General features: G+C 45.5%; 3 protein-coding genes and 1 long non-coding RNA gene across 8 annotated transcripts; 1 reads left to right on the forward strand and 3 right to left on the reverse strand.

Annotated features, from left to right (window-relative positions):
* Positions 1–11,572: 11,572 nt before the first annotated feature.
* TYRO3 (TYRO3 protein tyrosine kinase) lies at positions 11,573–53,075 on the reverse strand. 3 transcript variants are annotated; one of them, XM_064713956.1, is made up of 19 exons: positions 52,510–53,075; positions 49,083–49,266; positions 46,916–47,016; positions 42,753–42,923; positions 39,996–40,082; positions 35,943–36,058; positions 32,931–33,108; positions 32,327–32,469; positions 30,888–31,032; positions 26,620–26,749; positions 25,698–25,798; positions 24,782–24,877; positions 22,995–23,075; positions 21,259–21,351; positions 20,430–20,551; positions 19,873–19,982; positions 18,275–18,434; positions 16,810–16,946; positions 11,573–13,992 (listed from the first exon to the last, which is right to left on the reverse strand). In XM_064713956.1, exons 1-19 carry the CDS (start codon positions 52,595–52,597, stop codon positions 13,617–13,619), a joined length of 2,619 nt encoding a protein of 872 aa, XP_064570026.1. In that variant the 5' UTR covers positions 52,598–53,075; the 3' UTR covers positions 11,573–13,616. The 3 variants fall into 3 exon arrangements, with proteins under 3 accessions (XP_064570026.1, XP_064570029.1, XP_064570027.1); XM_064713959.1 differs by lacking the exon at positions 49,083–49,266 and having other exon boundaries at positions 52,510–53,073; XM_064713957.1 differs by lacking the exons at positions 46,916–47,016; positions 49,083–49,266 and having other exon boundaries at positions 52,510–53,074.
* A 3,857-nt stretch (positions 53,076–56,932) lies between these two features.
* On the reverse strand, positions 56,933–79,953 carry LOC135448213 (transmembrane protein 151B-like). 2 transcript variants are annotated; one of them, XM_064713961.1, is made up of 2 exons: positions 79,805–79,953; positions 56,933–60,252 (listed from the first exon to the last, which is right to left on the reverse strand). In XM_064713961.1, exon 2 carries the CDS (start codon positions 60,217–60,219, stop codon positions 58,822–58,824), a length of 1,398 nt encoding a protein of 465 aa, XP_064570031.1. In that variant the 5' UTR covers positions 60,220–60,252; positions 79,805–79,953; the 3' UTR covers positions 56,933–58,821. The 2 variants fall into 2 exon arrangements, with proteins under 2 accessions (XP_064570031.1, XP_064570030.1); XM_064713960.1 differs by lacking the exon at positions 79,805–79,953 and adding an exon at positions 79,344–79,793.
* An 11,137-nt stretch (positions 79,954–91,090) lies between these two features.
* LOC135448789 (uncharacterized) lies at positions 91,091–95,605 on the reverse strand. Its single transcript, XR_010440578.1, has 3 exons — positions 95,529–95,605; positions 94,162–94,234; positions 91,091–93,546 (listed from the first exon to the last, which is right to left on the reverse strand). It is a non-coding gene; the product is annotated as an uncharacterized LOC135448789 (long non-coding RNA).
* Positions 95,606–100,791: 5,186 nt separating this feature from the next.
* On the forward strand, positions 100,792–139,602 carry RPAP1 (RNA polymerase II associated protein 1). Of its 2 annotated transcripts, XM_064714130.1 has the most exons (25): positions 100,792–100,825; positions 103,799–104,075; positions 104,959–105,107; positions 105,646–105,738; positions 107,070–107,250; positions 109,326–109,502; positions 112,312–112,518; positions 115,992–116,107; positions 116,517–116,615; positions 117,072–117,173; positions 118,002–118,169; positions 120,428–120,610; positions 121,641–121,775; positions 121,953–122,132; positions 124,121–124,278; positions 125,587–125,757; positions 126,517–126,718; positions 128,623–128,732; positions 130,574–130,769; positions 131,688–131,837; positions 132,280–132,422; positions 133,625–134,429; positions 135,178–135,354; positions 136,021–136,077; positions 136,826–139,602. In XM_064714130.1, exons 2-25 carry the CDS (start codon positions 103,886–103,888, stop codon positions 136,979–136,981), a joined length of 4,305 nt encoding a protein of 1,434 aa, XP_064570200.1. In that variant the 5' UTR covers positions 100,792–100,825; positions 103,799–103,885; the 3' UTR covers positions 136,982–139,602. The 2 variants fall into 2 exon arrangements, with proteins under 2 accessions (XP_064570200.1, XP_064570198.1); XM_064714128.1 differs by lacking the exon at positions 100,792–100,825 and having other exon boundaries at positions 102,734–104,075.
* The last annotated feature ends 2,749 nt before the right edge of the window (positions 139,603–142,351 follow it).

Genomic DNA, 142,351 nt, shown 5'->3' on the forward strand with positions numbered 1-142,351 from the left:
GCAGGGCTCCCGGGGACCGGAGTGTTTGTGCAGCGCCCACGGAACTGCACTCACACCGATTCCCGAGTTACCGGGAGCTGCGTGTGCGCCCAAAGAGTTAAATGAAAGCCCGTCAGCAAAGGGACGTATTCACTACTACCTCTGAACACAACAGCCCTACGTGGTGTAGGCAAAAGGAGATTCTGGATACTCTTATCCAGAAAATCTATATTTGGTATACAATGAAATAATGGAACAAATGTTGATCGAAAAAAAATAATAATACGTAAACCCCCATGAGCTCTGAGCAACATGGATGTGTGCAGGTTGGCTGAATTGTGTGGCAACTGTAGCTGCATCAATGAGGAAGGTCAGGCCTCCCGTGCAGTCTTGAATAATAATTTTAAGTTGACTAAGGTAAAGGCAGATCACATGTAATGGAAACTAATTTAAAACTTAAACAAAAGCTGGTGGCAAACAGCACCATATGTAGCCCTGGGCTGAAGTTTCTGTGTTGGAGGTCTTGGCCTCAATAGGTGCTCAGTCATTGCAGCAATCTGCATTCCCCCAGGCATTGTGACATTACTGAGAATGTGTGACAATATAGCTGGGGAGTCCATGACGGAGGTAAAAAGGGAAGTGTCTCATTAGACAAAGATTCATATTTCTGCAAAACTGAACTTTGTGTTGAATAGATACTGAATTGAGTGATTGGTTCTCAGATCTCTGAGAAGATCAAAGATATCTTACATCATATTTGAGGAATCTGTATACAAAGGTTAGATATATTAACTGGTACATAAACTTGCTTTGGGCTTTTACAACCTTACAGCTGAAGTTAGAAGGGTTTGGATGTCAATGGAGAAAGCACTGGTGAGCTTAGGACCTGTCTTTTTGGAAATTTCATAGCTTTCTTGAAATTTCTGCTGCTATAAGGGATGAAGTGCCCCATTCCCAGCTGCAGGATCTGTTTTACTTAATAGGCCAAACAGAGGAAACGTCACCCAAATAAAATTTACTGTTTGACATTAACTGCAATGATGTCGCAAACATATAAAAGGATAAAGAAGTAATGCCAAGGCAATCAAAGATATTGAAGTTGGAAAAATAAAAGATAACCCATGGAGGGGAAGTAAGTCTTTGATAATCTCGCAGAGGGAAAAGACATTATGACTAGAGTGGTTTTGAAGGAAACCTGATGGTGTTTGTTTGTGAATATCACAAAAATGAGCCAAGTGCATGTTACAGCTAAAAGAATAAAAAAGAAAAAAGGTTTGGTCTTGAAGTGCAAAAAATATCCTTTATTGGAAAGAGATAGATCTCATGACTGCTGTGTTGAAAAAGTTCCTATCCAAGTTATACTGGGAAATCTTAACATTAAAAATGTACACATTATTTGAAGCAGAGATGCCCAAATTACAAGTGAAATTTTGCAGGATAAACCTTCTGTTTGTTGGCTTTTTTTTTTTTTTTGAAAGATAAGTATTGGGAAACTAAAGTTCATTAGAGATTGAGGACCCTTAAATAAGGAAGGAAGAAAAATAATTATCCTCCTTTTCCCCTCCTTTCCCTTCTGAATAAGACCTTTAAACGGGGGAAGTGGGGACAGAGCAGTCAGTACCTGTTCTTCCAGGGGCATGTTCACCCGGGGACCTCACTGCTCTTCAATATCATGTTTACCCAGAGGCTCCCACTCACTGCCCCATTTCTCTCCACCCTCCGGTTCGCACATCGTTCACTGTTGGCCTCTACACTTGAAATCAACACCCAGCTTTGTCAGTTCTTCCATCCCCACCCATCCCATTAAGAGTGATAAAATGGGCCTGGAAATCCAATAGGAGTGCTCCTACCGAGGAGCATATATAGGAAACAAGGGCTTTAAAAAACTGAGCAGAAACAGGCACATCCTTTTATAAGAAGAAATGATGCAGGTTTTAAGTGGGCTGAGCTTGTGGGAGGAAGGAAGTGTGATACAAAGAGAAAGGGTGGTGCTAAATCTGGTCTATGCCTAAGGCTGGCATTTTATTGCCAAACTCATTACCTGCTCTGTTTATTCCTGATGACTGTAGAAATCAAACCCCTATAAACAAATTTTGTTCTCCCATCAATAATATCCATTTATAATTAATCAAAATGTAAAAATAATTACCTTTAAATGACAATAATTGCATTTAACAACCACCACAACCCTTATGTTTGAAGTATGTTATGTAAATGCTTTAATCAATCACTCAAAGCCTGCAAAATGTCAGATTAAGGCTGCAACTTCCTGGGCATTGAGAGAGTCAGGATCATATGAAGAAAATAATGAAGAAAATAGTGTGTGAATTTTTCATGAAATCAGCATTACACGCATGGGAACCAAATAAAGATCGCTGAGATAATTGTAGAGCTGACATTTACTAGCTTTGCAGCATGGGTTTTGCATTCCAAATAATGACCTTCTTAATACATGGAAAGGGTTCATTGATGATGGTTGCTTTCTGAGAGTTTCCCGTGATTACATTGGAGCTGCTGCTATTGTGTATCTTTGTCTCAATTTAAACCTGAACCTTCCCTTTATACCGGTCACCGGAGCCGCACATTACAGTGTAATTGTACAGCAAGAAAGGTTCTTCTTTCCAAAGCCAGAGGCCAGGAAAGAGGCAGCCACTGGGACTGGAGAGGTAAGGTGGAGAGGAAAGTCTGTCCAGGTTTTCTTTAATTCAACAAGGAAAAATGGCAGGCAAAGCAGAAGACATGCCCCTAACTTTGTTTCTGTTTTTGTTTCACAGATGAAATAAAGCCCCCCAAGGCCTCATCGACTGCTCCCCCTTGCAGCCTTCTTACATCTTCCTGTCTCCGGACACTTGCAGGAGCCTGTGCTTCTGCTCTCTCTTTTACAGAAAACTGCAAGGTGGCCAAGTCCTCTTCTTCTCAGGGTTTGTCCCAGCTTCCCTCCACGAGGGCCAGGGACAGTTTCGACCTCCGAATTCCCAAGCTGCTGCCTTCCCCAGCCCAAAGAAGGCAGGGCTGAAACAAGGCTGCACTTGAGCTCCTCACCTCAGTCATTCTGCAGAGAGCTGGGAGACCTGCGGCGGCACCCAGGAGGGGAGCAGCTGGCGCCAGCGCCGGCGCCTCTCTGCAGTTTACTCCCGGCACGGTGGCTATTGAGCGCAGAAACCCCATGGGAATGCACCAGTGATGGGACACTGGGATTTGGCTTTCGTGCTGCAGGCGAGTTCCTTAGGGGCACAAGGTACCTTTGGGATCTGGCCAAAGACCATCGCCCACCGAAGGGAGCAGCCCCAGCCACCCCGGCGGAGCGCTCCCAGCCTCGCTGTCTTTCCCAGCTGCTTTGTATGCCGCAGTTTTGGCTGCCACAAGCCTAGCCGAGCCCAGTCTTTTTTCCTTCCTTTTCCCGTTTTGAAGAGACCGCAGCCTAGCAAACCCTTTCCTGCCCGGATGGTTCAAACCCACCGTCCCCAGGCCTCAGGCTGCCCCTTCCTCACGGTGACGGGCGACACCGCAGGCGAGGGGTTAAACCGAGGAAGGCGGCTGCCGGCGCAACTCCGGTCAGATCGCTATCGCAGCGCCATCGACCCGAGTCCCACCGGTACACGGGGGCGGGGGGCCGGGGCACAGAGCCGCCCTGCAGGGCTGCGGGGGGCACACAGGGCTGTGCGGGGGGCACACAGGGATGTGCGGGGGGCCGGGGCTGCTCTGCGCCCCAGAACCCCCGGGCGGGCGCGGCATCGGGTGCCTCGGTGCCCGCGGCCCAGGGCTCCTCCGCCGCCGTACTCACGCCGAGGGAACCCAGACACCGATCGCTCGTCGTCCACGTGAGCGCGGAGCTGTCGCGGAGCCCCGGCAGGAAGCTCCAGCTGCAAACCGCCTGCACACGTCTGCCGGCAGCAGTGCGAAAGCAGCTGCGCTCCTGGCTGAACTTCCCGACAGCACCCAGGCCTCTCCCTGGCTCCTAGAATTATTTCCTTTTTAACTGAAAGTGGTGGTGATTTCTCAGATATATGAAGCCAGTAGTTCTTATGCAGCAACATCCTCATTTACAGCAGTTTCGAGAGCCCCAAACGATATTACAGATCTAACAGACTCCACCCGTGCCCTGCAGCCTCTCCTGGTGAAAGGAGGCACGAAGCAGGCACAGCTCGCCCCTCCTGCAAGAGGCAGAGCTCTGTCCCTGCAGCCCAGACTGCCACTGGCATACTGGGGTCAAGGCTTGGAGCTTCCCCAAAGCGGGAGACCTACCCGGGGGCTGACAGGGAGGGAGGAAAAGGGAGAGAGAGGACGAGGGGAAAGGGATGAGGCAGGCATCAGGCACTGGGGTACTGCTCAGAGGCAGAACAATGGGGTCACGGGTTTTATGGGTGGGTTGGAAAGCATTCTTAGACTGTTGTGCACCATCTAGAGGCTCCCACGCATTGACAAAATTTTTGCCCTCCCCAAGGGTGTCTGAGAGGTCAACAGCAGGTGAGGGGAGCTCAAGGTGTTGGCTGTACCACCCGGGCATGAGGGCACCCGCTCCCCTCCCCATCTCCCAGCCCCAGCAGCGCTGCCCTTGTATTATTAAGCAGCAGCGTGGACAGTTTTGCCAATCAAAGAAACTCGCTGCCCTAAGCACTTGTCTGCTACCCACATCCTACCTCTGAAGCTGATACAAAGGAAAAATAAAGCTCCTGAGGCAGGCGTGCAATGCAGAGACCAGCTCGGACACCTGGCAGCGGAGCACCAGCTCTCAGAGTCTGGCCTGAGGCAAGGAAACTTGCTCAAAAAGCTCCAGCTGCATCAGTGAGCAGTGCAGTCAGAGCATGTTCACAGACCAAAGCCGCTGGATTTAGCAGCCTGCAGCTTGTGCTGTAGTCATTTGGGCAGGGATGGTTTCCTCAGCCCAGCTCCTCACCAGGTCTGGGAACTGGCAGCCCTTGGGCAGCCTGTGAGCAGCAGATGCATTCTCACAGCCCATCTCCCAGCATGTCCTCAGTCAAAACTCCCCCAGTCAGTGTGAGGAGGGACTGTCAGGACATTCACTATGAATGCAGCATCCTTGTCTAAAACAAGGACATGCTAAGGTGTCCACTTCAAGTCAGTGTTTTCACATATATTCACTGAAATAACATTTCACTGCTTCCAGAGAAATTACTAAAAAGGCACAGAAAAGGCAATTATCAAATATGGACTTGCTTCATAGATGCTGCTGATAAATAACATAACCACATCACAAAACTGCACAAGCAGTTTAAGGCACAAAGAAGCAACAAACTCTGTATGGTCTGAGAGCTGGCACTTGAAGACATTTCTGCATCCCTCCCAAGCTTGCTTCATAGGGAAGCTCACCAAATCTACATCCAGAAATCTCATCAGGTTTTGCATGCTGAATGTCAATGCAAGCAAAATTACTAGTCTGGGGCCAACTTCTCATTTCAGTTGCTTCCTGTAGTTTTGCAGGAGTCAATAGTTATAAGTAAGCAGAAGTAAAGTCTGACCAGGAAAATCCCCCAAATCTTAGCCTGTATGGACCTAGAATATAGAATTTTCTCTCACTCAGCAATCTGGTACTCCTTCTTGGCAACTGAATCCTGATTAAAAAAAAATTCAGAAACACAAGCAGGATTACCCTTCACTGTTCACCAGCAAGGTCACTAAGCAGAGTAAAGCACTGAAGCCATCTCAAGAAATGTGCCTGCTGCCAAGGACCCTTAGAACAGTTCAGCAGCGTGGTGACAAGGATCTTGAACTGGTCAGCAAGGAGAAGGATCCGACTGGTCACACACGGCATCCTTGTGGGTGTAAGTGCTAGCGGGGATCAGGGGCTGCTGCTGGTGCTACGGCTGCCCCAAGCCAGGCAGGATGGCTGTTCTCAGTCTGAGCTGGGGCAGGGACAGGAAGGCGAGTGAGGCCATTGGGAGGTATTGAAATTGCATTTGTGGGATGCAAAATAGCATTTCATGGATGAGCAGACAGCAGGGAGAGCTGCAGGGGAAACAGAGCCTGCTGGGAAAGGTTTCCCCTATAGACCTGCAGATCATTAAATGACTTCAGCTTTCTGAAGGGCCTATGTTCAACTGCCTTTATGGGCATATTTCTTAGGATTATGAACAATGAATGTGAGAGATTTTAAAAATCAGGCAAAGTCTGATGTTATACAAGTCCCAAGAGCAGCTCAAATTCATTCTGTAGGAGAGGAGACTGGCATTTCTGAGACACAAATGTCATGCTAGAGACTACAAAATGTCCCCGACTGGCACGTTATCCCACCTCTGCCCTCTCTGAGCTCTCTCTGGAGCAGACAACACTGGCTCACTGGCCAGTCCTCAGCAGCTGGCCCTGGGGGTACAAAACTGAATCGATCCCCAAACTTCCTCAGGATTGCTCACTTCAGGCTGCCCTGGGCTCTGCTGTGGATGAGGGGTCCCACCACCAAGGCTTGCTCCTGTTTTCCAGCATCCTCCTTGTGAGCAAAAGCTCAAGTGAGAAGAAACTGTTGGAAGAGAAGCCATTGTCTGTGGGTTCATCTGCACTGAGGGAAAGGCATGTTGTGCCCTTTAACCACACCTGGTGAAGACAAGTCTGTGCCTTGCTTCCATCTGTGCTAGCAGGTTCAGGAAAAGTGTTGTGGGAGAGACACAGATACACCTAATCCTGCTACTGTATGGGAAGACCATAGAAAGCCTTGTCTTCTTTGAGATTTAATCCCCATTTGCACTAATGTTGTGCTAAGAACAGCTTTTTCTTTATTTGCCAAATTCAGTGTCAGTGATGTCCTGTGAGATGTTTACTGAGGAAATAAATCCATTAATTTTTTTCTCATGAAATGTTAGAGCCTTTCTGGAACAAAGGAAAGTGTGTATTTTCTACATTCACAGATTTCTGATAAACAGGCAAGCTGCAAAGCACGATGTTGAATTCTTGCCAGCCTTGTGACGGCGTCATCCCCTGGACTTCCGTGAGCTGCTGCACAGTGCCCCTGCTGTGGGATCAGCATCAGGGCTCAGCAGTGCTACACAATGCTTAGCAGCTGAATGGGCTCAAGGAAGCAAACCAACGTCATCCCAGCAGATCATCTTCACCCAGAAGAGATCAGGGCATGGCATAAAGGCAGACTGGGTGCATTTCCGGGTTACATACCACATCCTTCCCTCAGCGTGCTATTTTCATGCCAGAAATCTGATCTGATGATCTCAGTGCCTTTCTCACAGATTTACACCGCTATCAGCAATGGGTGGTTCAGACCTGCAGTGCAGGAGGCCTCTGGGATGAGGTCTGCTCCACTGAGACTAAATGGTTGAGTGGGTGAACATAAATCCCCCCCCAAAAGTCTCTGTGGGCCAACTGTGTCTTTAGTTCCAGCACTGCAGCTCCCTACCCTACAGCTTGACAGAGCTCAGCAGACTGGCAATATTTTGTGGAGTATATTAAGAAAGGAAACAGAGAAATACTGAGCCGTGCCAATTTCTGCCATAAATTAATAGGTTCAGCCCCGCTCATTTGGATCCTCGCTTGATGATGCCTGCAGAAAAAGCCACTGGCTGGTAGGGCAGCAGCCACGATCAGTTTCAGTGATTACCCAGGGAGACTTCATCAATAGGTGGGAAATATGGGAAAGATTTCACATAGTGAGCCTGATCACTGCCTCAGGTACAGCCCAGCATATCAGTTTCAATGGAAGTGCATTGGTGTAATTGGGAGTGTTGGCAGACAAGCTGAGTGAATCAGATGGGGGGAGGGAGTGTGAGAAGTCACCGGCTGTTTGCTCTGCCAGAGATTTCCACCCCCTCAGCAGCGCTGGTGGAAACATGTGCCTGTGCTTCATCCTTTTCTGCGTATCATCAGGTGTATCTTCATACCCTGAGCAGTACCAGCACTGCTGGCCCTGGCTGATGGGGTTCCCAATTACAGCAGAGAAGGAGCACACAAATATTGGGGAGAGGGTCTTAAACCGCCCCAGCTCTCTGATGAAATGCTAAGGCTTGAAGTTCTGATTTGACACAGGTTTTTTTACTTTGCAGGGCTTCGGGCAACAGCTGTCTGCTTCTCTCTGGAATGCAGTTTGCATCCCCTGCATAAGCTCCAAGTCTGCATCTTGCTTTGCCCTTACACCCTGCAGCTCAGGTACAAGGTTTGTGGTCACCAAAAGGCTATTAAAGCTCAGTCCATCCTCATATGCCCTGCCGCACACCTGCACAGTATTTCTGCTCCTCTTTATCTTTGTATCTCTGTGTAAGAAGAGGGATTCTGTAGACAAATAATACCAGGAAACATATTAATTAGTTCTGAACCTTGCCTGACTTTGGGGAGGCATGCTGCTTTACATCAACTAGCAATGTGAACCTTGGGAGCTTTTAGCTTCTTTAAAGATAATTTAATAAGAAGAAGCAGTGAGAGGCAGCAGCCAGTGACCGAAGGGCGCTCTGCTCTGGCTAGCACCGTGTCACACAAGCAAAAGTCGCTGTCGCAGAGGCATTCATTGGCAGAAGCAGAGAGGCAGCAGCAGTCTCCCACGCAGCTCAGGTAATGACAGGGTAGCAGCCAGGATCATTGTCTTATATATTAACTAAGAGAGCAGAGACCTTCTGAATTTGCTGCAGTAACTGCCATGTTGCAGTGTGCAGCCTGCTGCTCTCCAGTGACCTGTCATTTCTGTCAGCTCCCCCTTTTCTGTCACCTTTACTGGCACTGCATGGTTATCAGTACGTGCTGCAATATCCTGTACTCCAGCTGGATCATTTATGCATGCAAGCCCTCTTTCCTTGTCACGAATTTGTGCTTCCTTACACCACATGCTGGCAAGAGCCAGCTCCTATAGACTCTTCTGGAAACTAGTCCAGTTCTACAAAATCTATACTGAACTGAGCAAAGCTTAAATCAACAAGTGCCATCTATCTCCTGGGGTCTCACATTTCTTTCAGATCTATTTCAAGCCAGTGAAAAGAAACTGGAGGAAACAAAAGCTGTTCAGATATTTTCTGTGCTGCTGAAATACCTGTTCCCTAATTTCAGTCCTACTGCCAAATATAACCAAAAGATGTTCTGTTTCATCTAACTGCAGTTGGGAGTGACTTGGCTTGGCATGCCTCAAGCTGGAGGATCCATGGAGTAATTAGGAAGTGAGGAGTCAATCATCTTTGTTGTTGCCAGACCTCAGTGCAGTGACTGAGGTCTGATTCATACTGACGCTGAATTCCCTTTATATGACAGAAAACGCAATCAAAACCCATGTCCATCAGTCTTTTCAGTTCTTGGACTAAGTAATTGATTTCTAGCTCTGTTTCCCATGGTAACAAGGCTCTCTGATCACCAGCTGCACGTGTTGGCCCTAATAGCTTTTGAATCCACTGCTTTATTTCGGCCAAATGCGATGGCAAGACTGAGGTCTGAAGGATAATTAAGTTTCTATAAGTTTTCTGAAAAAAGTCTGCATGTGGCAGACCCTATTACTTCCACATCAGTTCTTTCACTGCAGATGGAAATTCAATGAGCATTAGATGCCAGAGACCCCACCAAGGGAAAAGGTCTTGTAAGAACCTTAACTAGTGGCAAGCTTCACCCAGAGGTTGCAATCACCATTGGATCCAAATCCACAGGAATCCATTGTTTGTAGAACAACTTGCTATTTTAAGGGAATGCAGCAGGTATGAAGTAACAAATCAGTGTAAAATTAGGACTGTCTATGAGGGTTCCTCACAGAAATCCCTGGTAAAAAATAAGAGAATTTGCAAAAGTTGGTGATTACTGAGCATCAGGAGAGGATGAACACTACCAGCAATGTGTAGAATGTAAATCAGGAAAATATGTGCAAATATCGTTCCTTTCACTGGTCGGTGAGACTCAGATTTTTACTCAAAATTAATTGCATTTCATTTCTAGGCAGTGTTTTTACAGAGTCAAGACTTCAACAATTCCCTCCAAGCACAGGTGAAGAAAGAAGGTGGCTGGTTCCAGTGTAGCTGTGCAGCAGCTCCCAGGCATATCCATGCACTCGCCGCAAGCATCTGCTGAGCTGCCAGCCCTGAGCACACCATTGCCCACACTGAGCAGGCTGGATCAGGCTGCAGCATCCCCAGATCTGCAGGCTGAGCTGCCAGCACGGCCCAGCAGTCAGCCCTGGCACTGGAGGGGACAGGGGCATGTCTCCTCCTGCACTAACTACTCCTATGCGCTCTTGCTGGGTGCTGTGCAGTCATGCTGCCTCACAACCTAGCTGGTAACTGCACCTGTGGCCAGAGCTTCTGTTATAAAGAAGGAGACCCTGTCTCAGGGAGATGTGGATGAAGGAGCATGGTCAGGCTTATCCATATGGGACAGAAGTTGCTTCAGCATAAACGTGCACATGTTGGACGTCCCCAGTACACTGGGCAAGGGCTGCTGCTTGGGAAGATGGGAGGGCTGCGCTGTTGTACTGGGTGGTGGAAAAAGAGGGTGGCTGTGGGAGAAACATTTTGTTTAATTAGGAAAACAGTGTGCCAGGCTGGAGCCTAAATCAGAGCTGTTAGGATGGAGCTTCCCTGGGGTCAGGATCACATTGCTGTCTCCAAGCAGATGCAGGGCCAAGCCAGCTCTGTACAGCCTCTTTGTGATTTGAGAGCAGAGTACTGCAGGGCACCTGGGCTGGACCAGAGAGAGCACCTCATCCTTTACCAAAACACACAGCCAGCCCCCACCTCAGACACCTGCTTGGTCTCAGCTGAGGCAATGCCATCTCTGTTCTGGTATGTCATATATCAAATTTCACATTTCTGCTTTCTGACTCCCTCTTGACAGCTCATCCCATCTGTCCCCATTTTAAAATCTCCTTCCCTCCCTCTTTTTTCACTAGTTCTTCTGGTGTTGCCTCTCCCACCCACAATACAGCCTTGTTTGTACCTGGTCTCCAAGCTTTTATGCAAAAGGATTAAATCATCATTTGAAACAGATCTAAGGGACATAACTGGGAACTGGAAACTTAAAATATTAACCAAATCAGCTGCTTCATGCTTTGGAAGTCGTTTTTCCTGCATTGCAGATGGGGGGTGAGTGCTTGTGCCGTTTCCCATCACTCTTCCTCTCTGCGTGAGCTGCAGGCAGAGGGCGTGCAGCGTGCTGTTTGCTTGTGAAGAATAAAAGCGTGAGGTATGCCTTTTCTTCTCTGCAAGTTGGAAATCCAGGGGCTCTTTTATGTTGTGCTTGGAACACTTGAGTCAGGATCTGAATTCTACCCACCTCCTCCAAACCTCTTTTCCACCGAGAGCACTGCCAGTAGCTGGATGGGCGCACGTGACAACTTTCAGGGAGCAACTGATGCACAGGTCCTGCATTCCTCGGTGGGAAGCACCACATCCCAGAGAGGGCTCTTCCCCAGGTGCCTGCAAAGTGGTGGCTGCAGAGCCTCTCTGCGTGGAACCACTGGCCCCTGCCCATCAGATTTTGGCCTTCACAATCTCAAGGCTGGAGCAACGCAGGGTAACTGTAACCTGGGCAGGCCAAACGTATTCTCTGCTCCCAAGAAGTAGCTCAGTCATGCTTGGTGAAGGAAGAAAGATGACTTTCCGCTGGGCTGACTATGACCCCACACAGTTAGTGAGCATCATCACACATTCTGCTACAGTTAAGAGGCTGGGACTCAAACACAGTACAGGTTTTATTATTAAAAAATGCATAAAAACTAAAGACATGCTTCCCAGAGTTAGAGACTATATGTACATCTGCACTTCCTAGGCAGCTGCAGGGAGCATAGCCTTCTGCTCTCACTGCAAAAGTGCACTGCACAGGTTTGTTAGGTGTTATCTTCTCACCTGCATTTACAGCATTCCAGCTAAGAGAAGAGAAAACCCTGGACTGCCTGGGGTGTAAGATTTGTATCTGTGACTGAGAAACCATACTGAATTTCTGGAGAGACCTCTGGGACATCTCTGTTCAGTTGGAAACTTAACAGAAAGGGCCCATGCTCAAGTCTCAGGCTGAAATTCCCCTTCCCTAGGAAGAGTTCTCATAAGGGCTGAAGCTTGACCTGAATTTTATATTTAGACCCCGACTTGACAATAAGCAAATACTGGGTATTGACGGGCGGATTGTTCTGATACCAAGTCTGCAATCTCATTTGACTTTTTGGTCCCACCTTTGCCAACTCAGTAAATGCTGACATTTGTGGTATTAGTTTGAGAAAGTGCAATGTGGAATCCTAAGAAATACTGCCAAGTTTTCAGCGCAGTGAAAATAAAAGAAATTAAGATCTAGCAAATATTTAGGATAAGTAGAGTAAGATGTAACTGCACTTCCTGGCTGGGAACCACTGCACAAAACAAATGCTGATTTACAGTAAAATATTAAATTATTAAAAACCACACAAGCACTTGCAGTTACAGTGAGTCAGACATGCTGATTGGAAAACAAAACAAAACCCAAAGAGCAAACCCATTAATTTTGCCCTGTCTGGAAGGCTGCAGTGATACTATTCCACGTTTTATGTGACTTTTACAGCATGCCAAAAAGCCTCCTAAATAGGAAGGCCAGTGGTTCTCAAGCTTTTTCATCACGAGGCCTCTCTCTTCAGAAAGAAATCTTCCAGTTGATCCCTCCCCTCAACACACATCTTCCTGAAATTGATTTCACATGTCACTGTAGCAGCTACAGTTCTTCATTATTTGAAGAAGATATAGGGCTAATAAAGAGAATGATAGAAATAATCCAACTTTGAAGCAAATGCTGAATCCCGCTCCTGCTGAAACTGAGCAAGTCATCATTCTGTATCTCAGTCTTCTTCCTCTCCTGGAGGGCAGCACTTAGCATTAATTAACACTGTTTCCCCATACTGCTGTTAAGTCCTCTCTACACTGCTTCCTTTCCATTCCTTTGAAGTTGGATTCTGCCCTCACACAAGCCAGCTGCTCTCCCTCCCTTTGCATTTTAATGTCAGCTGCAAGTCTAGTCAGGCCTGAACTGGCATCAAACAGAAGAAAAAGAAAGACATAAAAAAAACATACATGGGGAGAAGAGTAATGCTGGATTTTCATTTTTTTTTTCTAATCTCTTTGCTCACCAAAATGTCTGAAACTCTTAAAAGAGCCCTGGACTGAGGAAGCAGCAAATGTCACCACATGAAATGAACCAGATGTTCAAATTCAGTGCTGGGTAGGAGCAGATCCGCTGATCAGTCTGAGAACCACTGAGGTAGGCAACAAGTCTAGGCAGTACTGCTGAGTGAGCATGAGGGGAATTTTGCCCTCTTGTCCTGAATGACAATATAAATACCCACTAGAGTTTTCAGGGGTACCAGTCCCAAAGTCACGCAGCCAGGATTGAAGACAACATCTACACAAGAGCAAGCACTGACTGAACAGAAGGTGTATTCAGCTCTGCTCCAGCACTCAGTGAGAAGAAGCAGAGCACAGACTCCGACTGCTGCCTTAGCTCTGAACTCCTTTCAGCAGGATGTGGTCAACCTGTAACCCTACTGCCTCCCTCCCTATATCCAAGGGGTTGTTGGGGTTGCAGTTCTTCCAAGCTACTTGCCTCTGCAGCCCACACGGGTGGTGAAAGCTACAGAAGCTGACCAAGAGCCCTGGCCAGTGCTGTTCAAAGCTCTTCCAGAACCGGCATCAGAGCCCCAGGAGACAGCACCACGCTGCACACATCCAGTCCCAGGGAAGCTCACTGCTATGTACAGGCTAGCAACTCTTCTCTCCTTCTGTCTCTAGCTCATACAGAAGGCTTTTGTCCTCCCCTTCTTGTCCATCTGGATGCCTTTCACCCTCAGCATCATCTCCAAGGCACAAGGGGCTCATGATATAGCGATAGTCACTTGTGACAGCAGCAGCTGCCCCAGCAACAGTCTCCTCAGCATCTATGTTTCCAAAGGAGGTGTGCAGGGCAGGCTCACTTGCAGATGCCTCTTTGTCCTTCCCAATGTTGACATAGAGAGGATCTTGACTGGAAGAGAGTGTGGACATTCTCCCACGAATCATTTCCAGCTGGGAGCGGAGTACTGCAAAGCTGGGCCGTAGCTTGGGCTCAGGATGCCAACATCTGCACATGAGATCATAGCTGCAAAACAGAGGGAGACAAGAGCATTGAGAAGTGAAGCAGCCATGCTCTGCACCTCTGAAGAGGGGCTCTGGGCAGTGAAGCCTAAAAAACACAGACACTTCCCCGAAAAACTGTCAGCTTTGGCCTGGCACAGGTGATACAGCATGGATGGCCATTATGGGTGTAATTTCTTGTTTCTTCTCATTTTTAAGGGCATTCTCCCTTTGGTCAAAAATGTTATTTAGATGGTATCAAAAGCCCTCTCAAAGCATGCTGAATTTCCTGGTAAAACCCTTGTTCTGCTGTCTCTAGGGAGCTAGAATAGGAATTTGAGTGTGACATCACCTAGTAATAGTTTTTGAATTTATTCACAAAAAGCACCCTCACAACCTCTGCCACAGCTTGAAGCTGTTCCTCCAAATTCTAGTTCAAGAGCAGATAAATCACAGGAAGAAAACAAAGATCAAATTGCAGGAGGTGCATGTTATTTCCAGAGTATCCTTTCTTTCATGCCATGTTAACTCAGCTCCCAGAGTAACGGAAGTGTGCTGCTGCTGTGCCTGAGAGGTTGTCAACAGGACTGGAAAAAGGCACCCTGGGTTTGTTTAGAGGGCTGTTAAAGAACGGGCAACAGCTTCAGTGCTGGAAGAGGGATGCTGAAATGGCCTTCAACTACAAAGGTGCCACTCCAGTGCAGAAGACAGGGCCATTACCAGGTCCCGTCCTGCAGCCTTCCTCCTACAGTCAAACGCAGCCAGCTCAGCTCTGGCACCCCAGGGCCAGCAGGAGCGGACAGTCCCTGGCTCAGCAGGCCCGTGCTTGGGCAAGGGGAGAGAGCTCAGTGCCCTGAGCTCCCAGCTCGGTGTCGGCGCTGGCCGCGCTCCCGCCGGCCAGGCCGCGGCCGCAGGGCTGCGCTGGAGCACGGCCAGAGCCATTGTCCTGCTCCTCTTGATGCATCACCCACAAGACTGGCAGCTGCACTCCTATGCTGTTATTGTTGCCAGTTTTGCAGGGAACGGGAACAAAGCACAGTGCTGGCACTGAAAAACACTGCATACAAATGAACCTCAGTTGAACTTGTAAATGGAACAAAAAATCTGATGTGGCCTTTACTGGGAAATAAAGCATTTCATGATGGGTTTTATTTTACTTTTTGTATTCCTTGTGATCAGACTTACAAGACTGTTTCTTATCTCACACTACTTTTACAGAAAGCTTCTATGGTTCAGTTGTCTTAATCCTGATTTACATCCCTCACAAACAGTAGAAACGACTATAAATGCTGCAGATAAAACAGAAACTTCCAGTTCTGTGCAACCAAATTAAACACTTGCTTTTACCTTTGCTATCCATTGAATAATCCGTTTGAAGGAAAAGTAGAAAAAGATTGGCTATGCTGAATCAACTCAAAGGTCCCTTTGCCCCAGTACCCTGTGCCTGACAAAGTCCAGTAGCAACACTTGGGGAACGCATGTAAGCTGAGGCTGAGCATGTAGTGAGACTTTTCTGGTATATTCTCTCAGGTCTCAATAACCTGTAGCTCAAGCACCTCACAAAAGATGGTTGTACTTTTTCAATAGTTTTTGATGCATTTTTCTCCAGTGACTATCTAGTAGGTTTGTGAGTATCTTCTCTACTTTCTGCATCTCTAACATCTTACAGCCATAAGCTCCACAACCAAAGCTCCTCAGAGCAGCCATGATGCAGATGTGCAATTAATTTAAGCAGTGATATAACTGTTTATATTTGTATTCAGTAAAAAATGAACTGCTGAGAAGATGAAAGTGTTCACCTTTAGTAACACAAGTACAGATTATTCCCTATGTAGGAGAAAAGGGAAAGGTGAAAGCAGCTACATTAAATAATCCACTATCAGAGCAGGAGGGAAGAGGGAGGAAAGAGGTCTTAGACCACTAAAATCAGTGCTCATAGTTATATCTTGCTTTGGGCACAACACACAGAGCCTTGCTTGGGCCCTCAGTGAAATGATTTCATCTTGTCCAGGCAAGGCAAGTTTTACTTTGGGATAAGTTATGGTGACACTCCCTGGGGGATCCCAGCTCCATGTGAGGACACCAGGAACCTCCAACCATCACTCATGGAAGAAGGGTTCCTGAGCAAACATTTCCCGTGACCTGCTGGCCACGAGTGAACCCTTGGCAGCAGGATTAAGGCAGGAGCACAGGCTGCAGCATGTGGCTGCCTGCTGCCCTGTGGACTATCTAGGTCCTTCCTGTAAGTCTGAAAATGTCTGCAACCAGAATCTTCAAGATTGTCCTGGATTTGTTCCTAGATGTAATTTAAGGTGGGACACTGATCTACACAACCTTAGTTTGTCCCACCTGCTCTCTTCTCTTTCAGCCTGCTATTTCTGAGAGTAGTAGATCAAAATTTCAAAACTGGGCAAACCTTTGAATGACACATGCAGGCCACTGCCTCTGCAATCCAGTTTCCTTGTAGTCTTGCTAGACTGCCTCTCTATTCATCTTTCAGGGTGTGCCATGGAACTCATCCCTTTGCTCAGATGTTGGCCTGAGAAGCCAGGGTTCAGTGATTCTGGAAACACAATTACAGTTCCACAAAGCCAAGAACTGCTAATGTTGACCCTGTTGAAACCATTGAGCCAAGTTAGCTGCTTGTGTAGTTACCACAGGTTCCTGGGAGCTCTGCCAGCAAAGAATATCTAGTAGCTAACCCAGGGACTTTCTAGTGAATGGCTCTGTGTACTGGAAAGTGGAGAGATTCAGATCAGCATCCCAGCCAGCTGCCTCTGTTTCCTTCCAGCGTGCCAAATTCCTCAAAAAAATCATGTCAGCAGGGTGAGGAAGTACTCACACATCTTCCAGGCACTCCGGGGGCTGCTTCAGCCTGTTGCCACTGATGAGGTAGTTGTAGATTTCTGCGTTCTCAATGCCAGCATAAGGGGTTTGCCCTCGGGTCACAATCTCCCACATGGTCACCCCAAACGCCCACTGAAAGAGAACAGCACACAGAACAAGTGAACAGACCGTTCCCTGCTCGCTGGGCTTGCTTTCAGTATGCTCAGGCTGTGCTGGGTAATGTCATCTGAGCAGCAGTGATGCAAGGACTATCCAAATTCTAGCTACAAAACAGAAATGACCCACCAGATGCTTCTGGTGCTGGCACATCATCTTAGGAGACAGCTGAAGGCCCTGTCCAGCCCCATCCTGCAGTGGAGCAGGGGAAGATTTGGAGCTACTCCTGTCTTCCACCTGCAGACCTTTCCTACTTATGTTCTTTAAGGTATGTGGTATCAATTTTTTGATTCCCAGATAGAAGAATATTTTGGTTTGGGGCTCACAAATCAGTTTCTTAATTCATTTCACCAGATTCTGAGTTTCTAGTAATGTACAGACACAAGGGAAAGCAGAGTTTAGCCAATAAGCAGGGCAAGAACAAACCCCCCCTTATGGCTTACGTTCATTTCAGCTCTACACTGCACAGCCGTACTTGTACTTTTCAACTAAACTGCAAGGTTTGTGAGGTGCAAAAAGTTATTATTTTTATAAGCAAACCCCTGTCCAATGCTTGTAACCTGGCTTAACTAGTGATCACCAATCACTAAACCCAGTGTGCAGTGGATGCAGCAATGGCTGGGCAACACAGCAGCCACATTACAAGGCACTCTTGGTTATCTCTTCAAGGACACCGTGACAGGGACAACTGGAAAGGCAAGACCACAGCACTGAAGGACAAAACTAGTGTGAAAATAGATCAAAAGGCAGCAAGGAAGAGCGAAGATGGTACCAGAAAAAAAAATCCCAAAAGGAAAATAAGTAGCAATTTCAGATGAATGGGTTTAGCCTTGCTCCCCAGGGGCAAAGATATGGGGAGTGTAAACACTGACGTATTCAGATCTACAGAGTTCCACCAATGCCTTCTGCAGCACAGAGCACCTTTGCTGCACTTGTGCCTAAGTGTGTGGGTCACACACATTTCAAATGTCACCTTCAAACTGTCAGGCAGAAGAGAAAGGAAAATAAGAGAGAATAAGAGAGAGAAAACTGCATAAAGAGAGGAAAAGCAAGAGAAGAAGAGGAAAGAGGAAGAGGATGGGGATAAACACTGAAAAATAAAGGACAAAAGGACAACAAGAAGAAAAGGGTTGATGTCTTCTCCATTAAACACTCCTATATTTTTAGCCTTAAGTTCTGACATCATCCCTCAAACACAAGGTGAACTCTCTTTCCTATCACCAGGGCCTTTTCCCACCCTGAGTGGGAATCCTCCACTCCAGCAGGAATACAAGTGGTCCCCAGGGCACCGGAGCAAACCTCACCACATCGCTGTGCGTTGTGTACAGATTATCTGCCAGGCTTTCCAGAGCCAGCCACTTCACTGGCAGCTTGGAGGCACAGCCCTGGCGGTAGTAGTCTCCACTGTAGATTTTCTTAGAAAGTCCAAAGTCTGCGACACTCACGTTCATGTTCTCATCCAACCTATGGGAAAGTTTTCACAGATGAGGAAAGGAAAGCATTTATTGGCTACCTCAGACAAAAAAATACCCAAAAATCCAAAAAATAAAAAAAGGTATACAGCTCACCAAGTATTACACAGAAGGAGAATGATTTCATCTACTTGGTGACCAATGTGAAATAGCTTAGTAGTCTCAAACTAGTTCCTTCAGACTAACAGGGAACTAATCATGACTAAGGAAGTAAGGAAGTGGCTAGGCTCAGATGGTCTAGACTCTTACACAAAGCAAACTCAGATACCTTCCATTTCCAAGATTATCAGAGGACATCTGCAATGCTCACTGCTATCACCAAGACCTGCACCCCATACTGGAAATCAAAAAAATCATAGGGTGATTGCCTAGACTGCCTGTTAAAACTGCTTGAACTGCTAGATCTGCAACATCTCTCCAAGCCTGGTTAATGGTCTGAATTGCTCTGTCACCCACTTAAACCTATACATGTTGGCAGACAGTCCAAGTAAAGGCCACAAACTTCATGCTCCCAGGCCTCATAAAGAACTCACTGCTTCTCCAGAAAATGTGCTGAAATAGCCATTCAGCTTCCTCTGGAGGATGTCTACAAAAACAGAAAATCAGTCTGGGTTTCTCATAAATGCCAAAGCAGGCTAACCCATCATTTTTCATCATAACTATCAGGCTCTTTTGCCTGTACATCTGGACATTGAAATGCCTTTGGAAATCTGTGTCTCATTGTGGATTTTATTGGTTGTTGTGGTTTTGTTCAGAGGCAGAGTACTGCTGTCACAATGAGCTGTTCCATACTCCATTCTCAGGGAAGAAGCAGAGTGGAAAAGATACAAAAAGGACTTTTCTTTCCTTCAAAGCAGTCAAGGTAGTTTGGTGTCAAGAACAGTGAAGTGGGATCATATGGTGTGTTCACCATGCAAATATTTTTAGAGGCATTCTCCACAAGCTTTCAAGGAAACTACAGTTCTTATATTGTGATAATCAAGTCCTCAAAATAGATACCAGAAATACAGACTTCATCACACAATGGAAGTTCTTTTCTCCTAACACAGCCAAACCCATTCCCTCCTGCTGGTTGCTTGACATTGTGGAACAAATAGCCTTTGCTGACACACAACCACTGGAGTGGCTAATTACAAACACATACTGTAATCAACTCTGTGAAACTATCTGCAAACCAATGACAGAAAAGGTCATTATAAAAAGGGCTTGTTTGAAAGATCAGTGGGACTTTAGGAGTTGCTCCCTGCTCCCAGCAGCACCACCACACACCCCACCACAATGACTATGGCTCCCCTATGTCTGTTGTCACTTAATGCAAGCATCAGCATTCTTAGGCAGGACCCCTGACACTTCTGTCATGCAAAAGGTTTTTTATCCCTCCCTTACCCACTCTGGTCTTTCTTTTCATTAAAAACTCATTAATCACTTACATGCAGTTCCGAGCTGCAAGGTCCCTGTGTATGAAATTTTTTGAGCTTAAGTACTCCATCCCGCTGGCAATGTCAATCATGAACTTGAGGAGTGTCTGAACAGGCAAGTTCTGTAAGAAATAACAGTTTAGGTTCTATTCCCAAAGGCTTTCAAGCACATATGACAAAAATGCAAAGTTTGCTGCCACTTTACAGAGCAGGGATGGGGAATACAGGGATGGGATGGGATGGGATGGGATGGGATGGGATGGGATGGGATGGGATGGGATGGGATGGGATGGGATGGGATGGGATGGGATGGGATGGGATGGGATGGGATGGGATGGGATGGGATGGGATGGGATGGGATGGGATGGGATGGGATGGGATGGGATGGAGGAGCTGGTCCCCAGCATACATGGAATTAAATACTTTAAGACCACATCTCACAACTTCCCCTGGTATTAAAATCCAATCACCTGCCAGTGCCTTTGGGACACCAATCCTGAGCTGCTCCAAATACATTCTCTGAAAATCCCTAACCTCCCAGAAGGAATTCTACAGTAAGACAGACTTACAAATGGGTTTTCCCCAATCCTTGACATCAGCAGAAAAGCATGGAGGTCTCCATGCTTCATGAAGGGCAGGATCACCATGGGAATTGGGAGACGGCCCTTGGGACGGCTTCGTAGGCTGACTCCTGGTGAGGACACACACAGCAAACGGGTGTTAGCAAATAGATTATTCCCAGGAGGAATCTTACAGGCTGCTGTGCCTTCCTCTGACAGATCTGGAGGAAAATGTGCAGTTTTGGTGGGTAGATTCCATGCTCCAAGCTTCTGTGGCTTTGTGCCAGGTGGTAAGATGCCTCTAACCCTGTTTGCTCCAGAGGCTGTACTAAGAGCCTAGAGCCTCTCAGCTCTCCTTGCAGGACCAACTATAAATGCTTCTAGGATCACTCCAGACCAGACAGCCCCAAGCCCAGGCTCTGCAAAGCAATCTCCACATTATGGAAAATACCTGCATTCCAAAGTGTCTACCCATGAATGTCTTGCTTCTTACTCATTATTTTGGAAAGGCACAATCTTCCTCCTATTTATAGCCTACCTGCCCACCTGTTCACATTTCACAGCAGTTCAGACACGTCTCAGCCAGCCAAAGTCTCCCTGATGCATTTGCAAGAGCCAAAGAACCAGCTTAAAGAGGAGATGGCTGTTGTGGTGTGTGAGGGCAGGTGTGGGGAGCACTGCACACACTCCAAGCCCCTGGGAAGGAGCAGTGCTGGCCTGCACAGCACTCCAGGCAGCACAGAGGAGGCTGCAGCAGCCCTGCTGGGGGGAGTGGGGCTGTGTGGGATCATGCAGGAGCAGGAGGAGCTCTGTGGCACGAGCAGCAGCGCTGCCTTACCGATCAGCTTGGTGACATGAGGGTGGTCAAACTCCTTCATGCAGGCAGCCTCGCGCAGGAACTCCTCAATGTCAGTAGAGGTGAAGATGTCAGCTGGAAAAAGGGACTGTGAGTTTTCTTTCTTTGTAGGTGGCTCCAAGGTGCATTACATATAGTGATTGTCAGAAACTTGTTCTTTGTGGCACAGCGCATCTCCTCAGACCTATAGCTAGATAAGCCATTTTACAACAAAGCAGAGCCTGACACTCTCTCCTGGGATGGGCAGCAGTAAGCACATATCAGGGACATCTGGTAAATTGGTTCTTGGTAAAGAGCCACTGGTTAGCAGCTTTTTCTGAGTAAGAACTTTCCTTGGAAGCTGTGCAAACCGTGTGAGGGTTAAAGACTAAGAATTAATTAGGTAAAAGAACCTAAACTACAAATGTCAGGGAGAGGAGACGTCATGCAAATGAAAGAAAATGTTGAAACTGAGGAGATGGCAGAGCCTGTGACTGGCACAACAGGGCCCAATTAATCTCTGACAAGGAAGCCATGAAAGATAAATGCCTTTATGTCTCTTAGCATGATTGAGTCTTGAAAGGCACTAGAGCTAAGATTTCTTAAATAACCACACTACTGGACAGCTTGGACCAAATTCAGCAGTGATGTACATCAGCAAAATTCTGAAGTAAATTATTTCTCATTGCTATGACTCCAGATTTATGAAAAAATATATATATATAATCTAGAGGTATCCCTGTCGACTACTCCCACCACTGCTGCTGCTGAATTTAGCAAGAGTCCTCCAGTCCTGCTGCAAGATCAGACTCAGACCTGTAGGGGAGTGTTCACATTACCTACTTTAGGCAAGTAATTTCAATATAATTCAGAAGACAAAAGGAGATTCCCTTTTTACAGTCAATGAAGAAAGGAAGGTGCCTCTGGAGGCTGACAGATTGTTCCTTAGTTAGATGCCTGAAGGGAGACATTCTGACTACACAGAAGCTTGCAAGCTGATTAGAATTATTGTTGAAGCTGGATAAAACGATACAAGTTACACTAGATGGTACTAAGTGTATTAGTACAAGCTGTTATTCTGTGACAGCAAACTGGGCTCCAGAGATAAGTGAGTTTGCTTTCAGTCAGTCACAGTTAATTTTTGCCTTACAGGCAAAAGGGATCAAATAACGTAGGTTAACATATATAAACACAGATATATGCACATTTCCTTTGATTTATTCCTATCTCTTAATTGCTTTTCTTGTTACAGACTTCTGCCTGTTAGTTGCCCTTGTTATGTACACTCATCAAATGGCAAATCAGAAGGGAGCTGGGCTGCTCAGTCAAATGTGCTGACTGAGATGAGTTGGCTTGTCACTGCATTCAGCCCAGACACTCTTCTGTTTATTCCAGGCTATGTGCTTGCAGGAATACTGTTCTTTGACTGCTGAATTATCAGGGCAAAGCAGACCTGTCTGAACTGTCTGTGCTACATGATGGAGTGGTTTTGGTTGCGTTCACCATGTGCTATGTGCTGTAGAAGCAACTAGGTGGTATAGGTCCTTTCCTGAAGAGCTTCCACTACAAAAAGACTGACATGAAAGGGATGGGAGACAACACGGGCAGAGTGGCTGAGTGGGAAGCTCAGAGAGAAATAAAGAGCACCAGGGGATATTTGCTGAGAATAGGACAGACAACATTTAATCTTTCCAAGCTCTCTTTTCTTGAGTAATTCAGGTAGCCCTGCTCCCACATACCTTTCAGCATCTTCACTGCCACTTTCTGGAAAGAGCCATCATCTAGCTTCAGTAGTGCCTCTCGAACTGACCCAAACTCTCCTGCAAAATTATCAGAGTAGGCAGTGAGGGAACAGCTTCTTGTGAAGAAAGTATGATTCACAGCAGGTTCACTTCAGGGGTCACTGGCAAAGAAGCTGAGTACCCATAAGAAATGCTCTGTTTTTCATTCTGCAGTTCCAGACAGCAGCTTTCAGCACATGCGTGTCTAGAAGAGATATCACTACCAGTAGACAGAGCTCACTGTGCTGGCAGTCCAGAAGGCAAAGGAAAATGAGAAGGGAAAAAAGCAATTCCTGACCAGACAGATGATGCAGAGACAGAGTTTAGGCTGGGCAGACATTTCTGGGGAAGCCAAATCATGAGGGATGAGTCTGAGTGAGGTTCTGTTCAGAGAGGAGTCTCTTTGCTGGAGCAGTAAGGGGATGGGATGGCTGAGGAAGCTCTTAGTATTGACAGCCATCAGAGCTGAGTGATAGTGCCAGGGCTCAACCATTTGAGACACAGTCAGCCTTATCTCACAAAACTCAGAGAATTACTTCTATGAATCACAGGAGACCAGAGAAAACAGAGCATCTACTTGTGTGTGAGTGATATGTTGATTCACAGAAGGCAGTATTTTGCCCAGGTGTGTCCTCTAATGAGTTAAGAGGAAATGCAACAGGCCAAAACCTCTTTCATATTTAGCCTAATGAGGCTTTATACCACAGCCTAACAGCCTCTTTGCATTAGATCTGGCTCTAGATTTGCTCTCCCTAATTTTGTAACTGCTTATCCCACCCACAGTGCATTAGTACGAGGAACTCTGACACTGAAAAGAAGGAAGCAAAATATGGCACTCAGGACACCTACCCCAGAAGCATTATCTTCCCACTGGCTCTTCACCAGTGTCCTTCACTACTCTATGGCATGTGCTTACTTCACAAAAACCATGAGCAGTGGATCTGACCACAGATCAGGAAAATGGGAAGGAACAAAGGTATTTTGTGCTGCTCCCATATTATGGAGCTGTAGAGTCAGCAGAGCCCATGATAATGCAGTTATGTCATCTTATAACATGTGACCTGGGCTTGTGGCAGTGGGGCTGGCAACACAGACCAGGTCTTGCCAGCTGGCATCCCCACACCAAGGCCATGCCCTGGGGCCCCTCTGCAGCCAATTTCAGTTTACCTGTCATGGGAGCAGCCCAAGAGGGTTGAAGTAGGATCCCAGAAACTGGCCAAGAGCTAACACAAACAGATGACACAGCTGTTTGATTACTTAGCATTGTTAAGCCCTCTGAGACCACTTCTGCAGGAAGGTCATCTTCCTGCTCTGAAAGAAACACATTTGTTCTAGGAGGGATGGAGGGGAAGAATGCTCCCTGTGGGAAAGGGTCAAAAAACCCTGCAATAAAACTAGTCTTATAAAGAAAAAGGAAAAGGGGAATGTTAATTGAATATTCCTTTGTTTAAATTTCTGCAAGAAGTTCACATCACTAGTGAATTAACACTGCTTTGGAAAGCTGAGCATAGGCTGCAGTTCATGATTGTGTAGAGCCATATTACAGGAATGGCTTAGCCAATATCCTCTTAGTTATGCTAAACCCCTGAAATGTTTTATCCCAGCGGAAGGGATAGTTCCATTTAAATTTCCATCTACAAGCTGGAGAGAAAACAGGCTGCTTATAATTGCTTCTTCCTACTCAATAGTTAAATTAACACAAGTGGGATTTTCAATGTAAAGCCTTGTTCAGTTTTGGTTCTTACCCTTGCCCAACATTCTTCCCAAGGTGAACTGCTGTTCTTGGATTAAGACATCTTTTAGTTTTGTCTTCAACTCATCACTGATCCCTATACTCTCCACTGGAAAAAAACCAAACAACAAAACAAATGAAGCATCAAATAAGAGATATTTAAATATTCTGTCACAACATTAAGAGTCATCTGTTCTAATCTCCATCTCCAATCTGATTCCCACACTGTAAGCAGGGAAAAGGGCAGAATTCCCTTCCATGTCCTCTAGCCTCACCTCAGACAAATGGCCAGTAACTTTCAACCATCAGAAAATGTACTTACAGTACTTAAAGGGAGAGGGTGTGATAATACCACCCTTAAACACTGCACCATTTTAATTACTGACTGGAGCATCATCCTACCCCAGGTAAGCAGCGCTGCCACAGAGAGCCATGCCCTTCCTGAACCAGGAGACAGAAATGCATCACCTTAATGGATCATCTGACCATTCCTGGAACTCAATCTCCTCTTTGATAAGTAACTAATTCCTGCTCTCCAAGACTGATTGATTGGTTCATGCTTGTAGCACAGCTCAGCATACTGAATTTAAAAAGTCCTGCTAATATTGTTCAGCCATATTTATCTCACCACTGGATTATATTCCAGTTGAAGGAGTCCTTGTATTGTGAAACTGGGGCAAGGGAGTGGTGAATTTATGTCTTGCATTAATATACATAATGACCGTAGCTGTAATTAGCAAGTGCTATGTAATTGGTATGGAAACAACCATTCTGGCCTTTCACCTCTGCAATTCACAGTGTCTAAGCCTCATTGTAAATTAATCCCATGTTTTTTATTAAGAAACATCAGTTTCAGTGAAAACAGAGAGAGCATTGTAAATGCATGAACACAGCTTCCCAGGCAGAATCACTCAGGTCATTTTACTTACATGTTGCTTCAATGAGCTCTGGGCCCTCCCTGTTGAAAGACCTGGCAGCTCTGAAATGGACTGCTGGATCCCCTCTGCCAACCACACTGCCAAAGGCATGGCTAGAAGGCAGAAAAGACACACAGGACCATGATTACACGGGCCAATCAATTCTAGAAGTGTGTGTTGAACAGTATGGATGGTTTCTCCCCCCTTGCCATATAAATTCTGCAGACTGTTTTGTTAAAGAGGGTGTATCTGGAGAGGAGAAACAATGGGTTTATGCTGCTTTGCTGATGCACCTACAGCCTTCCAAAACAGGGGAATCACTCCTCCCAAGTGCCTGGGAGAAGCTGAAGGTCGGGGCTGGTTGCAGGAGTCATAGGAGCAGAGATGCTGCTATGACAGGGAGGTCTGGGAGACTGGAAAGAGAGGGAACCTTGTTTGCAGTAGGGAGCAAACCACAGCGAAGAGTCAGAGGTGATGGACAGGAAACTTTACTGGGAATCCAGAGGTTCTGGGCAGTCAGGAAGTTATAATCAGCTGATAGACTGAAAACCAGCATGGGATAAAGGGCTCAGACCATACGAATACAGATATTTCATCTGTGGATCTTTTCTCTTAAGCAGCAGTGCTAAGAATTACCTTCATAGAGTTTATATTTGTATAGTCTAATAAGGCATTGCTATTAACGTAACATTTTTTCTACTGTATTTTTGGTGGTGTCATTTTGAAGAAAAGGCAGGCACCTCAAAACTATGGGACAAAGCCAGTAACAACAAACCCCCCAAAAAATTCCAACAAAAAAACAACCAATACAGTTACTCAAAGAAACTGCCAAAAGTACGCCAGCCAAATTATTTTGAAAAATAATTGAGTCAGAAACCACAACAGAAGAGAAAGCAGAGATCTCTCTAACCAGCACAAGGAGAAACTCCCTTACCCAAACCGAGTTTCCTTTCTTCTTTTTCGAAGGAGAATAAGAGCCAGGGCAACAGCTGTGACCAGAGCTGTGAGAATGCCCAGTGCCACAGGAACCCAGGATGTCCCATATGGAGGTTGTCTCTGGCCACCTAGATGATGGAGAAAACACCAGTCAGAAAACAGAACACTGCTAATGTTAAACAGACCAATTTCTCCTTTAGATTTTAAATGGGAAAGCCATGCTGCTGGACCTGGTGGATCTTTGTATACTGGAATTTGGCATAAACAGGTACTCAGCCAATCATCAGGCAAACGAGCTCTTTCTCACAGCAAAGGCAGAGCAGAACCATCTAGTTGTCAGAAACTACTGGCTTTGAGCCTTGAGAATGTAACAGGTGCTGCACCAGATTATATTATTTCACATGAGCTCATGATCTGGGGCGCTTCAAACTGGAGCCTCAGGACAAGAAGGTTCCTCAGCATGATCATTCTGTGTTGGGTTTCACCCTGTCCTGTTTGAGACAGACCAGAACCTTGACCAGGTAACACAGCACTACCTGAATGTCAGCCAGGCAACATTTTGAAAGACAGCAGAGAAGGACAATTGCCTCATGGCAATATGGTTAAAAATATTTACATTTTTCCTCTAACCCCTCCCAGAAAGAGAAGCATCCTGAGGGACTTGGTATTAGCTGTAACTTTACAATGTTGTTTGGTGGTTGCAGCTTCTCAATGTCTCTCCTCAAAGAAAAGAATATTTGCTCCCAGAATATGTATACTTTTGACTACAAAATGTCTACAGAAGAAATGGAGACACTGCCAAGCTGAGCAAGCTGTCAGGCAAGGAAGATAAGCAATACAGTTCTGAATAAAAAGAATATTATGTATGCCTGGCAAAAAATGATAAATTAATCCAACTCCCTGAGAGATTTCTTCTCCAAATACAATTACTAAGGATTAAATGTGAATTTGAATGGATTTTTTAAAATCTAGGATGGCCCTCATTCCAAAATGTTTAAGAGCTAACAAGAAAAGGTACCAGGTCCCTGAGCACCTCCATCTTCATGCTCACTTGCTCACCCTCAGCAGCTGATTGCCCTTTACCTGAAGGCAAGGAAGAATCATCTTTGATGATGTAAGTAATCCTGATATAAGTCATGACAGTATAAATAAACCTGTTCTTAAAAGAGGTGTTAGGTTAATGGGCTGGAATTTGGATGGATCTCTGCACAGATGCATATGAAAAATAGTCAGACAACCCTTGCTGGCAGAGTCCTGGCAGGCAAGAGGCTCCTGAGGCTTGATTAACAGCTGCATGGAGGAGCCTTATCATCCAGGTTTTTAAAGAAGTAGTATTGGTTAATAAATAGGTAGAGCTTAAGGACACAGAATTGTAGACAAAAGGAGGAAGCAGACTAGTACTTCTCCACTTGAAGCAAATTATCAGATCCTCAGTACTTATTTTCCAGCATCTTATCTCCTTCAGTGACTCACATTTTCTTTTACCATCCAGAAGGCTTTACAGGCTCTGGGGCTTATGATACTCCCTCTTGCTGCAATTTTCAACCCAGCCTTCAAGGCTGTTTATGAGGAGGGAGAGATCAGAAACAGAAGCTGTCTTTCTCAAAAAACCAGAGGTAACTCCTACCCTCTCCACTATTCCCAAGGCATTCACTTGGTGTGATTCTGCCCAACAATCAGGGTAGAAACAGCTAACAACACTGATGAGAAAGGTCCTCTCTCATAGTTAACAATAAGGCTTCCTTCTCCCTGTGGTGAGACAAACCTCTCTTGGCTTATTTTTCTAGTCTCTGTCTGGTGAGAGAGCAGGGATTTAGGTTAACTTCTGGGGAGCCTCTCCAAAAGGAGTATGGATGAAAATAAAACTAAAAAAAATTATTCTCCCTGTTTCTAAACTGCTGGGAATCAGAAGCCCATCTCACAGTTTATAGCAAATGTGCCAGAAATAGAAATGAATATTGAAATTCACTGCTTCTCCTGCTCTGCCCCACACATCCTTGCTTCCCTCTCGTGTCACTGAGTTTGAGAGGAGGCTGCAGCCCACAAGTTGCCTCTCCTCTCTCAACTCTCTCTCCCATCTCCTGCAACCCCTTTTTCAACAAGCACATGCCTTAAGACTGCACCAGGCGGAGAGAATTCAGTATTATTAGAAGAGTTTAGAAGAGTATTTAGGAGCCCTCGGATGATGGACCCTTTTATTTCATAAAAAGTTTATATTTCAAAAGTGTGCAAAGAACATAATCCAAGAGTCTTCTGCCTAAAATTGTGAAGATTACAGATAGGAAAAAGCTATTACACCACTCTGTTCCTCACCCTGCCATGAAAAAAGAGGTTTCTTCTGAGAAAGTTTCTCAAAATATTAAAACAATCTTTGTTAACAGCACTCAAGATCTCTGCATAAGTAGGGTGGAGCTCCCACTAGCTTTGCTGTGATGACAAATTCGACTTAAAGTTTATATGAGCTTAGTCATCCTTATTGCCGCACTGGGAGCTGGGCAGAAACCACCCCTGGCATTTCTCACATAAAGCAACCAGTGCCAGGCTGCTATTTTAGGAAAGGAAGCGACTTATGTTTTCTACCAGGCCTGAAACAAAACTGCAGTCTTTCTGCAGCTCTGCTGCTTAAGGCCTGTCAGTGTTTCCACAGTGAACTTTTACTTCCAGCCTATTATGCTTGTGAAGAAATACATGTGCTTCCAGACAGCATTTGGCCAAAACAAGCACCACTCCCGATGCTGCTTTTTTTGAAGTGGTTTGTAAATAAAAACAATCAAGCAACAACATATAGTGCTTTCAGGATTACCCCATTCCAGCTCCCTGTAAAATGCAAACCCTAAACATTCCCTGGGGCTTCTTGCCAGTGATGGCTGTTTTCCAAAGGAAACCCTGGTTCTTTCAGATACTTTTGTATGTATTTGGGTGCCACAGAAAATACCCAATCAAAAAATAGGAGGAAAAAAATTGATGCAGCTAGTGACCAACCTCAGTGGGTTCAGCTCTGAACCTTCCCACCCCTTCAATCTCTTTTAAATAATTTGAGGGCTTTGATCCCACAGTGGCTGCATGCTCACACCTGACCTTCAGTGCTGACTTTGTCACAGGAACTGGGCTGCCAAAGGACCTGAGTAATGTGCATGCTAAAACCAGCACTAAATGCACTACTGCAAGTAAGGATACAGTTCTCTACTGGTTGCTCCACCTGTATCCCCATCTCCTGCTTGCTTGGGAACTCCTCTATTGAGTCTCCCTGCCATCCCTCAGCGTGGAGGGATCAGGAGAGATCAATGTCCATGTGATTCCTCAGAGACATGTAGAGTGAGAAGATAGCAGCAGCAGATGGGTCAGCATCAGAAATTAGAGACTTTGATATTAGATAGACTTAGAAATTAGATATCTTGTCCTGCCACAGCCACTTGGAAACAAAACCTCAGGAGAATGTGGAATTTTTGTACGGTCACACCTCTATGACTTCTTATCACCAATCTGTATCTTTATTTGGAACATTTTCCTCTTACTTCTGTTACAGTTTCCTTCACAAACAGGAACTTTTCCCTTCTCCCTTCTATCCATCTCCCCATATAACATCCTGTCTTACTTCATAGCCTGCCTGCCACTTACTTCCCACTCACAGGGAAACACAAGCAGCCAGGAAATCACCCCAGGTGAGCCCAACTGCCCTTCAGCACTAGGCGTGCACTCCACATGTGCATGTCCTTTGCTCTCAACAAACCCATCCACATGGTCCAGATTGCATGGTACAGCATCTGTACCATCATCTTCCTCTTCTACCAGTAGCTCAGCTTTTCCATGGAGACAGCTAAACTGATTTAACATATACACATTCAGTAAAACCATTATGAACCCCCATGTAGCCACAGTTTAAATCAGACTTCACTAAAACTAGTCAGGAATGTCATAAAATTAAATCAAAGAAGACAATCTGTACTGGAGGAGTCTTCTGCCACGTTTACTTGTGTAAATCTGTGTAAACCCTAATTTGCATATTTTCTCTTGTGTCTGCCCTTCTGCTCTGCACTAAGCACAGTAAAACCCTGTTCTAAGAAGACACAGTAGAGGCCAGAAGCTGTTTTGTTTATACCAGCTCTTTGAAGATTATTGAATTTCTAGTCTCCTTGATGAAGTGTGCTGTTGTGTAACCCCACATGTAAGTAATAAGCACTGAAAGAAAAAGACTGTGAAAAAACAGCAGTCCCAGTATTTCTGACTTTTTTCCCCAAGTGAAGGGAGAAAATAGTGGACACTTACCCATGACCTCCTGGGCTTCAAGCAGGAAGAGGTCACTCCAGGGCCCACACCCTGCAGAGTTCAGCACACACACCCTGATAATGAGGTCTTTGAGAGGATTCCACATGGAGAGATTGGCTTTTGTGTCCTGCACAATCATCTCCCCCTGAGTGCAAATGACAATGAACAGTGAGCTGTTTTCAAAGGCATCTAATGTAAAACTTCACCTTTAAACCAAAACAGTACCAAACATGTACTTCACTGGCACTATAACAAGGGCTGGGAATTGTGACTTCTGGGCCCTTATCTCAGTTTTGCCTGAGATTTGGGCTGTTGTCTTGGGTTTCTCTTCCCAAAAATTGCTAATAGTTTCCCAAGGCATAAGGGAGATAGGAGGTTTAATAATTTCTTCCTTTGAAGTCCTCCCATGCACGTTGCTATAGAAATAGGGTTTTTTTCTGCTATTAAAAGATATACCTCCTTCTTGTGGTTTACTGTAAAGCATCTGGTGGTTTTAATCCAAGGGAGGAATCTGTCTGTTTTAACTTGCTGACCAAATCCTGAATGGCTTCTGAATTTCAGCCCAAATTTTCACTTACAATGGCAAGGTCAAGATATTTTCAGTAGTTTTATGGACCTTCCTCATACAGCAAACCCATGAACATTTGGCTGCCACCACTGACACAGAGTAAATTCAATGAGAACTCAAAATACCATCACACAAAGTCAATGACGCTGACCTAGTGTGAAATGGGTCATACAAAATAGGAAATAATTCTTTTTTCCCTCTAGCTGTCTACTATTACAGGGTTGCTCTTCATTAATAAGCACTGGGTAAACACCTATTAGGAAGTTAGAAACCATAAGAAATGCTGTGAACTTCAAAGGCTGATAGATACCTGGGAAAGGTCAATGCCAACAAATAAATGAAAGGCCGCCTACCCTGTCAGGGTCCTTTCAACTCCCTAAGTATTATAAATGAAGCTAAAGAATCCACAACCTTCTTTCTGTGATTTACAGCACAACTCACTTGTTAAATACAATAACAATTCACTTGTTAAATACACCTTTGCTGCTAGCATTTGGAAAGCCAAGGCCCAGTCACAGGAGACAGAAAGCCCACATCCTGTACTGAGCTGGACAGCCCAGAAAGAGGCAGAGACAGACAAATGGATTCTCTCTGTTGTCCTGCCTGTGCAAGGAATGGCAGAGAACTGGTCTGTCTGCAGATGAACATTCAAGTGAAGGAATTCTGAATATGCCAGGAAGGAGGAAATGGTCCTATATCTTGAAGTCAAATAGTGGGGCATTCCCTAATGTCAGAATACATCCATTTACACAAAAGCAGTGTCAGTAAACTAATCCCCTGGTATGGATGAGGGACCTTAATGCCTAGAAAATTTAGTGCAAACCTTCTGTAATTCTGTGCTCAATGGCTCAGTAACTTCTCAATCTGTTACCTGAGTTACATTATCCTGAATCCATTCCAGTCTGTATCCCAGGACATTTTCTTTCAGCACATCTGGAGTCACACCTTCCCACTCCAAAATTAGACCAGGATCTCTTTGAATAACATGGATATTTTGAGGGGTGCTGTTTGGAGCTGAAAGCAGAGAACAGAACACCATCACTTGTGCAGGAAAATAAGGCACTATCCACACTGAAAATGGCAGTTTCACCCTCTTTCCTGAGATCATCCAGAAAAGAGAGGGTGTCAGGAGAGGGAATAACTTCTGCAAACCACCAGCACTCTGTGTGTGGTTTCAAGTGGAGAAGACAGGTCAGCACCTCTCATTTCTCTCAAGATCCCACGGATCTCACAGAGCTAATGGGACCAGCATGCAGAAACCCCATGGCTGGGTAAAGCCCTGTGTTACACATCATTGCTGCTACTACTTGTGGCTATGTATTATTGTTTTGCTCTGGGAGACCCTTGGAATGCATGAGCAATCTAACAGCATAATGTTTCCCATACTGCAGAAGCAGCAAGGAGTTAATGACATTTATAATAGTCTCTTTTTCAGGTTCAGAACTGCTGTCCTGTTCTTGTCTGCTGTTTCTTACCAAGCTCCAGGGTCTGGAAATAAACCCTGTCAGTGAAAGGGGAGCTGCCCATCTCATTGCTGCACTGCACACGGACGCTGTAGTTGGTGGAATGCTTCAGGCCTTGCACGGTGTAGGAGAAGGGCGGCACTGGGGTCACTTCAGTGGACACCTCCTGGCCACCTGGGGACTCAGATACCTGTGCCAAGAGTGAAACGAGATGACTGTTACCATAAACAATATGACTAACATGTCCACATGGATAAGAATTCATTTAATTGTCAGTTTAGGGATGTGTAATAATAGATACAGCACCAGCAGTGCTTAAAATACTGAAATGGGACTTGTCAAACTAAGAATCATGAAGTGACATCATTTTGGGCAGTACAGAAATTTTCCACCAGATGAAAATTTGGTTCCATATTTTAAAACATTTCCTTCCCTATGTTACACTTTCTACAGTTGATTATTATTCCTTTAAAGAAAACTAAATGTGCTTATCACTTTGAGTGGTAGCAGCCAGCTTCTGAGGCTTGTTTAAATCTGGGCAATGAAAACCAGTAGAGCAACTTGCCTGTTGCCTACTGTCACCTTTTGCTCAACTCTTTTTTCCATAACTTTGTATATTTCCAATTTTGTAGTGGATGAGAGGTATGGTAGACATAGGTAACTTGGTTCAACTAACTTGTTTCAAATTAAACTGGAAAAAAACTTCTTACCACTCCTACATCTTTCTTTTTCTTGTTGCCAAATCTAAGCTTTAAAGCAGCATGAATGTTAATTTAAATCTGATATCACTGTGTGCTTTTAATGCACAGACAGAGTGAATGCTCCTACTTTTGTACTAACAATAGCAGAAATCACTGCATAGCTTCCAGGCTCAGACTTTCTCTTCAAGTGCATGCAAAATAGCAAAGCAGAGAGTAAAGGCAAGATGTACTGACAAAAGTGAAAAAGTCATTTGGACTTTATGTATTTTATATGGCAGCCCTTCTTCCTTTCTCACTGCCCTTCTGCTCACTCTCACATACACTTCTGGCACACTGGTTTATTTGGCTGGTAGAAAGCAAGAATCTCAAGTTTCCTGAGTAGAAAAGCATATTGTAGTCATTATCACTGTCACCCGCAGCACGGAAAAAACAAGACAACTATTTTGTTAAACCCTGTCTGCTAGGTGATGTATTTCTGTTCAACACTCCCAAGAGCTGGTGGTAGTGCATCTGCCCCTTTCACACCTGGAACTTGGCTTAGCAGTCAGAAAACACTGCCATGCCCTGCCCTGTCCCCAGAGGCAATCTGCTTGTCTGAACACGGCGCTCCTGGGGCACCCGCTGCAATGCCTGAGTGCCAGAACAGCACAGCAAACTTCCAATCCCCCTTCTCTTTCTGGGAGACTCCCGGCACAAGTGCAATCATGAGGAGCCAGGAACATGTGCATTTTCACATGGAAATGTAGGTCAATGCCTTGCACAGACTCTCTCAATGTGGGAGTCAGAGGAAGCACAGTTTTCTGACAGTGCAGGGTCATTGCCAAGTTATCCCGCTCCCAGACTCAAATGCAGGAACTCCGTCCTCCCCAAATAGAACAGAAAAGGCTTAGAAAAGGGGTGAGAGACTGCTGAGTTGACAGAAACTGGGCTGCTCTGATTCAGCCTCTTTTCCACATGTCCCATCCCCCAGCCCTGCCCCTGCCAAAAGTGAGGGAGAACTTAAACCCCGGAATGATTAGCATTGCAGCGTGCAAGCCAGAGAGAATAGGCTGTTCCAGCCTGAGATAACTGACATTGTAAAACGGAGGAAGAAAAGTATTTTCAACTGCAAAAAAGAACAGAAGTAGCAACAAAACCCACAAACCAGGGCCAGCTGCATTCAGGAGTTCTTTCTGCCAGTGAGTTGAAACTAAATTATTATTTCCTTTACTTCAGAAATATAATAAACATCAGAGCATGAAACCTCTGGTTTCCCCTCAAATAAAAAGAGGACTACAAGTAAATTAGCTAGACTGCTTCCAGCATACCTTAAGTTTATAATCCTCCTCTGCATAGTTGGCAAGACTGCATAAAAATTCCACTCCAGCTCATAAGGCTGCTGTAATCAGGTAGGGAAAGCATAGGGGCCTGGCAAATAAATCCATGGGGAATGTGCCTAGCTGTGTTTGCACAGCCTGCTTTGGGTATCACCATTTATTTTCTCACTGGGCTACCTGCTCTTTGATCTGATTCTACAGCTAAGTATGCAATGATAGAAACTAACGCTGCCTGAGGTTGGACACATACCATTGTTTCCAGGAACTTCAAGGAGCAGACCAGTTTTTCACAGATGTGGAGTACTCTGCACCCAGCAGAGCTACAGAATAGTATCAAGCTTGATTTTCTGGGAAGAACTGGTCTTTGGCAACGGAAAACCAATCAAAATTTAGAGACAGGGCTTAAATTTGCTCTGAGACATGCAAATAGGCCTGATCTTGTATCAAAAAGCCCAATCTGCCTTCTGCTTCCATCATTCCTCCCTTTCCTGTACCACATCCTATACTCTGCAAGCTCCTCATCCCTTGGATTCATCGGTATGTGCGAATTCCTGCACTTCTTCTGGCATCCCACAGCACAGGCCTGCTTTGGCACGGGACTCACAGGCACCTGCCCTGGAACAAGCTACCATGGGCCACTGCTCCTTGCAGGAAGGGTGGGCACCCTGCAGCCACAGCTGCTCCAGGGCACTTCCCACAGAGTGCAGTGTGCCTCACGTGTGCTGCAGTGTAATAACCTCTGTGGAGCAGCTGCCACGAAGCAACTGATAACCTGCTGGCCAGGAGAATGTGGCCAGTCCTTAACAATTAACTTTTGAGCATGAAGCTCATGACCTGCTCTTTGGCACCTATGAGTTGCCTCCCGTTAAGTTTTTATGTTTTAAGGCTGTGAAGTAAGAATTGGAACACGGCTAAAATGTTGGGAGAGCAAATGATAGCCCAGGAAACGTGGCTTAGAAGAGTCCAATTATTTATGCAGGGCAGGGCACAAGGCAGAGAGGCCATACCTGAAGAGTGCAAGAATGGAGAGGTGCACGGCCATCAAATCCTGGCACCCAGACCACGCTGGCATTGCTGCTGGTGACTTGGCTTACAGTCACATTGAGAGGCGGGAGAGGCATGGCTGGAAAGGAAACAAAGAGACCTTTCAGTGTACACAGAACTGAGCAGGTATTCACGTGGAAATGGAAGAGGCTTGAGGCTAAAAATTACGCAATGAAATCACTAGCAGAAATGTGCTAAAATACCACATCTTTAGAGAGTGTCCCTGAATTGTTGTGAATGAAACTATTATTTTAACATGGACAAGCTATTGTCAGCCTTTCATCACTGTCTATAGATGCATACAGGCAGTGGTTGATCTCTTTGATAGCAATGCCAGTGTGTGATGTTTGCACCTTTGCTACTCAGCTCTCTTCCCTTCCCCCTCCATTGCAGGGCATGACTCAGCCCTGCACACAGCTGCCTATGGACCCACATTGTGAACTAAATCAGGGCTTTAAAATCCCACCTCAGGTTCTCAGTCCAGCCCTTGACACCAGCTCTGCCAGCACCAGGTGGAGGGTGGCTTGCTGCAGTGACCTGAATACCCTGGAGCTGGATTTGCAGCAGACCTCTTTGTGCTGCCTCCAGGTGTCCACTGCAAACTCCCACTGAAACACCTGGGGACAGAGCCTGGATTGAAAACTGCCTCCTCAGGCTTGGGATGAATAAACTCTGTTTTACAGAGGGGAAATTCAAGCCAAGGGGAGTGCCTGTCACACTGCCACACACGGCTGATACCACTCCACAAATTAAGGGCAGGGCCAGGAACAAAATCAGGATTCCAAGACTGGACAGTTAGTCAGATGCTCATGCTTCCTACCACCACAGCACAGCACCAAACTGCTTGGCTTCCTTTTAAGATCTTTGATGCTTCCCTTTGACTTCTCCTTTCCTCTCACTGCAATTCCACATAGTTAATTCCTATCATTCCGGTCACCACCTCTTTTTCACCTCTGAGTTTTCATTCTGGCACTTCACTCCTGACAAAATTAGCAGCTTCATGAAAACTAACCTCTCCCCTGACCTTCTTCCCATTTTAAAAAATTGTACGCTGGTGCTTGTAAGAGTTTTCCTGCAGCACCTCAACAAATTGTACACCTCAGGAGTCCTCTTTCAGAAACCCACCCTCAGGACAAGGCTCTGCCTGCAGATTGAATTTTCCATGCCTCCTGAGTTGTATCCATCAGAAAGCAGCAATGGAAAAGCAATTGCAAGCCAGGATTTCTCCAGCTGCATCTTCTACCCTGCCAGAGCACCTTTGTATTTCACTGCACCAAGGACAACCACAATACTGCTGCATTCAGCATATCCACAGGGCCATCTTGCAAGAGAAATGCAGAGCCCAAACACTCAGGTCTCTGCAGAGGGCCTGGAGGAGACAAATAGATGGTGACACAGATTAACCCTAAAAAGCCTTTGTTGTCTGGTTAACCAGTTACCAGGACCCAGGGCAGAGCCTGGCACCTAGATAATGTGTGGGTGTGTGGGTGGGGGGTGGAGCAGCAGACCAAGGGTCTGGGATGGAAGCTGGTCAATGAGTTATTAGTTAGTTAACTTAAGACTTTCCTGCATCTTTGTTTCATTCTCTTTTGATGTTTTGTGTTCAGGTCTGTAGGGTCTTTAAGGGGAAAAAATTCTGTTTTTACTGCTTACTGGGTATTGCTGAAACATTGTCCATAACTCAAGTTTTTGCAGACACACCTGTAACTTTTGGGTTTAGCAGAACATGTACTTTTCAACGCAGGATGGCAGGCCCAAAGGAGGTATGTGCTGTGCCACCAGTGAGAAGAACCAGCTGCTAACACACTCCCTGTGTGAAGGAGACAGTGGCTGAGAAGGGCTGGCTTGCCAGCACCTTCCCCTAACTGCAGGCAAGGGCCGGATGCATTGTCCCCTCATCTCCTGGGAAAAAACTGTGGGCGGCTGTTTCCTGTTGTGCTCTGAAACACGGGATACAACCCTAAAAGTGTTAGATGCACACATAAAGGGGAGAAAAGCCTGTCAGAAAACAGGACCTTGAGTGTTAACACAAGAGAGTTAGCTTCCTCTGTGCTTAGAGAGTGGCTGAACAATGGGGCTTTGTAATGGCTGGGGACCGTGGGCCACAATAACAGTAATTTTCTGCTTGGAGTACACCCAGCACATTGTGGGCACTACAGAGAATAGATAATGAACAACAATAGGAGCAAATAGGAAGAAATGTTAACAGTTTGACAATGTCCTAGCAAAAATATTTGCCTCTGGAAACACAGAAGAAACTAATTGTTTAATAAATTGTAGAAAGATTTAGAGTCCTCATCAGCAGATGGGTTTGTGTAAGAGAGGAAGGCCTTGAACATGCATGCACAGACAGCTACATCCAGAAGTAACTTCCTTGAATTCTGCATGTTCATAGGACCAAGAACTAAATAAACATTATTTGGACCTGCCCTATTTCTGCTGTGTAGAAGCTTTGCTTTAATTTTAACAGGGCTATACTAGATCTTCAAAACTTTTCTATTTAGAAAAGCCTCATCACTTAGGTAAATTTATAACGACATTTTTAGACATATGTATGAGGTACTACAGACATTACTTTTATGAATACAGCACTGGACTTGCCATTCAAAACCTGAATTTTTGTCTCTGGGACTTGCCATATCTGGTGCAATGTTAGCTGAGTGACTTAAGCTTGCTCTTTCTCAGCTCTAGAACATGTGTGTGTGACCCAAGTGTGTGATGGCAATATGACCCCCATAAATAGGCTGTGTGGATTCATTAGCTGATGATCCCTGAGGAACACTTTTCAGCTAAACATAATTGCTGGGAAATGAGAGAGTTCTGAGGTCGTTACTTCTTCATCTTATTAATGGTTAAAAAAATAACAATCTGTATTAAAATGAAAAACTTCAAAAGCTTGTTTATGCTAATTCTTTTTTTCAATTTATGGCTTGACAAGATTTTTTAAAGTGTAATAGCTTTGTGAACTAAATTTATCCCAGGATAAAATATCCATAGAAGATATATTCTACAATAGCTAACTGCGCTGTGTAGACAAGCCTTTAAGGCAACAACTCCAAATGGTTTTAAATTAAGTTATAAATCTTACTAGAGCAACGTTCTGCATTCTTGGCATAGCAGTAACCACAATGTCCTGAACAAAAACACACTCCAGGAGCAGTAGGTTACAGCTGGATTTCGATCTGTCCTTTAATGAACATGAGCTACTACAACTACAGTACATAAAAGATTGCTTGTATCTCTGCTGAGCAATAGGCTACCACTTGGAACAAATTATTTTTGTGCCATGCCTCCCCTGGAACTGATGATCACGTAATTAAAAGTGCATTAAAGCATGACTAAAAATTCAAATGCAGAAGCATCTCAACATGAAGAAGAGGGGAAGAGGTGATTGCTTTGATTATCCCTGTTTCAGTTACCTGGAGGAACAGAGGAAATGTCACATGAGCCTGGAGACTTCCAAATGGCAACTGGTCATGCACAGGCTAGGAATTACTTGTTTTTAATGAGCTTTTAAAGAGCAAACATTTCAAAAATAAAATTCATAAACCCAGTGTGGATAAGCAGACCTTAGTGGCCACTGGTGATCACCTTCTTGACTTTTTCCAGTATCTAATGTGATGCTAATAAAAGCAAGCAGAAGTAATGGCCTCTTTAGCTCTAACAAGACCCATCTATTCCCAAGAGGGAAAGACTTCCCTGCTACAAATTTATATCAGCTTCATCTCTCACAAAGAACTTAATCGCCCCAGCTCTCTTCTTTTCAAGGAAAAGCCGTCATTTGACATCACATTTCCACTCCTGAATCAGATGTGGATTATTTTCAATAGCCTGGGATACAGCCCTGCATAGGAAGTGGGAACTGCTGTTAGAACACAAAGCATTGTTTCCACTGCTGAGAGCTCCAGCCAGTGCTGGCAGCCTTGAGGCACCTCCTGGCATTAAGGAGCTCGACTTTCCCTCCCCAGAGAGCAAATCTGAGGCCCTTGCCCAGTCCCTGGCACCCAGTCTCTCACCTTTAATCTGAACAGTGGCAGTCCGAGATGAAGACAATCCCTTTACGTTGTGAGCTTCGCAGGAGAAAACTGTGCTTTGATTAATACCTGGAGAGCAGCCAAGAAAAGGGAAGGAAACACAAATAGCTATATAATCCAGCTTCAACCTTCAGCAGAATTTCAGTTATTTGTGACATCCAGCTCCAGGCAGTTGGAGGGGTGAGCTGGGTGCCAATTAAAGGCATGCAGATTTCAATGTAACTAATATGCTAAACACATTTTTAATGGAGGGAGTGTGGCAATGCAGAAAAGCTTTCATGGAAGTGTCTGAAAGTACTGAAAAGGAAGGAAGAATCTGTCAGGACAGCAGCTCATAGTGCTCAGGTAGTAGATGCCTGCTTCTCACATTCTGGTGAGCATCTTTGGAGCAAGGATTGTGCTGAACTGTGAGCTCACACAAAGCCCAATGCTTTGGGTCTCAGCCTACACTTGAGCAACATTCATCTTCCAACTGGGCTATTAGCCCAGGCAAACCTTCAGTCAGATGCTGCCTATTTCTAGTCAATGCCCACCTGTCCCCCACCTTGCATCAGACTTCTGAAGACACACAAAGGAAGCAGGAGTTAAATGCTACTGCCTCAGCACTGAAACACTTTCCAGGGGTGATACAAGTCAGAATGTCTTCTGTGAGCATCCATCCATCCATCCATCCATCCATCCCATGGCATTATGGCACGATGTCTGGCTGTCCCAGGACACACACAGATATTGCAAATATATCAGAATTGAGATAGATTTGCAAGGCTGCCTGGAGAACTGTGTCCACCAACTATTGTCACGTGGCTTGGCCCTCAGTTGCCTGAAAAGACTCTGAGAAAAGTTAAAGATTGGCTCACTGTGGGCATACAATTTAGGAAGGAAAATAATTTCAGAGCTGCACAGAGCAGCTTGCACAGTGTCTCTGACCATTGACTCATCTCCCAAGCCTGAGACTAACAGCATTGCAAAGAAGGTGAAATGGGAGAGAGCAGGGAGTGCTATTCTCATCCCTGTCAACCAGAGGAAGAGGCTGCCAAGAGGCTGAAGGCCAGACAGCACAGCAGAGCAGCACCTGAGGTGGTAGGCCTGTCCCAAGACAGAACCTAACACAGCCCTGCCCTGAGGAAAATACAAAATATACCACAAACCAGGAACTGCATGTTCCCTAACACCATGCCAGCACTGCTTTCCAAATACAACATTGCTGAACCTTCTAAATGCTTGCTTTCTAGCCAAGTATTTTGTTACTATTTTCTTCAGAGTGCAATGCTTGTTTTCTTACCAACTGCCTCTTTTGACATGCTTTGGTAATCCAACCATACAGATTGTGTCCTGCTAATGTTTCAAGTTGCAAAGACAAGATATGCCCAAGGGACACCCCAAAGTGCTATGAAAGAGGGTGTGCCCAAGGGGCATACCAAAGAACACTGGAAGCAAATAAGAGTGCAGAAGACACTTAATAAATAAAATAGCAATTCGTTTGGAGAATCACTAGGAGTAGATGTCTTTTTCAGGCTTCCAAGCCACTGTCCCCCAACAACAGATATTTTGTGAGGCACTGTGGGATGAGTTAGTGGAGGAGGGGTGACTTATTTTTTTATTGTCTTTCTCCTCTTGACTATCTGTCTTTTAAGTTTCCATTTCAAAAGGCAGATTATATCACAAGGGAGCAGTTTTCATTTCCAACTTAGAAACAGCGTTGGTGGCTACCTAAGAGAGGGAGCAGATGATTAAAACCATTTCAAATCACAAATCATGTTTTGATTTGTGAATAAAAAAGGTTCTAAGGAAAGCCTGAATAGGACTGGACAGCTCAAAGGATGGTCAAAGACATAAAAAAACTCTCCATGGATGTAACTGTATTAACACTGATAAAGAGGCCCCAGAGACAACTCTTAGTTTAAAACCTTTTCTTTCTAAATAACTAGTTAAACTTTGGGTCAGGGGAGTTGATAATAATAAAACAGCAGGCTGTTGGACAACTAACTACAATGAAGTTACTTTTAAGAGGTAACTGCAAGAATTTAAGAGAACTGCAAGAGGTAGCTGCACTCAGTTCTAGGTAGAGAAACATCACCTTTTTCTGGAAGTGGTCTGAAAAGAGGCCCTAACACCTACTGGCTCGAGTTTTTCTGCTGACTCTGCTGGGGAAAGCTCTGCTCTGGGGCAAACCTTGGTCTTGAAGGGTATCAACCAGCCCATTTCAGCACTGATACAATCACTCTTGAAGTACCAATTACATGAGGCAGTCAGATTTTAATGATAAAAGCATCCAGCAAGCCTGCAAGAACAGAGATCGGGATGGGTAAGAGAGGGGAAAGCAGGGCTATGCACAGAAGGAGGGGATGGCATCTGCTACATGCAAATGCTTGGAGAGTTCCAAGAGAAATGGCACCAACAGAGTCACTTCATATAACCATGAACATCCTCCACGAGGTGGAACAAGAGGCACCCAATGCATCATCTGTTCAACAGCATCTTCAACAAGAGTGCCAGGCCCACCCAAACTCTGTAAGAGCCTGTGTGCCTCAAGCCAGCAGCAAAAACACTGGGCAACCACCACTCCTCAAGATAATCCTTGTGTGTGATCATGTGTGATCACGACCACTCAGCCTTTAATGCAGAGCTAAACATCATTCCCACAATATGTGGCTACCCAACGCACAGGGCACGATCAGAAGAGAGCTGTTCTCCTCTTCTGATGCTTCAAGTGATCCCCTGCAGTGGCAGCAGCCTTACCTGACACATTTAAGATGGAGGGGGAGACGTCTGGAAGCCCCACTCTCGAGTCTCCCATCCACCAGACAATTGTCACTGGCTCAGGGGGACCAACGGCAGCACAGGCCATATGAAATGGAGCATTAGGGGACACAGACACATCCTCAGGTTCCACAGTAAAGTAGGGCACACCTGGAAAAGCAACAGACAAGTGACAATAACTGGAGTAACCGCCTCTTGTTTATTTCCATTAACACCAGTGCCCAGCACTGGACATCCATCTGTCCTGCTGCTAGGCTGAATCCGACGCCCTCCAAGGCCTCCACAAAAACCAAGGGTCAGATATGCTTCATCACCTCAGGGCACGAACACCTAAGTACTACTACTCCTGGAAGTCAGAGAGAAAGAGTGCTTGCTTCCCACAATGCCTTTGAAAAACCGCTTTCAATTTAAGACCCCCCTATGAAACAGCTTTTAGTGGTAGTATTTTCTCAATTTTTCAGCTGGAGAGAATGGAGTTTAAAGAGGCAACAGTCAATAACTTTAGCGGTGGCAGACACCGCTTTAAAAGACAGCTAATCCAGCTGCAGATACCTCTTGCCATGCATTAAAAACTGAAGCTTGAGAAAGCGTTGAACTGCCGGCTTTAACAAAGCCATGAATGAGGAAAGAACCCTCGCGGTGAGAGACTGGAGCATTTACAGTGCTCTCTCTGGAGCTTAATTGAATGGAGATGCCTTCCAGCACACTGTGACACCACGACAACCAGGCTGCCTCGGAGCCAGGGGTAATTTGTTTCAGAGCTGAAGGCTATCCACGGACACAGCTCTCTCAGCAATTACCTGCTCCCCACCATGGAAAGACTCCTGGTTGGTACAACAGATATCAGGCCAGGCCCACGGGGAGCAGAATGCAGCTGCAATGCTACCTACCTTAGGTCATCTCTAAATGGCAATAGCTGAGTGTAATTCCACACATCAAGAGATGTGGTTCTTCTTATGGGCAATGCCAAAGCTCTTGTGGTTTCATTGCTCCAAACCAGTAGCACAAATTTCAGCAGCCATCAGCAGCAGTGCTGACCCTGCAGGACAGCCAGTCACTTCTGGTGATTGTTGGAAGAGCTGAAGGCCCAGAGAAATGTTCAGTTCCCTTCTATACAGAAATCTTTGTGTGTCGAACACTGCTGCTACCAACACCACTTACCCCAACCAAAATCAGGCATTCTCAGCTGGAAAAAGTGTGTTCTGGAAGCTGCTGATCTGTTGCCTCACAGAAACAGATGAACTGACAACATTGTGCATTCACATGCTGAAATTATACTGTCTGTCCCTGGCCAAAGATGACAGGCCCAAGCACCTCCACCAGCAGGCAATTAATACAGGAGCCTAATAGGGATTTAGAAGCCTGACATTTTCTGCAAGCTACAGACAAAAGTCAGTCTTTCACTGACTGTCCAGTCACAGTTTCATCTTTCAGGTAGCAGCTCCTTTGTGCCTTCCTTGCCTCCTTCCCTTAGAGTAGTAAGTAAATGAACAGATTAAAACAGGTCTAAACCCAAGTCTCTTAAGGAATGAGAGTGCCTATCTGTGCAAAGGCTAATATTCAGGACACGCATATCCATTGTCATGGCATACTGCTTGTTTTTGCTGACATATTTTACTTCATTTTTTTATTGCATTCATACATAAACAATAAAAATGAATAAGCTTTTGAGATACCAGCTGTGACACCTCTGCCTGCTTTGCCTTCCTTCTCCAAGGAAGATTAGAGGGGAAAATAATCACCATTTCTCTACCTGTGAGCAGGATCCCTGCCTCCTGTCCATTTGTCATGACACCCAAGGTAAACTTTCAGGAAGATCCTGCCCAGCTCAGCAGGTTTTCTCACTTTGGGAGCAGCTAAACAGAGCAGACAAGACCACAATTAAAAACTTTCATAGCTGAAGCAGTGCAGCTGACTCATCCAGCTGAGGAACTCGCACTGCCCCCGTCTGTATGTTACCTGGGCAGCTCGCTGCCTGTGACACATTTAGCCTCCCAGTTCCTGGTACAAGAGGTGAGTGCCAGCACATCCTTTTCACAGACACCCCACGGAGGCACTGAGCAGCCAGCAGTCAGGAAATCAGCAGGAAATCAAGGAAATCATCCCACCTATTCCCCTCTTCCAACGCAGTATCCAACCTTTAAGGCTGATTTTTATGTGCAGTTTTGAGACAGAATTGATTGATTCAGGAGAATGTGCCCACACAGGTGTGGCTTGGTCTCTGACTGTAGCCACAATGGGGGCTAGCAGCCCCAGGAACAGCCACATAGTCAAAGGTGTATTTTGAGACAGAAAGCTCTGTAAGAAACCCAATCCATTTTTTAACACTCCACAGTGTGCCTCTGAGATCACCTCTCCAGCCATCAAACACCATCATGTTCTCAACAAGGCCAGAGACTAGTTTCTAAACCAGGAAACAGGTTCAAAAAAGTTTTGGTTTTGTAAATTCAAAGAAGTGTTTCATAAGATCAAACATTTTTATTACAAAGACAGTTCAAATACCATTGCTAGAAAATCTGGCAGATACAGACTACCTAAGCAGATATTATTACACAGCATAGAAATGCAGTCAAGTTCACTTTAAGTTAGATCACCAATAGTCCACATTTGTTTGTGTGCCACATTGAGGCATGTCAGCACCTAGTGAAGGCTGCAAATCACCAGAGTAAAGATCCTCTTTCAATCAGAGGACAGTTGTTATTGATAGAGCAGCCACTGCTACACAAAGCTGGCACGTCCAGGGAAGAAATACACAGAGATAACAGCGAAGGTGGGTCTGAAAACCCAGGTGCTTTCTTATGCTAAGAGCTGACACATTTTTTAAACTCCACCCCTTGTCACTACTTGTTAATTTTTAATTATATCCACCAACTCCCTTTACACATGATTACATGCCCAGTTCAAGTTTAACTACCTTGTGCTGTACTTGTTTTTCTCATAAAGGCAAATGGTTGAATTTTTTTCACTTCAGCTGTAAGCTTTGGCCTTCATTCTCAACATACTCCACCTTACCTAACTGCAGCTGGTTTTTTGTGACTTAGATACTTTTTGCCTGTGCAGTCCAGAAGGGCAGCATGTTTACTTCAGCTTGGCACGCTGAGCTACCCAGTCACTCCTAATGCACCCACCATGCAAATGCAGCCACCTCTGGAGCAGACCGTGGTAATTGGATAGAAATAGAAACTCCACACAAGAGAGTGTTTTAAGCTGTAAAATTTAGGTGTACAAAAGCCTGGGATTTATGGAAGGTAGAATGTGTTACTCCTCTTGTGAGAGCTGCTGTGAATGTTCCCATGCTCTGAGTGAGCAAGACCTTTGCTGTAAAACACCCGGACCACATCACCTCCCACAACACCCTCCCTGCTCCCCCCTGTCTAGGACTGTCAATTCAGCTCTGCCCCAAAATGCTACCAAACACATCCAAAAAACTACTTCTTGCTGAAAATGCATTGTTCCTGTCAAATTCCTCACCAAAAATTAAGCCATCCTATGACTACTAGCTCCTAACAGAGGATCTAACAGAATCATGGCTCAAGGGAAATGAAACTAGAGAAAGTAAGAAGCCACCAATCCACACTGCCTTGGGTGATATTTAGCAGCCATGTAGAAGCCATTCCTATCAGACAACCCTGGACACGAAAGTGCCACACAGAGCAGCCACAGCTATGCAGTGCTGAGTACAGCACTTCTCACAGAACTCACAACTGTGTTAAAACTGTACCTTGCCCACAAAGACCTGCTCGGCTGACACACAGAAGCAGACTGTGACCCTGCTTAGAGAAGTGGGTTGGACCAGATGAGCCCCATGGATCCCACTCAACTTGAACTATTCACCATTCTATGAATTATTTAGAGATGACCGCAACAATAGATTTAAAAGCTGGAAAGAAATGTGCTTGCACAAAAAGATCTTGTTTCCTAACACGCCAAAATAAAACCAGAAGGCAATGAACGGACAGCTCTGCCCTTTGAAGCAGTTCTCCTAGCTCTTACTCCTGCTCTGTAGCGATTTCCCTGCAGTCAGCAGCAATGGTTCAGAGCCAAGAAGCCTGTCACTGGAGCAATCTGCTCTCACCACTTCGACCTGGAGCATATTGGTGGGTCAGCCGTGAAAGGAAACCAGCACTACTACTCCTCCTTACCTTCCACTATGAGCCACACTTGTTGTGATTCTTCCTTCTTCCCCCCGTTCTCAACCTGGCACCAGTACTTCCCAGAATCTGTCCGCTCGACGGATTTCAAGCTGAAAAAAGTCAAAAGCCATATCGATATTTTATGTGGATAAAGCATGTTTTTGCCCCAAAGGACCCTCCAGTGTTTTGCAAACCAGATGCATGGAAAACACCCGCTGAGACACAGCCAGCTCTGGGGAGGAGATCAACAGCCAGCCAGCACAAAGCACATGGCAAAACAGCAGAGATGGGAGGCTCCTCTCTAAAGTGGGTGGAGAAAGTCCTTGCAGAGCAGACAGTCTTCCTCCAAAACATTCTCGCAGAAAACCAATCATCTGTGTCCTCTGAGGATAGGAAGAGGTCATCTCCATCCTGAATCATGACTCTAGCTAGCCTTCAAGTGCAACAGCTTGGCCTACAACATCTGAGCTAGCAGGAAACTCTGCACTGCAAACCTCTGGTGAGCTGGAGTGCTTTGCCTCAGGCAACAGGACTGGCCCAGCCTGTACAGGAACAGATGGGGCAGAAAAGGGTCCCCCTGCCTCAGCTGCGCTCAGCCCTATCCCGATTCCAGAGCGGCTCACGCTGCAAAACTCCTTGGGCCTCCCAGTTTGTGATTTCAAGGGGTTATGCTGGTGAATGGTGAGCAGGGGCAGAATTTGGTAGCAAAGCAGCAAGGTCTCAGCTGCCAAAGGCCACAGTGTGGCTCGGAGAGCCCATCAGGGCACCAGAGCTGCCTGCTCCCCGCAGGCCGTGCAGCCTCGCGCCTGCTGCCATGCAGGCATCCCCCACACAGCTGATGCCCACCTTTCTAAGGCTAGCAGTCCTCCAGGAGAAGGGCAAGGATGTCTCAGGAAGGAAGACAGAAAGGGGGGAGAGTTTGCTGAAATGCCCACAATGGACCCACTACAGCCCGATTTTCAGAGCTGGACCTTCAAATGGCATCAGCTGTACTGCCCATGTTCTGAAACACAGTGATCACAGCAGAGAGTCACAGGTGGGTGGTAGAAATGATCTCTTCGGAAGAAGAAAGGAAGAAGGAGAGAGAGATTCAGATACATCCAGATTTAGCACCCTAACTTATCTCTGGTGCTGCAGAGAGAGTTCTCAGCAGAGTAAAACAAGAGGCAAGAAAGGAGATCAGAATGAGATTGTGAAGGACAGAGTTACCTTGTGGAACTGGGGGGAAGTAAACAGTATAGTTTCAAGACAAACTGTTTCCACAACATAATGTTATGCAATAGTTTTACTGTGCACAGATGTTTTTCCTACCAAAATGTTTTTTACAGACAAGCTTTAACACAAAGACTTGTAGTTGCTGGAATTGGAGACCCTGTGCAGTGTCAATCCAAGAAATGTAACAGGAGACGAAGCCAGAGCTCAGGGAAGAGTGATTCTCAGTCAGCCAACAGTTTTGAGCTCTCGTGGTGTGGTGTTGGTATATTTGTCTGTACAAGCTCTTTAAATGCATAAAAAAAGACAGAGCAGAACCTTGGGTCTTGTTTATCTCAGCACTTCCAGAACTAGCTGACATCCCTCTTCTGCTCAAATAAAAGTATAGAGATCTGCTTTGCACAAGAGTTTCATGCCTCTGAATGGGTCAGGACCGATATCACGTAGTGTAAATGTATTAGGAATAAATTAGGATTCATTTTAAAATGAATCAGTGATGGTTCAGAGGACAAACATTCCTCCCCAAAGAAAGGAAGGGGATGTAGTCCTGGGAGTATCATTTCAATCAACAATCCTCACCCTTTAGGCAAACTGACAGTTCAAGAGAGAGAGTAAGAGAACAGGATGAGTACGAGAGAAAACCTATTTATACTGCTGCATGGCAGAACAAGATGAACAAACAAAGCAAGACCATCCTTTCACCTCGAAGTCACGTCTCAAGCATCACAAGCATTAGCAAAGCACCTGTCCCCACAGTAGTCAGAAAACCAATATGGTTCTAGTGGATAAAATCTCAGCACTCAGTGGCTTCAGTTCTGCTCTCAGTTATGCCCTTGCCACACAGTGAACTGCAGACCTAAGGACTTTGCCCCACTGAGGGCACTGCAGTTGCAGAGATATAGCTGACAGCAGAAAACTGTGCAATAGTTTCCATGATATTCTTCCTTGTCTGCATCTGTTGTACCTGAGGAAGCCGATCCAGTGTTCTTCATCTACTGGAATGTACACCTGGTCTACGCTTTGCACCACTGCTCCGTCCTTGATCCACAACATCTCAGGATCTTCCATTCCCTCGAGGCTGCAATTTAGTTTCACGGGTTGACCCTGGGACACCTTTAATTTGATTGGAGGTCCTGTAAATTTCATACCTAAAAAAAAAATACTACTCCGCCCCACCCCCAGAAGAAGGGGGGTTGGAGTACAGCAAATTACTCTAGGTTGGTGGTCTGGAATTACGCACCCTACCAGCACATGCTGCAGAGGACTGTGTTAGTCTCAGCACTGCTCTACTACATCTGCTAAGCAAATGCAAGCACTGAAAGCACAGTTGCTGGAGAAAAGTGGTGGTTCAGCATGTACATGGGGATTTTTTCAACTTGTGTAACAGCAGGGTGATGTTCTGCAGAGCAGTGCCCAAGCAGAGACGCACAGAAATGCCGGGAGCTTCGCCGTGTCAGTGTTCCAGCAGTGCTAACTGCATCCCTTCAACACGCTGCCACACCTCCCTCTTTTCCCCAGGCCTGGATTTAAGCTATGCTGTTCTTGTGCTGCTAAGAAAACATTGTGCTTGCTCCCTTGTACGCATTTGCAAAGAGCGTGGATATGAAAAAGAATCAATTATGTTTTGTTATTCAGCATACACTGTTCTCCTGCCTTACAGAGAGCTTCTCTACAATTTGCAAAACCCACGAAAACAACGCCTATTCCACACCATACCTCACTGAGGAGCAGAACTGTTTAGAGAACAGATATTTCTGTCGCGTGATGTGGGTGTGTGCGGAATGAGCCGCCTGGAGGACCCTTCAGCCCAGCCAAAGGACCCCACTGTACCCAGAGCTACACCACTGGCACCCCAAAGCAGCAGGGCCAGAGCTGGTGAAGCTGCTCAGGTTTATGGACACAGAAGGGATCAGAATTTGCCCCGGAGCGCTGTTACGTGTGTGGGTGGACCGGGAGTGTTTCCCTCAAGCAGAAGTGAATGTATGGAATTTGTTAGCATGAGAAGACATGGAAGCCAACTATCTAAGCACATTTAAGAAAGACAGGCATATAAAGGAGGAACCAGAAGATCAAAGGAGACCGTGGGAAAGCAGGAAGGTAGAAAATAAATGTAAAGTTAGTTTTGTTAGGGAGAGTGGCTATTTCCTATGCAGTGGCACAGGACTGACAGACCAGAACAGGTCTAGCCTAGTCCAGTATTATGCCCTGGCAGTGGACTCCACGTCCTTCAGAAAAAAATTACTCCATCACTCTTGCCTGGCCACGTATCACAGTACATTACAACTTCACGCAGTTCACTGGTTGGTCAGCTTCTCGCAGGACGCCTTGCTACCCACAGAGCCAGTCAGAAAGTGCTGCTTAGTGAGCAGCCCTGTTGCTCTCAGACTCTGTTACAGCCTTTCCAGCAATCCAACACAGATTTCAGATCTGCCACTTCCCTCCTTGCTAAAACACCACCCTCCCACAGCCACGAGGGCACCACCTCACAGGGCAGAGGAGCAGCAGAGGAGCTCACAGCGTGGTTGTAACAGCTGGGAGAAGGGGAGCCAGCACTGTGGGACCAGCCAGCGCTCTGCCACCAGCAGCCTGTACCCAGATGAGTACCAGTAGTCTAGGAGAAAACCCAGAACACAGGCAGAAGGTCTTTATTCCTTTCCTTAATGAGATTCCCCAGCTGGTTTCCCGACACTCAGTCTTTTGCCTTTCTATCTGCTGTTATTCATTTAACAAATTCACGGGGAGCACTGGAAAATTGGGAAGCTGATTATTTGAGTTTAGTTGCTACAGCTCATTTGCTAGGCTAAGGATTTTATCACCTTGGGTGAGGATGATCTAACCTCACATTACTTAAATGTGACACAAACTACATGTCCCAGTGCATGCCAGAAAAAACCCTCCCTTTCACAACTCAAAGCACTGGAATAATACGTGAAAGCTTCATAGCAGCTCTCTCTGTGTTACACAAAACTGATATAGCCAGGCTGCTACACATGCAGAAACTGACAGACATTTTCATTACAGGTGCCTTCATGGAAAATGAAACTACTCAACATCCTTCAGACTGCCCTGCTGAAAGAGTTAGTCATAAATTAAACCAGGAAATATTGTTAGAGATTCTATATGGTTTTCAGTTAGCAGAGGAATCAATGATGTAGGAAATTAACATACAGTACAAGTGTTCAGTCAGAGTTGTACATATTGTCCAAGTATAATCCCTCCATCAATTTCAACCGAAATGAAGAATTACAGGTCAGGTATTTTTAATAACTTCACAGGTCAGTAACGCAGTTTTGGCTGCAGCATCTCTTCCTGCAGGTATCAGGAAGAATCGCATAAGAATTTTAATTTCCACCTATTCCTCGTTTTACTCTCCCACTCACTATTTCTCATCTGACAACATTCTTGATTCAACTGTGCAAGAAGCAATTTCATCCAAATAGGTTCCGCCAAGCCTACCTGTAAGAGCTGCAGATTGTGAAATGTATAGGTAGGAAACAGAACTGTTTTAAATGACTTATCAAGCAATTGTCTGAATTGACAGCAAGTGAACACACTAGTTGTCAAAATACATGACACATCTGTTTGTTTGCTTTTTAAACTTGCTATCTCTGAATATTTTAATTCCTAGGAACCGAATATGTTTTTTGTGATGTTGGGAGTGGAGAGAGAGGAAGACGTCTGCTCATGCATGCAGGGTTTTTTGCTCCTCAGATTCCTTAGGACACTGATCTAGCGATGCAGCCTGTGCCACAGCCTCCCCAGCTCCGTGCCACTGCACGCACATCGCTCCACACACAGCGCGGAGCCCAAACTCCCGCTCAAGTCGGGAGGAGGCTGGCCGGGGCGCCGAGACGCTTCAGCACGCTGCTTTCCTTGCCGACCGGGGTGTGAAACTTCGGAAAACGAGTTCATGACGGAGAAAAACAACAAAAGCCACTGAGGAATGCGCTAGCGCCCGGCTTTCCTCGGCGACGGCCCGCGCTAGGCACACGCCAGAGCAATGCCTCCTCGAACCCCGGCGAGGATTACTCGCAGCCAGGCGAGGCTCGCACAGCTCGGGCTCCCCGCCGGCTCCCGAGCGCCACGTCGCTGGTCCCACAGACGCGGCGGAGACGCCCGTGCCCCGCCGGGAGGGGCAAAATGCGCCGGCCCCGACCCCACCTGTGGCTGCCCGAGGCCCCGCGGCCGCCGCACCGGGCGGACCAGGCGCCCCGGCCGCTCCTGCCCGGCGACCCTCAGCGGGCTGTCGACACTCGTGGAGGCGGCGGAGCGGGAGCTGCCCGCGGGGAGACTCGGCCGGCGGCAGGAGCCGAGCCCCGCAGCCCCTCCCGCCGCACCCGGGGTCTCGGGGGGCAGTGCCCCGCCGCCACCGGGCTGTCAGCCCCGCTCACCTGCCACGGCAGCGACGTCCCGGAGTGCCGCAGCCCAGAGTCCCAGCACGAGGAGCCGCGGGATCGCCATGCTCCGCTTCAGCTCCATCTCTCCCGCACCACCATCCTCTCCCCTGGTCCCGGCGCCGCGGGGGGCTCCCACCGCCCGTGCAGGCGGCGGCGGCGACAGCGGCTGGGGCAGCCCCGCGTCGCCGCCCGATACCGGGCTCACCCGGCAGGTTACGGGCACGCTCAAACTTCTGGCTCCGGCCGGGGCGAGCCCCGGGAGAACCTGCTGAGGGGCGACGGCGCGGGTCGGGTCAGGTCCACTCCGCTCCGGTCGCCGCCTCCGGGCGATCTCCCCCTGCCGGCTTGGCCGCCGCGGCGCCACTCCGTGGGTCGCTCCGTCCGTCCGTCCCTGCCCAGCCGCCGCCTCCTTCAGGAAATGGCGCTCTCGGGCGGTCACCGTGCGCTGTGCTCCCCCTCTGACATCACATCATGAATATGCATGAGCCGGGCGCCCACCGCCCCCGAAGCGGCGAATCACCGCGCCCGCCGCCCCCGCTCCGCCGCCCCGGGACGGGACCGGGGCTCCGAGCCCCCGGGAGGGCGGGACGGGACGGGACGGGACGGGGAGGGGCGGGGCGGGGCGGCAGCGGCAGCGGCAGCGGCCGCGGTCGGGAGGTGTGTGGAGGCGGCGCCCCCCGAGGGCTGCTCCGCCGAGCGGCCTGGTTTCCAGAGCGCCGGGAGCGATGACCCACATCCGCGGGAGCTGACGGGGCACGGTCATCCCCCTACATCCATGTGGCCCCTCTGGAGCCCCAGCGCACCATCGGCCCTCCAGGGGAGGAGGACTTGGGGCCACCACCGGGACTCAGCCCCCCCCAAGCCGAAGCTCTGCCGGGATGAGCAGAGCCCCGCCTCATGCACATGCACCCCCTGCCCCATCTCCCTCGGCCGGCCCTCTCCAGCTCCTCGCTTCGGCCTCACTCTCCTCACCGTTCGGCCCCTTGCTCCGCGGGTGTCGGTCACCCCATCCCGGCAGCTGAGCTGTGGAGGAGCACCGGCAAGGTGAGGAGATCCACCCGTGCCCTTCAGGCAGGATCGGCTCGGCCTTGACCATTTTTCCACTAGCGGAAAAATAGGGAGAGAGCTCAGGAGGGAGATCTCTGCTGCCACAGGGTTAGTGGAACGGCGTGGGAAAAGTCACTTACAAACAGTTTTTTTAAAAATCTAGCGCTGCTTTTTCGTAGGAGTTACGGTGAGAATCTGGGTTGAAAGGCGCCATAAAGAGCAATATCGTTACAACACGATGCAGCTCCCAGCTCTGCCACAGCCATCAGCGTGCAGCACTTGCCCAGCAGCACCCGAAACGCTGTGGAAACCTGGCTAAACGGAGGAACGCAGGGAATCTGCACTATCCCCTGGAGGGGGAAGGAGAAACTGAGGCACAACTAGCTCATATAATTCCATTCCAAACTCTAATCTTCACTCCCCCTCCCAAGTAATTTGCATTTCTGATAGGAATTCCTAGGGGACTGAAGCAATGCCAAGAAGATTTCATTACTGGAATGGAAATGTCATTCCCTCCCCAGTGCCTCCTGCTGCAATGAGGTAGCTGGGAGGAGACACTGACGAAGCCATCTATTCGAGTGCTTGTGGGAAGTCTAGTTGCACCTGGGGACAGGAAATCGCCGGGATCACTGCAGCTCTTGGGCTGAGAGGTTCTGTGCTGGTGCTCGCTAAAAGCTTCATGCACACTTGCTGTCGCTGCTGCCTCTCCCCCAGGCATCCATCCAGCTATATGGTCTGTTCCTGCACTTAGGGCAATAGCACCCTCCAGAAGGTAGCTACTTTTGCAGATCTTAGCTGTTTCATGAGAAAAAAAAAAGGCCATTAGAATAATGACATGTTTCTACAGTGTTTTCCTTCTAAGGATTTCTTACAGCCCTACAATTACAGAGGCTTACACTACACTGGTCCCATGGGCTCAGGAAGTGCTCCAGTTGTAGCATGGCACAGGCCAGATTCAGGGCTGGTGTAAGAGAGCAAAGCTTTGCTGGAAGCAGTAGACCGAGGAGGATTTTTCCCATCAAAAGATCTGACTTCAGCTGTTCTGAGAAGGACTTTGTGTTAACAGTGATAGGCAGGAAGAGCCATATGAAAACTGGACTGAAATTCTGCACACACTGCCAGTTGAAGTGCAAACTGCAGTGGGAAAACTCACAGAGGAGTGCAGTATCACCATGCAGAAAGCAAAGGAACTGGTGAATCTTAAATGTTTTTAGGAACTGGAGAAAAATAAACTCTCTTGGCCTCTTGTGGCACTGAATTAGCACCATGGCTTTATTCTTCAGGCTGTAACATCAGTGACAGTGCTCACTGTTCACACACACAGAACACAGCTTTTGGCTCTCTGGATTCCATTCTTTCCTTACTTCTGCTGCAATAGCGTTTTGCCACATCTCACCAGACGCACTGGGAAGTGTAGGTATATTCCAGAAAATGCCTGAATACCTATTATTATTATACCATAATCCAGAGGTGAATGCCCAGTGCTGGGAGACTTCTGAAAATGAAGAAAAAGAGAAAAAAGGACAAAAGGGAGGGAGGGAGAGAGAGAGGGAGGGAGGGAGGGGAAAGTGAGAAGGCAGAAGGAAGAGAAGTATTTCCTGGCCTTCCTCACCTTCTTCTACTGTTAAGCCTTTTCTAACTACTGAGACCCAAGAGGACATCTGGAATAGGCTATCCCAGTGAGAAAGCAAATCCCCATTTCCACATAAGAAGCCATAGCCCTAAAAGTTCAACAAAAGCTGCTGGCATATACCACTGCTCCACTGTTGAAGTAGTCAGTCTGCAACTGGATAGAAAATCCTTGTGTTTTATACAAGGTGTTTTCTATAGAGCTGCCTGGTTTGCACTGGGATTCAAGAACTTGTCTGCTCCATCCTCTGAGGTGGGATTTGAGAAGCAGCATTAACCCCTCCATTGCTAGGGGGCAGATTCTTCATCCTGCATCGGGAGGCCGTGGCAATGGCAAGAACAAGGATGAAGTGGCATTCAAGGGTTGCAGGAGTACAGGAGTAGCTCTGCTCTACAATGTAGTAGACCCAGGATGGATATTCAGATGCTTCCTGAATGGGAGATCTGTTGAAGCCAGCATATTTAGTCCCAGGCTAGAACAAGAGCTGCTCCCAGCTTCTTGGTCACCACCAGAGGCTACAGCAAGTGATGGGAGGAAGCTCCCTGAGTGTGAGGGCTTTTGCAGCTTAGGGATGGCTTCTCAAATTAATGGCCCAAAGTTGGCCCAGAATGCAGTGACTGAGGAAGCACAAACCCTGAGGATTTTCCAAAATTTGACAAGGACACAGCTTGAGAGCTACTGGATAATGCAATGGCATTTCAGGTCACTGGAAAGGACTAAACTGAGAATAAACTATCTCCATTCTCTGTCCAACCCATCATAATGGATTGTTCATGTCAGATAATAATAGTGTTTAACATGGCCACTTCTGAGGCCCCAAATATAACTCCTCATCTTGGCATACACGTGGGACAAAACTGGCCATCCCAAGACCTTGGGTATGGTATTTAAAGCCACGTGTGGCTGCAGCAGCAACAGCAGCTCACAAGAAGGCTGAAACTCATCCTGCCTCTGTCTGGGCTAAGCTTGCCATAACTGAGTTATGCTGCTCATTTAGGAATTCTCTTAGATACAGCTGAACTCTGTTCTCTTTGAATCTATATTATTCTACCATCTCCTCCCTTCTCTTTTCTTGTCTTCCTCTCAACCACCTTCTTCACCAAGCAACTGTATTGAAATATTCCAGCCTCTCTGTTTCAGCCTCGTCCAGCTCTTACATCTTTTATATGTGCCGGTTTTAACTTTCCGTGTGAATACAAAGAAAGACAGGGAACTCTATTAAAGACCTGCATTTACTTTGTCTTCAGAATACCAGGATATCAGGTGTGAGTCTGAGCTTTGAGTTCCGGCCTGATCCTTTCCTAGTTCCCAAACTCTCCCAGCTCTGCTTGGGTGTGGCAGGTGGCATGGTATAGATGAGGGAAACTAGGTGGAAATTGGTGGATCTAAATTCGGATTTTTCTCTAAGTTTCAAGGTTATCCAGTTTGGCCCCAGCTCAATCATAATCATCACCCCAAGCCCAAACATTGTTCCTCCACATGTCTGGGATGGTTGTTTTTTTTTTAGAAGTGATAAACTAACACATCATATGTGTTATCTGTCTTTTGTGATAAATGCCAAGCTGTCAGAATGAAAATGTCACATAAATCACACATGAAGTATTTACATTAAAAAAGATCAACTCATAAGAATTTTAAAAACCTTTCTGATGGTGCCGTCATTTGCAGCAGGTTAACCAGGTATTGCCAATGTTTCCATTTCTGGAGTTGAAATAAACACAGCACATCAAAACAGAGTCATCAAACAAAACCAAAATGTATTTAACATGGTGCAACAGTCAATGCCGTAAGAAATCACCATATAAGTATGCAGAGTTACATATAATCTACACATATCAATATGACTTTACAAATTTCATATTACATGTTGATACACACAAAATGGACTTGGGAGGAAGCACTTGTTGCCAGCCCTCTGGAGGCTCAGTTTCTTACCTACGTGTAAGGTAGGGTGAGACAACACTGGTTTTGAAAGTGACCTATGTACTGCGATTGTATTGCATTCTCCTGTGAGTCAGAGTGGATAATAATCTCCACCAGCCATGTGACAAAGGGGCACGGAGCTTGCTCAGCATACAACACCCCTTGTGGGACGGAGGTCTGGCAGGTGCGAGGTCCCCGGTGGGTCCTCAGTGTGGCCACAAGGTTCTCAGAGCAGCCCCCGGCTCGGAGGGGGCCAGGCCAGGGGGCAGAGCCCTCAGCCCAGAGTGCAGTGGCACAGTCTGTCAGCACCAGACACCCTGTGGACTTGGAGAGGCTGGCACTAGTTCTGGAAGGTGCTACACCTGCTGCAGGGGAAGCCTTGCAGGAAGAGCTTGGAGCCCCAGCAGGAGCGGCCAGTGGGGCTGGCTCTCAGCTGTGCTCTCTGCCTGGGGCTGGGGTGGCACCACATCTCGCCTGGGAAGGCGAAGTGGGCTGCAGACCAAAAGCCCTCCTCAGGGCACACAGAAAGCTGAAAGGTAATGTAGGCAGTCCTACAACTGCTGTAATAGACACTGTGGGTGGAAGAGCTTCCTAACAGCTCCAGACTCTCTGTGGGAGGGTTAATACCATATTTACCTTTCCCTCTCCAGCCCCTCTCCCCTTGTCAAGCCTGTGCTGCTGCACTCAAGTTGAAGGAATGAAACAACCACAAACCAGGCCTACTGTCCTAAAAATAGTGGCATTAACAGGGCACTAATCTACATTATGGCTCTCGCTGATTGCTATCAGGGGTGGAGCTGGACAAGGTAAACTACAGCTGGAAATGCAGCAGCGTCTCTGCTGCAGACCAGGCAGGGCAGTGTGAGTAAAGGGCATTTTGCTATATCGGTGTACAACGCTGCTCCTGAAAGAAGCCCTCAGCACTTCTCAGGGGCTTCATTTGTGGCTGTGTGAGCAGTCAGTGACATTTGTGCCATGAAAACCTTACTTTTGCCCAATGGAACATAATTACACCCTGAAAGATATCCTCACTGGCAAGACCCCAGAAGAACTGTAAAGCAGAAGTGAAAGAACTGAAAAAAATGGAAGATGAGGATAAAGAGAGAGGAGAAGAGCATGAATAAAGGACAGAAGGAATGACAAAAGAAGAGGAAAAAAAGACTGTGGAAAATAATTTTTTTAAAAAGCACCTCATTTGGGGTTTGCAGGAGGTGACTCAGCACCTGCAGATCTGAATTCTCCTTCTGACTTGACTCTGGCTGGCTGTGTGCCTTGTTTCTTGCTTTATCTAGGGTTCTTACCTTGCAAAGCATCCAGGAGGGCAAATGTACTGGCAAAGCACAAGCATTTAAAATCCTCCAGCAGCCACAACAACCAAATGCTGTGACTGAAATGCAAAGAAAAGAATGAGGGTGGGATGGGAGGAGAGGCAGGAAATCAAGGAGCAGAGGAAGGGAAGGGTAAGGAGTGAAAGAGTGAGAGGAATGGGGAATGAAGACATGGGAGACCAGGTGGAGGGGGAGAAAATCTTGGAAATGAGGTTAGATGTTGGTCAGAGTCTCTATGTCCTCTTTCAATGGCAGGGGGAAGAGCTGAAACTTGTCCTGCTGCCCTGCTGTAGAGACTGACACTTGCAGGCTCCCCACGGGTGTCATCTCTCCAATCCCTGTCCCAGAGCAGAGGAGCCAAGTGACCACAGAGTTCTGTCACAGAGAGGTTTCTAGGCAGGAGGAGCGCCTGACATAGAAATGCCGCCTGTCCTGCCCCTCCGGCCTGTGCACGATCAGGACAGGGAAGAATCGGGCATCGTGGTAGGTGGGGGGGTTCTCGTTGACAGCCAGCTGGCTGGAGTAGGAGCAGCACTGCTCGTCCTGACAGCCCCGCTCTGCAATGCTGCTGCTGCGGCTCCTCCAGAGGCCTGTCCTGTGGGAGCCATGGACACGGCAGAGGGAGAAGCGGCTGGTGTTGAGGGAGAGGCGGGAGGTGCCGCTGCAGCTGTGGAAAGCGTGGCGTGAGAAGATGGAGGAGGTGCTGGAGGCGTGGTTGCAGCGCTCACAGCCGTGGGCCGTCTGGCCGTAGCGACACACCGTATAGCTGTTGTAGGCCGGGGAGCTGGCCAGGTCCATGAGCATGGCCTCCGAGTAGCTGGGGATCAGCTGCCGGTTGGTGCAGATGTGCCACTCCAGCTCGGTGCTGTCCTGCGTGCTGTCCCGGGGCATGCGGTACCGGTACAGGGGCTCCTCCGCCGCCACGGGCGCCGTGTACTCCAGGCCCAGCAGCTTCTCCACGTGGTAATGGACATACGCAGTCCGATACTCTATGAGTACCCTGAGTGGCCATGAGATCATCAGGATAGCTGCCACCCAGAAAGCATAATGGGACACGTACCACGGGAGGTGATCCGGGTCTCCGTAGGCCATCATAAGCTCTTTAAAATCCACATTTTTGAGCTGCATGCCTTCCCTCACCTCCATGTAGTCATCTAGCCCCTCAATCTCTGTGAAGAAATGAGCTCTCTGAGTCAGGTAAGAGTTCTCAGACTCAATGTTGGCAAAGCTGAAGCACTTGGTGAACCTCAGCTTGGTGGCTGTATAGCTCTCCAAGCCCAGGAGCTCTTTGGAGATGTCCTTGTATCCACAGTGAGAGTAGTCAAACTCAGCTTCAGCCACGTGTGTGTTGACCCTCTCGTGGTAGACCTGCGTGGTGGTGTAGGCATCGCCGTTGCGGTACCGGGTCACCTGCCGGGTTCGCCGTACGAAGTGGTAGCTGATGGCCTTCCACCAGATGCACGGAGTGGCTTGCTGCATGCGGTTGATGCACTCGTACACACTGTCCACGTCTGCCTTGTACTGCAGCTCCCTCTTGACGTGGCAGTGCCAGCACTCCACCAGGTACACCACGTACAGCATGGAGAGGAAGGCCAGCGGGATATAAACATAGCCGTCCGAGCACGGGCTGTCATGGTAGATCATAGACTTGTCCTTGAAGGAGCTATCAAAGCTGAGCTTGGTGACTCTGGCCAGCTGACACCAGGCCACTGCACCCAGGCAGCCATACATGAGGATGGAGAGGAGGAGGCATTTCCAGTGGGACTCTCGGCACATGCAAGCGCTCAGGGACTGTTTCACGGGGCGTTGCTTCAATCACACCGTGCAAGGGGAGAGAAAGACAAAGAGAGAGCGAGGAACCTGTCAGTCACGCTGCTTTGCACAACACACACAGTGGCTGCTTGCCATCAAGGCTGTGTCTGGCTTTTCTCTCGACTCCCTGAGAACTGGGACACCACCCTACTTAATAAAATGTCAATAGAAACAGAAACACCCTGCTAGGGACAGAGGACTCTGGTCAAAGCTCTTTCCTTGCTTCCTTCTGGCTCTGGGGAGGGAAGTTGTTTGTGCAGCAGTGACACGCTATGCCCGCACCCTGGTCAGATGGGCACCTCTGCGGGGAGCTAGAGAGGTCCCCATCTCCTTCTCCCTGCCTGCACCAGCATCATTTACACACCCTGCCATCTTCAGAGGTCAAGAGTGCTGAGCAGGTGAACAGCCAAAAAAGTGGGGCTGTAGAATTGCCCCTTTGCTTTGCAAGTGCCCCATGCTTAAGCTCCCACGTGCTGCTGTTGAGGAGGCTCAGGAGCAGTGTCTGTCGCAGAGCTGCGGCCCCACAGGTTGTGCCAGCACAGGAGGACCAGCACTTCACGAAGCTAAAGCTGCTGCCTGACTCAGAGCTGACTCACATCCAACCCTGAAACCTACCAAATGATCGACACCATTTTCTTGGAGATGAGCCATCAGGAAAATGACTAGATTCAAGCACATTTAGTTGAAAAAATTGTCAAGATTACTGCACGATGCAGCATTGCTTCAGGCTGGTTACACCAGCTCTGACCTAAAATACTTGCAAGCTTCAGTGCTGAAGCTAAGGGTGTATAAGTGAACATTTAAAACAGCACACCCCCCTCTTTCAAGTCCCAAAAGTCAGGCTGGGAGCAGAGCTGGGTTCACACTCCTGTACTCCCACTTCGTCCCCTGAGAGGGCACAATTGCAGTCCTTACCCCAGCCTGGTGCAGTGAATCAGCTGCATTGTCATGCGATGTTCAGCTATAAAGAAAAATGCCAAATGGAGCCAAGCAGCTCCAGCAGCGTCGTGTCCCTGCAAAGAGCAGCGGCAGCATGAGTTACACCACTGGCTGGCAGCTGTGTGTCTGCAGAGAGTGCAGGAAGAAAGATCCCCACTGCCCTAGTCGGTAATGAGGAGGGCTGTTTGCATCCCTTTGGTTACTGCCATCCCCTGCCTCTCGCCTAACTGAGGAAATGACAGTGAGAAAGCAGATACACACCGATACTCATGCATCATCATGCCCTCTGCCGAGCCTGATTCCATGCAAAAATAGAAGCACACTGTTACTCCTTCTCCCAAGGGCCCACCTCTAATGCATCAAACTGCTCTGTAGATGCCAACAGATGCTAGGTTCAGGAAATGTCTTCTCTTTCTTTCTCCACAGACAAATCTCTCCCCAAGTAAAGCTTATCTTGGACCTACAGTGGTTAGGACTCAGTAAGTGATCTTGAACCAGCAAGGAATTTAAGAAGCAGAATCTTGTAACTTAGGAAATAATAGCATGGTGCCACTGGAAAGAGGAGTTTGCTGTCTTCTCAATAAGATGGAAGCATTAGCATCTAACTTTGCAGGGCCTTAGGGTCAGATTTAATACTGCTTCTCTCTTTTATTTTTTTTCCCTGAGACAGAAAACCATTCCTAAGTAACCACAGAGGGTTTATGACTTGCTGTGAACACTGCAAAATTAAATTTCATGGGGTTTGGTTTTGATTTCATAGCTTTTAATCTGACACTGTGTAAGTGCAGAGTAATTTTGCTGATTTTAAGAAGTTACACCAGTATACACTTGCAGGGACTTGGGGCAGAATCTGGCCCTTGATTCTTCCTGATGCATTCAGAAGGAATCTGTAAAAAAGTTTATATTCTTATCCCAAAACTTTTGTACATGTGTCAGAATAAAGTATAATTATTTTGGGCTTTATTCTGGCTTCCGAATTCTCTTAACATCAGGTAAAACAGATGTAGAGAAGCTCAGTGGGTTATAAAGTACAGAGTACATAACTTCTGTAAGTAGGGCAGTGAAAAAACTCAGTATAGGTAAGAATAAAGCTGTTTTTCTTAGCCTTTTGCATGAAACTTAGAGGAAAGCTACAAGGTGGCTTCAGGCAGTCCCCAAATCAGCTAAAAAATAACTAGAGAAGTTTTGGGAGTGAATCCTCTACATGCAGCCTATGTGCAGTCACGGAGAGTTTCAGCTCTTGAATATCTCATCAAATGCCCACTGCTCAGTCTCAGTGTGGTTACTGCCCCATTGAAGGCTTCTGCCCCAGCTGTACACTGGACCAGGTCAGAGCCCCAGGCTCTCCTGACTCACGGGAAACTCACTGGAAATTACTGACTTTTATTCTTTGTCTCTTTTTGACATGAAACTGGAGTTTTCAACTTCTATAGTAATGCAAAATATACAGTGTAATGAAGCTCTATCCTTTTTTTTTCCTCCCTTGAAGGTTTTCTGAGGTGACATCTCTCTAGTCCAGGCCCTGAGACTGTGCAGAAGGAACAGCAGGACAATATCCCAAGACATGAATTTGTGTTCTCATTCAGGCTTCTGCAGGTACCTCTCATTTAAATCATCACTTATGGTTCACAGAGTGAACAGCGCCAATGGACCCACCAAAAAATGCCCAGCAGTCAGTTTTAATGTGAGTGCTCAAGTTGTCCATGCAGCTTCAGGAGCCCCATTTTTTTCTATGACTTGCTGGAAGCACTGTCAGCCTGGCCCTGGGCACAGCCAGGCTGTCCCATTCCAGTTAGGCATGACTGTTTGCCAAAGGCACTGCAATCCCACCTTCCCTTTATCTCACTTGCTTTGACTAACAACTTCTCTGTGGTCCAACCTGCAACCCACAGGCTGGCTTCTGCCCAAGGGGTGGTTCAACCAGCCCTGCTGCTTAGGGCTATCAGAGGCCCTATCAGAGTGGGCAAATGCCTCCTAATGTGCTCATCTCCATGAAATGCCATGTCCCCTTTGGGGGATGAGATAGCTCTGGCTCCACCAGGCCTAGAGCAGCACCCAGCTGAGTTGGCAGTAGCTCAGAGGTTTGCAAGTCCAAGATGACATTTCTGTATGCATTCTCTGGAGGCACTTCAAAATGCTTCTTCAACCCACTGAAAGGGCGGGATCAGCCCAAGACAGATTTTCTCCACTATTCTCAGAGTGGCCTGCAAAAAAGGCAGCTTCTCCCCTCCTTGCATTAAGAAAACATGCAGCCATAGAGCCCACTGCCACATCTGATTCACGCACCTAGTCCAGTTCAGCAGGGCCCTCATGTTCATAACCCTTTGGTAAAAAACACAAGTTCTTTCACCTGGCTTTTCTGACCCATTGTGTTGCTCCTGCTGTTGTTCCTAAGCAAAGCCCAGTCTCTACAGGTCCTCAGTTAGAAAAGGATCTCTCTTGCAGGGTCTACCTCCCCTGCTGTCCTGCCTGTTTCAAGTTCTGAGCAAGTTCATCTGGCCTATAACCCTCTCTTTCTCTTTGCTGAACTAATTATCTAACACAATTATACTATCAGAAACTTGTAAGAAAGACACGAAATAGAACATAACTACAATAAAGCTTCAGACATTCAAAAACCTAATAAGGAAATATATCTTTTAATCTCTCTCTGCATAACAAATTCATTAATATGTTAAACCAGTGGCTCTCAGACTTTATTAATTAACATACCACCTTCTTACAAGAATTATGTTTGTGGTACTGTGTGGAATTTTCTCCTTTCTGTACATAGTGCTTCACATTGAAACAGGGCAAGCTTGTATTTCTGGATGAGTACAATAAATGATTAAGGAAACCAATCATTTCCATGATAACTTGGGCTAGCCAGCAAACAGGAGTTGCATTGTTTGAGGAATACTGTGGCATCTGTGTTGTTTTCATGTGGAATAAAAGTATAACCCCTGGAAAATCTTAAGAGAGAAACACAACTCAAAGAAATAAATGAAGAAAGAAAAGATAGAGAGCCTGGCAGAAAGCCAGAACCAAACAGAGAGTAGAATAGAAGGAGGATCAGTTATCAGGCACTTTGTCTGCAAGCTAAAACTAAAAGGCTTGGTTCTCTAACCCAAACCAAGAGAGATGTCCTCCCTCTTCTGCTTATGGTGGGCTTTGCTTTGAGCTTTGCTTCCTGCATTGACCCGAGAAACATCCTGACACATTACATGAGGCACAAGTTGTCCAGAGAAGTTGTGGATGCCCCACCACTGGAAGTGTTCAAGTCCAGGTTGGACAGGCTGTGAGCAACTTTGGTCTAGTGCAGCATCTCCCTGCCCATGGAAGGGGGCTGGAACGACAGGGGCTTTGAAGGCCACTTCCAACACAAACTGTTCTGTGATTCCACAACCACATATTGCAAAGAGGAATGGATTTTTCAAATCAAGTGTTTCACCCAAAAGGTCCCAACCAACTCTGATGACAGTACAAATGGTAAAAATCCCCTGTTATGAATGGAATGCCATGAAGCAGCACAGCTGAGCTGTCAGTATCACTGTTTATGAATTTCAAGCTGTGTTAAATACACATGCTGTTAATAACATCTTGCTACTCTCTGGCATGCTGCTGAACTGCTTCCAGAGGCCTCCCTTCTCATTGCACCTGACTGGATTGGAAACTCTGGGTAACTCTTACCGAAACTATCCATAATCACATGCCAAAATTCACTTAACTCTTCCTCACTTAAAATCAGTAACCAAAAATATTTTCCAAATTCTTTAGTAGATGTCAGCATGAATGAGGAAAATGCCATGAGTGAGAGGTGGCATGAGTGGGGAGGGCTGTGGGTGTCTGTGTTGTGAACCTCGTGGAGAGTGACAAGGCTTAGGGATAGCCTGCCCCGAGCTGTCCCTAGCTCCAGGCAGTCAGTCAGCCCCACAGTGCTGCTCTGTGCTTGATTTCTTTGGCCCATCATTTCTAGAAAGCTCAGACAGAGCAAAGGCTGCGTACCACTCAGTCAGCTCCATATGGTTTCTTGGCTCTCTGGTGGTGCGGAGCACTCTGAGACACTACAATGATAGATGCTATTTCATTTGTGGCCATAGTCACTGGAAAACAGTCTGGAAATCCCTACCTGTTGATGGAGAACTGGAATTTCAACCGACACCTGTAGGAGACAGGAGTTTCCAGGCTGTCAACATTTCAATTATTTCTTCTTTAAGAAACTCAGCTTGCAAATGATAAAACATCCAGGCAGTGGCTGAAAGGGCAATTGCCTTCAAAGGCACCCTCTGATGGCAGATGCCCAAGATCAAAAGCATGTTTGCAAGGGCTGAGGTGAAGCCTCCTTTGCACAGGCATACCCACCCAGCTCCTCCTGGCTCAACAGCAGGCAGGTCAGGTTCTGGCTGCAGCAACCATAATTAAAACCCTTCAAACGTGCTCTGTGCTATAGGAGAGTGCAGATTTTGGCTGTTAATCTTGCCTAGAGTAAAGAGGTAGAGAGAGAGAGTCAAGGGGTGTGCACAGCCTGGCACATCCCCTGCTTAACATCTGGAGCTGAGCGTGCTCTGGTGGCCAGGAGCAAAGGCCTGGTGATCAGGGTTTGGGCCCTCTAACCCACCCCCTGACTCCTCTCAAGTGACCAGATTTAGGACACTGGTAGGTAAGTTGTACCTGGTAACCACTCTAACTCAGCCTGCAGGTGACTGCACTGGGGGTGGCCAAGAATGAAAAAAAAAATTACTTTCCCTCAAACCCTGACTTTTCCTTAAAAGGTATCTTCAAAATGTAACACTGATGCTAAAGAATGAGAACAATACATTTCTGGAAAAGCAAATTGTGCTTATCACTCTAGGTCCCCTTTCTCTTGGTGGATACATAGAACAAATTAATTCCTCAGGCGGAAGGCAAGGTGGTCTGGCTCTTCCTGCTCCTCTAAAGGAGCTCCCCACTTAGCAGGAGGAGGAAGGGCCACACTCAAAGAAGCCCAGACTGATTCCACCAGCCCAGGTTTTTGAATGCCTAACCTGCAACTCTGGCGCCTCTGTTTTGCCAGTGTTGGCTTGCTGCTTTCCCTGGCCTCTGGATACAAGTGTGGACTGAGCAGGACTCACCACCAGCCATTCACTAGTGGCAGGGTTTGTTCTTAGAGAACAAACAACCAGACAGTTCTTCAGCCCTTCCAGGTAGTCACAGAAATTTCTCCTACCAACTTTGCAAGGTTACGGTGGGTCAGGAAGGTTCAGCTTATATTACAACACAATTTACATTTAAATTTAGGACTGGGATTCACTATGCCTTCTCCTCATATCTCCTGTGTCTCACAGGCAACGCAACTTCACTTGGCTGTCCTATGGACAGCCCAGAAACCAGTGGCTGGTAAAAGCTCATCTTCCACAAATAAACTCTGTTTCAACTGATAGCCTAAAAGAAATGAAGAATCTGCCATTCCTTTTGAAATTTGTTCTGGTGAAGAACTTCTATTGCCCTTGTAGTTTTGTCTGCCTTCAGCCCCCCATTCATGGAAGGATGCCCATTCTCCAAGTGATGAAAGACTTTTTTTATATGACTGCCTTCTCACCCAGAAGAGACTTCTCCATTCTAATTATGACATCTCTCAGCTTTCTTTTTGACAATTTAAAGGAGCCAAAGTCTTCAAGTCCTTCACTTCGCTGCTCTACCTCTTTCTAGTACTCTGCTCTCTCTTCAGCTCTGCTCTCTCTTCACCTTGAGATCCTTCTTAAGTCTGTACCTTGCAAGTAAATACAGGACTCCAGCACTTATTTCACTGGCATCATACCAAGAAATAAAATTACCTTCCACTTTGACTCATTCCCCCTTTTTACTGTCCTCAAGGGTTGCATTAAGATATTTCTGCCCAGCAACATCCCAGGAGTTCATGCTCAACCTCTCGCTCACTTGGCTCCCAGGGATTTTTTGAGTCACTCTTGTTTAGGACAGCTGAAAGGTTGGCTGTACTCTCCACCCTGAAATGTGTAACTTCAGATTTGGCTTTGGATTGAGTAACTAAATTATCAAATGAAGGAGATCTCTAAACAGAATTGTGCTCATCTCATCATTATAGACCTGCCTGCTAATGTTTGTGCCAACTGTAAATGCTACCAGCAGTGGTTTTATGCCTAATTCCAGTGAACAGTGTCAAATCTGGTAATTATTCCTGCAGAACTCTGCCAGTCTAATAGCTAAATACCCCATTAACTTACACAAGACAACTGTTTTCACAAAGCTAAGTGGCAATCACAAAAACAAGGCTGTAAGCATTATGTGGACACTGAGGTGCTCCTCACATTTCCAGTGTTCACTGCCAGGAATAATTCCATGAGCAGCTCTGCATACAATACTACGAGAACCTCCCAAAGCTTCAGTAGAGAACATTATCACCTAGATTGCTATGTGTGACCTTCAGCAGTAGCTGAATTTTACTCCAGAAGCAGCTGTGTAGCAGTGTGGGCTTGAAGCATCTCCTGTTCTAGTTGTCTCAGTAGTGCTCATGGCATGCAAATGGTTACAGTTACACTGAAAAAGCCCTTGGTTTTTTCCCCCTGCTGATTTCGACCAGCACAATAAATTTGAACTGAAAGTTGCCAAATTGACATCAATAGAAGGGGAAGAAATAGCCTGTGATGTGTAAAGGAAATATGCCAGATTATCTTGGAGTCACATTCTTTAAACATTTGATCTATAATTTTGACTTATCCCTGCTATTTCTTCATATGTGTTTATTGACAAAAGGACTTTTTCCTCTTCTGTCAGACTTTATTCTTCAGTCTCCTTGAAAGCTCCAGCATGAGCTGTATAAGCAGAAAATATGCTGTCGCAGCACGAGTTGATTCTGTTTGTTTTGTGGACAGTTTGGGGCCAAGCTCGACTGTCTGTGCCTGGTTCACAGAGAGGTACCTGTGTTCCCCAATTTCAAAAGCATTAAAATTCTCCTTTGGGGAAATCATGTCAAAAGCATTTCCTGTTCTTTTAAATCCCACATGCGTTTGTCCTTGGTGGCTGACCTCAAGAGCTGCAAATTTGCTGAAGGAAAATGCTATCATGTCTAAAATGAAAGAATGAGAGAAAACAGAGGGTAGCAAAGATGTGGCCTGAATGGAATTAGAGAAATGAGGGGGAAACACGGAAAGTGGGAAGAAGTGAAAGAGGGAAAAGGATAGCCAGGACATGCTCCAAATGCCAGTGCCACCAGGGCAGGAGGAGGGTGCTGGCAGGTGAGGATAGAGACCAGTCAGCCTGGGCAGGGGCAGGAGGGAATCACACCCAGAGAAAGGACCTGGGTGAAGATTAGTGGAGGCAGCACTGAGCCTGACAGCACCAAAGCATCCTCTGAGCCAGCAGTTCCCCCAGCCCATCCATGGAAAGCAGATACTCCTGAATGGCTGCGTTCTCACTGCTGGGAACTTCTCCAGAAACAGATCTATGCCCCTCTCTCCTCCCCACAGCCTGGAAGGACAAGGCTGTGCTAAATTGAACCAGGGATTTCCACAGAGGTGAGAGCATACTGCAGGACAGATGCTGCAGCTGTGTCTCAGCAGGATGTGGCATCACAGCATGCTCCTGCTCTCTGCCAAAACCTGACTTTGGGGCTACAAGGTGACTTGGTTGTTTTCAACCACAAAACAACCTCACATCCTTTGTTTACTCATGTAAGCAAAGAGTTAATCTTGTATTTTTTTTTCCTCTTATTTAGAAAGAATAATCTTCCTGACCATGGGGGAAAAGGAATGGGGGAAACACTGACCGAGGACTGAGAAAAAAGAGATAAAATCAGCAAAGAAAGAAGAAGAAATGGTGGATAAATGAACATCAGTCATAACTGAATTTGGCCCTGTGGATTTATGCTTGTAATTAATACATCCCAATGAGATACTTGAGAGGGAAAGAGTAATCAATAACCACAAGTCATACACTTTGGCAGGTGGTGACCAGAGTCTGGATGAAAGCAGAATTTTGTCTCTAACTATGACAGACTCCTCAATCTTGGTCACGACAGGGCAGGGGAGGATGTTCCACCTCCTGATGGCAGGATATACTACAGAGAGGACCACTGAGTCCTTGCTAGACAAGCCCTAAGCTGTGCTATTAATCAAAACTGAGGAGAGCCCTTACACCAGGACCAGCTTCTGGTGCTGAGAAGGGCTTCACCATTTCTGCAGGGGACAGGGATGATGCAAGAACAAGGAGATTTCTATCCACTGTCCCCAAGCAGCCACAACAGATGTGGGTACAGCTATCATCTTCCAGCTCCTTAACTGATCCTAGTGAAAAACCAGCCTAAGAAATCTGGGGTGACCAGGGAGATGACAATTGCAGGAGAAGTGCAACCTGTCACTGTTTTCCAGGGCTAAATGAACTCCCAAGTCAGATGCTCATTAGTACAGTGAGAAGGAGCCTGACAGGCTGTGCTAACCCAGACCCTGGTGCAATGGTGGGTAGAAGTGCTCCTCCACCATGTGACCAACTCCTGGCACCACATGGGGTATCAGTAATAAGGCCTGGTACGGAGAAAGGGAGATATTACAACAGGAATCTCATCAATGCCCTCCTGGGGAGCCTGAAACAAAACGCCTCCTGCCATCCATCTTGAACGGCAAGAAGCCCATTACCCCCAGCTCCTGCTGAGCCAGTAGCACGGAAAGGGAAGTACAAGGGATAGAAGGCAACCAAAAAAAACCCCATTTTGCATCAAAGACAATCTCCCTCCAGCCCTTGAACACATAGATTGGTTGCTGCACATCTATTTGCTCGTCTGCCATGAAACTCCTGTGAGAATAAGAAGTTCCTGCAGGCAGGGCCATGATGTCAGCGTGCAGCAGAAATGCTGTTACTAGGTTTGAAAATAAGAACCTGCATCATGAACTCCACGTGTTTGTAGCGTCACTGGCTCAGGCGTAGGCAAGTGCCCTCCTGTGGTGAGCAGGCATTGTCTGGTTTCTCATGATTTAAATCCCTGTGGAGACATAATCTCCTCCTTCCATCAAGGGAGCTGTCAGGGGGAACACCTCAGGGTAGGCAGGTGCACAAAATGGGAGCATTAAATCCTTTCCGCAGCAGAGCCTATTGCAGGACAAGTCAGAACTATGAAAAGACACTAATCTTGCTGATCCACCTGAATTTCAGATGCTAGGATGTCCCTGAAATACCATACGAAGACATTCTGCTCTTTCACACACTAATCATTCTCAAGAATTCAAGCCAGCATCTGAAGGGGAGGAAAGCAGAGGTCAGGACAGAAGGAGTCTACAGTACTGTAAAATGTCAGATTCAGGATTAGGTCCTGCAGGATACATCTGAGTTCTTCAGGCAGAAATAAAGGAAATCCAAGAAAGAGAAGCCATTTGGATCCCTGCCAACATATATGCTGCTTATTACAGCAGGATGGGAAAACTACTTAGTGCAATACAAGGGTGCATATGTGATTGTCATGAAGAATTTGGCCCTTAACACATCCATAAGTGACGCTTCCTCACTCTGCTCTAAGGAAAACTGTGCAGTTGCATCTTCAGTGCCAAGGAATCCTAGCAACAAAATGATCACGATTTACAAAATAGAAATCAGGGCTATTTTTGTGGCAGCTTTTTACAAGATCACCAAAATGCTGCACTAACAAAATTACTGCTTTCCCCCCCAAATTGCTGATGTTGCTGCCACTGGCTTTTGACTCTGTATCAATTAAAAAAACATATTTGGAGGCAGAGAATTTTTCCCAGTAATGCCAATGCTGGGTACGAGTTCATCAGGAGAGGAAAGCTGGGATTCAAGCTGCCTCAGAGCAAGAACAGTTCTTTTTTCTACGCTTTAAGAACCCATTGTACTTAGCTCATATTGCCTACTCCCCTGCCTTGAATATTGGTGGTTTCCAGTAGACACGGGGTAAATTTCACAGGTATAACTAAATGGCTTGCCTCAACACTTATCAGTTAACTGACAAAAACACCACACAACCACAAGAATGCTCCTGGGATGCAGTTCTCAGCCACTGTTGGATTAGTAAGGCCAAGTGAATGACATGAGTGATAGCTGGCCGTGTCACTGGGTATTTTGCAGCCTGCCTCATGCCTAGGCAGCCCCTTTTTCCCCCCCCCTATAGCCAGCCAGGCTGCACAGAGGTGCTCAGGCAGGTGCCCTTGCCCCTGCTCCTACACTGCAGGGACATCCGAAAAAAGGGCTGATGGCAGCATCCACCCATCTGTTCATCCTGTGGCTGCAGAATGGAGAGATCCTCAGCAGTGTGCTCCAGCCTGAGAAAGCCAGACCCAGCTCCCTGCACCCCTGGCATGCTGCCAGCAGCACAAAAGTACCACAGCCCCAGGGATCAGCCAGGTGCAGCTTGCTGACTGGTGCACTGGTGCCCACTCAGTGGCTTTGCTGAGATAAAGGGAAAATTGACACCAGCCAAGGGAAAACAGAAGGGACAGTGGGACTAACTCCCACTGCTTCAGCCCTTGAGGGATGGGGACAACAGGGATGGGAGAAGGGGAGAGTAGCTATCTGCCAGCCTCTGTGCTTGACAAAGTCTCATCTGGGTTCAACAGGAATCCTGTAATGCTTCCTTTGCTCCCACCTTCACACAGGAGCTGCAGCTCCCCAGGGGTGAGACAGGAGCAAGCAGGCAGAGGAGGCTGGCTGTGGCCCAGCAGTGTGTTCTCCTGTGCTGTGATCATCAGCCTGCAGCAGGGGATCCTAGCGTCACAGTCCAGTGGTGTACAGAAGCTTGCTCCCTCTTGCTCCCAGGTTCCTAGGGTCATGGTGCTCTCCTCATCCTTGAGGAGCATGTCCTGTGCCCTAGTGTTCTCACCACTGCCACAGGTCTTGTGTCCTGCCCAACCTTCCCTCAGCCTCAACATGGGGAAGCAAGAGACTGATCCGACGCCAAGCTGGGCAACAGCTATGGACCAGTTTCCCTGAGGGAAAAAGCAGAGAGCCAGTAAAGACATCCTTGTGAGGAAGAAGCCAGAGAAGTGTTAGTTCCACACCAGTTCTCTAGTTTGCAGCTTATTCATTGAATGCCTCTGTCATAAATGAGGAAAATAGTTGATTATTATGAATCTCTCTTAATCCTTGTTCAGTCTAAAGGAACACCTTGAGATTTAAATGAAGGATATAGAAACAGCTCTCAAGTCCTCAGGAGAAATATGATCCAGGACTGATCTGAGCTTCTGTAAAGTCCGGGTTAGTCTTTCAAAGGGATCTGTGAATGAAGGTTTGCCCAGAACCATGGTGTTTTATTTTTATCCTCATTTATTTGCAAGGACATCCTTTTATCTAGCTAAACCAGCACAACATGGCTCTGTGATGTGAACTGTCAACTTCCAGCCTTCCCATGTGTGACTTCCCAGCCAGAGCCCTTCAGCCACAGTTCAGCAGAGGCAGTGCCAGCCCCATGGTGCTGGGCTGCTGCAGCTCAGGCTGCAGCCATGCCAGGTCCCTCATGCTGCTGAGCTGAGCATCCCTGCAATAACACCCAGCCACTACTCAGCCTTCAGCTTCTCTGTCAGATTTGGGGAGTGTTTCCCCATCTCTGCACCTTGCTGAACACAGCTGTGACCTCAGTGTGTCAGGTTTTTATAATGGTGCTCCAGTTGAGATAAGGGAGTACCCCAGCAGCTAATGCTTCCCTGGGAGAAACAAGTTTTCATTATAAATATCATTTCTCTCTCCTTCTTGCTTCTCTGTGACACATTCTGCAGCAATATGTGACAGCACAGCGGGAGAAAATTTCACTGAAAATTCATTTAAAAACCTAATGCTTAAAAGAGGTCCTGAGAGCCAGGACACATGGCTTTTATTTCTTGCTTTGACTTTGACCTATGGCATGCTGTCAGCACACCTTCTTACACCTCCTGAAGGCAGTGGAAAAATAGCACTTATAAAGTGATTTCACATGAGCATTGCAGCAGCACACTCCAGGAAGGTACATCATCTGCATGTGAGCTGTTGCACCCTCTCACTCTGAGTTCCAGCTGGTGGGAAGCAGAGGGTTTAGCTCCTTGTCCTGGCCTGCTGACAGGCAGTCCCCTGCAGAGAACCATGGAACACCTCAGGCCTGAAGACAGACTGTCATCCCCACCCTTTCAGCACATGCCCTCACTACATTCCTCTTCTACCAGGTACTGGCCTTTCTGCCTGGCCACCTCACCTCTACGAAGCCATGAGGGAGCTGTTCTCTATTTTTGGTGTTTAGAGGGACCCTAATGCTGGCAGGACTCTACTGGCAGATGCTACCACCCCAGCCTCCACGGTGCTCTGAACTCCCTCTGCCCATTGCAGGGTGGAGGAGATGGCACAGCTTGTTCCCGTGGGTGTGTTGTGCTCCACAACTCTTGGGCCAGCTCCTAAGGGCAATCAATCACACAAGTATGAAGAAGGCTTCCAGCCATAAATCCATCACCACAAATCACTTCTCTCCCAAAGCCATGACCTGCAGAAGCCTCTGACTGATCCCACTCTCCTCCCTGGCAAGGTTCTGTTATTCAGACTCCTCATTGCCAGTCACCTCAATTACCTACCCTTGGTTTCCCTGCCAGGAGTGGGACCTTCCATGATGCTCCTTGCCCTTTGCTGTCAGCTCCTACCACTCCAGGCCCTGCTCTCACCAGCTGCTGGCTGTTTCCAGCCCATCTTCCCTGAGGCCCAGTACTACCAATCTTTCCTGAACAAGGCCTCTGGTGGCTGAATGCTGAACTGGGATGTGCAACACCTCATCTCTATGGGAACAGTGCTGTGAGTTGGGATTCTCTGTGCATTATTCACCTGATGTAAAACCACAGAGGCCAAAAGTTCACACATTTCAGCGGGTGTGAGCCCCCTCATCCTCTCCCAGTGGTGTGCGTGGCACCTTGAGAGAGGCTGCCAGCTACATCAGACTCTGCCCCACAACCTGAACTCCACGCTGGGAAGGCTGCCAGCCTCCTGTGCCACCCGCAGCCGGACTCGTCCGTGCTTCCCACTCGTCATCTGTCATGCCTGTTTCAGGCACTTTTCTTCCTTGCTTTCACTGCAGGGCAGAGGTGCTGTGGGCAGAGCAGCCAGCGCTCAGGGAGGAGCTGGCATGGGCACCTGTCAAAGGCAGCCTCAAGCCCTGTCCCCCCTGTGTGGTGCTGCTGGCAGAGACCTGTCCAGCTCCACTGCTGTAACACAGGGCTGGCTCCCTTGCAGAGTGCTGCTGAAATGGAGCTGCCCCATCAGAGTTTTGGGGAGTTAACAGAACTGTTACAGCAACTGTGACCTCGAAAAGTTTCACTATGTGCTATTTTTAACTTTACAGGTCTTAAGCTCTGAGGAGCGCAATGAACGATTGGAGTCTGAAAGTGAACTACATTTTCCATTATTAGAACTTAAAAACTAATTAACTACTTAACCATACTTTATCCAAAAAGTGGAACTTGTGAAAACTCAGACACAGCCTCATCTGCTGTGTCACAACAGTGTCACTGTAACAACTGAAGGGCCTTATAGTGCTGGTGACAGCTCAACAGCCATTACTTTTGGTGTCAATTCATGACAATGTGTTAGGACACATGGAGAAACAAGCTCTACTCACTGGGGTTTACCTGGGGATACTTTACTCCTTTTACTCTCTGTTTCCACAAGGTCCATGATCTGAGCCATTTTATTCCAAGTTGCAGAAACAGATGAAAAGAAGTAAAGTGCTGCATTCCCAGGAAGAAGATACCTCCTACCTCACTTTTGCAATGGCTTGCATTGATTGCAAAGCATCCTTGGTATCCACACTTCCCTTCTTGGGAAAGATCATCCCCTTGGGTCTCTGAATTAAGAAGAGTATTTGGGGCTTCCAAAAAGTGTGCAGAAGCATTGCCTTTCCACCAGTATCAAGTGACTGTCTGTCCACCTAAATGAACAGCATTAGAAACCAAGTCTGCAGGGGAGCTACCACCAAGCCATCAAGTCTGTTCCTTCCCCATGATGTGACATCTACACATTTAACAGCCATTTGCCTAAATTGTCCTTGTAACCCTAAGAGCTCCACAGTTGCTACAGTCCAGCGCTTCACTGAGAAAATTCCCCTGCTGGAGAGGTTGGAAAAGTCAGCCTGAAGGAGTAATTCACTTCATGCGCAGCCACAGTGGCAAGAAGCTGAAGACTCTGCCTGTAGTGGCCCATACAATTGGAGACCAGGCTGCGCTTCGGAGCTCAGACACATTCATTTGGTATTTCCTATTAATTTTTTAAAAACCCTTGACAGTTTCTCATGTGAAGTGCAGAGAAGACAGCCAACTCCAAGGCACCAAGAACAGACATGTGATCAGAAGATAAAGTGGGACAACAAAAAGAACAAAAGCAGAAAAAAGATGCAATGGCTCAGCTTGGATTTTCTTATGACAGAATCTGCAATGCAAATACTGCCTGAAACTGCAGGATCATGAAAAATACTGCCACTCCTGATGGACTTTTCCCCTTGTCTCTATGAGGGAACTAATTTGGAAAAAGGAATGAGGAGCACTCTTTGATTTATGTCTGATGAGCAGACCAAGGGCAGGAAGGGAAGAGAGGGGCCTGTCCTATTTGACTTTCATTCAAGAGGGGGAATATCATGCACTGAGCCTTGAAAAGATAACTGTTTGGCCAGGCATACTCACTTGGGATGGTGACAGCTTTCCACCAGGCTAACCAGCACCTATCATTCATGGGATTATCTGAGCAGCTTTTTGCATGAGTTTTGGAAGATCTGAGGAGAAGAATGAGAGTTTTCCTAGGAATCCTGTCTCACTCATTTCCTATCTTCTCTGGACAGGATCTGCCATGTGAGTGCCCTGGGCAGCTTTTGAAGGGGGAGGTTCACAAGGAAATAGCCCCTCTCTGGAGATTGATGCCAACAATGTCTCAGCAGCTTTTGCTTAACTTCTCATCCACCTGGGTACAACTCAGCCCATAGATGGGGACAATTTAAAGCTAACTGGTCTGTTAGTAAGGGCTGCATGCCTGGTGTTTTCAATGCCATAAATAAGCCATGACAAATAAAAGAAATGTTGGGGGAAAAGGATAAAAAAGCTGGATAACTAAATGGAGTCAATGCCTCAAGCAGAAGGTGTCTCTCCAGGAGCATACTGCAGAGGAAAGGTCCCAGCTAGCCTTTTGACCTGAAAGCCTGTAAAACCATAGCCTGCACACAAGCACTATGTATGGTTTCTTAACTCATAGCACCCTTTTGGCATTGTTGTGACCACAAGCAGCACTTTACAAATTAGCCCGTTGTGTTTTGCAATGGCAACATGAGGAAAATGAGGCAGTTTCAAGTGGCCCTGCTTTTCTGTAAAATATCCATCAGAAAGCCAATGACTGTGGGTTTCAGGAACACTGACCCATGAGGTTTTCCCTTTTATTTAAATAATTTAACTGATCACATTATGTCATACCCAATGTAAGTTTTTAAATATAGAAGAGAAGATAAAAACAGGCAAGAACAACTGCTGTTTGACTTTGCCAGTACAAACAAGACAAATACATATTTCAAAATGTCAAGTGGCTGCTGCTTTCAGCTTTCTTCAGTGATTACTTAGCTTTGGAAACAAAAAATGATGTTTCTGCTCACCAGCTTTGTTTTCCTGAAAAAAGCCCTCTTGATTTCCAACTAAGTTTTAAAGACTTTAATTTTTAAGACCATTTCCCAACTGAGTTATAAATTGGCAGAAATTAAGAAAAGTCACTATCAACTCTTCAGTGTGGGTACAGGCTGTCACAGTAACAAGAAAAGCAGCCAGCCTACTATTTAACCAGGGCAGTACAGAGCAGCAGGTTCTGCTACTTCAGAGAGGAAAGCAAAGGCAAGTATCTCCAGAGAATCAATCTTCAGCAATAACTGCCGAAACACTTGGAAAAAGGAATCCTTTGCATGCTCTCCCCCAAAAGATCTTGATCCCTCTTCACAAGAGTTTGTAGAATGGTAGAATCCTACACTAATAACAAAAGCACATCTGTTCCAGGTCATTCAGCTCAAGCAATTAATGTTTCATTAGAAAAAAAGCCAAATCAGAACACTGTCAGGTAATCTGAGGGTTTGCTCTGACATTCAGCAAAGTCAGCAGGAAACCCATGTGGTCCTTGGCACAAGAGGACAAGGGCAGAGGCAGGTAACAGAACTGCTGCTCTTCTTCCTGCTCTGCAGCTGCACCTTTGCATGTCCTTCATTCAAAAATAAAAAGTTAGACTTCAGACACATTCTCTGTTACTAGCTCAGGGTTGTATTGATTTACTACCCAATAAAGGCAATTTTCAGTTGTTGTTACCATTTAGGTCCATGCATTTGATTGAAGTGAAATCCATAAATGACACGGCTTAAAAGAGGAGCCCATGAAATGCCCATTTAATACCAATACCAATACAGGGTATTGGTATTAACGTGCAATTGCAGGCCCAGGTGCAAAAGGACTGTTTACCTGGTGAAGGGGAAGGCATGAGGAAACACCAACATTGTAGGATTGCAGTGTTAAGATATCACAGGCGTTTGAGATATGGACTCAAATGTGCAAATGTTTGTGTTGGAACAGAAGAAGAACTGAGAACAGGATGAAAGAAGGAAGATACAGATAGTGCTTAGCAGAGAGATCAAGTGCTTTCTTTTTACAAATGACTTAGATGTTTTTATGGAGGACTTAATACATTGGAAAGCCTTCAGCAGCTCCTGGTCCTAGACCAAATAAATTAAAAAATCCCTTCCAGCATTAAATATCTATTGATCATCTGCAGGGCTGTAATTACATTGGTGTGCTCTACTGCTAGAACACTAGCTGTATCCTGGAACTAGCCACGGCTCTACACAGTGAACTGTGTCGCAGGTCTTTAAAAAGCAATCAAACAGGAGAAAACCCTAATATTCACCCATGAATGACAGTTTTTTCAACCTGAGCTGCAAAGCCAATTTTCAATTATAGGTAGTTTCAACAGCTGTTTGGTTTTCAGCTAAGTATCCTGCAGCTTCACATAGGCTTTGTTGAGGCTACTGGATTTTGACTACAGGATTATGTGACTGTTGATGAGCCATGGGACCTGCTAACAAAAGCTTTAAGCAGGCTAACTGCACATTGCAATGTTCCAGGGCTGCTTTGACTTCTGCTTTCAATTTTCTCTTCTCTAAGTCTGTTTCAAGGCTGCTCTCTGCATTCCTAGGAGCATGTACATTCATATTTAACTCCATATTATGAAGAAAGTTCACTCATTTCCATGAACCGCACATGGATTATATGACATAAATGGCAGACCTGTCAAAACTGTTGGAAGCAAAGGCTACATTAAGTGTAGAAGAAAATCCCAGATATTTCTAAAACAGGACAGCTTGCTGTCCCAGGTGTACAGGATAGCACACACACGTTGTCATCTACTGTCACACAGCCTGCAGTTCTGTCTGCAGGTCAATACCTCGTGGCTCAGGATTCTGTGTCAACATTCAGACACATCCATTATTCCCTTTCTACGATATGCAAGGCCACAGTGTTTCACAGATGATCTGAAGAAACATTACGTTATATTTTCTCCACTGATTTGTGTTGCAGATTAGGCACCAGGAGTGCCTAGGCCCCAAGGGAAAAGGAGAGGCATGACCTCCTCCTTTGCCCCCAAACACCTGAAACCCACAGAGCTCCGGACTGCAAGCCCGTTCTCATGCTCCTTGTGCCCCTCCGGCCACCTCCACCAGTGCATCGCAGAGCTGCAGTCTCCTTGACCATTTCACCAGTCCCAGGGAAGAGGCAGGCTCTCCTAGGCCAAGCCCCAAGGGGCTCATTCGGCCAAACTTCCACTGGGCAGGCCCCCTTTCGCCCCCGCTGCATCGTTCCGGCGCAGAGCCGCCGGCCCAGCGGCCGCCGCGAGCCCGGCAGCCGGCGCAGGGCTGGGTGCCGGGGGCCCGTCGGTGCAGCCCGCAAGCGGCGGCCGCGGGGGTCCCGCCGGCGGCCCCGGCGCTGCAGGGCGCGGCGGGGCAGCACCGCAGCGCACCGCGCCTGCTGCAGGTACCCGGGCGGGCTGTGGCTGCGCTCCTCGGTTCTCCCCGCGTCGCAAACACCCTCAGCCGGGGCACCCTCCTCCGCCGCGGCTTCCCACAACCCACACCGCCCTGCACCCCGTGCCCGCGCCGGGGCTGCCTTTGCCCCTCCAGTAACCCCCGGCCCGGGGCGGACGCCCCCGCCGCCGCTCACCTCCTCCCGCTCGGCGGCGGCGGCCCCCGGCGCGGGGGTGCTGCCCGGCCCGCTCTCAGCAGCCGCCTCGGCTTCCCCCTCCGAGGACATCCTTGGCCATCACCGGCAGCTGCGGCGGCGGCGGGGGCTGCGGGACCCCGAGACGGCGGAGCCCCCCGCAGACCGCGCCCCGCGCCGTGGCCGGGGCTGGGGCTGGGGCGAGCCGCCCCCCGCGCCCAGGGCCGCCCTGCCGGGTGCTCCCGACTCCCTCCACCATCCCAGGCAGGCGGGCAGGGAGGGAGGAGGGAGGGAGGCGGCGGAGGGGAGGAGAGAAAGACGAGGCGGAGTGGGGGGGTGCCCCGGCCGCTCCTGGCCCCCCCAGGTGGGCAGGCGACTGCCCGGCGGCTCCCGGCGCGCTTCTGCGGGCGTCTGGGAGCTGCCGGGTATGCTCCCTTCCCGGGATACGACCTCGCAACCCCTACCCTTCCGGGGTGCTCTCTCTTGTCTTCTTCTCAGGGTGAGCTTCGCTCCCCATCCCCGGGTGCGCCCCGCCCGCCCCGGTGCTCCCCCGCCGGCGGCCACCCCCCTCTCAGCGCCTCTTCAGCCTCCGCCGCCCGCAGCTCAGCCTCGGCCACGTCTCCCGCTTTTCCCCCAGAGTTCGACCGGGCTGACGGCGGGACGCGGCCCGGCAGCAGCAGAAGGGGCAGGAGGAGGAGGAGGAGGAGGAGGAGGAGGAGGAGGAGGAAGGCAGCTCCGCGAAAGCGCTCCCTCACGGAGCAGCCCGACGATGCCCCACTCCCCTCCCTTGCCGCTGGACCTGCGCGCCGGGAACAGAGGGCAGCGCTGTCGGGACGGAGCTCTGGGGCTGCCCCCGCACCCCGCAGCCGGCCCTGCTGCCCTCCTTCATCTCCTTATTGTCGGAGGAGTAGCTGGCGGTAGAAATGGATGCACCCAGCTGCTCCTGCCCCTTCACATCCTCCTTGCGGCCTGAGCTTCTCCTCTGGTTTCACCTCCTCCTACACAGGCTTTCCCCACAACCGCAGCCTCCTGCAAACTCTCTGCCCTGTCAATATTTCTTCCTCCTGCTTGATTCCTGTGCTCAGCGCTTGCAGTCATGATTGGCTCTCCTGCTGATCAGGACTGGTGTGCTGCACCATCTTACCTTGGCATGTTTGCTTCATGTTTCATTATACACTCATGACACTCATCCCATTTGATCCATTTCTCTCTGTGTGCCTTAGAGCAGCATATATTTTAAATCCTTCATAAAAATCTTACAAACAGGCAAGTGAACACTCTTGAAGCATCAACCTTCACTTTAATACTCATTCTTCAACTCCTGTCACAACATGCTTGCTGCTTTTTCAGGCACGCTGCTCTGGAAAATGCCACTCCAGGTTCAAGGCACTCAGGCTGCATAAGAGATTGTTTAGAACGACTGTAGAGCAGAGAATGGTGCTTGGTGTGTGAATGCATAAAGCAAAAATACCCAAAACTTGGACTTTCATAAAGTATTGGGCTCTGCTATATCTGAATTTTAGGATATTCATTGCATTGCAGAAGTCTTGGCTGATGCCGCGTTGAGAAACCTACCCATCCTTGGGGGTGGGTGCAAGACGTCCATGAGGGACAATTAGCAAACTCCCTTGGCCTCAGTTGTCTCTGGCTTACACTGCAGTGACTGCAGTGTAGCTACAGATTCATGTGTCTTGTCCTGCTCTGATGGCATCTCCTCCTAGCAGAAATGGCATTTGTTTGGCTGCACCCAATATATATGTCCAAAGTAGTTTGGATTTTACTTCTCTCAGACCTGGAGAGGAGCTGTGAGATGCACAGTGGAAGGGACTTTATTTACAGGTTTATAAACTACATGAGATTGCACATTTAAAATACTCAATTTCCTTTCTGTAAGTGGTACAATGGGACATCTCTGGAGAATAAGATAGTCAGGAGACTGGCACAGAGTGGGTCACATCTAGGACACAGAAAGGAACCAAAAAGAATGCATAAGGAGTGCCTGTGACAGACATACACACCGAGATCTATAGAGCAAGAGAGATATTAAAAGTGTTCTTTATTGTCAGCTCATACTTGTTTGTCTAGGTGCTTTTGTGACTCTTAAATATGCTAAGGAATGGGTGCTGGGGCATGATGAGATGTGGTTAGAAGGGAAAGGTGCCAAGCCAGAAAACTGTGCACTGAGAGACTGGGAATGAACTTCATATTTGTGCCAAATTTCTATCTGTAAGTTTAAAAGCCTTAATAAAAGGGAACATAGAAGGAGATAGAGTAAATAGGCTTCAGTGTATCACAGGGCAGCATGAAGAAGCATCTCCATTCAGTAAGGAAAAAGGCTGACAATTTTCAGATGTGCCCCCCATTTGTACAGGCAGTAGGGTGAGGCTGTGCACCAGAAAGATATCAGCTTGGCAAGCCACACAGCCCAGGAGTAAGAGCATCATATTCAAAAGCTGAGTCAGGCAAGGAAAGAAAACAAAGACCTGGCAGAGCTCGGCCTATCAGATTTGTCTGCCATCCCAGTCCAAATGGTTGCTTTTATTTATTAAATACATCTAATACCCACTGGACTTCAGTGATGCCTGAACAGCTTCATGAATTTATTTTCAATTCCACAGTCACTCTGTTTTTGATGTAGAATAAACTGTGATTTATCATCTAAACCAATCCTGACTGCTGTTTGGCAGCAGCTGCCAGCAGTCCCAAGGACTGGCTAATTGGCCCTTCCACCTTTAAGAGGTGAAGTTGTCTCTGAGGATATGTATCTCCCAGTTGAATTCAGGCTTTCAATCTGGAGGGCACATGCATATACATCTTTCCACCTGCCATACCGTCAGAATTCCGCTGATACCTGAAGCCAAAACATAGGAAAAAAGCCTAGAGATGAAAGAGGTAGGAGAAGGGAAAATGAAGGTTACTATCCCTGAGATTTAAGCTTTGGAAATGTCATCTCTCACCAGGTGTCTTTGTTTCCACCTCTGTAGCTCCAGATTCGAGGTATCAATCTCTGCTATCAAGGTCACTCTCATAAACTGAAGGATCAGGGCAAAAAAGGAAGCTTGAACTCAAGAGAATACTGCAAAATCTACACAAAGAAGCTAATTTTTAAATTTCAGAAATGGAGGGGATCAGTGTCACTACTATGAGATGCCTGAAGGGGCTATTTTTCTTCTTTAGAAGCTTTATATTCTATTTTAACACATATTAATTATGAATATTTATATATATAGCATCAAGAACATGATAAGCAGTTCGTGGTCTGGCTTGCAAAATGGGTATATAATATTGCAAAAATCAGCTCTCTCTTCTGGGCTTTGTGCCTGGTCACTCAATCTTTCTAAACAGCCAGCAAGGAACAGAGACAACATGCATGTGTAGCTTTGCTGCCTCTGTTCAGAGCAAGAAGAAACTGGTGCAGTCAGGAACTGCAGTTTGTGTCAGTTTAAGATCAGCACCCTGTCATTCAGAGCATGCCACTGTAAAAATGTTTATAATCCTTTCTCTGAGCTCAGCTGGGCCATTGCACTGACTCAGCAGGCAGACTTTTGCTCTGCTGTTTAGTGAGAGATGGCATTTGGGCTAAATTTGCAAAGATCTGGTACCATTTTGGAAGCCTGGTGTCTTTCTTTAAGATGAGACTACTATGAAGATCCTGAGCATTTCTGGCCATCAAAGCTTGCAGAATTCTTTACTGAAAGAGAAAAGCAAGCCTTCTGTTTTGGGTAGACTCCTACCCAGAAAATTGCAGTATGAAGGCTTCAAATTACTTCTCTGCTGCTCCAAAAACAGCATAAATTAATATATGCTATTAAGGAAGTGCTACATGCTGCCCCAAAGCTGACAGTAATGTAAAGACTATTTCCAATACAGATGGTTTGTTAGTTCATTTATGCAGATAGGCATATTGGAAGAGAGAAGCTATTGCTAAATATAAAGTAACCATCCTATGACTTGCATGTCCTGCCAAAGAACTATGCAGATTATCTGCAAGGACTAAATACTGTGATCCTAACAGGCTTTCAATATTAAAAAAGGTGTATTCCTAGTTAATAATAAGCTCTGCCTTTTTAAGATTACAAAATCAAACATCTATTGCAGTTACAAGTGTAATATCACTGCATCTATTTATGAGTGTGTAATCCAAAACATGCCTATTATATTTTGCTAAACCTGTAAAGAGAGAACACTATGTTGTTTCAATATTAACGCTTAGTGAAATATTTGTGAATCAAATTGTGGAGATAGCAAAAGAGAATCTGTCTGGACCATTCACAAAATGAGCTTTGATATCCTTTTAGTAAGTAAAAAGCTGAAGGGAGACATCAATAATTTATTAGCATTTGGATTACATCCTACAGTGCTTGTAGCTTGCTGCCTTCTTGAAGGAAAAGAGGACAAAGGCGATACTGGCTCTTAGGCTGTAAAGTCTTTGCATGCTCTGATCTCTTGGTTGCGACAAAGGATGCTGTACATTGAGGGGCATTCTGACAATGACTGTGATGACCACAGCTCCGAGGATCACAGTGGGATGAGCCACCAGCCCGTTGTCATGTGATGCCTTTCCAATTGCCAGCATGAAAAAAGCCATGTGGTATTGGTACCTCCCTGGCACAGAGGCACCACTGCTGCAAGCAGCAGGCTCGGTGTTCCGAGGGGCCTGAGTTTGAACAAACCATCTCTACACTTTAGGCTTTTTGCTTCCCTCCTGCTCTCTCAGATGTCTGCGCCCTGTCTCCTGCCATCTCTTTTCTGGTGGCAGTGATGCCTATGCTCAGTCTTTAGATTTAGTAATGGAACTGCCACATTGCACAGATATGCCAGAATTTGCACTGACATTCGCTCTTTCTTTTCAGAATGAAATGTTCTCTCCTCTCATCTATTTCTCTGGTTTGTGTCTTTCAAATTTGGCACCTGTCTCCTATTTCTCTCTTTCCCTTATCTTACTCCCTCTGAGGTGCTATTTCCAATACCTGAACAATCACTACTCTCCCAACATTTTTCCCAGATTTTTCAACCTTTAAGTCCTGAGAAATCTTTCCTAGTTCTTTCCCCATCACTGTCACCAAGAGCATCATCTTCCCTCACAGCATTGTCCTGCATTGTTCCCAAGCAGCACTTAGGAGAAAGCAAAGGCTATTCCTCTGCTGTACCGAAGCAGAATCCAACAACTCTTTTGTTCCACTTCATCAGCCTCCACTGGTGGAACAGATACTCCCAAGCCCGGATAGGACAGGAAGGGCCATGGGCAACCTGAGGGATCTAGATGTGCCTCTGCCCTTCTGTGTGCACAAGGGCATTGTTTCCTGCAGGTATTGAGATTTTCTGTTCCAGGTCTGCAAACAGGCAGCAGCAAAAGGTCATGTCTATGATAGTCCAGCAGCATCCTCTGAGGCTGGTGCTTGCTGCTCATGTCATTCCAAGCCTAAATTGATGCACCCTGCTTTTCAGTGGGACTTGGTAACTCAGCTTAATGCTACCTAGGTTCTGTCCACAAAATGTTTTGGAGAAAATGAGGACAAAACTATTTTTACAAATACTGTCAAAATATCTTAATAATAATGGGGTGCTATGGACAGTCATGAGAAATTTGAATCCCCAGATCTTTCCTCCATGGCACTGCAGGGCTTTGTAAATCAAAGGGAATACCATTTGTTTCAGTATTTTGTTATCTTTTCTAAAGAAAGAGAGGTTCTCAGGCACAGTGGATGACCAGAGGAGTAATCCTAGGCTAGGCAAATCACCAACAGCTCCAAGCACCAAAATACTGCATGTGTGGCTGGAAGATGAGGAAATATGTTTCATTCTTATCAGGAAATACCTAACCATCATGGGCCTTGGTCAACTTCTTTCCCAAGTTGAACTCAGAAGCCCAAATCCGTCCATTAAACTCCACAGCTCATGACTTCTGATGCAAAACAGCCATCTGGTCAGTGTCATTCCAGAGCCAAGTCGATAATTTGGAAAGTTACCAACATTTTCCCATGGGAAGAAAGCTGGACAGTTGCTGCTGCTGTATGTCTCTAGAAGGCAGTGTGCCAGCACTCAGGGCTGCTGTCCAGTGCCAAACAGACCTTTAAAAAGCATGGCTCTCAGAGACAAACTGTAATGGAAAGGTGCAACACGTGCACCTGAGCAATCAGTGCTCCCACATGGTGACACTGAGCAAGCACTGCAGTGATGTCTGCCATTTCTCCTGTAACTGGGCTGCCGAAGAAAAGGGCTTTTAAATATCAGTATTGCTAATGGTATGGTACTACTTGCCACTAACAGGAGGGGTGTTCTCTGCCAGTGAGCTTTACTTTGGTCACTGTCATCTTCTTTGCTTCTGATTTAGGCAACTGTCATGAGAGATCACAATAGCTATAAATACCTCTGAAAGTATATTAAAAAGAACAATCAACCCACAACACTAAAGAGAACTTGTTGTCAGACAAAAAATAAGAGAGTACTCTAGAAAGATGCCTACATATCAGCCTGATAGAAAAGCATGTACAGGTGAAGCTTTCTGCTCACTTCACTTCCGTCACCAAATACCACCAGTGAGATAATGGTCCTGTCCTGCTGCCAAGCATATTCCAAACCTCACAAGCACTGAGCCTCTGGAAATACAGGGTACAAGCTCCTATTCTGTAGAAGACTGGCAAAGTAATTTCTTCTATTTATATGGTGGCAAGAGAATTTTAAAGTGATGCAGTGCTATGTATTGGAGCCAACTCTAGGCATTAGGTATTTCATGTGATAACAATACAGTTCTGGTAGCTTCCTTAGAATACCTCTCTAACAGGTATCTCTTCCACTTTGCTGATCTGTCCTTTTGTTTCTCATTAGGCTGCTTGTCTCTCCCTACCAGAAAGCTGGGTGAAGCAGTGTGTTGTCACATGAGAAGCAGAAATGCATGCCACTGGCATGCTCCTCTAGGAGCCCACAGAGGACCCCTCCTCTGGGCTCCTCTGGGAACCCACAGCTTTTCACATCACTTCCAAGGAAATGGGAAACCTGCTCTGGCCTAATAAAGACTCATGGAAAAGTACTTAAGAAGACGAGGCACAGTTACCCATCATAGCCCTTTACATTTCCAAAGATGAAGGTGAAAACCCAGCTCTGTGTGACTGCAGTTAGTTCTGCCAGATCACTTAAATCATCAGGACATCATGATCATCACTGTTAAAAACTCTTGGCAGTTCTAGCTGCATTAGCACAGCTATTTAGAGTTGAGTACTTCAGGCTTGGGTCCACTGGCAGTAGGAACCGCAGGCATCTACATTGAATATTCACAGAGTCATTGTAGGCTTTGGGCTGGAAGGGCCTTTAAAGATCACCTAGTTCCACCCACCCTGCCAGGGGCAGGGACACCTCCCACAAGAGCAGGTTGCTCAAAGCTTCATCCAACCTGGCCTTGAACACTTGCAGGGATGGGGCATCCACAGCTTCTCTGGGCAACCTGTTCCAGCGCCTCACCACTCTCATAGTGAATAATTTTTTCCTAATATCTAATCTAAACAAATCTCCTGTCAGTTTAAAGCCATTTCACCTTGCCCTATTGTTATCTGCCCTCATAAAAGTATCTCCATAAAGCAAGAGCATTGCACAGGCCATGCTTTCTGCTCCCAGGGTCTGAGAGTTGAAGCCTGGGAGAGATAAGCTTCCCCTGGCACTCCTTTCAGTACATATGCTGACTAGTACAGATGGATTTTGGATAAAGCATGTACACATCACTCTCATCCTGTTCAGGTGCAAAGGCATAAGTTTTCCCCATGATACAACAGTAAATGACTGGAAAAGAAGAAAGAAACAAATTCTAATGCCAATAAAACAGGAAGTTCTTCAGGAAATTTGCCATGGAGATAATAATGTGAGCATATCCAGTGCTTTAAACTGTCTCAAACTGCTTGAAATCTCAGGCTTAGACACTTTGACAGGCTTTCTTTAAAGTCTTTGACAGTGGATTTGAATGCATTGACTATGTCACTCAGATTTTGTCAGATAGATCCCACAGCAGCAGCCAAGGGAGACACTGTCCTCGGCCCAGAGAAGCGGGATTTCAGAAATGTTTTCCTCATTGATAGCAGGGGCAGAGGGCATTGTCAGGCAGGGTCAGCCCAATATCATTTTCATAGAAGCCTTCTGTGAAGCAGTGACTGTCAATGACAACACATTCACCATCTGTGGAAATATGGATTTTCACCTGCAACACACTTCAGAAGCAGTGTCTGAACAACCTGACTTGAGAAATACATTTGCTTGACTGCCCATTCCAATTCCCAGAGGAGTCTGTTCTCTGGAGTCCCAGCTGTACAGTGACTCACTTTTAACTGGTTTTCATTTGGATGTTGCAGGGAAGAGAGGAAAACCCAGTATGATAGGGATACAATATATAGGCTGAGCAAGAAATATCTGTGTTTGCTGAAGAGGTGTGTTATTTCAGGATATTTTCATCTAGTCTGATAAAAATGGCATTTCTATAGAAACAACTGATGAAAGAAACAATAAAGAGGAAATCCCATGCTAACTGTCAAAAGACAACATAATGCTTGGCAGATGCATTACTAGGGATGAGTAAATGCATCTCTGCGTTTACTCATCCCTAGTAATGCCTAGTAAAACTCTGCAGTTTTGGGTTTTTAAAATACACAATCCTTTCCTCTCACATGGTTAAATCACTTCACATTGAGTATGCATGTGTGGTTTTTATTGGTGAAAAAGCAGAGACTTGATTTAAAATATCCCTGTTTCACCTAGTCCCAGGGATGCCCTTTACTCAGTGGGGTGTTGCTGTCATGGAATGCCAGGTTCCACCTCAAAAGTACATCAGCTTTAAAAAAAGCTAACAAAAGTAAGATTTATATCTTGGACTGATACTTATGATAACTTGTTTTCCATTCACCAGCAGACCTGCATGCTGCCCACCACAATGCTCTCCAGCTGCTCTGTTCTCAACTTCAGTTTCTGTCTTCTCAGCAGAAGAATCATCTGCTTCCATGGTCATCTTCTCTTAAAAAGCTCATCTTAATATTTGTCATCTCTGCAACATAGATAATACTGCTACATTTGCAGACTTACCTTTCTAATCCCACCAAGGGCAGTGCCATATTGTTTTTGTAGTTCTGATCCCTTCCCTGTTATCATCCAATGAGAAAGCATTCAGCTGTAGGCACTCCTGCCTCTCTCTGCTCCGGAAGACCAAAACCATGTTTTAGAAAGTCACATGAAACTGACTTGTGGCAAGGTATAAGAAGGGATGAGAGAGATTTTCAGGGCTTGTGAGAAGGCTGACAATCTTTCGAAATCTTATAAAATAGCTCTCACTGAGTGAGGAATATTTGAGTTCACCACCAAAGACTCCAAGAATGCACTGCTGGGAATTCCGTTGCTAGAATTGCTTAGCAAATCCATGCAAGCATGTTGGTACTTATAATTTTATAAGATAAATATGAAGACACACAAGCATGATTTATTGATGGAGCAGAAGCTATATATAGTGCCCTTAACTGTATTATTAAAACTGAAGGTAAATAATTGATGGAATGAAGGAAAGATACATACAACTCTGGCAGCTCTGATGGGAAGCATTCCTGCCTTGCAGTAATTAAAATCAAATCTATTCTATTTGTATGTCTTTCTGGCAGAAAAGATTGTTTCCTCATTTCACCTGCCTGCTAAGAGACACTGTGTGTGTGGCCACAGAAGCTGAGCAGCCAGTGTGAGAGGAGTCAGGGAGGGAAAATGCTCATGGCTGTCTTGAGCCAGAACCATAAGCAGCTGTCAGACAGTCTAAGCAGCCCCAATGCTTCACCCAAACACATTCCAAGGCAAGCAGTGCCACGGCCTCCCTGCCTTACTGTGCAGCTGGGAGAACTGAACTGGGTCCATGAGGTCCATGGGAAACCATTCCCAAGTTCCAAGGAAAGCCTTGAAGGGGCAGAGAGAAATCTTCTGCTGGCACCACTGCACTGCCCCAGCCCTCTGTAAACCCAGTGGTGCTCTGATGCCTGGCCTGAAGATGAGTAGTGCAAAACCTTAACCCTTGGTTTCTCATTTTGCTTCAGAGGCACAATCTGTTGATTTCAATAGATTTTGGAGCAGCCTCACCTGACCTTCACTGCCCCAGAAGCAATGATTACAAATGGCAGCTAGGAACCAAAGGACACCTTGAACTCCTCACTTCGATCAGCCAGACCTGTGGTAGCAACAGCCAGACCTGTAGTCCTGGAGCCATCAGGATGGTGAGTGGCTCCACAGCAAAAGGATGAGAAGCTGCTGCTCTTGAAGTTTAACTGCAAGAAACCTGCACAATTATTTCAAAGTGTTTCTTGCATCCCAAATCAGCACAAATTGGGAACAACAATATTAAGTGGCAGATGGTGGTGGTAGGGTAGCAGTTATTTTCAGTGAAACAGAGCATTTGACACTCCCTTTCTCAGCAGGCACTGCTATTCCTGAACTAGGTTTGACTTTAATATGATTTCTTTTGCTTCAGGGAGCACAAAGCAGAGCTCCCCCAGCTGATGAACTGCGGTCTGGCAGGACAGCACTACAGGAGCACTCCAAACATTCTCGAGGCTCCCTTCTGCAAATCTCCAAAATGTAATTAAGAACAGGTCTATTTATTCCTCCTGCTAGAAGCATCTACAAGCACACCAGATGTAACAGCACTAACTGCTTAAACATCTCTGCCAGAATCATATGTCTGATCATACAGTTAGAATCACAGTCACTCTTAGTTATGTACTGCTCCTAAAGGGACATCTTCAAGTTGATTCCTACTTCAAGGAGAGCTCAATGACCTAAAATAGTGCAGTGGTCAACTTTACCATGTCAGGAACATGGTTGCTCATCAGAAGACATGAAGCTGAGGGAGATGTTTGCTGTCTAGCATTAAAAAAAATTATAATTTTCATTCCAATTTTTCATGAGTTAATCACAGTCTGGTTTCCCTGACATTATGGTTAAGGCTGGCTGTCTGCTGACAGAATGAAGGATTACCTTTGTTTCCATAGATATAAGTGCTTTCAGTGACTGTATTGGATAAAACTTGTTCCTGATTGTAATTTTGCTTTAGTATCGCAGATTTGTGAAGGGATAAAACCCATGACTGATTATTTGCAATACGTGCCAAGCTTTATAAGAAACTATGAGAGAGCTGTTGGAACTTGCAGGAGTTTTGATTTTAATGCTGGTTATTGATTTTAGTGCTTGGTCAACTTTCAGCCTTTTCACCTGGGAAGGGCATTCTCTGAGCACGAGAACGGGCACAGATCCTCACTGGGGCCTGGGCTGGAGCAGGTGGGCTCACTGTTTGGGAAGGACTCACTGCCATAGGAAATGAAGCACTTGGGGTCACGAATCATGAATTACAACCATGTTCACAGAGCTTTATGCATCTACTCTCCCAAAACACCTCCGGTCTCGGGCCCGGCCACGCCCTGCGGTAATGACGAGGCACAGCTCCTGCGCGGACACGAATGCGTTTCTGTGTGCAGACACTCGCTGTGGGATGCAGGTGCCGGTGTTGGGACCCAGGAGAACAGAGGCGGAGCTGCCCCGGGCCGCACAAGCGCAGGGCGAACCCACAGCCGCGGCTCGGCGGCGGGATGTCTCTCCAGGAGCGGGGCCCGGCCGGAGGCAGCGGGCGGCCGTGAGCACAGTGCCGGGAAGCGGGGCCGTGGCGAAGGCGTCAAAGGCCGAGAGGAGCGCTCGGTTAGCGCAGTTGAACTCCCCGCGGGCAGCCAGGGCCCGGCCGCGCGGGCGGAAGTGACGGCGGCCGGGCGGAAGCAGGCCCGGGGAGCGGCGCGGTGCGGGCGCAGGTGAGTGGCGGCCCGAGCTGCCGGGAGCAGCGGCCCAGCGTGGCAGCGTTTGCGTCAAAGCTTAAACGCTGCTGCTGGAAAGCATTTGGGAGAGCATTGTGGAGCTCAGTTTCTCTGTAAAGTGAATCCGTTCGCCGTGACACACTGGTGCGGCACTGGTGCTTAGGGTCCCTCACTGTCATAGCTGACCTTCCTGACTGGCCTCACACTTGAACTAAAGTTGGTGGATCAGAAGTGGATCTTGGCCCTCTAAGCAATCTGTGGCTTTACTGCCTTCTGTGCTCTTGTGTTTTCCTTTAGTCTGAGATCTCTTCTCCCAGCTATGCCTGTAACACTTCCTGCAGAGCTGCTGGAGTTTTCAGACTCTCCAGGGCAGGGCCAGACCATGACAGAAATTTTTTGTGAGACTTTTAATACAGACAGGGTGTACAACAGCAGATGATAGTGTGGCCACATAGCAGATGATATGTTGTGCAGTGTAGAAGTGCTCATAGTCCTTGGACATCATTTCTGATCCGTTTCCTGTGTTCCTGGGACAGTATCTCCGTGTGTTGCCTGTGCTGGCTGGCTGGAGGTCCCATCCCTGGCAAACAGATGGTGTATGGTGAGCTTTTAAGTAGCCAGTTGCAAGGCTGGAGGTGTGACCAGGCTGCAGGATGCTGGGGTTAGTGCTGATCCTCAGGAGTTTGTTAGTCTGTTAGGCCTGTGTGCTTTCTCTGAGCTCTGGTGGGTGGGAATGAGGACTCCTGACAGGCAAGGGAGTGTTGCTGATGTGCTGTATTGGCTCCCATGGGACATGGGAAAAGGTGCCCTGAGAAGAAAGCCAAGAGTTTTCCCTGCATTCATTGTCTGCAGGTGCCACGTGTGTTGAAGGAAGGGCTTTGAGGAAGGGGTTCCTGGAAGACCATCCAACCTCATTAACAGTGGCTGCTTGGTTGTCTTCTTGTGCTGACAGTTTTGCCAAGAAACAAAGGCAGTTTGAAGGGGCGCTGTATTTCTTGATGAAGTTTTGGTAGGGAGAGACTTGGAGAAGTTTATGTAGAGCTCTGTGTGGAGGAGGCTTCTTGCAGAAAGCTTAGGAGCAGTGTTTACTTCCAACTGTGTGTTTTGTGCCTGTTAAAGCAGGCATCCTCCTCCTTTGGGCTTTGAAGGCTGTGATGACAGGGCAGGGAACACTTGGCTTTGGATGCGTGTTCTGCTCCTTATGGATATCAAAGAGGGTCCGAGCAAGCGATGCCTGGCTGTGGGAGCCCTGTTGTGGCAGCAAGCTCCATAAATAAACAGCAAGTAGGTGTGTGCTTATGCTAGGAGTACACACAGAAAAGAAGGAGCTGTGTGTGGAGGTTTCAGTTTTTGCTGTGCAGTTGCGAGCAGAGTGGGCTGAAAGGGAACGGTTCTGCATTCTCAGCATCAGTGAGAGCCACAGTGAGATCCCAGGTGTTTTTGGGTTAGTCCCTTCCCTGACAGTAGCAAGGTACCATAGCAGGGTGCTCCTTCCTGCCCTGAAGTGGCCTCTGGTGGATGGCTTCACACCAATACCTTGCATAAAACCAATAAAACATCCTGGCCCCCTTTTTTCTCTCAGAACCAAGAGCATCTCTCTTTAACCAGCCTTGGTCAAGAATGAGATGCCTGAAGACAGTATAAATATTCCAAGGGTAGTCATAAATTCTACCTAAGAGTTACAGGCAGTAACTCTTGTTTCTGAGCATCTTTCCCACGAGGTTTCTCCCTACATATTTTACAATCAATTATAGTAATAGTATAAGGGAAACTATGGCTTCAGGGCAGTGGCTGTGCCTGCACAATGGTTGAACCCCGCTTTTGTCTGAGATTGGGGCAGGGATTTGTTTCCATGCCTTGCCTTTTCTCATGTGTTCTGCCTATCCCTATGGCAGATAACAGTAATTTAAAAAAATTAAGTCCACTTTTCCTTTCCAACTTTTCAATAAATCATGCCTGAATCCTGCTTCGTTTTTAAAAGTGGAAGAAATCAAATATGCACACACTGTTTAACATACTGAGGGTGGGAGGGTGCCAAATCTGCAGCATTAGTGCTGATCAGTGGCTGAAATTAGCGTGAAATGTATTAACAAACAGTTTACTTGCTGCCTGTGAGAAGTGGATTGCTGGTCCCAGGCTCTGAGAATCAGATATGGGGAGCAAGAGTCACCAATATTTTCCTGCCTGGTAGATGGGAGGAGTTGCCATCCTGTTGAGTTATCATATGCATGGTGTGAAAAAGTCTGTATAAATCTCACCGTTGTTTTTCAGCCACGAATTGGGCTGGGCAGTGAACGGAGATGCTTGGAAATAGCACAGCTTCTGCCAGTAAGGGGCCAGTGAAAGAGAAGGAGAACAGGAGGTCCACATGAGGGAGAGACATTTTTCACTTGGGCGATCTGAGTGAGAAGGAGAGCAAACAGAGTCAAGAAGTGTGTTGTCCAGCTCCACGTGGACAGTCTCTTGCATCCTGCCAGGGATGTTAATGCTGGGGTCTGGAGAAGATAGCATGCTCTGTAGTGATGCCCATGGAGGGAGTTAGAGCAGATCAGTACATTCACAATATATTGGTGGGCAGCCCCAATCCCACAATAGTAGGACAAGCCAAAACGGAGATAATTAGTCACCCTGAAAATTTAGGTTTTCAAATTTCAGCAGAAGAGGAGCAAACTCCATGTTCTGAAGTAAAGCTTCTAGGAGTATGGTGGAGGGGAGGAACAGTGTGTGTTCACCCCAAAACCTTGACTTCCCTTGAGCAAATTGAAATTCCTGGATAGAAGAAGGAGCTACAACATGCCCTTGCCCTGCTGGTAATTTGGAGAAAACACATTCTGGCTTTCTCCATCATAGCCCATCCTTAACATGATTTAACACCCCAGAGGACCACCAGTGACTAGATCCCTGTCCATACAGAAGTCTTAAAATTGTTAATATTTGAGGCTGGGTTATATCAGGTTTTAGGACCAATGCATCCAACAGGTCCACTTCATATCAAATGGGGCTTTGCAACTCACGGATTATTGATGCATGTGTGGCAATGGAGACCTGAGGTTCCAGCTTGCCCTGTCAGGCTTTATTTGCACAGCTCTAAAGATGAAAAAAACTTTATTCAGTTTGGTAGAAGTGCCTCTGTGGCTAGTCTAGCTCTACAGGGAGCTGAAGAAGTAATATGCAGAAACCAATTATTTTAGTGGGACCTTTCAAGGTCTTGAAACCTGTACTGGCCAGAACCCCACCTGGTGTGGGGGTTGTGCAGGGAGAAGCAGTAAGAACGTGGTGTGAACAATTACATCATCACTGCCATATGCCTCAGATAGAGGAGGGAGCACCCAGAGCGATCCAAATGTGGGAATTGCCTGGCAGTCCGCTGGACCACGAGCCTCCCTTCTTATAGGAAACCTACCCCTCAAGTTGAGCCCCACCTGAGAAGTTTGTGGTTCACTGAGACATCGTCCAAAAGAGAGAGAAATACTGAGCAGTGTTCTGCATGTTGATTCAGGGGACAGAATTGTGACAAGGGGAGAAGAAAGTGCTGAGATGGGAGAATCAGTTGCTGTGTGATTATTAGCAGGGTAGGTAGGTAGATGGGTAGCAGGGTGATTGTTAGAGGCTGACACTAAAGAACCAGCATTTATTTATACAAACCCCAGTGCTGTTTTTAAGGGATGCACCAATTGGCTCCCATTTTGTGAACAAAGGAGTGGGGGATCTTTTGAGTTGCCAGTATGGCAGTGAGAGAAATGGGAAGACATTCTAAATTTGTTAAGCAAAAGTGTTTCTTGGTGGGATGAAATCCTGCCCACCAGAAGAGAGATAATCTGGCTCATCTGTTGAATAATCAGGTAGGTTCATTGACCTGTGCAGCAGATATGGCAGTAAAGAGAGAAGAGAAATGGAAACATCTGCTAGAGTGGTTACATGCCAAGGGAGACCATCCAGGATTTAAGGATCTTTTTAAGGGAGCTGGCACTTGGGAACTGTGGCCTGGCACTTCGGAACTGTGCAACACTGTCATCTCTGTCTGTGGTCAGTGTTGTACAGGACTAGAGAAACAACACCCACTGCAGGAGGCATCCCTTCACTAAGGACATGGAAAAGGCCTCTGGGAGACCTGGCAGGTGGACTATATAGGGCCTTTCCTGAAGTCAGGGTGGAAGTATTGTCTGAGCTTACTCAAGCTGAGGCAGTACCAAGAGCAGCAGGGCACAGCACCATAAAGGGACTGGAGCTATGGTTTAATTATTTGCCATGGCCCCAGTCCCTCCAGTCCAACAGTAGTCACTTTACTGCCAGGGTGTCAGGACTCATCCCCATAGAGGTCACCAATTGTTGGCATCACTGCTTGGCACCAGTTCATTGTCTTGCTGTAAAACTTTCATACCTTCTCTCTGTGAGTTCCCAGGGCAGCTCCTCACAACACTGACTCCTTTTTTCTTTTCTTCTGCACAGCCACCTGCCCCCTCCTCCTCATAGCATAACCAACAAACTCCATCTCTCTTCTCCCTCACCTAACCTACTCCTTTATAACACCCATCCTTATTGGACACAGCTGTGGCCTATTAAGGGCAGAGCTGTTCCTACTCTTTGGTAATTACTGCTGCAACTGCTCAGGGGTGAGATTGCTTTAGCGCTGTCTCTATTCTCCTACAATCCATCCTCCCACACCAGGGTGGTTCAAGAGTGGGCACAAGATGAAGGAATTCCATGGACATTTCACACTCCATACTATCCCTAGGCAAATGAGGTTGTTGAATGCACCCATGGGCTCTTGAAGAGGAACCTGAAACCTCATGAACCCGAATGGGCAAGAGGGTATCAAATGGGGTACATAGAGCTTCTGGGGAGTTAATGGGTGCCTGTAACTCACAACCTTTTGTCTTCATCCCCAGCTGTGCTCCCTGGAACAAAAGAAACTAAAGACCCCGCAAATCCATTGGTTAGGACAGCTGGTTTTGGCAGAATTACCAAGAGTGGGATTGGTACCCCTGACCTTAAAAAAGCTACTTAACTTGCATGCCAGGTGGTGGATTGTTCCCTCCTTTTAATCATGTTTTGTTTTTATGCATGTATATGTTTTACAGATTATCTGAAATCCACTGCTGGACCTATGCTTTCAACTCTTGAGTGGACGGATCATTTTGTGTATTTTTTAATTTGATTTTGCTAAGCCTATTTTGCCTTTTCACTAGCAAAAAAATGGTGTGGGAAAAGTTTTTACTCTTATGTTATGGATGTATGATTTTGTCTCAAGCGACTGAAAATCAGAGTACTGAACCAAATTTAGCTTGGGAGTTGATACAAGGATTTATGCATATTTGGAATCATACAAATCAAGGAATATGTATTAACCTCCCCAACTCTGCATCAGAGGGGTTTAGATTTATGATGATTTGGTTAAATTTTTCAGAAATATTAACAAGAGAACTGGATAATCTTAAAAAACCAGGAGGAAATGTTACCTGGGGGATGGTGGAATCCCAGTTCCTAGATCAGAAAGAAGGACAACAGTGGGATGCAAATGGGACATGGGTAGAATACAAGAACGCCTTTTACCAGCTCCCACGGGACTCTACCTGGAGCGATTTATGGAATCAAACATGCTATCGGTCATTAGACACCAACCCTTCTGAGACATTGCAAAATGTCACTTCTATCCCTTGCACGGTGGTACCGTGGTGGGATTCTCCTGCTGAGGGTGGGTTTTTTGAACATGAGTACAATTTACATTGGGATGCAGGATGGTGTATACAAATCCCTGATAACCCAGGAACCGCGCAGCAAGTTAACCGAACAAATTACGAGTGGGCCTGGTCTCTGAAACAAATCTTTGATCCTATATCTACACTACAATGGGCTTCCAGGGTCCCCACAGGGAAAATAGTAGAATGGGAAGTGGAGAAATCAGACTGTAAGGATTATCAGACCACACTACCTAATGGAGAGAGCATCTGCTGGAAAGTGAGGAACCGTAGAAGTCTTACCCAAAGTAAATCAGAGACCTCCTTTCTGAATTGTTCCCGTATATTAGATTGTACCACAGGAGCAGGTGAGCCTATAGAAACCTGGTACATCTCGGAGCTGAGAACTTTTATCCGGGACATGTGTACCTGTTGGGATTATCCCAACTATGGCTATCTAAACCAAGACACCCGATGCAATGGGTCTTATGAAAATTCAGAGACAGCACTATCCTGTGGCATTCCCATTACACACGGCCCTGAACAGAGAAGGGTCTGGAATTCAAGGAGTGAAGCACAGGAAGTTCCCCAAGGTGACCTGTATCAGTGTTCACAAGCCAAATATCCAGCTCCACGGGGAACGGTATGGGCATGTTCAGATGGGAAAATGTATTCCCACTTGAACATGTATGATATGGCTGGACTGCAGTGTACTGTTGGGTTTCCTACCATGTGTCCATCTAAAACGTTCAATTATACGCTTTATCGTAACAACAAAGTGCGGAGAGAAATCCACAATACAACAGATGCAAAAGGCTGGATTCAGGGGATTCAAGTCCCTGACTATTACACCTGGGGACAAAATGTTGCTTTAGACTTAGAATCATTTTTTGTGTCCAGTGGAGTTGACCAGCAGCACAAGTATGTCTTGGAGAACTTAACTAGGCAAGTCCATGTGTTAAGCAACTGGACCGGACGCTCCCTCAGGGAACCGAAGGTGCAGGCCCCGCAGGCATCAGAAATGGCTCTGCAGAAGCGATTAGCCATAGATACGTGGTTGCTGAAAGAGAATGGAGTGTGTGGGATGCTAAACCTGACGGATGGAGAATGCTGTGTCACTGTCCATAATGCTAGCACCACCATAGAAGAGGCACGTCAGAAGATGAAGGAGATTGCTGAGCAAACGGGAGAACTGTTTCAAGCAATGCAACCCAAGGACTAGTTTGATGGACTGAGCCTGGATTGTGGATCACATGTACTAAAGTGCCTTGGATTTATGGGATGGGGAAGGTGGCTTGTGTGCACTGACCTTATCATACTGTGTGGATTCTTGGGTTTGATGATAGGGCAGGAAGTCATGTCAAACTGATATGAGTTCATTATGGTTATAGAGGAAAGGGATAGAGTTTCTAGCACTGTATAATTCCATACCGTTCTTGTCATGGCAAGAATGTGGTTGGAGCCAGAGGGAGTCAGGGGATGGAAGTGGAAGGGTGGCCATCTTTTGCTATGCTTGGGGATTTGGCTTTTCTGGTTTGGTGCTCAAAGACAGCGCTGGTGAGCCCAAGAGCTGGGGAGCTGCTCCAAGAAAAAGAAAGGAGAGAAAGCAGCAGCAGGGCAGAGCCCAGCTGAGCCATGTGGAGCCCAGGCTGCAGCTGCTGTGACTGCAGCCCCTGGAGCAGCTGCTGGAACTGCCAGGCTCTCCAGTCCCACTCCCACAAAGTCAGGCCGAGAAGGAGGGTCCTCTCACCTGCTTCAGAGCCCTGTCAGGTCCCACCAGGTTTTGCCTTGTCCCTGTTCTTCCATTGTTTTCAGTCTGAGTGGGAAAAGTTAAATTGAAAGCCTTTCCAACATTCTGCTTTTGTATTTGCATATACTCCATGCTGCCCAGCACAGGGCCAGCCATCATTTTGCCTTTTTCTTGGAAAACCACACTGGATGTGGTCTTTGGGAAGTATTTTTGTTTGTTCAGTAGTGAATATCCTTTTGTCTCTCTTTTGTACACTCTTTTATTATCTCTCTTTTGTACACTCTTTTATTAATATTGTTGTGCTAATTTTTCAGTAAATTGTGATTCCAATTTATAATCTCTCCTGTGTTTCCTCCACTGCTGGAAAGGGGCAGGGGAAAGGGAGCAGCTCAAGTAGGTTTAATATTCTATTCCCACTGGGTTTTAAATCAGCACGGAGCTATAAGAAGGGGATGAAGGAGATTGTTGGGATTTGTGAAAAGACTCGTGAGCTCATAAAATAATAAAAAAATCTCATAAAAAGTCTCATAAAATAGCTCTCATTGAGTGAAGAATATTTGGGTTCACCACCAAAGATTCCAAGACATACACTGGTGGGAATTCCATTGCTAGAATTGCTTAGGAAATCCATGCAAGCATGTCGGTACTTATAATTTTATAAGATAAATATGAAGACACACAAGCATGATTTATTGATGGAGCAGAAGCTATATATAGTGCCCTTAACTGTATTATTAAAACTGAAGGTAAATAATTGATGGAATGAAGGAAAGATTCAACAAGATACAACTCTGGCAGCTCTGATGGGAAGCATTCCTGCCTTGCAGTAATTAAATCTATTCTATTTGTATGTCTTTCTGGCAGAAAAGATTGTTTCCTCATTTCACCTGCCTGCTAAGAGACACTGTGTGTGTGGCCACAGAAGCTGAGCAGCCAGTGTGAGAGGAGTCAGGGAGGGAAAATGCTCATGGCTGTCTTGAGCCAGAACCATAAGCAGCTGTCAGACAGTCTAAGCAGCCCCAATGCTTCACCCAAACACATTCCAAGGCAAGCAGTGCCACGGCCTCCCTGCCTTACTGTGCAGCTGGGAGAACTGAACTGGGTCCATGAGGTCCATGGGAAACCATTCCCAAGTTCAGCCCCAGGAAAGCCTTGAAGGGGCAGAGAGAAATCCTCTGCTGGCACCACTGCACTGCCCCAGCCCTCTGTAAACCCAGTGGTGCTCTGATGCCTGGCCTGAAGATGAACAGAAATCTAGAGATTTAAGTGCTTTCAGTGGTCATAAAGGATAAAATGTGTTTCTGGCTGTAATTTTTAAGTAGTATTGCAGCTTTCTAAAGGTATACCCCCCCCCAAAAGTGAAAAAGTGCTTAATTTTTTACAGCATCACAGCGCTTTGTGGTGAGTCCTTCCCAGTGCGCCCACCAGGTCCAAGCTGAATGAGAACCTGTGCCTGTTCTCATGCTCAGAGATTTTTTTCCCCAGCTATATCATCTTTATTAATCTCACCAGTGCCTATTGGTATCTCAAGGGAGGGTGTCAGAGGATGGAGCAGAGCCCTTCTTGATGGTAGCAAAAAATAGGACAAATAAAGAAGGGGCAGAAACGGATGCACAGGAAGTTCCACCTGCGCATGAAGGAGAACTTCTTTATTGTACCTATGACTGACAACCAGTAGGTTGTCCAGAGGTTGTGGAATCTCCCTCACTGGAGATATTCTAGAACCTGGATGCAATCCTGTGCCCTGTGATCTAGGATGACCCTGCTTGAGCAGGGAGGTTGGACCAGATGATCAACTGTGGTGCCTTCCAAAAATGACTCGTTCTGTAAAAAGAGCTGGAAGTTGACCAAGCACTAAAATCAATAACCAACATTAAAATCAAAGCTCCTGCAAGTTCTGACAGCTCTCATAATTTCTAATAAAGCTTGGCACATATCACAAACAATAAGTCATGAATAATGAACAGCCATGTTCATAGAGCTTTATGCATCTGCTCTCCCAAAACACGCCCGGTCTCGGGCCCGGCCACGCCCTCCGGCACAGCTCCTGCGCGGACACGGATGCGTTTCTGTGTGCCGGTGTTGGGACCCAGGGTAGCGCCGGCGGAGCTGCCCCGGGCCGCACAAGCGCAGGGCGAACCCGCAGCGGCTCCGGGGCCCGCCAGGAGCCGGGGGCCGGGGCCGGGCCGGGCCGGGCGGAAGTGACGGCGGCCGGGCGGAAGCGCGGGCGGGAGCGGCGGCGCCGCGCAGGTGAGTGGCGGTCGGGCTGTGGCGGCGGGGCTGCGGCGGCCGCGGGGCCTCTTCTGCCCGCGGGAACCCCGCGGCGGCGGCGGGGCAGGCCCGGCCCGGCCCGGCCCGGCCTCGCTCGGTGTAGCCGGCAGGGGCCCAGCACTTGGTCTTTGCCCTGGTGTAAAGAGGAGAGCGGCTACGGGCTCCGCGCGGCCGCCGATCCGGTGGCCATGCCCGCCGTGCCGGGAGGTGCTGCGGGATCTGTGCCGCTGTGTGCCTCCCTCCCTCTCTCCTTCCCTCCCTGCCCCCATCAGAGAGGCCTTGCCAGGCCGAGTCTCCGTCGGCTGGTTGAGACTTGATTCAGAGTAGTTTCTGTAAGTCCATCAGGGCCGTGAACGCGGTGGGAACGCTGGCACGCATCATCTCTTCAGTGTGTTAATAGCAGCTGTAGTTTTTAATTTTATTTTGCGCTGTTCTGGTTCCTGTTTCTTGCAGAGACTCTCGAGACAAGCTGGGACAGCAGCATTTCTGTTGGCAGGATGCTGTGTGCATGCACACGGTGTGTGCCCGACAGGCAGGGTCACAGTCACTGAGTCTTCTGTGACCAGCATGAGATGTGGAGCCTCTTTGAGGAGAATTTCTTGCAGCAGTTGACTCTTGTGGCTGGGATTTTTCATCTGTGAGGAGTGTCTTTCCAGTGTCTCCCTTTTCTGTAGCAAGTAAAAGTGTCAAGAAGACTGTTGGCCATTACAGCATTGTGTGTGGAAAGCATTTTTGTGACAGAGCAGAGAATGCACGTCACCATTTTGCAAAGGAGCCAGTAATCCTGAGTGAGGCTTTCATTGCCTGCTGATCTCAAGTGGGGAATTTGTGCTTTTCCACTGCCTGCTGGGCTGCCCAGAAGAGACTGAGAGCAGAGACTCTCTGCTTCTCCTTTTAAATTCTTGCCACAACCAACAAGGTCTGAAGAGGTTTATTTGAGACACTAATTGTGGATCTTGTATTCCTCTTTTGCCCAAATCTGATAACTTTATCAAAATGATGCAAAGCTGTACACTTGAGAATGGGTAAAAAGGCCATCCCCAAGGTTCACAAATGACAGTAGCAGTCAGAGAGGATTTTTTTTGCTTCAACATATACATATTTTCTGTTTTGACCGTGTCTGGTGCATAGATGTAACTGTCTCCCTTTGCATGTTGGGCTTTGCTGCTGAGGAAGAAAAATACACTGTAAGTGCAGATGAACCACCAGAAATTAAAAAGCCTACCAGTGCTGGATTTTATCAAGTAAGATGATAGTGTACACAGCAATCACTATGTAGTGGAGTTCAGAGGTGCTCATAGACCTTGGACATCATTTCTGATCCGTTTCCTGTGTTCCTGGGACAGTATCTCCGTGTGTTGCCTGTGCTGGCTGGCTGGAGGTCCCATCACTGGCAAACAGATGGTGTGTGGTGAGCTTTTAAGTAGCCAGTTGCAAGGCTGGAGGTGTGACCAGGCTGCAGGATGCTGGGGTTAGTGCTGATCCTCAGGAGTTTGTTAGTCTGTTAGTCCTGTGTGCTTTCTCTGAGCTCTGGTGAGTGGGAATGAGGACTCCTGACAGGCAAGGGAGTGTTGCTGATGTGCTGTATCGGCTCCCATGGGACATGGGAAAAGGTGCCCTGAGAAGAAAGCCAAGAGTTTTCCCTGCATTCATTGTCTGCAGGTGCCACGTGTGTTGAAGGAAGGGCTTTGAGGAAGGGGTTCCTGGAAGACCATCCAACCTCATTAACAGTGGCTGCTTGGTTGTCTTCTTGTGCTGACAGTTTTGCCAAGAAACAAAGGCAGTTTGAAGGGGCGCTGTATTTCTTGATGAAGTTTTGGTAGGGAGAGACTTGGAGAAGTTTATGTAGAGCTCTGTGTGGAGGAGGCTTCTTGCAGAAAGCTTAGGAGCAGTGTTTACTTCCAACTGTGTGTTTTGTGCCTGTTAAAGCAGGCATCCTCCTCCTTTGGGCTTTGAAGGCTGTGATGACAGGGCAGGGAACACTTGGCTTTGGATGCGTGTTCTGCTCCTTATGGATATCAAAGAGGGTCCGAGCAAGTGATGCCTGGCTGTGGGAGCCCTGTTGTGGCAGCAAGCTCCATAAATAAACAGCAAGTAGGTGTGTGCTTATGCTAGGAATACAATGAAATGTATTTGCAAACAGTTTACTTTCTGCCTGTGAGAAGTGGATTGCTGGTCCCAGGCTCTGAGAATCAGATGTGGGGAGCAAGAGTCACCAATATTTTCCTGCCTGGTAGATGGGAGGTGGAGTAGTTGCCTTCCTGGTGAGTTGTCATGTGCAGGGTGTGAAAAAGTCTGTATAAATCTCACCGTTGTTTTTCAACCCCAAATTGGCCTGAGCAGTGAATGAAGATGCTTGGAAATAGCACAGCTTCTGCCAGTAAGGAAAGAGAATGAGAACAGGAGTTCTACATGAGAAAGAAAGACTTTTTTCACTTGGGAGATCTGAGTGAGAAGGAGAGCAAAGAGTCAGGGAGTTCATCATCCAGCTGTATGTGGAGAGTCTCTTCCATCCTGCCAGGGATCTGGAGGAGATGGTATGCTGGAGGGGGATGTTTATGTGATACTGTGCCTCTGAGATTCTTGGTTGGCATTGATAATTGAGCAGCTCAAATCTGTTGGATTTGAGTTGCTCAGTTATCATCTTGGACAAGATGTTACTCTGACTTTGCGAATCCCAGGCCGTGTTGTTGGCATTCTGGCAGTGATGCACTTTTTGTCTGTCTTTTTACTGGCTGGATGCCATTGTGCTCCTAGCTGGCTGACAGACCTTGTGCAGGCTTGTCAAGTAGCCTTTTGTTCAGCAGTGAAGAGCAGGATTCCGTTTGTGTGGGACTCCTGTTTAAGTGTTTGTGTTCGGGTGATCCTGAAGTAGGGGTTCTGTGGTATGTACAGAAACGTTAGAGTGGGACAAAAATGAGCTTTCCCATGCTGTCTCCATTCTATCTCCAGGAAATCCAGTTGTTTTACCCATTTTCCATGTTTTGGAGTCCTGTGTGAAAAGCACGTGTGGCTGGGCTGCAGGAGCAGGAAGGCAGGATGCTGTCGAGACCAAAGCCTGGCGAGTCCGAGGCAGACCTGCTGCACTTTCAGAACCAGTTCCTGGCAGCCAGAGCTTCACCTGCAGTGAAGATTGTGAAGAAAGCAGACAAGAGGAAAGGGAAGGAAGGGAGCACAGATGCTGAGAGACCCCCACTCCAGGACAGCAAAGATGTAGTCATGTTGGATGGTAAATTTGTTTGTTTCTTTGAATTACTAAGATTCTCTGTCTTTCAACCTAGTGTTGCTTTTCCCTTGCCTTTGTGCCCTTCTTTCAGTATTATTTATTCCTTAGCCTTGGAAATTGGCTTGTCCCATGCTGCTAGCATCCAGTAGAACCACCCTTGGTGCCTTAGTCCACATTTATCAGCTGTCTGTGGTACCTTGCCAGCAAGAGGTGTTTTCTGTAATTTGTGCTGTTGAACTCTCACTGCTTATTTTGCCAGCTCTCCAGACCCAGTGTCGTTGAGATTTACCTCTCCTAGCTGCTCCAGTTTTCAGCCAGCAGATCTGGCTTGTTTTTGTTTTCTCTATCAATAGTAGCTGTAACACTTTTGTCATGTGCTTGATCTCAGAAGCACAAGGTGCTTTTTTAAAAGCAGCAATATAAATCTTGCAGTACTTTGTTCCAGGTAGAGGAAATATGATCTGCTTATAGCAGGTGGAAAGGAGTTTGTTCATGATCATACAAATCCCTCACATTTAACAGTTTGCAGCAGAAATATGCTATTTTATGCCTCAACAAAACCTGCAACGACAATACTTGTTTCTATACAGCCTTGCTGCTTCCCTTAATACTTGCAGTGAGATCTCAGTACCCTTTCCTGCTTATGGAGCTCCTTGGAAAGACCTTGTGCCAATATATAAATAGAATCTTCAAGCATGTTTCTCTTTACTACACCCTTTAACTTAGAGACAGGGGACTCAAGCATCTTATTGCTTCCTTATCTTTATTTCTCATCAGAGGAATAAAAGGTCTATTAGGAGGCTTTGGTCTGGTACCTACTGCACAGTGGTTGTACACAATAACTTGACTGCTTTTTGTTTTCCTTGTTGTTGCTTCCCCTCCTCAGGTTTTCCTGATACTCTCCCAGCTCTAACTCCAGCTCCTCCAAAAAAGTCCAAGATCAAAAGTGCTAGTGTCCACTTTGAGGATGAAGATCCAGAGGAAAGATTGGACAGTCATGATCGACATATTACAGCAGTCTTCAGCAAAATTATTGTATGTCTGTCTTTTGTGTGATGATCTAGTGTTTGTTTATTTGAATGCTCTGAACTAAGCAGGGATGAAGGGCTATGTGGCTGCTTTTTATTTCTACAGTGTAATGAAGCAGCACTGTAGACCGGTGTCCTGGAGCACCTTGAAAGAAAAAAGCTCTTTGGGTGTATTTTTTTCTTGTCAGTTAAATATAGTTTCAGATCTACCTTCCAGCCCTGACTGCCTACAGGTCACACTGATTGCATGCAGGCATGTGCTGTAGTGTGGATTTGGGTGAGTTTCTGGACTCTACTGGGGATGTACTCTGTGCTTTGCACTGGCCTAGGTTTTCCTTTATCTGATTCTTTGAGTGATGCATGGAGTTTGGCAGCCCAGTCTTTTGGAAAATAGCCTCACTTTGTCTCTGAATAAGCACAAGGTATTCTGAGCCTGATGACAGTGTGAGCTGCAGAGCTGGGAGATTTTGAGCCTGCTCTCAGTTAAATATACAAACATGTCTGGCTGTAGCAATGGTTTTACAGGGCTTGATTTTTTTCTTCAGGAACGAGACACCAGTGCAGTAGCAGTGACCATGCCAGTGCCCACGGGGGACCCATTCCCAAGGACATTTCACCGCTCCGAGATAAAAAGTGAGGTAAGATTAGGAGCAGATGTTTTATGCTACCTTTGTTAACAATTAAACTTTCTCCCGTTAAATCCTAATGCTTAGTGGGGCTTGGTAGGGCTCAAAATAACCAATTTAGTATGCTGAAGATTATGAGCGGGCTCAAGGTATCTGTGGCATTGCCACCTGAGTGAAGGAGAGAGTTCTTCTACCAAGCTGCCAATGAGTAGCTACTCCATACCCTGCAGTTAAGTAACATTGGAATCTTCTTGGTTTAGTCTTCTTCGACTAACTTTATAAAGGTGGGTCAAATCTGCAGTGCTATAGTAGAATTGATCCTGTTCGGCTTGTTTTTATCTGAGGAGCAATCTCTGTTGATTTGTCCACCAGTTTCTTATTGAAATCGCACCTGATTTCTCCTCCATAACATTTGAGTATGGTTGGTCAGGTTATCTTTAGCAGTGCTTTTTGATTTTGATATAATTATTTTCTGAGGCTGTAAAACTGGAAGCCATGGTTGCTATTATCAGTCATTGCTGTAGTAGCAAGGACTGCTGGGTGAGTGGGAGTCAGATGCTGGGAGTTGATATGTGATTGACAGCTGTGGTTGCTTTTGAGGAGGTAGCTTATTTTGAAGGACAGCTTTTTTGAAAGGTGAGAGTAATACTTTTTAAACTACCAGTTTTGCTTATCTGATGTAGAAGCGCTCAAAGCAGCTACCAAATGTTCAGAGTGCCTTTTAAGCTTCTTCTCTGGACTGGAGACATGTAAGAGATTTTTTGCTTAGTCTCCTTTGGATTTCCTGTGCATCCCCTGTGCAAGGCTGTTCAGAGCCATGCCCTCCCATTACCTAGGCAAGCAACACAGTAATTTAACCAGGATTATTTTAGCACTACTTGCCCACTTCTTACTGTGTAGATCTCTTCACCCTGCTGCTCACTAATCACCTTATAGGAAGCCTGTTCCAAGCATGTGGTGAGCACATTGAAGTACAGCCCATTTATACTCAGAAATCCAAGGTATTCAGCTATGCAGAGCTTCTGAACAGCAGGAAAGCTGTAACTATTGTGTTTGGTGACGTTTTAGATGTATTTTCCTTGCTTGAATTCACTTATAATTAATCATCTTCCTTCTCTAGATGCCAAATCATCCATGTCTTTGTCTCTCTGTCATAGCAGTAAACTGTGTGCTAAAAAATATTCACATGTGCACAGAAAGGGACAGGTGACTGCCAGCAACCTCCCTATATCGTGTCCCAAAGTCTGATCTGAGGGTGTCTTTAGGATCACATCACCTGTTAATGGCAGGTGTGTAGGGACACTCTGGATAGAAAAGTGAGTACGTGGCTTCCCCGTTTGCAGGTGCAGCTGGGATCTGGAAAAAAAAGCATCTTTGCACAGAAGATGGCAGCAAAAAGAGCTGCTGAGAAGGCAGCGACGGCTCCCTCTGCTGCCGAGTGCGTGGAAGTACGATCAGCTGCCCCGGATGCCTTGGATCCTGCGGGATCCGTGGGCGAGGCGCCTCTCCCCGGCAGCAGGGGTGGTAAGTGGAGAAGGTTCTGCTCATCCAGCTGACCGTATTTACACAGTCTTAGTAACCATAACGTCAGCACACCACGTTTTTAAATTAGGGTAGCATTGCTGTCCTCAGTTTAGGAATCTCAAGGTCAGTTGGAATGTCTGTATTGTGGCTATGATTTGAGATGGTCTGAGATCCAAACAAAAAATTCTAAGGAGAAAATTCTGAGATGGTTCTAAAAATTTGGTTCGCTTTCTCCCTGGTTTCCTTTTTACTTCACACAGGGAGCTAGATTTATTTTCCAAGGTTCTTGCCCTCCTTTCCCTTTCTGTTTGTTATATGTAAAGTTTTTCTTGTTTCATCACTGATTTCCACAATTTTGGGAAGAGAGTGGTTCTGTGTTGAAAGCATTTGAGACCACTGTGATGTGGGTTCTCACTCCTACTGAAAGGTTTGAAAGCTCAGTTTTCTGTCACCAGATCTGCTGCCATGAGACTGTGGCTTTGCTCCATAAGGAGTGCTGTGAAGCAGTGCTGATGAGTCACTGCCACCTCCAGCAGTTACTTGTCTGACAGCAACGTGACAGGGAAGGATGAAGTCAGTTCAACTGTTACCAGCATCTCCAGGCTTTTTTTATTTGTGTTGTCTGGGGCAGTCCAGTTTGCTTAGGAGCACCCTGTGTCTGGGTTTTGCCCTGACATGCTCTTTTTCACATTGAAATAGAGGCAAGATGTCATTTGAAGATTATCACCATTAGGCTAAGGTTTGTGTCAGCCCTGCCCCCTGTTAGAGAATTGGTAAGAGAACTGCCAGATGTGCTGTGTGTGCACAAACCCACCATCCAGGTCACTAAACTGTGCTTAGTGTATGTCCTGTTATAATTGGACATGTATAATTCTGTCTGAGAAAGCTGAAGGGGAAATAGAGCAGCCGTATAGCTGTCATCCTCTTGAACATGAGCACTTCTAAACTGTAATAGCATGACAGAGAGACTACAAAATCCCTTTGCCTCTTCAGCCAGACTGTTGTGGCAGGTCACTAGAAGCAAGAGAAGAGGGGGAGCTTAATTTCTTGTAGTAACAACGTATTTGTTTGTTGTAATACTTAGTTTAATTGCTAGTGGTGGGAGGTATGCTGAAGCTTTTGCCAGGTCGCCCTGTCTTATCTCTTTCTGCTCAATATGCACAACTGTGCAATGACATCAAATCTTCCTGGTGTTATGTTGAGAGTCATTGCTGCTATTTGAACAGGGATTTGATGCTTTCAGGCCTGGGTGGTTATGGGCATAGGGATGGTCCAAGTCAATATATGGAGCATATGAATAAAACATAAGCAAAAAAGTTGCAAAGTCAGATCCTTGTATAGTGGGTTGCAGAAGAGCTGCAGGGTCTCACATTGACCAAAGGAGCATGTTACCTGGTGCAATGGTTAAATGAAATGAACATTTAAAATGGATTTAGATCAGATGATAAAGGAGACTCAATTTTGTTCAGAGTAGGAGCAATGTCCCTTGCTGTAACTTCTAATATGTTTAACCCTTGAAGGTGACTATAGGACATTGTTAGAAGCAAACATGCCTGTGTTGAGAATTGATCCTTTATCATCTGGAAGCTGGTTTACCTCATCTAATTCTCTGTCTTACTCAGCAACTATTTACTAGGTCATGGTTCAGCTGACATACGAATGTGGGTTCAGGCATTCCTGGGCAGAGAAATAATCTAGTATTCACTAGGTTGGAAGAATGCTCTGATGCATCAGTTGTGAATTATACTGCAGTTTACCTTTTCATGCTGTTGCTTTGCATTAAAGAAACATAATTTCTTTTCCCTACCATCTTCCTCAAGCTCCCAAAGAAACAAGCTGGAAATTATGTCAACATGTTTGTTGTAACAAGGAATGAAAGCACAAATGGTTTAGTTTTGTTTAGATAAAGAAGTTAAAGTTAAATAAAGAAGTTAAGCTAAACTCCTTTATTTCTGTTCTGACTTTACTACCAAGGTAAGGAAAAAATTATGCAAGCCTGTTAATGACACAGTTGAGATTTATTCGTGATGCTGTAGACACAGATCACTTACTGCTTTCTCTGCTGCTTCTTACAGATAAAGATGGTGACTTTTTGACCTCTCAGCGCCCTTGTCTCATAACGGGAGAGGGTCTTGGAAGCCAAAAGAGTATGCAGGAAGCTCAAGCTATTCACAGAGAGAACTTGGAGAAGCTGCAGTCCATGTCTGAGGAAGAGATCCTGCAGGAGCAGGCGAGGCTTCTGGCTCAGCTGGGTATGTGCTTCCCAGGGTCAGCTCTAGAGTTGAGGCAACTTATTGAATGTGTAGGTGTCCCAAAGTCTTAGCAAATTCACAGGTCAAGGATGGGAACTTGGAATTCCTGCTCATTCCATGTGTGGATAATCTTGCTTCCATGTCATGTCAATAGCTTATGAGTAAGAACTAAGTGTGAAGAAGTTAAATAGTGTTTATTTTTCAGTGAAGGTTGGTTTGGCTTAAGTCTTTCTTGTCACCCCTCTGCTGTGGGTTAAGATGATCCGTGAACTTTATTGACTTGCGCTCCAAATACATGATTGCACATAAATGTTTAAGGTCCTAAACTGTAATTTTTCGAGGCTGATAAGAAGCAGTGTCATAGCAATGTCGAGGTGAGAAAGAATCCTTGGTCTTCCCCTCCAAAATACCTAAAACTTGGGCCAGAACTGTCAGTACCCGGACAGGGAGAACATATGGGCATGTGGGAGATTTCAGTTCAAACCGATACTTGTGGAGCAGAAAAAACTTGAAATTAGCCTTGACTTTTAGAAAAAATGTTTTAATTTTCACACTGTTGGGTATGGGCATATTCTAGCAGGGGTCTGGTCTCTGGTTTGGAGCCCTGTCCACAGTGGTGCTCTGAGAATGCCTGTCACTGGCAGCTGATGACAAGGTAGAGGAGAACACTGAATGTGGTGTGTTTGATAAGACTTCATATGATCTGGGCCACTGCAACACTTGCTGGTGTTAGTTTGATGAATTTATATGCTCAGGAAGAGCAGATGTACAGATGTAGGTGGCAGACAAGGATTTTTTAAATTCTCATGATTTCAGGTCCTCTAGCGTCAAATTTAGATATGAGTGGCATTTTAGATGCATAAGTCTCTTGTGGGTTCAGCTTAAAGATCATATTAATTATCTTGACTTCATTGCAAGCAACATGGGTATAACTGGAAAGGTGGCAGAGAAACTACACAAAATAATTGCAGCCAGATTGTTTGGGTCCATCCTTCATTCAGAGACCAAGTATTTTATTTGGCTTCGCTGCTTATAACTATGGCACGTGTATGAAAAATACCCTGATTACATACTTGCTTCTTGTGAGTGATTTGTGATTTTTTGCTTCTTATCCCCACTACTCTGTCCTTTGGGATATTAGTGAATACTTAAAGAGTTGAAAAAGAATGGGATGTATTGCAAGTATTTTTCAACAAGATTTTATGAAGCAATGTATTTTTATATGCCTTGTAGATTACAAGGGTAGATACTTTAGTCTTTTGAGGCCTTAAAGAAACTGGGTGTAATTTTGGAATTCCCACAATATCTGTGGGTAGAGAATTATACATGATGAAACACTCCTAAACTAAATTGCTGACTTACAGATGGATTTAGGAGCTGGACAGGCACAGAGGTGTGAATTAAGGAGACTTTCTCCAAATTTGGGAATGTGAATGATTTGTGCATGTTAAATGCTGTCCAGTCCCTGAATTAACTTCTTGGTTATGAAGCAGAGGGTGCTCCGTGGTGTGAAGTATGAGAATGGGTACATAGTTCTGTGCTGGGCAGTGTCTTATTGTTGGTACTGTGCTGATTTTGTTGGTGGAGACTCTGGACAGAAGTAGGCTTAGTTTCTGATATACTGTGCACAGATTGACATTAGTGACTTTTTTGTCACTGAGTGAAATGATGAAATAATGAGTACAGTCTTTCCTTGCTCTGTACAGTGAAGTGCAAGAAAGTGAGAGCTCTTGCCTGCATTCAGAAAAAATAGGAATACTTTAATGAGACTGGACTGAATGCCTGTCCTTCACCAAGGACAGTTTAAACTGCATCATTGAGGAGAATGTGCAGCAATCATGAGTGTGGGATAGATGTTTCAGAGACATGGGAGTCATTTTTCAGATGACTTATCTCAGGTACAGAGCATTTCTCAACTGCTTGTCCTTTGTCCTCCAAAGAATAAATAACCACTGTAGGTGTTATGTTCTACTTTATGTATCTCTGACCCTGCTTACTGGAGTATTTCTGTACCTCACTGAGGCACAATGCACAATCTCTCACTGTTCACCTCTGGCATAAGCATCCCAACACCATCTTTTGGAGAGGAGTGTTCAGAGACAGTGCGCTCCATCCAAAATGATGTGGGATATCTGTAGCAGGTCTGAAAGTAAAATGATGATCTTAGAGCTATATGAACATAATCTGTCCTTCAAAACACATCTACCTCCCAAATGTTTCTCTTCAAAGCGTGAAGAGAATGGCTGTGTCATTTTTCTGGGTGTTGTCAGACCATAATTGGAATGGAAAGTCAGTTCAGGACAGTCAAAGATCACTTTGTAACACAATATCTGAGCTAGAACTTGCAGTTCTGCTGCAATTCAATAAAAATTAGCTAATCCTTTTTATGGGGTCTGTCGTGTGTATTCTTCTTGTGTTCAGATTGGTGCCACTGGCAGGGACCACAGACCAGAGTTCTCTCCACAGTTTATAGTCATGCTTAGATGTCCTATTTGAGTGGCAGTGAGGGGAAAAGAAGCAGTTATCTTTATTTGTAAGTTGGGAAAATAGAATTTTTGTGGTTGCTTTACCCTGAAAGACATTTATCAGTTCTTTCTGTGGTGTCTCCTCACCAGACAGTTACACCCACCTTATGTGTCTAAGGGGTCATGAAGCAGTGGAGGGCCTTAGTTTGAAGAGAAGTGACAGCTGGTAAGAGAAAGAGGACATGTAGAAAAGACTGAAACATAAATAGCAGAAGCTATAGGCATGTGAAGTATTTTGAGACTTTCTGTCACATCTCTGTCTGTCTCTTTGTCAATACTTGCAGATCCCAGTTTAGTTGCTTTCTTGAAATCACAACGTGGTAACAATGAAGGCCAGAAAAAGGAATTAAAAATGGAACTGAACAGACCGGAGGAGTTTGTGGAATCTCAACATGTGGCTCAGCATGGTGTAAGATCATCTCTTTCCATGCAGGAGTCAGGTCTGGAAGAACATGTAAGGAAGGAAGAAAATATGAAGGTAGAAGTCATGGGTAAGACACAAAGTGCATATTGTTCATTTTCTGAGCAGAAATACAAGATTTGTGTGGTGTTTACATCAATCTACTTTGTAGTGATCCAAATCTGAATTTTATCATTATATTTAAAAAATATGTATTTTGGGTTCAAAAAAGACGTCTCTAGATGGGCTCCAGAAATTAGAAAGGTGGTACATTATGTAATGGAAGTGGCCTGTTCATTGGGAGGTCTTGTTTTTTGAAATTTGTTCTAAGGCCTCTCAAGGGAAAATGTGTGTTAAACTAGGCATCATTGCTCTTCTGTTCAGTCATGTGAACAAGGAAACAGGAGTGTAGTAGTGAGATTCAGCTGGTGCCTGAATAATTTCTTTTAACTGGTACTGGTTAGAGACAAGAGTGTGTTGGGTTAACACAACAAGAGGTAAGGGTTAACAGTTTGTTCACAGAATAGCACAGAGATGACAATCCCTCTCACTTCAGGGAAACTGCTCATATAGAACATGTATTTCTTAGTGTGACATTGCTCCTGATGGCCCCACTCTGTGTCTTGTATCTCAGAAACCACCCAGTGATTTTCACAGAACAGGGTTCTTTTCTTTGTGCTTTGGATGTAGAATGTCCTGCTTTTCATGGAGTACTACTGAACTATTGCCTCTTATGACAGAACCTTTTAATGCTCAGTATGTGCCTGTGTGAGGAGAAAGCTGCTTTATCTCCAGTAGCTAGAGCAACCCCGTATATTCTCATGGCACAGAAAGGACTAGCTTTCCTTTTAGGCTTCTGCTCTTACTGTTGCTTTCCTCACTGCATTTTTTCTTTAGCAATTTCGTTTTCTCTGTTGTGATTTTTAAGCTTCCATTGTCATTCCCCCCCACTTTTGTTCCTAACATACTTGTCCTGCAATTTCATGTCAATTTTTGCTTTTCTCCATCTCTTGATGCTCTCTTCTAATGCGTCCTTTGTGTTCCAGTGTAACCTGCAGAGTGATTAAAGAAGTCTCTGAATCACTTTGGGATTTCAGCTTGATGTTTGCAAGAGATAACAATATTTACCATTTTCTTGCTGAGAGGGATGAGTCTGTCAGTGTATTTGTGTGTGTGTGTGCATGTGCACAATAAGTAAAGCTCAGCCTCTTTTTGAGGAAGACACTTCACTGAACAGTCCTTTTGCAGTTTCTCCCCAAGTTTTACTTTTCCACAAATCCATCTTAATTAAAGGGACTATTTTTAGTTCTTTTTAGTCCCAGAACAACTGAGTGCATAAATAGCACCAGGTCAAGTGACATCTTTTCATCTCCTGAGAGCAATAGAAGCATGTTGTTCAGCCTGTAATGGTAATAATAGTAATGCTCTTGGGAATAGCTGAGTGTTTAAAACATTGTGTGCTGACATCTTTTGCCTCCTATAGAAAACAGCACAGAAAAAAAAATAGGAGTTTTTCCAGGATATTTGGAACAGCAAAGGGTGAGCTGAAACACAGTTAAAAAAACAAGAGAAGCCTTTTCAGTACCTTAGTTTATGCCTGCAGCCCACCTTGGCCATTAGGAGATGTAAAAATTATTTTGATATTAGCACTTATTGTTGGAATTTCAGCATCTGTTTGTACTCAGAAGTAAATGCAGCATGAATAGCCCAGCAGAAATGGTCACACTGGATTTCTGGTGATGACACAAAGCAGTAAGATTGCTGGAAAGTCAAAGGTGCCTCTAGTGACATAAAAGGCTACTGTTTATTAGAGGCAAAATAGGGAAACTTTATCCAGCAACTTGTAACCTTATCAAATGGAAAAGTAAATTCTGTCACTGAGAGAAAACAGGAAGCAAAGCAAAAAGAGGAGTGGTTGAGTGGTAGCCCTTAATGTAACCCAAGTCTGAGAAAGTTCAGTGCAAATGTTGCATTCACACTGCCTGCTTGTGCTTCTGTAAAGGGATTTCTCAGTAACAGTCTGCTGATGCCTTGAAATACATATCCATCTTTTCTTGTTGACAAGATCATTGTACTAAGGGCTTCTAGTAACAAGCATAATCTTATTCATAAAATGATTAGCTCAACCCTGTCAATTTAGTGATTAATAGAGAAAACATTTTGTTAAATTACAAATGTCGATATATTTTGTTTTTCTGCTGATTCTATTTCCTCTCATGTTGCATCTACCACCCACAAACATTCCACTTTGGTACATTTCAGATGCTTTTTCCTTCACTTCAATTAAAATGCATGCTGAGCCTTTGGCTGAAATTCTGCAGAACAGCTTTCTGGCTGAGCAAGATAACTCTGTGCTTGGTTCCTTGCCTGATTCAATACCACATTGATCATAAGGGTGAAGCTTCATTCTGGAGAGGATGAGTGCCCTTCTTGAAAGTTTATCTGCTAATTGGAAGAAAGTAAAAGGTTAAGTTTCAGGCCAGTTATCAGCAGGAAAAGATCTGATGAAAGAAGAGCATCTCTGTGGGACTCGTTGTTCCTTGCAAGAGAAGACCGGAGTGCTGGGATTAATAGCTGCAATGCAGATGAGTTCTGGGCTGCTCCAGCAGGAGTGATGCTAATGCCTGCCATGCCCTTAGGGGCTGCCTGTTACTGTCCTTACACGTGCTTTCTTTTGAGACAGCGAAAACTTCTTAGCTCATCTCTTCTTATTTTGGTTTGGGGTAGTATCCTGGTAGCAAAGCCTTGCCTTTCCTGGTTAAATGTCTCTGGTCTCTTCACTTGTGAGATTCTTCCACATGGTGATATGTCTCTTTCCTAGGGCAACTGTTGTGATATCAGGCACGAACGAATGTCTTGTTTCTCAAATTCTTGTAGTCAAAACTCTTTATAAAGCTAAATTAGTAATTTCTTCCTTTAGTATTTGCACCTTTGAAATTCTTGTTCAACTGTCCAGTTTCCCCACTGAGCTGTCTGTGGAAAGCTGTGCAAATTTTCAGCTGTTTTGATCTTTTCTTCCCAAGCTGATCTCTTCAAGCCTTTAGGGAGGGATACTGAATAGCAGCATCACAAATGCAACCAAAGCACAAATATTGAGCTGCCTTCAGTGTATCTAGGCTAAAATCTTGCTGGGTTCCTATAATTTGCTGGGACTCTGCTTTAATACTTTTCAATTTCATGACCCCCCTAACACTCTTCCTTGAGTAATACTAGTTTCCTTTCTCAAAAGTTATGGCTGATAGTATTTTTTCTGCACTGATTCTGATAATTTTGCCTTAGTTGTGTCCTGACTTCTGTTCAACTTCTCCTAAATTAGCATTGTCTGAATTTCATTACTGTGCTGTTTGCTTCCTCTTCTTGCTCTCATGAAAGATGAAAATAGCTTTAAACCTTTGATGTTTATGCATTAGACAACAGTCAGTTTGAAAATGGTTTTCTTTTTATTTTACATAATCTTATATTTGATACAGTCTTTAAGCTGAGTAGCTTGGCAAAGAAGGAATAGTATTTCCTTCATCACTGCCTTGAAAGGTAAGACTGACATTTTTTTCTTCCCACACAAAGATGATGATCTGCCTGTGAAGCCCAGGAAGGAGTGGATTCACATGGACAATGTAGAGTTTGAGAAACTGGAATGGATGAAAGATTTGCCCTCACCTCGGCAGAAGAAAACCAAAAAGGTTTGGAAGCAAAAACTGATACTTTGCATATCTGTGTCTGGATCATGCTTCTCAGCAGTAACAGTTTTGAAGGCTTCAAAAATGAGTCCTCTGGCTGCTCAGTCTGTGGACTTTCATCAGGTTGAAAGATTCCCCATTTTCTTTCACCGAATGGGATGATACAGGATCAGTTCAGTCTGTAGTAACTCAGGAGAGCTAGGAAGTGAGAGTAGCCATTGTAATCTGGGATGAAACAGGTGTAAAACTGAGAAAAAAGGAAAGATGGGGTATATTTTTAAAAAATTTGAGGCCTGAGGAGTTTTTGAACTGTTATCTTCCGGCAGGTGATGTAAAAAGGGTTATTTTAAGAGATGAATTGAGTGGACAGCAATAGAAATAATCATTTTCTCCCTCCACTCTTTTGCCATAGGGAATGCAAGCTCGATTCAGTTTAAAGGGAGAATTGATTCCTGCGGATGCTGATTTGCCAACACATCTAGGCTTGCACCACCATGGAGAAGAGGCAGAGGTAGGTGGGTGTAATATCATAGAAAAGGTACTCATTTCTGTTTTCTGTGTTAGATCTTGTAGATTCCTTTTGTATCAAGTTTTTTAGTGATAAAAGACCCTTCCAAAAGTGCAGTAATTTTTCTTTAGAAACAAACTCCTGAAGATAAGTCGTGTCTGCATGCATGAACTGCATTATTTTCAGAAGACTGTTGATGCTTTTTCTTTTAATGCTATTAAAGTTCTGTGGTGTTGGAAAAAGGTGCACATACTTCCTTTGCTTAAGAAGTTCAATTTTCTCCTGTGACATCTAAGATTAGAATCTCTTCTGCAATTGCCACAAAGCGGCAAACAACATTGGCTTGCAATTTATCTTCCCTTATGCAGTGTGTTACAGGTAATCTTATTTTAAGGGGCCTGTGTTTAGCTGTAGCTGAGGGTGTTTTTTGGTTTCTTTTTGTTTCCCCCTGCCATTTAGAGAGCTGGTTATTCTCTGCAAGAGCTCTTTCATCTGTCTCGCAGCCAAGTTACACAACAGAGGACTCTGGCTCTGCAGGTCTTGGGTCATATTGTTCAAAGGGTAAGTCACTTCAAGGAATTTCTCCCCATAACTCAAGTTTCTGGTGGATCAGGGCCCAGATTCTCTGGTACTAGTTGTTTGTGTTCTGCAGTTCTGCTGTTCAGTGAAGATGAGCAAAGTCACCAACAGGGCATTCTGTTCCACTGAGGATCCTTACTGTTAGATAAGCTAAGTGTTGGGATGTAACAACTGAGATGCAGGTTTCTCTGGATAATTCCAGAGTATTGTTCTCCCAACAGGTTGTTTCGGGTGCTGTTCAGCAGCAGTGGTGTAATTTCAGTTCTCTTGTTAATTTGGATGCACGTTGATTTTTTTAAATGTTATTTTTGTGACAAGCCTATTCTTGGCATTGACCCTTTCACTCCTGTTGTCTGAGCCAGCTTCATGATGTGCATTTTCTGTAGGAGGTGAGAAAGAGCCAAGCCTACTCACAGAGCAATGTGCCAGGGGAAAAAGCAAAATGAATACTTCTGTGCACATTTCTACCTAACTTTTGGGGGAAGTGCTAACATTCCCTCTAAGGGCACTGGAATAGAGAAGATGGAACTTGGTGGTTTTGAGAAGGGTGATGGAGCAAAACACAATGAAGTCAAAAGATGAGTGCAAACTTTAGAAAGAAGGGTTTCTTGCACTAAGAAACTGCAATTGTGTTCTTCTGTAGAATGAATGGAGGATAAACTATAGGAAGAATAACCTTCACACAGTTCAGCAGCTTTACAGTAGAAGTGGAAAGAGGCAAAGATGTAAAATGTTGAGATGTGACAGCCCAGAGATGTATCCAGGTGACATGACACAGCTTTAACCCCGGCTCTGTCTGGCACTTTCCAGGCCAGGGCTGGAGAGTTTGCTTCCTCGTTGAAGGGCAGCGTTCTGCGTGTGCTGCTTGATGCTGGCTTTCTCTTCTTGCTGCGCTTCTCGCTGGATGATGCGGTGGAAAATGTCATGGCAGCATCTGTTGGTGCTCTCCGGGCTCTGCTGGTGTCACTTGATGATGAGGTAAGATCATCACTCAGAGCCTACGTTTGATTTAGGCTGAGCTGTTTACAGGGATCAGAATGAGAAGACACATTGTAAGTAGATTGAACAAAGGTTTACTGGACGTGTTAGCTTAATGGTGAGTAGAATTTGTCATTGCTGTCCTTTGAGATGGATGATGGAGTGTGTTATCCCAGTTTGAGGGATTCAGGTATCTTTTTTTCTCACTGTTTGAATTACCTCTGCCCTATGATTAAATTCAGTGCATGCTGCTGAGTTTCTTCTTTTTATATCTTTGCAGCCTAGATCAGATCACCACTAATGTATGTGTAGAAATTTTTTTTAATATGTTCCCTTAGGTTGTTTTCTTATTTCATAGTTTTTCTGCTTAACAGATTAAATATTCTCCGTGCCTTCCTTTATGCCTCATAATAATGCTGTTCTCTTTTTCTCTCATTGTCCATTTTCTGCTGTTCCCATGTGTTTTTGTAACACTCATGCATACCTAATTTTGCCTGCTCGTGTGTTTATTTTCTCACTGATGCTTTTTCACCTGTTAGAAGGTTGACTCCTTGTAGATTTTCAGGGCTACTAGACAGCCTAGAGCAGCCACATTAAGATGTACTCGTGGTTGGACAGAAGCAGTCTGATATAGACTGTCTTCCAAGTACCTTCCTTGAGCTGCTTTTCTGTTTAACTGCAAAGGGGCTGGCGATAGAAGAGATGGGGTAGATGTACCCTGCAACTTTTGCCAGGCCTGTGGAGTTGTCCTAGGGGGAGGCAAGAGAAATGAAGGAGTAGGTAGCTTTCTCCACATTTTGCTACTTTTCTATCTATAAGCTTAGATGAGTCCTGCCCACCCATTGTAGGTAGTTAGTACTATCAATCATCTTCTTAATGTACTTTTTCTCTTCTCTTCTCTGATGTTACTCTGGTTTATAAGTGTCTGCAGTGCTCTGATTTTTCAGATCAAAGCTTATGGTGAGATGTTTTGTGTACATGGGGATTGCTGACTCTTGCTGCCAGAAGCAGCACTGTGAATGCTGTGTCAGTATATTTTCTAACCCAAAGAGTCCTTCCTAGAGTCCAGTGTTGCTGAATTTCAAAAGGTCTCTGAGAAAGGGACAGGGTTGGAAGCCTGGTCCTCTGCTCCAGGATTTTTAAGGCAAATAGGATTTATCCACACTATAAACACATAAGATCAACACACATGAAAATCATACTGTCTGAAGGTTTTGTTTATCCTTCAATGGCTATGGGAAAGAAGCAACTTTCTTTTTGTTTCCTTTGATGACCCAGCTACTTCATCTTAATGCTTTTCCTTCTCTTGGTGGAAGGAAGACTATAGTCCCAAACTCTGTATTCCAGATGGACTCATGGCTTCATCCCCTCAAGTCAGGTCCCTTCTGATCATGCCATTCACTCATCATGTTTAGCTCATACTGCATTGGGGGATGTTTTGATGTCTGATAATAGCTTGTGCTTCCTTGGTACTTGGCAATTGAAGTCTGCCACTACTTTTCTTCTAATGTGGTGTTTGTTTCTGATTGTGGGTGTGGGAAATAGAAAATTACAGCAGTTATTAAGCAGTGCAAGCATTTGATTTGGCTGTCTTTCATATTCTAAAACATTTGGGGGGAAGTGGGTCTGTTATGGGAGCAATCCCCTCTCTGAAGAATTGGAGCTATTGCCCTAGTTGGGCTGTTACCCTAGAACTTGAGAGGCCCTGACACTGTCATCAGCTGTAAACAAAAAAAAAAGAGGTTTTTCTAATTGATTAAGCTGAGGGATGTTCAAACAAAAGTGTAGCAAACATGAACAAATAGACCAAGTAGTCTTTATCATATCAGTTTTTGCATGATTTTTCTGTGTTATTTGTGACCTAGGTTCCCCAGAGTTCTGAAAGTAGGAAGCCAATAAATTTCTGTTTAATGCCTAGAGCCTTGGTAGTTGTTTTATTTATTTATAATCCTATTTTTTCCCAGTTAAACTAGATTTCTGTTAGCTGTGTAATGAATTTAATTCACGTCACAGTAATTCTTTTTACAGGGTTTTTCCAAGTCTGTGTGTGTGTAAGGCCAAAATAATTTCCCTGAAAAAGCACTGAATTCTACTTTTATACGTTTAGAATAGCTTTTATTGTCTTCACATTTTCTTGGGATTATAAAGGAATCAATAAAGCATTCCATATTCAAAAGCATCCCTGAAAAATTTTTGTCTTTGTCTTTTTGTTTTTCTTGATGAGAATTTTATTCTGTATGCTTTAACACTCTTTCTAGAAATATCTCGATTGGACTTTCTCATGGTACCAAGGGATGGCTGCATTCCCCTTTGTCCCTAACAATGAGGAGGAAGAAGAGGAGGAAGAAGAAGACTTAAATGGAACAGAGAAATCTCAAAATAAAAAATTAAAGGATGAAAACAAGCCAGACCCAGATGTGGCCCGTTATGATGTTGTAAAGGTAAGTACAGAGTTAGATCCAGAATCTTTTTTATGAAAATAGGCTCAGCACATGCTGTATGTGCTGTTGAAACATCCACCCTCCTGTGCATGCTGGACAAGAGCATTCTGAACACGAATTAGAACTCTTTCCTGGCTATTGGTTATTGTTTTTCTGTCATATATTACCAGGAGGATAATTGTATTGGTCTCTAAAAATGCTGAGGCTTGACTTGTGTGATTTCAGTATTATTAATATCTCTTAACTTCCTCTAGGGAATTCAGCAACAAACACACTGATGACCTGATAAGACGTCCTGAAAGACTGCATGCAGACACGACTTTCAGGCTCACTTACTTGAATTAAAAATAAAAAGGTTCCAGCCATTATTAAAATATCTATATGCACTTTTCAGAATTTAAACTAGAATATTACAGTTACATAGTTCAGAACTAGTAGATTTGTACAATGATACTCTTCTTTTTTATTTGACATAAGGTGGCTATTTACCATTTCCCCAAATGTCATGTTTGCATTTCTCAGATTAAGATTTTTACAGTATTCAGAATGAGCTTCTCCTGCATTTTAAACCTAATCCTGTATTTTTCATAGGAGATGTAAAACCAGCAAACTTTGTTATCTTGAAACTCAGCCTTGGTGGAACCAATGCACCCCTCTTGCCCACTGCAATCATTAAAACCTGTGACCATGACTTAATCCTTGAGCTTGTGTTTGAACAGCACTTGGTCTAAAAACATCATTGGGTGGATGAATTACTGTACTTGGGCATTTGGTCTGGAAAACACAAGTATGCAAACCCCTCCAGTGGTCTGATTCAGAACAGATCTAAAGCTGTTTCTGCTCTGTTAGATAACTCTTGCTCATTTGCCAGCATACTTGCAAATACACAGAAACTTGTTTCATGACTGCTAATTTTAAAACAGTCTCTGGAGAGGATGTAATCTCCTTTTGGGTTCCAGCAATTGAAGAACAGAGAGCACTTGTTTAGATCCTTACAGATGTTTTTTTTCTTTTTTTTAACACCTTTCAGGGACTTTTGAAGACAAGGATCCAGCACCGGCTGAGGTACATCCTAGAGGTGGTGCGACCTGTTCCATCAGTAGTTCTGGATATACTGCACATCCTCACACATATAGCAAGGCACTCCTCTGAGGCATGCAGCCAGGTAAATCTCCCATTGTATAAGAGCTTGGGAATCATAGAGAAAGATTAGGAAAGGGAAGAAAGATCAGGTAAAGTTATGGCAAGGAGATCAGACAAACTTGTCTGTTTTGCATGTTTTCTGCATGTCTGCATGACTGTGAACCTTTAGTTACTTGTGCTCCCTGCTATTTCTCTGCAGCTGCTTGACTGTCCTCGATTGATTGAGACCATTGTCAGGGAATTTCTCCCTACTCAGTGGGATCCCAAAGTGGCTGAACCAGGGTTTTTACTTACCAGTCTCCACGGAATTGCTTGTGCCAGTGCTATGAAGTTCATCAGGGTCTTGGCATCTGGAGGCCGAAATGCAACAGCCAGGCTGGTGAGTGTTCCTGGAAGAGCTTTTCTGATTGCACAGGCCTTGGTTCTCTATGCCTTACTGCCTAAATAAAGACAGAAAGCTAACTAGAGGTGACTGAGCTGAAGCTGAAGAAATCAGGGTGAGAAAGGTGCATTAGTATGTTTTGATGGAATTGTTGACAGAGTCATAAAAATGATGCTTCTCCTGTACAATGGTAGATGAACTGGCTTGATTTTTACTCTGCTTTTTTATGGTTTGTGTAATGCACTGATGTGAAAGTCACAGAGCCCAGCAGGGTGATACTGACCAGGAACAGATGTTTAGAGCATGCATTGATGTGTGATGCTCTGTACACTCCCATGTTTCAGTGATAGGCAGCATAATACAATATAAACCAGAGACTTAATCACTATCCTTGTGATTCAACCCTGGTTGAACTTTTCTGCCATTAATTTGTCTTAGTAACTGTAGTAACTGTGATAATTCATCAGTGTTTTCAACTCCTCTTAACTTCTGGACAAGTTTTCCACTTCAGAGGTAATTGAATTCCCTCATATAGGTTGTCATGCTGGTGCTATAAATGCATGAAACCTACCAAGAGCAGCACCCATTACAGTGCAAAGAGCACTTCTTAGGCTTTTTGGTTCACTGTTGTTAACAGCACCTAACAAATTGCTACCCAGGAAAATGCTACTGTCAACAGAACACCAGTCTGTGCTGTAAAGTATAGAGAACAGTGATGGATAGTGGGATGTTGAAAGACTTTAAGTCATATTAGGAACATAACAGAGTAAAATTCAGATATTTTTCTACTTCAGGTTTTATGTACTCCAGGAATTTCGAGGTGTGGAAAAATTGCTTAGAAGGTTCCTGACACTCAGACTTTGCTACTGTTACAATCTCATATGTTCTGTTGCATGCAATTAAACGTGAGAGTGGAAGATAATAAAAAACTAAATCGAAACCATCAATGTAGAAATTTATTTTAGCTAACAACAAAGGTCTTCCATCTTCCTCCTGGAAGTAAATTTGACTTTGTCCTCTCTTCTGTAGAAGAGGTGTCAGAATTTATAGTTTTGACTCATCAGCTCCTTTGCTTTCTTGCTGCTGGTGTGCACTGATTTCCCTACAAGAATCTCTAAAGCATTTGAAATTTAAATTACCTATAATATGTCTTTGTGCTATGAAAAAGACATTGTTGCCTCATTTGTTTAGACAGAGCACATAGAAGCTTTTGTATGTGTGGGAGAAGGAAAGAGAAGCTCTTTTTTTATGCTTAAGTAAAAATACCCAGATGTAGGGGAGGATAAAAATTATTTCTAGAGAACTGCAAATGAGTCATGTCATGCCTAATTCAATACCAAAATAACCTCAGAACATTTCCAAGGCATCAAAATTCCATAATCTTATGAAAGTAATAGGCAGGAGGTACCCTTTGCATAAAATAAACACTGAATTATGGAAATACTTAGGTTGTAGAACCTCTGAAACCCATCTGGTGTGACCTTCCCAAAAGAATGTCAGCATCAATTCAGTACTTTTGTAGACATCTTTTCTCACAAAATATATCCTTACTGAGCCTAAGAGAGTTGTATTTATGACTATTTAAGGAAGGATAATTATATGTATATTTTTAAATCAGTTAAATGCTTCAGGGAGCATCCAAAACAGGAGTGTGTGTGGGGCAGACCAACTTCCATCAGAAATTATTTAAGTATAGTTGGTTTGTGTTAGGAATGGATTAGGTACCTCTAGGCATCTCTTGCAGGAATTGTTCTCTCTTAATAGCCCTTGACCATTTAGTGATCCTTTGTAGTCTGCTCCTTAAGATTGCACAAAATAAAAGCAGATTTGAGCAGTGCAAGACGAGCTCAGAACGAGCTGAATTGAAATCTGCAGCTCTTTGTGTATGTCAGAGCAATGAGGTAATGATGCATGCAGCTGATACCCCTTATCCCTTTGTCTTTTTTGTTCTTCATCCTTTTCTTTTTGCTTGGTTTGTTTCACAGCTTAACAGATTTGAGCTGAAGAGTCGGTTGAGTCGCTTTGTCGCTGAGGAGCCTGTGGACGTGCCCCTGCCGAGGGAGGAGGCCGTGCTGCTGAGCGCCGAGGCCTTCCGGCTGTGGGCGGTGGCTGCCGCCTACGGGCAGGCCTGCGACCTCTACAGGTACAGCTCCCGCCTGGACAGCTGGCATGGGGGCACCACAGAGCAATGGACACCCTGCTCAGGGGGCAGAGAGGGCTCTCCAGGCTCAGTCTCCATTCCCTTCAGAGTGTCTCACCTCACTTTTTCCTGCCTCCTGCAGTAAAACTCAGTTTCTAAGGGCATTCGTGCTGTGTATTGCTTTCTTCTGGTTGTTCACTATCTCCTGTGTTCAAGCTCTGCTATTTTGTTGTTTCTGCTTTACAGTGGGAGACCACTGTAGCTTTTTAGGTCTGCATATTTTTCTCCTTGAAGGGATGAATAATCTGTGCTTGTATGACATCAAAACACGTGGTTTGCAGCACACCCAGGATTGAATGTGCTTGACCTAGGGGCGGTCTGTGGGCAGCAGTCACCACACTAAGTGGGGCAGACAGGTGCAGACAAACTTCATGATGCATCGACTTCCAGGTCAGGAGAAGTTCTTGTGCTTGACTGCCAAGGTCTGCACCTGGTATAGGTCTGACCTGCCTCAAGCATTAAATCTGCTTCCTGTAATTGGAAGAAGAGAGATGGCTGTGGAATTGCTCTAAAGTGGAGTAAAAGGGAGGCCAGTATTGAGTTTCAGAAGGGAAATTCCCAACCACAGCAGCATTTTGTGTTCTTCGGCACTATCTGATGTATGATTTAAAAAGAGTAAAAACTGTATATACTGTTTTAGCAGTGTAAATAATGTTGAGGAAAGAAACAGCAGATGATTCCTTAACATTGCAAGATTTTAAGTGTGGCTGAGAATCTCAGAACTATTCCCCAGCAAGAGTAAAATCAAAATATTTTTTTCAAGAGATAATCAGAGTGCATGGAGGCAGAGTATTAGGTAGGTCCCATTCAGATGAAATTGGAATAGCAGTAGTCTTCCTTTGTTATCTTTTTTCTTTGTCAGTTATTTTTGTTATTGTGGTAGTGGTGATGGTTCTCATAATCAAATTTTAACAGTCTTTATAAATAAATTATTTGAGAGTGTGAAGAAGATAAAGCCAGATTCTTCCAGTGGAAAGTGAAGAGCCAATGGGCACAAATGAAAATACAGGGAATTCCACTGAAGTGTTCTTACTGTAATCTTTACTAACTCTACTGTAAAGGTGATCAAACACTGGAGCATTGTTGCACAGCAAGGTACTGAAGTCTTCATTCTTGGAGATATTCAAAATCCAACTGGATATATCCCTATGCAATCTTGGTCTTGCTGGCCTATCTTGAACAGGGAATTGAAGTACATGTGATCTGCAGAGACCCTTTCCAACCATATGCATTCTGTGATTCATACTGCAGTGACCTCTACCCTGTGCTGGTGAGGATCCTGCAGTCACTGCCGGAGTTGCTCAGTGGGAAGAGCCCTGCGGTCGAGTTGTCTGTGCAGCGAGCTGCAGCAGTGGTTACTCTGTTGACACATGTGACACAAACAGCAGGATACGCAGCAGAGCTGCAGGCCAAGTTGAGCAGGTAGGCTCTTTAAGTCACCATTTTGTGCATCTCAATAGTTGGCATCCCATCTTCCCTTTCTTTGGTTTGGAGACCTGGCTGTCACCTTTTTTTTCCTCTCATTTTCAGTTGTTTAGTGTAGCCCCTGCATGCACCCTGGTGGGGTGTATTCCCTCTGACACAAGGTCAGAAGTAGTGTCTGGTCTGACAGCTATGCCTGCCAGCACGGCCAGAGGCAGGAGTCAGAATCTACATTAGGCTAGGGGACATAAAGGGCAATGTATGCCAAATGCCCTGCTGAAAGGAGCTAGTAAGCTGCTTGGAACTTCTCTTGGGAGTAGAGGAAGTAAATGTCTTGAGATTTGGAGGAAAGAACCTCTCTGCAGAAGCCAAGATGAGTCAGGATTAAGAGGTGGTTGGTTTTGGTAAACATCAAAGCAGTAGGATATGTTGCAAACACAGGTACTTTTTCTGGTGGAAAGCAAGAAACTCTTTAACTAAAGCTGAGTACTGAGGTAGCAATGCTGGTAAAGCTATAGCGTAGCTCAGGGGCAGAGTAGTGCAGGAGAAGAAACTTCAGCTTTTTAAGTACATTCTACATTTATCCTTTCTGCCTAAATTATCTGGTCTGGGTTGTGGGACTATGCAAGGACTTTTCCCCTAGTTGTGCTATTGGATATAATTTTCTAGACTACTTCTTTCTATTAAAATTGATGCTTTAGAGAGACAGTTGTTTGGTATTTTTTTGGTATCCTGTGTCATTCTTCCACTGGGTTTCAGCAATAACTCAGAAGATAATGAACCGATCCCACCTCCTCCAGTGGCATGGAGTCAAGTGTCAGGCTTACAGCCCTTCCTTGAGACAAGTCTGAAAAAAATCCTTCAGCAGCTATCCCAGATAGAAACTTGGCAAACACTCCAGCCTCTGACCACAGCTTGTGTGATCTTCTTGGGAGTTTATTACAGTGCTCACAGCCAACAGGTAAGGCCTGAAAATACAGGCAGTTTTCTCATCTCACCAGCATCAGCTTGTGCATTACCTCTGAAAACTGGAACTTACAGACAGTACTGAAAAAGATGGATATTAAGGAATCAAGCTGAGCACTGATTTTGTAACCACAGCTCATATCTAGGCTGCATGACATTCAGGGCCACTTAAGTCTGCTAACCCTAGACATTAACAGTGCCAAATATCTGTCTTCCTTTTTTGTCCTTTCATTCTTTGGGATCAGGGTCTCAATCAAGGTGATAGCGCTGTGATTGTTCTGACTTACTACAGAGCTCCGAAGTGTGAAGCAAATACAATGTAATTTTATTTGGCAGCCCTTCTTCCTAGTGGGATAAATCAAGTCGTGTTTTTGCATTTGCTTTGGTCTGAGAGCTTACAAGTGGACACCTACACTGCAATGATCTGGGTGGAAGATTGAGCTTTAAGGGTCGTGCTGTATGGACTTTGGATAGGAAATAATAAGGATAAATTTATTTGTTGCACCACTGACATTGAAGGTCAAATTCTGTAACACACAGTTATAGTATGTGATCATCTTTTAAAGTAAGTGTTCTGAAGGTGACATGTCTGTATGATGCTGTTGAAGAATAATGTCTTACACTTTAGCTATCTTAAAGATTCATGTTCTAAAGATAAATGCAATTTTCCTCTTTACTGCCCAACTGACATGCCTGAGTTCCAGCTTGGGAGAGCTGTGTTGAAGGTGTGGTAATTTAGTGGCTGTAGTTATTCACACTGGTGCAACTCCTCTGAAACTTGCCAAAAGCAACTAAGTTTATTAGTTATGGCTGGGGTGGAAACTGCTAGTGTCTCTCAAAGATGTCTTCAGGGTCCTGAAGGTTGGTATATTTTACAGGCTGTGATAACATCCTGAGCATTGCAAACCAGGACAGCCAAGAGTTTAATGTTCCCTTTTTAACCTTTACAGATATCCCAGAAGAGTGACTGATGAAACAATTTCTTCAGTCATTGAATTGTGCTGGGTTTTTGAATTCCACTTCAGGAGAAGTTCAGTCATCTACCTCTAGTTAGCTGGTTAAAAAAGAAATTGTACGTAGCGTGTTTGAATAGATTAGTGCAAAAAAAATCAACTTGTATAGTAATTAGATTAATGTATGCTGGGACCTTCTCGTAATATTTTTGTTAGACTGTTAAAAACTAAGGTTAACATCTTCACAAAAGTTTAACTGATTTCTGGAGGCGAATTTCACCTGGGGTAAAATCAGATTTTATGTAATGGAAATTAATATTTCTGTATCCCAGAGCAGCGTTCTAATGAAGATAAAAAGTGTTAAAATTTGCTAGCATGTTCCTTCAACCTGGAATATTGCTTACTAGGGTCAGAAGAATTTGGATGATTCTCTAAAAGCCACAGTTCCTCGTCTGTGCAGTGTTCATCCACAGTCATACTTTGATGGGTAGGTCAATCACAGTTTATGCTGCTGATTTGTTTTATTTTGTTTTGTTTTTTTGGAGACCCTCATGTTGCCGCTCAGATTTCTCAAGGTACTTCTGATCACCTTTGTGTCATCTTCAGTTTAAATAGAAACATGTAGATGGTAGGGAGAGGAGGGTCTGCCTAAGTTTTCATTTAGTGAATCTTGATTCCAAGGATCCCATATCATACTTCCAGCCAATTAAGAATTTCTGGGATGCACTTTAATACTTGAGTGTGAGAACACCTTGAGGTGCCAGCTCTCAGCTTCCACACTATGAGCAGTGAGGCCAGCTCTAACCTAGAGCAGTACCACTCTGCAGGTGATGGGGTCTGGCAAAAAGATAATAGAGGAAGTAAATAAATCAGTCTCTCTTTTTGCTATCACTGGATGTTATGGTCATTCACTCTCTTTTCCTGTCATTCTCCATGTATTTTACAGCCATCAGTCAATCCAGTTGACTGCCTAGAGGAACTGGAACGTTTGACATCAGAGGTGCTGCAGCCCCTTCTCAGCCAGCCAGCGGTAGACAGCATGTGGGACTTGCTCAGGTAAAACCATTCCACTGCTAAGATGCTCTTGTCAGAAGTAAAGGAGCCCCATTTCTGTACTTTACTGTGTGACAGCTTTCTCCTCTCTCTCCTCTTTTCCCTGTGCAAAATGCCCCAGGTATGGGAATTGGAGTGCAGTAGGGCTGTGTCTACATCCTGCTTTGTCCTCTCACCCCTCACAGAAAAGGCATGATGGTTGCAGAGGTTTGCAGCTCCTCCTTTTCTACTGCTGCTGCTGCATCTCTGCTTTGCCATGTAGCTGGGGTTTTCATATCAATTTCAGTTTATTTTAGTCACTCTTGGTTTTGATTCTTCTTTGGTTTACTGGTCTAAAAAAAATAGCACAAGTAGAATTAGTTGAGTTGCTCTTACATGACGAGGTGAGTGTGTTCATGTACTGTTCATGTACTCTGTGTGGTGCTGCTTATATGAAAGAATTTACTAGATTGAAATCTTCAAGCTCCTGCAGAGCTTCACTAGGGCTTTGAAAACCCCTGCAGAGAAGTGCAAGAACAGACACCAAACTGTTCTTCCAGACATTTGGATAACATAAGCTCTGGCTCTGGGAACAGTTAAGCACTGCAGATATTCTGTCTTTGCTGTAGAGGGAGCCTCCTTACTAGGCTGTAGCTAATCTTCTGGACTGAGGAGTCTAAAAGGCCTGACTTGCAGTCAGAGAGGCATCCCTCTGCCTCTGACAACATCTGATATAAAGGGCACTTGAAACTTTTGTTTTCAAGTGGTATTTGAATGGCCACCAAGCAGTTTGACCCATGTTCTTTCTTGACTGAAACTGAGCTCTGAAGCTCTTTGCATCAGAGTTTCCAACACAAGAGCATTCATTAGACCCTTCTCTGCCTATCCTGGCAGTCTGAAGACAGTGGATTTGGTCAGGCTATAAAATCTCATCCACAAGAATTCTTGCTGTTAATACTGGCTGGTAAAAAACAGAGTCAGCTGATCTCTGCCCAAATATTTTAACAATTTTGACTTAAACTTTCCGGGCAGTTTAGGTCCAGGAGTTCAGGGTACTTTGTGAGCCCCACATGTGTTTATCCATCTCCTACATGTAATACCAGTGGTAGAAACAGCAATACCTTTAAGCAATTCGTTTTCTGCCATAGAGTAATCATATGGATCTTTGACAGGGTTTGCCCTATCACCCCATTACCATTCAGCAGCTTGCTTGTAATCACTCTCCTTTGTGGTGGTCTCACCTATACAGACATGATGTATCTACTCTGGGCCTGCAAGCGCTGCTGGTGTGGGAATTTGTAGTTTCACCTGCAGGGAACACACACGCCAGTAGTTGTCTGCACAGTCATGTCCATGTACATTAAAGCTATGTTCTTTCTGAATACAGTTTTAAAATATGCGTTTCATTAGTACATAAAGCATTTTGCATTTTTGCAAAGTCAATTTTCGATATAAGCTGGCTTTTTGGTGTTGCCTACAAGTTTATTATTGAAACGTCTTGAGTGGGTGGGCAGCCTTATTAGCCTGGTGTGCGTATGTATGTGGGGAACAATGTATTTTTTTAAATCAAAGGTCCAACACTTCAGTGTATTTGGCATCAGAGATGCGTCACTGCATTGGTATTTCTGCTCATCATGACCAATTTAGCTGGAGAGTTCCTGACAAATCCCTGGCATTAGCTTGTATAGCAGTAGTGCTTGGTGTACCAGCTGAGACACTGGCTTTTTGCTTTCACTGTCTTCAGGGTTTCCACTTTACTGCAATGTGTGGTACAGTTCAGATGGATAGCAACATTTCAACAAGATAATTCCTCAGCACTATGAATGCTTTTGACCTAACCCCTCTCTGTTTATTTCTTCACACAGGCCATGTTCTGCTTTGTGCAACCCTCTGTCCTGTTCCCCAGCACCGGAATCTGTCAGCAGCATTGCATCTCTGAGCTGCACTGGAGGCAAACCTCCTTTGAGCCTTGTTGGCTCCAAGTCACCTTTCCCCTTCCTCACTGCCCTCTTATTTCTCATCAATAACATCACTCACATTCACAAGGGCCTGACCAGCAAGGTGAGAATAAATCTTTTCACTGCAAATTCTAGGTGAATGATGGTAAACCTGTGAGAGAGGTTAGTATTTGTACCTTCCCAGGCATAAAAGAGATGTTAGAAGGACTGCTAAAAGTAAATTGTTGTGCGTTTTATTTTAAAAATACTAAAGTATTATAGAGAGAAACAGCCTGACTTTCAGAACAAATGGGATGAGGATCAGAAAAATGTCTTTGAATTCCAATTTCAATTGACACCAGGAAGCTGGAATTACAGAGCAGGTGATGCTTAAAGGATGTATTTATAACAGATGTTGAGAAGAGTTGAATAGCTGTTGTTTGGCTAAGCAAAATATAAAACTTGAGTGTCAGTGGAGGAAAAGCATAGTTGAAGCATATATGACAAAGAAAAATGGGGTAATGTTAAAGAGAATGAGTGCTACTGAAGGAGGTCCTTCCTACTTTGGTTTGTTCTGAATTTTTAGAATGAGTGAGTTATGGAAGGTTTCAGACTCTAAAGAACAAATGTCTGAGCTCTAGAAAGATGGAATATGTAGCATAAGCTTTCTCAAAGCCTTCCTGTGTGACCTTGTGTTGAATTAGCTGATCGACTACTGATGGAGATATCTGGCCAGATGAGGGAAAAACATTTTAAGCCACTGGCCAGATTTCTGCCTTACAGAACATTTCAGAAAATGTAGGCAGTGACTGTTGATTGTCTGTGATGGGGATGGTCACAATGGATGCAGGTGAGCATCCATCACCTGAGGAAGAAAAGCAGATGTTTATTAGGCTGTTTTTAAATATGGCTTTTGGAGTAGCCAACAGGAATTGTCATGTGAGAGGAAGTAGGGGAGGGCCTTGGATAGGGTTGTGTTTTGCTTTCCTCCAAACACAAACTGTCTTAATATTATTTGTCTCCACTTGTGATTCCTTTATAGTACAGCTCTGTGCTGGGCTTCAGAGGCTTGAAGGATTATCTGCATCAAAGCTGGCAGACTGGACCTCCCTCTGTGACTCCCTCATCTGCGTGGATCCTGCGCCATGAATATCACCTGCAGTACTTTGTGTTAGCGTTGGCTCGGAGAATGGTATCGTTATCAGTCCTTTCATTTCTTTCCCCCAAGGAACTGACTTCACTGGCAGCTGGTCTTCATGTCCCTGTTCTTGCTTGTACCTGACTTAGGTCTGGCGATTCTTCTGCTGACTTTTATGATCCATTAGCAAGTAACATCTTTCCAGTTACTGATGTGGGAGTTTAGTTCCAAAATACTTTGGATGGAAAAGATTATATTTTTGCCTTTCTTTGGGATAAAATAAGAACAAAGTTTTCAACTGTGTTGCTAAAAAAAAAAATCTGACTATCTAAGGCAGTCAGGGGAAGCAGAAATATCTCTTGGTTTGAATGCTGCCAGCTCTTGCAGTCTGCCTGAGTCTTTCACTTTGTGAGATCTGTGTCTTGTTTGACCCTCCTGTCTGTGTTGAGTGTCTTGTTGACAAATGCTTTTATCTGTTGTTTTCTTTCCTGTACAGGCAGGCACTTGTCCAGATTACGCCCAGCATGCCTCACTCCATCACTGTGTTGCCATGGCATTGCTAAGCCGTCTGTTGCCAGGGAGTGAGCATCTGGCTCACGAGGTCCTACTGGATCTTGCCTTTAATCCAGAGTTTCTTCCGTAAGCTTTGCATTTTTTCCTTTTTCTAGTCTGGTACATGGGAAAACATGGGGAAAATGGAAAAAACACATTGGCATAGCAATTTTGTCGTAATTTTTGGCCTTAAATGGGGCCTGTAGTTAAATTTTATTTACTGGCTTATTCTTCTGGCATGGAGCCTTCTAATCAGGCAAGCACAGTGGTTGCATATTTTTCTCTGTTGAAGTGCTGTTGAGAAACGTGACCAGTTTCTTTTGATTTCCTTGGTGACAAGGTTGTGTGATTCCTGATAGAACTGATCCTCCCTAAGGCCTAGCATCTTCCATCCTGAGAATCAGGAGTCTAGAAAATAAATGAGAATTTGACATAGCCTAAAAGCTCAATGAATCTTCCTCACACTCAAAATAATCCAGTTTGCTGATTTGACAAATGCCATGTCTTCCACTTTACACTGGAAGAACTTATGAGCATCTCAAATATGAATCCTCTCATATCTGGGCAATGAGATGGTAGCAGTTTATCTTGTTCATCTCAAACTGTTTTAAATTAGCCATGGTGTATCCCTGTAGGAGGTTGAACCAAGGTGCTGCAAGGAGGTACCTTGTTTTTTCAAGGGAAGAAGGAGGAGAGAAAGAAGGAAAATTTTGTAGTAGATTTGTTTGTGTGGTGATGTTTTGGTTTTTTTTGTTGGGTCAACAAAATGGTGGGTCTTTGGTCTGAGATTGTGGCATATGGATTTGACAAACACCCTCCACATGCACAGTTTCTATCAGTCTGTATGGCTCCCCTGACCTTGCCACTGTCAGCTGCAAAGTTCTGTTTTGAGAATTGTCTTACTGGTTTGTGTAGGCCGTATCTGATATGCAGTATTTCATCTCAGCACTCTCATGTCCGTGTTGATAAGTAGGCTGCCTTTCTGAACAGGGCTTTCGAGCTCCGCACTAGACTGGCGTTCTGTGGAGGGTTTTCATGGCACAGCTTCAGTGTTGCTGACTCCAAATGTAGTTCTGTGAGTTATGTCTAAATACCAAGGTAGCTGATGCTTTACAGGCCCTCTGTATTAGAATAGCTCAGTGATGTAGAAAGTACTGCGCTGTACTGCCTGTACTACTCTTCCTGTTCCAGGAAGACTGTAGAGGTGAATAAATGTGATATGTTGTTTGTTTGGCATTTCAGGTTATGTTTGTTTGTTTGTTTCTTAAACTGTTGTCTTTACCTTACAGTGAAGGGAAAGCTGGTGGGCCAGAAGCAGCTGACTTCTCTGATATTCTGCATCTGGGCACCAGTGCCAAACTGGCACAGCCTGGCTCTGCAGCAGCATTTCTGCCAAGGGTTACTCGTGGTGCCCTGCTGAGAGAATCATACCAGAATCTGCCTTCCATTCGTTCCTGCTACCTCTCCCACTTTGTCCACTTGCAGCCCACCCTTATGCGTTCTCAGGCATCCTACCAAGGGCAGAATTACCTCATCCAGTCAATGCTGCTTCCTGAGGTCAGAGGGCCCATCCTGCCTTCAGACTGGCCATTCTTTCCACTTATCAGCCTCTACAACAAAGTGACTAATGCAGAGACACGTGGGGCCATACTGAACTCTCTGCCACTTGATCTCATCAACACTGTGACCTGGAACCTGCAGTGGGTCTTGTTGCTGGAAACCTGGCGTTCTAAAATCCTCCAGAGCATCCCAACTGCTGCCAAACTTGCACGGCTTATGTGTGTCTTCCTCACTGGCAGTGACCTCTTTCTAGAAGCACCAATCCATCGCTACACAGCTGCCCTTCTCTCTGTGTATTGCCAACCCAAGGTCCTGGACTCTCTGAACCTGGATGCTCCTCTCCCTGGTTTGGCATCCTTCCATGATCTCTATATAAGTCTCCTGGAGCAATTTGAGGGTGTCTCCTTTGGAGATCCACTCTTTGGAGTTTTTGTTCTTCTACCTCTACAGAAGCGTTTCAGTGTTCATCTGCGTCTCTCTGTTTTTGGGGAGCACACAAATATCCTGCGGGCGCTGGGAGTGCCGTTACAGCAGGTAATCCTGGCTTATGGTAATTGCCTGTCACTGTGTATTTCTGTGATACTGCACTCTTGCCTGTGACTCTCCAACCTTGATTTGTGTGGATATGTGGAGGACAGGAGCTGTAAAATTGCTCAGTCTTCACTGGAAACTGTCCCAAACCTTGCTTGGATTAACCATTGAGAACCTTCTAATTTATGGAAGGGCTGGTCGCGCCCTGTGTTGTGCTAGCAATTACCTTTCCCTTAAATAAGTATTTTCACACCTTGGTGGAAACTTTTTCCTTGTCCATGCATAGACAAATAGTCATTTTCCCTCTCAAGCATCTTTCCACATATAGTTATCCCGGAGTTGTGCTCTGCTGAGTAACAGCAAGAAAATTTGATCTGTCAAGTGTAGGGCTGCGTTTCTTTTGAGTGAGCAGAGCGCAAGAGATAGAATTTAGCAGTGCTGTCAAAAATACTCTGTCTTCTTACTTTATAAGTGCTCATCTTATCTGTGCCAAAAATCAGCTGCAGTGATAGGACCAGTAAAACATCTCTCTATAAAGTTGATGAGGTCTTGACAAGACATCACATCAGTCAGGTGGGCCGTAGCAGCTCTGCTGCAAATGGGGGTCATGCCACTGGGGTAACATCGCGTTACAGGGGGCATGCACAAGGAAGGGCTCGAGAAGTTAATGACCCTAGAAGTCATTAACTTCCTCTCACCACTTAGACCCTGACAAAAATTGTAATGTTGCCTCTGGATGGGTTTGTTGCAGTTTCCTGTGCCTCTTGAGCGCTACACTTCCCCTCCTGAGGATAACCTGAACCTCCTGCGACTCTACTTCCGAACGCTGGTCACTGGTGCGCTGCGCCACGCCTGGTGCCCTGTTCTGTACCTGGTGGCCGTGGCTCATGTGAACAGTTTCATTTTCTCCCAAGAAAGCACAGCACAGGTAGGTAATGGATAGCAGAGCTTCAGGGCTGCAGTCTTTGGGTTTTGCATCTGCTCTCCCTGTAAGTCCAGTGTACCTTGCAATGAATCACTGACCTTTGGGACTTGAAAACAAAGATTATAAGCAAATATGTTGAGGACTCATCAGCTATTTGAGGATCCACATACAAGGCAGCAGCTTTTGTTCATTATATCCTAATGTATTTGCATTAATGGTAGCTAGTCCTACCTAAATCTTTGAGGTCAGCAATTATGGGTTCTGTGGTGTGGGGGGAAGAATAAGAAAGGTGATCACCCAGAGAGAGCTTGTAATAGATTTGGCCTCCGCCTTAGCAGTCTTAAGGTGCAAAGTCTTTTCTTTGACTTTGCCTAAGTAACCAAGCAGAAGCCCTCCTATGGCCTTGAGGCCTCTGTCAGTGAATAGTTGTACTAACAAGACTTCACCTCTGATCTGCAATTCATCCTGAAGGTTGAGAAGTCAGCTGCGATTCAGATCAGGGAAAGAAGCAGAGAGGCGGGATTTAAGTGATAAGACATCTCAGGCACTTTCTGCTGGAACAAGCTGCTCATCATTATAATGAACAAGTCATCCTGGAGTGCTGTATGCCCCTGGGCAAAGGTGTTACTGCACCATATTAAGGAAAGTACGTGTGTGTTTTGTTCCCAGGAGACAGATGCTGCTCGGAAAAGCATGCTGCGGAAGACGTGGCTGTTGGTGGATGAGGTAGGATTTGTAAGATTCTGCTGGTGCTGCTGGGATTTAAGTTTTCCATATGTGTTAGTCTTACAGACTTATATTTGGCTTTGAAATTTGTGTTTAATTATGTTGCTAATTTGACAATGAGAGGAGATTAGCAGCAGGATTTTGGCCTGGAATATCTGTAAATACGCTTAACCGGTTCTTGTAGTAATTGACCTCAAAACACTGAGACTATTGCAACCTAGATGAATCTCCTCTGCTGCATTTCCTTGCCTCTTGTCCAAGCAGCTTTATATCTGGATAGCTAGAGATATTAGAGGGATGATTGTCGCACAGTTATGAATAGGTGGGCAGCAGTGATCTTTCTTAACTCTTAGTTGGATGCTTCCCCTGAAAAGAACAGGACAGATGTAAAGTTTCTCTTTTTTTCAAGGAGCTTGCCAAAATCTCTCCTTTGTGGGACAGAGCTGGGTCATTTGGCCCTCTGTGATTTCTGTCCAGGGTAAATTATTAGATGATACTCAAAAATCCACTTCAGTTTCTGGCAAGAAGTCATTGCGAGGGGCTGTTGAGAAGAAAATGGAGTTGTGTTTGGAAATCTCATGCAAAAAAAAGTGAATTTTAGTGGGAGAAACTTGCCTTTTACAGCTCTTCTATTGAAGATGATGTAATTAAATATCTTGGGCATGATGGAATTATACTATTTGCAGATTTGCTGTGTTGTGTTCGAGATGGTGAAAAAGATTAGATACCTTTCTGTTTCATTTTTCAGAACTTGAAAAAGCACCTGCTGTACTACAGACTGGTGAATGCAGAGAGTCCTTTGGGATTTGACCTTTATGAGCAGCTCCCTCCCATGCGACTGAGGTACCTGCAGAAAGTGACACAGAAAGATATTACAGAGAATGCACCAGTGCTAGACTCATAGCAAAGCACTTCAGCAAGAAGAGGGCCAAGGTGAAGAATGGAAAAGCTCAATTATACTTCACTGATGAAACTACTTTCAGTTCAGATGGTTTTAGTGTTTTACCTGGATGCTCTTGGCAACTTTGCCTAGTGAGGCACTAGTGAAATGCTCCCATCCCTGCAGAACATACATGGTGTCAAGATATGTCAGCATGTGTGTGACCTCTCTGTTATGGATGTTGGAGCATTTTCCTTCAAGTTGTTCTGCTTCTTCCCAGAGGAGGTGAGAATGTGTCTGAAAGGCACTGGACTGCTGAATAAACTGAAGGAACTGGAAAAGCTGTTTTGTTCACTCAGGCTGGAAACTGGGTTCTCAAGATAATGTCTCTTTTCCCCAGATCCCTCCATTGCTTTTTTGGTACCTTGGATTTTGAATGGATTTTGAATCCTTTTCTCACACTACTCCCTGCAAACAGAATGACAGTGTGACAGGGAGGAATCTGATCCTGAGAGGTTTTTTTTAACATGCACATACAAGCAGTTTCTCCAAGGTAATGTTCTGTGCATATGCTCAGTAACACAGATGTATTGTGTCAGACCTCTAAGAAACAGGAGTTCCTAGTGCAGAGGTACAAACACTGAATATTCTCCCTTGGCTGGCTTTCAGATGGTCTCTAAACTGCTTTCTTTTCTCTCTTAATTTGGTTACATGTATAACAAGATCAAAAATAATTTTTTTTGCAGGCCAGAATGCTGGCAGTAACCATCCCTCATTAGAGAAAAAAAAAGTATTTGCTTTAGTTAGAATATGTATTGGTTGCCGTCTGAGAAGAATGCAATTTGAATTTTGAAGTGGAGTTTCCTAGCTCAAACCTAATTTTAAAAATGTCTAATTTGATCCCACTTCTACATCCAAATTCTGAATTGCAGCCTCAGACACAAGGTCTGCAAATACAGAGCCCTAAAAGGCTCACTACAAGTGCCACATCAAGTCCAGAATTTCCTCTAGGTGTATGCTCTCACTGGGTGTTTTCTTTATATTTTTGCTTGGTCACTCTGGCAGGCTTTTGTTCGCAGAACTTGACTTTTATGAGCAAAACTTTTTAAAGAGATTTCTGATGTTTTGTTTTTATGAATAAGTTCCTCTGGAAGGTGCAGGGTGATACCTGGTCTGAAGAGCTCAGCCTCTGTCTTTACCTATCAAACAGGCCAAGCTGGCTTCCCTCTGAAGAAACCAGGCCTGTGTTAACCTTGCTCCAGGGAATGTCCCAGCAGGAGTGAGAATCACTGTTAATAGGGCCACTGTGACTGAAATTGTTCATACAAGAAACAAATTCCAACTTAATAGAATCAAAGAATCATTGAGTTTGGAAAAGAAAAGACCTTGTGTCCAACCATAATACGGTATCTTTCTTTCACCTGACAGTAAAGTGTTGCTGGCTCCTCAAATGCCTGCATAATCATATAGGGCTTAGGGCATTTGTGACTGATGCTGTCTTTGTATAGGCAGTTTTCTAAGTGTACCAGTCCCCTTCCTTAGGTTGCCAGAAAATAGCCAGTTTCATCTTTTTTTCCCTTAATTACAGATGGGAAATGGACAGAACTGCAGTTTCTTTCCAATCTCTTTTTTTTCTTTTTTTGTCCTCCCTCTTGATCCATGGTTTCTATCTGCAGCAGTTCAGTGTCATGTAAAATAACAAAACCACAGGGGTCTAACAGGATTTTTTTTATTGCTGTTAATTATTTTTAAAGTATTTTATGTGATTAAAAGTTTAATCAAAGTCATTCAAGTTTTAATCTGTCTAGATGGTGAGAGCCCAGCAGTTGTCTTTCTGAGCAATGGATGGTAAAATTGAAGGACTCCAAGCTGCCCATTTAAGAGCAGCCTTCTTCAAGGACTTTACCTTTTGCTTTTCAGACCATCAGTTATAAAATCCCTTCCAGTCCTTTGTGGTATGCAAAATTAAATTTTGTAATGTGTACAGGATGTAAATAAATATTTTGATAGCTCTACAGGAGTGTTTTTAAACTTTGAGAATACTTCTTTTGAGTCTTTCTTGAATTTGGATAGTTCTCCTTGCAGTTTATCAATATCTTGGGACAGCTGCTGCCTTAAAGAGTTCTCCTAAACTTGGGAGCTCTGTAAGAAAGTTCCTTAAGCCAAAAATTCCATCCTGCTTATCTGGTGGGTCTGTAACACATTGTACCAAATCCTGTGTGTACTTGGGGAAGGTGCAGGCTGGTATGGTGTGATTTGACACGTGCCCCAGGTGGGAGGACTGCCCACAGATGGTATTTGAAGTTATGATGCAAGTATCAGCAGTGGAGAGAAGGTAAAGAACGGATCCCAAATATTTCTGCAGGCACAGTGGTACACAGAAAATTCCAAGTATGCTGCACATGCGCTGTAAGCTTTTGAAACATTGACTGTCACTTGAGATGGTGCATTAATTTTTTTAAGGCTTTCAGCAATTTTGTATGGGATTTCTCCACAGAAAACGCTAGAGGGCATTGTTTTATCTAGTTTAAATTTGTTTTATCTTGTTCAAATTTGCAAGATTTCTCAGCCTCAGTGCTGTTGGGACCTGAAGAAAAAACAACCACCCTTATAAATTGTTGGAATTTTCTGCATTTTTTATTTTTGCATATACTTTTGGAGCAAGTGTGGAGAATTAAATATTTAAGGTGGTGGGTTGCTAAGAACCATACAGTGCTTTGACAGCAGGAACATTTTTGAAAAATCATGGTACAGTGAATGTGAAGTTTTGACTTAAGCTGAATGCAGTCTGAGACAGGACCAAAGCATGCCCATTCTGTTCATCCAGTTTAATCCTGGTCATGGTAAGTGAGGAGATGAAGGAAATTAAAACTGTCCAAAAAAATGGCTGTGACTTCTTGACTCCTTACAGAATGCTTAAGATTTCTTTGAGAAGGAAATAATTCTGCTGAAATAGGACCACAGAAAGCTTCCTGGTGTTGAAGTGGTTCTAACTCAGAAGAACATATGTTGCCTGGTATCTCTCATCAGAAGTCAACAAAACCAGCAACAACAGCTGTAGGGATTCCTGCCTGTCTTTTAATTCCTAAAAAGGGCACCCCATTTTCTGGTCCTTTGTGGTTAGAATATGCTTGGTTTCATCCAAGCTACTGATGATGTCCCATGTGGATAACAGTGGAATCTCTGTTGGTACAAATTTATCGCGTGCTGGAAGGCAGCAGCAATGTGGTTTTAAAAGAAAATGCCTGATTGGACTGAAGATGAGTTGAAGATAATCCTTTTAGCATTGCTGTTGAGTAGGCAGGTGAAAGGGTGGAGCTGTCAGAGGTTTGCATCCTATGACTTTAATGACATTTTACTGAATTTTCCTTTGCATTTTGAAGGGGAAGAAAGAGTTCTCCGATCAGCTTGGAAGCATGTCCTTTTGTGCCTAGAAGAAATGGAGCTGATTTGTGATTCTTCAACTATGTGAATGGTTTGAAGTCCTGGAGTTTAGAATCCATATGTGGTGACTTGGCTCACTTTACTGAGTAGGGATGGCTCCCAAAAAGATGTAAGCAGCTTGGCAGCTGACACACTGAGGTAGGACAAGGCCTGACAGAACAAAGTAAAGGGTTAGGCAGTAAAGAAATCAAAGCAGGACTGAAGCCAAACTGCATGGGAACTCTTTAACAGTATATATAAAACATTATGTAATTGAAGGACTTTCATTCCACTGTATCTGTCAGTTTGACAGTGGAATTTAATATTCCATTTCTAGACTAATGCACTCTGTCTGGCCACTTAATGCCAGGCAAACCCTGAACACCTTCTGCTGATGAAGTCATGGACAGAGGAAGCCATAAGATGTGGATGTATAAATACACTGTGGGTCAGACAAGCACGTCACTTTTAGTGTCAGACATAAAGTAGAGCAGAAAGTCATGTTAATCATTGCTTTTACTTCTTCCTATTTCTGCAAAAGTTTTGGAAATTTCTCACTGATGAAGTGATGCTGCTTCCAGCTGATGGTCATGTTTGGGAGGCAAAAACATGTTTATTCCCCTTGGCCTATGGAAGCTCATATCAGCTTCACATTCACAAAGCTGGCTTTCTGGTGTTCCTTGTTTAAATAATTTTATGGTCATTTACTGGCCTTTGTCCTAGTTTTTTTAAACTGGCTTCTCCTCTCCCTTTGAATGAAGAATGTGCAGGAAAGCCCGGCTCACAGAACTGCTGTATTTTGCATGGTTAAGTGGTGGTTGTAAGCAAAGATAAGTTTGCCACAGTGTGCTCCCCTCCCTGTCTTTATTGAGATAATCTTGAGTCGGGAGCCAGCTCAACAATGCTGTGTTTAGGTTTCTGGCCAGCTGCAGCACCGAGAGCTCCAGCTCAGCTGAGGTCGGTGCTGAAGGAGCAGGCACTGCACGCCTGTATTGTGAGTCTCCAGCCACTCCTGGCCCCAGCAATAGCTCTGTGCAGGTTAAATGAACAGAGGGTATTTTACACCAAACTACACCTGGCGCATCTTCAGGCCCAGTTCTTTATTTGTAGGTGGGGTGTAACCAGCAGATGCCTATGGCTCCAGAAAGCAGATGACTGTCCCATTAATCTGTGCCTGGGCAACTTTCTGCAATATGTTGTTGACTATTGAGCAACCAGCTCATAAACCCAGTCAGGGCAATAAATAATATATAAATATAATATAATAAATATCCTGGGGGTACTGTACATGAACTTTAGAACCAAGTCTAAAGCATAGGGGGAAGGCTCGATGCACTCACCCCCTGCCCTGATCCCACCTGGAGGACAAACCAGACCAGCGGTGTTACTCCTTGTTGTAAAGCAGCAGCTTGTCCTGGCCACAACAAAAACGGGACTTGTGTGATGTACAGGTACCACTGATGTCAAAGCACAGCCCCATACATGACAGTGTGTGCTGAGACCTGAGGCATTAGTTGATGATTAAGGCTGGAGGAAAGTTTTGTGGAACAATCTGGTGCTGGGAGCCCGTCCTGAGGGGCAGCAGCTGTGGGAACACCTGGGCCCAGCTCCAGCCCTCAGGGAGCGCGGGAAGGGGCCAGCAGCAGCAGCATCCACGGCAGTAAATGCCATGATTCGTGCCTTTTATCTGCTTGTCTGGAGCGTGGGTGCCTGGCCAAGGGCTGTGGAGAACATGGATCAGGTTGGTAGAGTTAAACTACGTGTGTCTTGTGCTGAGACTGATTTGGTTGTTGTCTTTTGGGTCTGTGCTGACAGCGCTGCCTCAGATTTTCCCCGGGGAAGGAGGGAGGCCTGCCCGAGTCCTGAGCCTGGTGGCCATCTGCCCTCAGCAAGGGCTCACTTTGAGTGGTTTGGGGGCTCTGGCAGGATTGTTTGCTATGGAAAAAGGAGGCAGGAGAAGCCCAACCCTTG

This window comes from Zonotrichia leucophrys, chromosome 5 (genome assembly GCF_028769735.1).
Source record: "Zonotrichia leucophrys gambelii isolate GWCS_2022_RI chromosome 5, RI_Zleu_2.0, whole genome shotgun sequence".
NCBI lineage: Eukaryota > Metazoa > Chordata > Aves > Passeriformes > Passerellidae > Zonotrichia > Zonotrichia leucophrys.

Excerpts from the sequence above, each read along its gene's own strand:
- TYRO3 (XM_064713956.1), bottom strand. The coding sequence starts at position 52,597 with ATGGAGCTGAAGCGGAGCATGGCGATCCCGCGGCTCCTCGTGCTGGGA. Across the intron at positions 26,750-30,887 it reads TGAAGCCCAGGAGGTCATGG|GTGGCCAGAGACAACCTCCA; the intron begins GTAAGTGTCCAC and ends TCCATCATCTAG. Across the intron at positions 19,983-20,429 it reads GGATTGGGGAAAACCCATTT|AACTTGCCTGTTCAGACACT; the intron begins GTAAGTCTGTCT and ends TATTTCTTACAG.
- LOC135448213 (XM_064713960.1), bottom strand. The coding sequence starts at position 79,433 with ATGTCCTCGGAGGGGGAAGCCGAGGCGGCTGCTGAGAGCGGGCCGGGC. Across the intron at positions 60,253-79,343 it reads CCGCCGCCGAGCGGGAGGAG|CAACGCCCCGTGAAACAGTC; the intron begins GTGAGCGGCGGC and ends GTGTGATTGAAG.
- RPAP1 (XM_064714130.1), top strand. The coding sequence starts at position 103,886 with ATGCTGTCGAGACCAAAGCCTGGCGAGTCCGAGGCAGACCTGCTGCAC. Across the intron at positions 104,076-104,958 it reads AGATGTAGTCATGTTGGATG|GTTTTCCTGATACTCTCCCA; the intron begins GTAAATTTGTTT and ends TCCCCTCCTCAG. Across the intron at positions 116,108-116,516 it reads GGCAGAAGAAAACCAAAAAG|GGAATGCAAGCTCGATTCAG; the intron begins GTTTGGAAGCAA and ends CTTTTGCCATAG.